Below are 122,144 nucleotides of genomic sequence, written 5' to 3' on the forward strand. Positions count from 1 at the left end.
TACCGTCGGTATGTCACGGGGTCGACCATGGTAGGTACACAGTGGTCCCATGGCATATACACAAACCCGTCTTTTGTTTGTTTGTTACCGCGTGTATTTTGAATGTTTCTCTCTTTTATCAAATGCCAAAGTGAAATATAGCATGGTCAGTAATACTTCGAAGCAAATTCCACGAGACGTCCATGATTTGAGTTCCGACTCGGCTCAAGATATTACATGCCGATACCAGTGTTCAAATGTTTTAACCCGGCCAAATCCTAAAGATCAGCGAACACAAAGTGTCGCAGTCAAATTAGAAACATATACCCCCTTCCCCCCCCCCCCCATTAACCAAAATAAGGCAGCAACAAAATTATATTGGGTTTGGCAAGTTTTAAAAACATGCACTGTTTATAAAATTCGATGATAGTCAACAAACGTTTTGCGGACTATCCATGTCCATACAAATAGCCAATCTGAAGTGAAGGAATTTTACTTGCATACACACACACACACACACACACACACACACACACACACACACACACACACACACACACACTCAACTCTGAGTCTGGGTTTGCATCACCGAGAGACATATGTAAGTCGAATAGCGTCTGACCGGTCCACACAAATCAAATTGACACGTTAACGTTGCGTGTACGAAGGCTGGCCGTAGGGTGAACGTTCACAAAACTCGTATCCCGTCGACTTCCACAGACTGCCACGATATCACCCATCACTGAGTGACCAAAACGCGTGGTCAAGCCCCTAATGTACCTTGAATACTGTAAGAGTGGCCATTAGATAAGCGATCAAATCATTGACTGCTCGTAAATAGCAACATCCTGACGTTTCATGCAATAAAATCATCTGAATATTATCAGGGTTTGCGATAAAATTAACAAACCGTTACGGGATGATTATTTCCTGTAAGATTACGATGTATCGTATAAAGCACGTCAATGTTGTAATAACTGTCAAATAAAAACACCCAAATTGCCCAAGCAAATTATCGATGCCTTGACATGAAAAGGGGGTGAGATTGGCCAACAGTAATGAAAAAGTAGTAATTTGTTGCTTTCAGTCCCATTGTCTGGAGTTTATAATATGTTGTATTCGAATATTTGTTCACTCCGTAGAATCTAACTATCGAAAAATTCTACTCGAGCGATATGATAATCTAACTGTATCGTATAGCTATGTTGGAATCTTGATAACCCATAGTCTTTCAGATAGCTTTTTCTTTGATATTAGTTTTCAGCATGGATTTACAGAGTTGAAAATTACTTAGCTTTGCCACTCGAACCAAGTTTTTATCTTTTCTTTTTACCAATTAATTCTGAATTTCTATGTGTACAGCATGGCAACGAACTGTCTGTAGGAACTGAACTGTATGGCTAGGCAATCTTGTCAATGGCTATAGCGGCATTGGTTTGGTATTAAAACTTAAAATCCCGGTCAAATGAATTCGACGTAAACTTTATACAGTTTTAATTCTGTCTTTGTATTGCTATCATTATGGTCGACACCTAACCAATGTGAAAAATCACACCGATTTTTGAAGTATTTGTGTGTACATAGGTTAATTTCGGCAATTTTTCACCCGTCTGTCAATCAATTTTAAGTGTCTATTTATAGAGCGGGGCCATGGTAACATGCATGAGTAGCCCGATTCCAGCTGCAGTGTTCTCAAGGCTAGGGAGATATCTTCTTTCCGTTTGATGTCAGCTCTGAAAAAATAAGACACAAATTATGGCATAATATATTACAATAGGAAGTCATTTTTTTCCTGCTGTATGTAAAGTGTTATCTCAATATTTTGAATTATAGCCTTGGGGTTTTTTCTTTCAGTTTTTGTTATTCGCCGATTGAAATCTTATCAACATATAACAAGCTGAGTCTTGTTCAATGTAATCTGCAATGAATAACGTATGTCTTTTGGGATAATTATTTTTCTCAAAAAGCGTGTTTGTTTGTGAAAAGTTACGACTTCGTTTGGCCTCGACGACAAATCAAGTCTGAAGTTTGAACCTCACTTTTGAGTATCTACCGTGGTGGTTTGACTAATCGTCCCAAAATCCCAACAGTTTCATTTCAGGTGACAAAAAATGACTTGTAAAATTTTCATTGGCCTTGAAAATTAAGAGTTTTGAGCTCAAGTGACAAAAACAATGTCTAAAACAGAGGAGTAATCTAATTTTTTTGTAATCGTATAAGATACTATATCACTATACGTATTGGGTACTGCTAATCTATGTGGATAACACCGCCCCTAGAGTAATGTCATAGGTACACAATATCACACCCGGTACTTCTAACTAAATCGTAACTTCTATCCCCATGACAACTCTGTCAAATCAATATTGTATGGTTTCATATTATATTACAGAATGTCCCGATGTAATATTTCGATAAATCAAATTTTCAAAACAATATTAAATTTAAAAAAAGGTAAAACCTAGAAATTGGACAACGAACGACGACTTTGCAAATATCATACCATTTATTCTACGTTTTGTATTCTTACTTTGGTAGTTCTAGTCCAGCGATGAAAAGTCCTCTACGCCATCTATAAAAAAAGACAGATCTACATAAAAAAATGAAAAAGATACATCATGTGCTATGCGATTTTCGATGATCGGTAGCCCTAAAGCGTTTTTAATTTCCAATAAATATCTTTTCTGTTGTAGTTATTGATAAGGTAGGTGACATTCTGACCTTTCGCGTACAGTTTATTCTAAATATAATTCACCGTGTGACCCGGTAAAGTGACCTTACCCAGTGGACGACTGTAAAACGTGTTTTGACTTGGACAGTTCTCAAGTACCGTGATAGGTGGTGTCAGTGGCTATTCTCGCCTTGTTTCGTACTCTGGACCCCATATATCTACTGAAAAGATACCTAACGTCTGTTTCCATCTAATCTTGCAATCTGACTTGGTCAACTAGACTTCTATTACATCTTATGAAAAGTTGTTAAAATTCCTCTACGACGTGGAGCTAAAAACTCGCAGGTACATTGTGTAAAGTTCGTAGTGATCTAGTCAGTATAGAAAGTGGCGAGATAGAGTGAATAAAATTATAGCATTCTCAATCAATGTATTATCGTTTTCTATCCAATGAGCGTGATGTGTTCATTTTTTTCTGATGGAAATTATGATCACACATTTTGAGACAGGCACATGACAACAACTTTAAATACTTTCTCTTAGTTTAGGTTTATCATAATGTCCCATTGAAGTAGGTATTCCTAAATAAACGTATTGATTACAACAAAATTTATCTTGGATTTAAGTCCAAATGTCCGATGAAAAATGTCGCTCCGTTTTCGCAAACAAATTAAATTCAGCATTCGCTAAGGTATAAACTCCAAGTAGTTATACCTAGTATACCTGATCCCCTAAAACTTTTGCGAGATGTTTCGTATCATTGCGAAATTTTCATCATATATTGTATTTAATCCAATTAAGTCCATGTCACCAGAAAAAGAATAGTTCACTACCATCACTTTACAATTTTATGTCTCGGTGGTTACTAGCAAAGACACGGAAACTCGACCAAATGTGTCAACAATAAATAAAGAATTTAAAGTATTTAATTGTAACAAGTCAGTCAGAATGGTTTCAATCAAATCAATAAAACCTAAACTCAAACCTACACACGGACAGGATGTAATCTATATTGCTGGTTAGTTTCGTTTCTCTGTTTTCAGTTTGTTTTCTGCAAGTATTTCATGAAAAAAATCTAAATTCGCTAGAATAGAGTTAAATGGAAGAACATGTAAATTTATTGGCCATTACAATTAATGAAATTACAGTAAGTGTAATTGACTTAGACCTAATAAAAATGTGGTTCCAGTTACCCGACCCCCGCCTAGTTTTTCACTGCTGACTCTAAACTTTTTTTTACATGTTCGACAAAAAATAATAAAATCGCAAGCACTTATGAAGTCTCGCCAGAAATAGTGGATGCGGAAATTGACATCAACTTTAAAAAGACAGTATGAAACTGTTCTTCCAATCTGTAATGGCTGTACATCTGATAGGAAGAAACCAATAATACAGAGACCATATGGAAAACAACGGAAAACATAACTACCTGAACTAGACGCTCACACATGAAAAAAATAATAAAATAAAATAAAAAATCTACCGATCCTTCCTATTCTAAAATTTAGCGTAATCGGAAACCCACACATTTTTATCAGACTTTACACTATATTTGACACTAAACATATCCCTTTATTCTTCCTCTATAACCGATTTCCCATTTGAAGTATTTGAACGGAATGTAGTATACTGAGATGAACGATTTATAACAATGAAATGATATGTTTATAGCCGTGCCCCTAATTTAAGTGGCGATGTAATGTCATAAAAATGTACAACATTGATCGCCTGTTCTGCAGATCATTGTGTCGTAAACGTATCACCGATTCCCTGTTGAAGTAGTCTAGTTCCTATACAGTATCGTTACCATTTACACCTCCACTCACAGTCTAGTTCCTATACAGTATCGTTACCATTTACACCTCCACTCACAGTCTAGTTCCTGTACCGTCACCATTTACACCTCCACTCACAGTCTAGTTCCTATACAGTATCGTTACCATTTACACCTCCACTCATATAGTCTAGTTCCTATACAGTATCGTTACCATTTACACCTTCACTCACAGTCTAGTACATAATAAGTGTTGTTGATTTTCACTACAAGACGAACATCTTAGAATTTTCTTGGAGATAAGAGAAAACAAGGAAATGTGTACAATGCTTTGTTGTGGCGACAAGGGATGCGTTTGTCTCGAGAGTTTATTACTCCAACAATGCGAACTTTGAAAAAAATTGATATTGTGTTATAGTTGTATCTAATGTGATATCTTTATGAAGGTACTTCAAAGTTAGATTGTTATTTCATGATAAAGTTGATAAAACAGTTGATCTGTTCTTAGTGCGTTATGGTTATTACTAATATCGGCATAGAGGAAGAGAAGGGGAGAGACAGTGACAGACGGAGAACGGGGAGAAAGTGACAGACGGAGAAGGGGTTCTTAGTGTTGGGTGATAGGGAATGAGGGGATTACGTATTGTTGGGTGATAGGAAAAGGGTGGTCTTGTTGCTGGGCGATAGAGAAAGAAGCGGTCTTAGTATTGGGGGAATATGGAGCGAGGGGACCTTAGTATTGGGGAATGGAAAGAGGGGTCTTAGTATTGGGGAATGGAAAGAGGGATCTTAGTGTTGGGGATATGGAAAGAGGGGTTTCAATGTTGGGGATAGGGAAAGAGGGGATCTCACTGTTCTTTGATATGGAAAGAGGGGTTAGGGAAATATAGGGTCTTTACATAGTGTTGTGAATAGGGAGAGAGGGGTGAGATAGAGATTTCTATGTTATATCAATGTAAACGATGAATCTATTACATTTATTGAATTAACTGTGAAGCTGAACTTCATATCACTCTTTGATATGTAACTGTGTTATGTGAGAATACCAGTAAATCAACTTTAAACTTTGTAAAATATGTTATTGGTTTTATTTCACATTAATGGTTGTCATTCGGTGCCATAACTAGGCTAGGGGTACGATTTTAACTCAATGATTTCAAAACACTACACACTACATTGTAATAATACAGTATTATCGTGGAACAAAGTGATTCACTGGACGATCATTACACCAGGTAACATCATACTCTACGACGACACGATTGCATCATAATTGACAACACAGCAATACTCAGTGGAAGTAGTGAATTTTGAAACGGTGATTATTCTGGCAGTGTTGCGCGCCCTCTACCAGTTCAGGGGGAGAAACGCTTCCCCGTTGTACAAATGGTTGGTGTGAATGTGTCCCCTCTTTTAACCCCTTTCGAAAATGCAAATTGTTCTCGTCAATCACCTTTGCTCAATCCTCGTTATAATGATTTCTAAGTATGTGCGAGGTTATCATGTACATCTTTTGCAAGAATGCGTTTAGTTCCAGTGATGAAACGTGTCTGAAGAAACCGTGTTGTCAGCGAAATCTTAAACTCCCGGTGATGAAATCCGAAATGTAGTCATGAGACCTGTGTCTAATTTGATGTCATACTTCCATGACAACGGTCATCCGTAATGAACAAAATATTTCCGGTTAAAAGGAAATCTAGAATTTATGGTTTTATTAGTAATTGTTAAGATGTTTATTGTTTTATTATTTCATATCATACATTTTACTTGTAAAATGTACGTTACCGCACATAATATATCACTATAGATTCAAACTGGGTGGAGAGGTTACTAATGTCAAGAGAAATTCAATATAGACGAAGAAAATATGAAGACAGTATGAAATATAAAAAAAAATATTATAAAATAGACGAAAAAGAGACGAAGGCAGTACAAAGATAGATGAAAAGGTGATAAAGGCAGTACAAAATAGACATCTGAAATAGGCTGTCAGTTAATGTTGTCATGTATCAAATGTATCGATTGTATTTCTTTCTTTGGTTAGCGATGACGAACTCACGTATACACACCGTCTTTGAGAGCTTCATGCCTTCAAACAAGACGTACAACTTACAACGACCTTGACTTAAAGGTGTCCGTGACATGACAAGTGTCTGGATTCTCACAACAGTACAACATCGGTGAACGGTCAAAGAAAAGTCCGACATGTCGCGGACAGCCGCAGCGTCCCATCCCGACCTTGCTAACACAACATCGTATTGACACAGTACATGTAGCGGGGGAAAGAACATTATTTTTGCTATTTGAAAAGTAACCGATACTTGATAAATGTTTTTATGTAAATATACAATATCAAATTAATCATATTTTAGTAAATTGTGACTGGATTTGATGACAAGGCCAGAACTAAGCTGCGTACTTCGCCCTACGTACAACAAGGTCGACAACGTAAACTCTTGTCTTTGAGAAGACACATATATCACCATGTCACAGTGCAAAGGAAATAAAAAGAACTCATAACCTTTATCACAAAAAGTGGTTTCCAAAGTTTATATTTTCAAGAAACTTGTGGTTGGTTGGATATCAACTAAGCCTATATTACACAAACCACACGAAGTGACTAATGTTAAACGTCGCTCTGTGTTTTTATCATTATTAATCCGTAAAATCTAACTTTTTTTACTGCAAGTACTTATACATCCCGAGTAAGGCACCTCCTTACAATTGATTTAAATGTTTACTTAGGTATATGACAAAATATTTCTATTTATCAAAAACCACGCGTCTTAACGTGATAGAGTCTACACTCCGACAAACCGCAATGGCTGCGAACGTGACTCGGGAAGGTTTTGGACAACAAAGAAATATATTGGTTCAATTTACGATTCGTTTTCGATGTTACAGACAACTAAAGAAATGATAGAAGTTTGACGAGAGTTAAGTTTTAAAAAAAAAAGTTGGGTTTATACGGGATTCGTACCATTCCTGGACCCTGTTGGCAGGTCTGCTGCTTGGTGAAACCGTAGTCAGGGTATAGAACAGATATACTTGCAGGTCACTTTCACTACTTTCTACAGTGCGCCCTCTCTGGTATATATGGTAAACTAATTTTATTGAACTTATGGGTATGATAACTAAGACAGGAAGTAGATTCTTAGATTTATGACGTCCTGTTTTTTTAATCACAAGGATTATTTCCGTAGAAATATAAAGTTGCCTTGTCAACACTTGACATGTGGTATTGATCTATTGTGTTATTCGAGTGTTTATGTATGTATGTTAGTATGTATGTACATATCCTTTGCTAATGAATATTCATAAGTTACGAAATTTTAAGGGTGTTAAAAAGTGACTTGGGATTTTTGCCCCTTTCATACATGAAAGTTAATATTTTCTGACCTGTACATGGTGTAGTCACAGTGATGCGAGTTGTAATGAAACCATTGAAATATCAATCTTGACTGTTTACGGGGCAATGCGTTGCAGATAAATGGAGAGAAAATACACTGTGTTGAGACAAATGGAGAGAAAATATACAGCGTGTTGAAAAGTGAACCAATGTGTATGTTACAGATCCAGATACAGTACATTATCGCTAGAGCACATATTTTTGCTGAAGTGACGAAATATGCGGGTACGTTCTAGACGGTGCCATAAAGAGGCATGTGTTTTACGACGTTGCTAGTTTCAAAGTCTTTCAGCTTGTTTCACATACGTATTCTTTGTATCTTTTTATACTTGTGTCTTTCTTATTTTGCAGGGTGTGAATACCATATACTGACGTGACCACATATACTATACGCACAAGAACTGTCATATATGGCAGTTAATATATATATTATAAGCACTAACCTACACCTTACACACACGCAGAGTCTCATCCATCTACTGTGTAATCGTCCAGTGGCAATGACTTGCGCCATCTACTGGTCTGGAATTGTCACCTGACGTTTTCAGAGGCTGTGAACTTAATACTTGACACACCGGTCATAGGGATTATTCTCTTGGAAACTTACTTCACAACACATAGTACTATCCTTTTATTCTAATTGACAATATATGAAACTCGAATCGGTTCAAAATTTCAGTGACATGTTTTGACTTCTTGATCTCTTGACTGTATGGTTTATTTCCTTACGTCATCAAAACCACCACAATAGAACTTTTAGCAATATTTGGGTGCACGTGCATCTTCGATTTCGCAAAACAAACAGGCTTTCGTTTTCTAACCATAACTTTTACATACGTATTTTCGAATTCACAGCTGCTGCAGCTAACACCAAATTAAATCTCATGAGCGGTCGTTTACCGTGTACATTTTCTCGCGGCTTTGCCGCAAATTGTTATATTTGTGTATGTGTATGCTTTCCTCTGTCTGTCTGTCTGTCTGTCTGTCTGTCTGTCTGTCTGTCTGTCTGTCTGTCTGTCTGTCTGTCTGTCTGTCTGTCTGTCTGTCTGTCTGTCTGTCTGTCTGTCTGTCTGTATCTATCTATCTCTCTTTCTCGCTCGCTCTCTCTCTTGCTCTCTCTCTCAAAAAAAAAGAAAAATAGGGGGGCGGGAACAGTCGTTTACCTTGTACTTTGCAAAATTGTTCACTTCATTTACCTACCATACATTTAATTCAATTATGAGGCAGTGAATAGCCAAGCGAATGTGTGTGTCTGCCAAAATATCTCTGTATAAGTTAAAGTATAGGTAGTGTAGTCATATCATGCAGTTGTACAACGTATTGAGAGTATATCAAAATTGGGGTACAATTTTCAAGTACATTGTACTCTAAACTTTCGATAATGTACATGGATTGAAATTTTATGCCCAAAAAGTGCTTACCGTGGGAAGGGACACACCCTTCCCACTAGCTATCATGGGGATGCTGTTTCTGCCCAGAATCAAGATTAGCCAATTATTTCCAAGTACAGGTTACAGCCAAATGTGAGACCTTTTTCGCAAAGCTCACATTCATCTATTTGTAAAGAAATCTCTCCGCATGTTATGTATGGACGATAAAGTTGATTTCCACTGTCAGTTTAATGTAATGTACAATACTTTACATCTCTGTAATTGGGCGCGGGGGGGGGGGGGTGTTGGGGGTTACTGTATAATTACACATTAAAATATGTGCGGGGGGGGGGGCTTGCGAATTTTTTAAAACTAAAATAATTTCTCCCTACCCCTGTCGTAAATTCTGATCCCAGCCTAAGTAAGGATGGTGGGTTCGAATGTGTTTCATGGTTGGTTGGTTGGTTGGTTGGTTGGTCGGTTGTGTGTGTGTGTGGGGGGGGGGGGGGGGGCGGTTGCTTGAGAAGTTTTTGTGAAATTCAAAAACAAACACCTTTTAATAGTATTCCTGACATAATATTCAAACTTTACTCAATCCAGAACAGTTGTATAAAATGTCAAATAAGTGAGAATTTTAGTATGATCTTATATGCATGCTACATTACTGTACGATAGTGTCGCCTTTTATAAATTATTTTCTCTTGTCACATAACCTTGTTTAATTTCTGAAAAACTAAAACAGCGCTTTTAATGACATAATGATTGGGACGTTTCAAGTCAAGAATATTTTTAATGAATGAACAAATATCAGCTAGGATAACAAAGAGAGGGATTTTATGACAATAAAACTGGTCTCTATGCTCCTAATACTGTGATTTTTTTTACTTCAACAGTATGGGTGACGTTCTGAAGTTAATTACAAAAGCGGTACATTTTTGATTAAAAATTAACTGGTGGCACTGCCTTTGCAAAGCTGCTTTATCGACTTTGTGACAAATATATCAAAGAGTCACTTGCGTATAGGCTAACACTCATTCAACCGAAAACCACCTGACCCTACCTTTTTGAAGTGGTATTAAATTTAAAAGCGTGTTTACGTAGACAGTCTAAAATTGTTTGTCAGAGCCAATACGTTATAATAATTTTAAAATGATAGTTTATTCAACACACAGAACTCTGCTTCAAAGACAGTGGAAGTTATTTTCTTGTAGGAATTGATCTTTTACATAAAAGCCCACCCTTATTTTTTTGTCGATCATATTTTGCGCCCTCTCGTGGTTCACTTTGGAAATGGTTTGTAACATATTCGTTTGAAAGTTTTAAAAAGTACATTCTTAGCCGGACAATGAGCTCAAATACGGAAATGTCTCATATTTGTGCTTGTGCTTGTGTAACAAAGAATGCGAAACATACGCTTTGCCTGTTAAAACAGATATTTAATCACTGGAGTAATTCAACAAACACTTAACCGGAAGTTGTAGGTGAGAGAGTTCATATGTGCACAGGTCAACGAGGTCCGAGATATTTTTGCAGCCTTGGAGACAATAACGTTTGCATATTTATAGATGATGTGTGTTGATGATGTGGAGTAATTACAAATGAAACCATGGTGGCTGATAATTACTTTTGTCGCGTTGTACATCGCGACAAATTTTACAAACAAGGTAAATGATCGGTGTACATGTTTATCATATATAGACTCTAGTAAATTATGAATGCTTGAGAAAATGCTCGCAACGTGAACGTTAATAATAGCAATGGTATGTTACAATGTTTCAAAAATAGTCTCCGCGTCGTAGACTGGTCTAGTAATAAACACTTTACATCACTGCATATATTGTAAAAATATCGAGTTATAGCAACAGCTGGAAAAAATGGAAACCGACAGATAGAATGAGATCGGTATTTTACTGCGATGCATGTACTAGAAATTTGAAAACAACATTCATTCATTGCATTGCTGATGGGCGATGTAACATTTAATTATCTAGTATTTCGACTACCCAGTTATAGTGTTCTATATAGCAGACTTGTCCTCACAATGTCACACATTCATGGTTTGCTGGAATTTCTGAACAAATATCTCAGCGGATGTAGTGAAATTTAGTCGACTCAGACTTTACATGTGTATTGGTATCAAGCTAGGGAGTAAACGTATGTGTTTGTATGGATTGGACTGATTTGCCGAACTGAGTCAGCATGGATGTTTTGACTCATATTTTGAGCATAACAGAACCAGTGATTTCGACTTGGGTTGTCATTTAAATAGAACAACCAGGCTATAGAATCCATATATTCTGTTCAAAGACAATAAGTTGGTTTGTGTATGGTACTCTTGTCTGATATTCCTTTTCTGTATTGTGTACTTTCCAATCCTGTGTGTTCTTTATTCTAATGATTTATTATCATTTTGTTCCGTTTGAAACAATGTATGTGAAAGTTCTACTTCACTGCATATATGTACCTAGATCATGATGGCTAATGGTATTCGGCGAAACGAAACGAAATGAAATCATGATGTATATTTTCAGCAATTCTCGGTACCTGCGATAGATTTCTACCACCTAGGTTTGTCAGAAAAATGATGATAATTTCATTTTTTGTCAGCACTAAAACTTCTGCTCCATATGCTACAGATGTATTACTATAGGGTACCCGTGGGAATAAGTCAACCTTGTTGTTCTATTTTGACCCTCTAGCATGAGGTAAAATGCTAAGTGCATGCACTGAGAATTCATTGTCGTCAATAACAATGTATAAAAAGAATCAGTCATTGTGAATGAGTATAGATATCTTTGGATGGATGACTCACAATAGAAAAGGAGTTCGGAAAACAGCAGTAATAGAAATGACAATACAAGCAAGTAGTAGATTACACTGGGAACTCTGTTCTTTATATGCACACGCACTCCAACTTGTAACTGAAACTTAAATCACACAAGAATGCACGTGCGTTCCAACTTGTAACTGAAACTTACATCACACAAGAAATTTTGATTTGATCGTCTGCCTTATCGTCGGGCTGCGTGCTGATTGGTTGATTATGTATGACGTATGACTATATAATGAGTTCATCAGAAAGGGCAACAATATTAACAACAACAACGTATAACACAAAATATGAATCAATAAATGTAATTCACGACAATCTTACACAGAAACCATTTTATGATCACACACTTTCCAACATATTTTGACACAACTTTTTTACCACTTTGAATATTCTAGTATGTACTCTCCGTCCTCAAGTTCACTTATCCAACCATATTCCAAGGATGGCAGACACTGGTTGGATTCTTAATGCTAACAGTGTTTGGAAGATGGCAATATGTAGATACAGGTAGTATTCCTAGGTAAGTGGTAGTATGTAGATACAGGTAGTATTCCTAGGTAAGTGACAGTATGTAGATACAGGTAGTATTCCTAGGTAAGTGACAGTATGTAGATACAGGTAGTATTCCTAGGTAAGTGACAGTATGTAGATACAGGTAGTATTCCTAGGTAAGTGGTAGTATGTAGATACAGGTAGTATTCCTAGGTAAGTGGTAGTATGTAGATACAGGTAGTATTCCTAGGTAAGTGGTAGTATGTAGATACAGGTAGTATTCCTAGGTAAGTGACAGTATGTAGATACAGGTAGTATTCCTAGGTAAGTGGTAGTATGTAGATACAGGTAGTATTCCTAGGTAAGTGACAGTATGTAGATACAGGTAGTATTCCTAGGTAAGTGGTTGTATGTAGATACAGGTAGTATTCCTAGGTAAGTGGTAGTATGTAGATACAGGTAGTATTCCAAGGTAAGTGGTAGTATGTAGATACAGGTAGTATTCCAAGGTAAGTGGTAGTATGTAGATACAGGTAGTATTCCTAGGTAAGTGACAGTATCTAGATACAGGTAGTATTCCTAGGTAAGTGACAGTATCTAGATACAGGTAGTATTCCTAGGTAAGTGACAGTATGTAGATACAGGTAGTATTCCAAGGTAAGTGGTAGTATGTAGATACAGGTAGTATTCATAGGTAAGTGGTAGTATGTAGATACAGGTAGTATTCATAGGTAAGTGGTAGTATGTAGATACAGGTAGTATTCATAGGTAAGTGGTAATATGTAGATACAGGTAGTATTCATAGGTAAGTGGTAGTATGTAGATACAGGTAGTATTCATAGGTAAGTGGTAGTATGTAGATACAGGTAGTATTCATAGGTAAGTGGTAGTATGTAGATACAGGTAGTATTCCTAGGTAAGTGGTAGTATGTAGATACAGGTAGTATTCCAAGGTAAGTGGTAGTATGTAGATACAGGTAGTATTCATAGGTAAGTGACAGTATCTAGATACAGGTAGTATTCCTAGGTAAGTGGTAGTATGTAGATACAGGTAGTATTCCAAGGTAAGTGGTAGTATGTAGATACAGGTAGTATTCATAGGTAAGTGGTAGTATGTAGATACAGGTAGTATTCATAGGTAAGTGACAGTATCTAGATACAGGTAGTATTCATAGGTAAGTGGTAGTATGTAGATACAGGTAGTATTCATAGGTAAGTGGTAGTATCTAGATACAGGTAGTATTCATAGGTAAGTGGTAGTATGTAGATACAGGTAGTATTCATAGGTAAGTGGTAATATGTAGATACAGGTAGTATTCATAGGTAAGTGGTAGTATGTAGATACAGGTAGTATTCCTAGGTAAGTGGTAGTATGTAGATACAGGTAGTATTCCTAGGTAAGTGGTAGTATGTAGATACAGGTAGTATTCCAAGGTAAGTGACAGTATGTAGATACAGGTAGTATTCATAGGTAAGTGGTAATATGTAGATACAGGTAGTATTCATAGGTAAGTGACAGTATCTAGATACAGGTAGTATTCCTAGGTAAGTGGTAGTATGTAGATACAGGTAGTATTCCAAGGTAAGTGGTAGTATGTAGATACAGGTAGTATTCCTAGGTAAGTGGTAGTATGTAGATACAGGTAGTATTCCAAGGTAAGTGGTACTATGTAGATACAGGTAGTATTCCAAGGTAAGTGGTAGTATGTAGATACAGGTAGTATTCCAAGGTAAGTGGTAGTATGTAGATACAGGTAGTATTCCTAGGTAAGTGGTAGTACGTAGATACAGGTAGTATTCCTAGGTAAGTGGTAGTATGTAGATACAGGTAGTATTCCAAGGTAAGTGGTAGTATGTAGATACAGGTGGTATTCCAAGGTAAGGGGTAGTATGTAGATACAGGTAGTATTCATAGGTAAGTGGTAATATGTAGATACAGGTAGTATTCATAGGTAAGGGGTAGTATGTAGATACAGGTAGTATTCCTAGGTAAGTGGTAGTATGTAGATACAGGTAGTATTCATAGGTAAGTGACAGTATGTAGATACAGGTAGTATTCATAGGTAAGTGGTAGTATGTAGATACAGGTAGTATTCCTAGGTAAGTGGTACTATGTAGATACAGGTAGTATTCCAAGGTAAGTGACAGTATGTAGATACAGGTAGTATTCCTAGGTAAGTGGTAGTATGTAGATACAGGTAGTATTCCTAGGTAAGTGACAGTATGTAGATACAGGTAGTATTCCTAGGTAAGTGGTAGTATGTAGATACAGGTAGTATTCCAAGGTAAGTGGTAGTATGTAGATACAGGTAGTATTCCAAGGTAAGTGGTAGTATGTAGATACAGGTAGTATTCCTAGGTAAGTGGTAGTATGTAGATACAGGTAGTATTCCTAGGTAAGTGACAGTATGTAGATACAGGTAGTATTCCAAGGTAAGTGGTAGTATGTAGATACAGGTAGTATTCCTAGGTAAGTGACAGTATGTAGATACAGGTAGTATTCCTAGGTAAGTGGTAGTATGTAGATACAGGTAGTATTCCTAGGTAAGTGACAGTATGTAGATACAGGTAGTATTCCAAGGTAAGTGACAGTATGTAGATACAGGTAGTATTCCTAGGTAAGTGACAGTATGTAGATACAGGTAGTATTCCTAGGTAAGTGGTAGTATGTAGATACAGGTAGTATTCCTAGGTAAGTGGTAGTACATGTATGTAGATACAGGTAGTATTCCAAGGTAAGTGGTAGTATGTAGATACAGGTAGTATTCCTAGGTAAGTGGTAATATGTAGATACAGGTAGTATTCCTAGGTAAGTGACAGTATCTAGATACAGGTAGTATTCCAAGGTAAGTGGTAGTATGTAGATACAGGTAGTATTCCTAGGTAAGTGGTAATATGTAGATACAGGTAGTATTCCAAGGTAAGTGGTAGTATGTAGATACAGGTAGTATTCCTAGGTAAGTGGTAATATGTAGATACAGGTAGTATTCCTAGGTAAGTGGTAGTATGTAGATACAGGTAGTATTCCTAGGTAAGTGGTAGTATGTAGATACAGGTAGTATTCCTAGGTAAGTGGTAGTATGTAGATACAGGTAGTATTCCAAGGTAAGTGACAGTATGTAGATACAGGTAGTATTCCTAGGTAAGTGGTAGTATGTAGATACAGGTAGTATTCCAAGGTAAGTGGTAGTATGTAGATACAGGTAGTATTCCAAGGTAAGTGGTAGTATGTAGATACAGGTAGTATTCCTAGGTAAGTGGTAGTATGTAGATACAGGTAGTATTCCAAGGTAAGTGGTAGTATGTAGATACAGGTAGTATTCCTAGGTAAGTGGTAGTATGTAGATACAGGTAGTATTCCTAGGTAAGTGGTAGTATGTAGATACAGGTAGTATTCCTAGGTAAGTGGTAGTATGTAGATACAGGTAGTATTCCAAGGTAAGTGGTAGTATGTAGATACAGGTAGTATTCCTAGGTAAGTGGTAATATGTAGATACAGGTAGTATTCCTAGGTAAGTGGTAGTATGTAGATACAGGTAGTATTCCTAGGTAAGTGGTAGTATCTAGATACAGGTAGTATTCCTAGGTAAGTGACAGTATGTAGATACAGGTAGTATTCCTAGGTAAGTGGTAGTATCTAGATACAGGTAGTATTCCTAGGTAAGTGACAGTATGTAGATACAGGTAGTATTCCTAGGTAAGTGGTAGTATGTAGATACAGGTAGTATTCCAAGGTAAGTGGTAGTATGTAGATACAGGTAGTATTCCTAGGTAAGTGACAGTATGTAGATACAGGTAGTATTCATAGGTAAGGGGTAGTATGTAGATACAGGTAGTATTCCTAGGTAAGTGGTAGTATGTAGATACAGGTAGTATTCCAAGGTAAGTGGTAGTATGTAGATACAGGTAGTATTCATAGGTAAGTGGTAATATGTAGATACAGGTAGTATTCCTAGGTAAGTGGTAGTATGTAGATACAGGTAGTATTCCTAGGTAAGTGGTAGTATGTAGATACAGGTAGTATTCATAGGTAAGTGGTAGTATGTAGATACAGGTAGTATTCCTAGGTAAGTGGTAGTATGTAGATACAGGTAGTATTCATAGGTAAGTGGTAGTATGTAGATACAGGTAGTATTCCAAGGTAAGTGGTAGTATGTAGATACAGGTAGTATTCCTAGGTAAGTGGTAGTATGTAGATACAGGTAGTATTCATAGGTAAGTGGTAGTATGTAGATACAGGTAGTATTCCAAGGTAAGTGGTAGTATGTAGATACAGGTAGTATTCCTAGGTAAGTGGTAGTATGTAGATACAGGTAGTATTCCTAGGTAAGTGGTAGTATGTAGATACAGGTAGTATTCCTAGGTAAGTGGTAGTATGTAGATACAGGTAGTATTCCTAGGTAAGTGGTAGTGTTATCTTCCACTTTATATCCTTGGGACAAGCAATGTTTACACTATCTTGATTACAGTGTGGTTACTCGTAGTATATCCACATAACCAAAGCACTGCTACCACTATTTCAATCTATCCCATCAAACAACAGTTCTAGTTTGTGTCTAACTTAGATAGTTGATAGTTTGCTTTCCTGAATAATAGCAGAAATGAGGAAAATTATATTTACATGAACATTTTGTTGCATTTTAAAAGTTTTTTTGAAGATTACTTTGTGTAACTGCCAAAACATTTACCTGATAAATTTATTTCTAACAATTTTGAAGGAATGTAATTTTTTTTAACGTAACAGCTCATTTATGTTTTTTACCATTTTTTGTATGTTTCTCAGATCAAGTATCAAAGGCTGGTTACCTGCTGGTATCATGTATGCTGCTGTAATATATGCAGGTTCCAAGGCCCTTAGCAAATTAGTAAGTATATATATATATGTATATGCTACTTTTATGTATGCAGGTTCCAAGGCCATAAGCAAATTAGTAAGTACAATACACTATAGAATAGAATAGAATAGAATAGAATAGAATAGAATAGAAAAGAAAAGAATCTTTATTGCATCCATCAAGAAAACTACATTTCTTCATTGGATTTTCTGTATTAAGCATTTGGTGTTAAAACAAACTAGTAAATATATTAACTACACTAATAATAGTTAACAAAAAAACCAACAAAATAAGGTTTATACGAAAATGTCAACTTTTGGTTAGATAACTGTCGTGTATAAATTGTTTTTAACTCTGTAATAATGTCTTTCCTTTTGATGAGCGCTGAATTTATGAAAGTTGTGTATTATATGAGATTAACCTATACAATATATTTTATATTTTGCTATTTTTAGTACACGATCTGTATCATAATAAAACACACAGAAGTTTTCTATCTCTCATAAAACTTGAGAGACATATCATAGTGTTGATTTAGTTTTTTGTTTGACGTTATAAAAAATTTGCAAATTTATGAAATGTAGGTTTATATTTTTCTGATTTTTTTGATGCTTTCCTTTCTTTGTGATAAAGAGTAAAAGGAAAGCTGACAACTTATTTCATTCAGATTAACACTGTATTTCAAAATATTGATAAATTATACATATTTTGTGAAAAAAAAGAGAGAAAAAAAACTGAAAATGGGAATAAGATGAAATTGATAGAGTAATATAAACTCGTTGAATTCTCAAACTCTCAACCCTTCTATAATAAGATTTAATCTAATACCATCAGTATGTATAGTTAATCAGATTATGTTTGCATGTAAAAGACAGCTGTTGCAGTGTTCAGATTCAGCTAGTTTTTTTAACGGTTGTATCGGTAATTTCATTGATGTTGTATCTTCATATATTCATCACTTAGATATATATACTATGTGATGTAAATTAGACCAGTTATTGATCATAATTTATGTTAATTATTTTTTGTCAATTATCATGTCTTTAGTTCTTAAAGTGGTCATATGGATGAGGATTGGGTATTTATTTTGGATTTTTGATTTATAAAACAATTTGATCATGGCATCCTACTTGAAAAATCAGTGTGAAACAACATTGTCCAAGTGTGTGTTTGTCACTTTATGCATTGCAAAAGCATAAAAAGTGTGTAAAATGTTTGTTATTGTATGTACAATAACAAACATTTTACACATTTTTTATACTTTTGCAACTACAAACAAGGACTGGGCATATGTTGTGTCATATTGATTTTTCAAATATAAATCCAATATCCAAAATAAATACCCAATCTTCATCCATATGGTCACTTTAAACCTACACTAGCTGTAACTGGGGTAATATTTTTTATCAGATAATCAACGATATGCAATATGAATTGTCACAGTATCAATAATTAGACTTTGTACATATCAATTAGTGATCTATTTTATGTACTAGTACTAGTAGTATGGTTATATGTTGATATCAGATTGTAATGGGTGGATGGGGTGGGGGTGGGGGCTGATTTTTGGGTCTCTATCCAAAATTTGAAAAATCAATTTGATGGACGTATTTCACCATACTATGTGTACAGCTAGCATCACCTGCAATTAAAACAGATTTGTGTAGGCTACACAAATCTGTTCAATTGCAGGTGATTCAATACTGTTCAGGGTATACGGTATTATGATTAAGTTACCGTATCTAACAGAACAGTTTCAAAATATGTTCCAGTTGCTGTTTTTAAGACTGTGTTACTGGAATTTTGGTTTGAGAATTGATGTAATTAATAGATAAATTATAAATTGATCAATGGAGAATAGATCAATGGGCAATAAATGAAAAATAGATAAATAGAAAATATTGATAGCTTTCATTAATACTTGGACAGCAGCACAAAATTTATCTCTTCACATAATAACCTCTGTTAATAGACCCTCCACAACACTGATGAAGGATCTGTGCTCTGTTTTACTATTCTACCATTTATATTGGGTAGGTGACTGGGTTATGACAGTGTATAGTGTATAGTGTATAGTGTTTCAATACTCATCATGATGCCAGATCAAGTATAGCATTGTGTACAGTTTGTAGCTACAGAATAATTTGTTTGCCAATAAACAAATGCATATTCTTTATTTATTTTTTTTTATCTTTTCAGTCGATTCCAGTGTTTGTGATATTTCAAAACATGATACATATAACAGTGGCTGTATTGGAATGGGGTTACCTTGGTAAAATACCAACCTTTGATATTCAAATTAGGTAAGGTCACAATTAGATTTATTTTAAAACAGTGTGAAGGCTCCATTAAGTTGGTAAACTATAGTAAGTAGTTAGTGTAACACGAACTATTTACAGAGCAAATGGGCTTTCAGCCATGGAATATGACATTGTTACACACACTCAGATAGTCTTGGTTACCCAGACTCCCACTGCTAGGGGCTCTACTGCAAGACCACCCAGATGAGACTCTGGGGAAACATAATCCATTGTTGGTTGCATTGGAAGTCATTCAATACATTTCTTCTAAGTAAAGAAGAATGTACTTACAAGGCCCGGCCTTCATAGTAAAGATGCTTGAGAAATGGAAAACTGTCGTGAAGGAACTTGAATTGTTCAGCATGCAATGTTAGAGGTGATGTATTCACCAGAACAGGGAAAGTAATGGCAAGTTTGAGTGTTTTGACTCATATTTCAAACACAGTAGAACCGGCGTAGACAGGCGTTGTTGTGATACAGACACGCATTGTTGTGATGTAGAATGACCAGAGTATATATTCCATATTTTTTGTTGAACCTGGCTCATGCACGGTATAAATTGTGTTGTACAATTTATTATGCAACGATAATGTGAAGGAGAAATGCAACATTGATAGGAAAACTAACAATAACATAATGACCAAACACTCAATTATATACCCAAAATTTGTTTTTCAGGTTAAAAGTATATAATATTTTAAAATGTTTCATTTCTTTGTTTTAGCTATCTGTGGATGCTAGTGTCAGCATTACTTGTTTGGCAGAATGATCCTCAGGTAAGTTGTCATCTTATTGGTTGCATGTTTTGTATTTGCCATGTCTGTATTTGAAATGAAGTTGGCGTTTGGATTTTAAGAAAAGGTCAAAAGTTTGACCCCCATCTAGAATGTTATGTGATGTTTCCCCAGCTACAGAAAACAATAGGTCATTGTGAGTGTTTAGTTGGGATGTGTTGTAAATACATGATGTATGAATTGGTATCATGTTCATCTACATAATTGAGATGAGGATGTTATCACTGATTAGAATGACAAGAAGTGATGTCATCACTGATTAGAATCACAAGAAGTGATGTTATCACTGATTGGAATCACATGAAGTGATGTCATCACTGATTAGAATCACATGAAGTGATGTCAGCACTGATTAGAATTACAAGAAGTGATGGCATCACTGATTAGAATCACAAGAAGTGATGTCATCACTGATTGGAATCACATGAAGTGATGTCATCACTGATTAGAATCACATGAAGTGATTTCATCTTTTTTAGTCTTTTGTGAAGGTTATCTCATTCTGTATTAAATCAGCATGAAGGCTTGCATTTTATATTAGGTATGCCTAACATGAGATAATTTATGCAGAGCCAATGAGATTGAAGCAATCCAGAGAGATGGTTTCTATTCAGTGTTTGTTCACATAATGACAAAATAGATTAAAATAACATCAATAACTGTACTTTATAGTTACTAATTTCCTGTCTGTATTTCAAATATTATAGTTTTAGTTCAACACAGCTTTGATTCATCGTTTATGTAATCAAATAAAACTAAATTTTATTTGATAAGATACAGGAAATTACAAAATATGGTCACTGTATTTCATTTCTGAGAAACTTGTCTTTTAAGCTTGAATACTAAGACTTGGTGTGCATGGGGTGAATAATATAGTGGATATGTATGAGGTATTGCTTGTCATTTGATGGTGTATACATGTATATATTCCATGGGTGTTGAATTTGTGTCATTGGATGTTTCTATTTGCTTCATGCCAACTAAATTTAGACGGGCTTGTTGGTATAAGTGATGGTAGTACTTTGAAAGGCTAATGTAGAGGTGAATAATGTAATATTTCATAATTCTGTTTTCTGGATTAATTCAATTTAATGTACATTGTCATGCAATCATTGTTATAGCCATAAAAACTTTGAAGTATTATGTATATGAAAAATTGTAAATTACCTAAATTTGAATGAGCTGGGGGTGGAGGGGGGGTCTGTGTTGTTTGGTATGGTCAAACTCAATAACACCCTTATTTTGTACAGCCAGTATGCCCTCTAATGATAGCCAAATTTTGTTGTTGTGAGTCAAAATGATAAAAACTGGCATTTCTTGTGAGTCACCATACATAGTACAAGATAGGGGAACACCAAATTTTGGTTTGTCACTAGAAATTGTGTGTGTCAGTGGCATGTTAAATTAGCTTAGAGGGCACACAGGTACAGACCTAGATAATTTGATCAAACCTCATCAACACAGTGTGGGTTCAAAGCCAGACTAATGTGGTAATTGGTAATGTACTACAGGCTGCTCGGCCATTAGACTGTAAGATATGTCCTGTCACTCTGCCCTGACTGGCCTGCTGTGTGAAAGGGGTTGACCGATATGTGAGGGCACGCTATCACAGTGTACCTTACTAGCTACTTAGCCATCAACATCTAATGTATTTTGTCCATTGTATTGCTGTTATAATAGTTGTATCATCTTTTGAGTCCTATGTAGTTATTCTATTATTTTACAGTGTAACTTATGGCTATAACAGTGTACTTAGGATTTGGACTGTAGAATGGCTGTCATGTTGGTCCAGAAATATTTAATATATTTATTAGGGTATGTTGCAAAAATGATAATTTTCAAGGAACACCATAACTTTGTGATTGCTTACTAGTAATCAAGCTTTGTACTCTATGATAATAGTGTCCTGTGATAATTTAGGAAGGCTGTGTTACGTTCAAAATAGCTTTGATGTGGTGGTACTGAGGTGTAAGGGTAGAAGGGGTCAATCTAATTTTGTTTCAATCAGTTTGATCTTCTCATGAATATGTTAATGAGCATACAATGTATCCATTCTTGTACTCCTAGGGCTGTTATGCTGGTGAGCTATATACAGCTCTGTTCTTTTCTGTCAATATTTAAAGGATTTGATTTGTTTCATTTATTTCATGTTGTAAAAGGAAGTAAAAGATGTAAGGTTTTATTGAGTAAGTGTTAAAGATATTGGTAGGTTTTCATTTGTACATACTGGTCAACACAGTGCACTTGTGATGTTGTTGTATAGTGACACTTTCGCACAAACAGAGAATAGAACACACAATATATTATCTAAACCATAAATAAACAAGATTACCAAACATCAGCAACACTTACTGTTAATTTTTGTAAAATCATAATTTAACTGCAGAATAATCCAATGATATGTGTATGTATGTATGTATGTATGTATGTATGTATGTATGTGTGTGTGGGGGTGGGGGCTGGGGTGGGTGTGTATGTGTATGTGTAGGTGTATGTGTATGTGTAGGTGTGTGTGTGTAGGTGTATGTAGGTGTATGTATGTATGTGTGTCTGTGTGCATGTATGTATGTGTGTGTGTGTGTATGTATGTATGGGTGTGTGTCTCTATGTGTATGTATGTGTATGTGTATATGTATATGTATGTATGTGCATCCCTTACATAATTCTTTCACTAAGCTCCCATCTGGTCGCCGTTACAGAATGCCTCTTGCAAGGAAAAACCTTTTTAAAAAATCGTTCATTCCAACAGCTGTGTCTATTTTAAACTCACTGTAAAGTCATTTTAAACTCACTGTATGTATATGTATATGTATATGTATATGTATATATTGTACTTGTGTAAATAGTTTGTAAATTGTGTTTTGAGCCGAAAGACAAATTTCCGCATTCATATACGGATAATAAAGTTATTGAATTGAATTGAATTGAATGTGTGTGGGTGTGTGTGTGTGTGCATGTGTGTCTGTGTATATGTGTCTGTATATATGTGTGTGTGTGTGTGTGTGTGTGTGTGTGTGTGTGTGTGTGTGTGTGTGTGTGTGTGTGTGTGTGTGTGTGTGTACACATTGATAAACTTCATGTCCACTATGTGATCAAATTTACCTGTATAATGTTCTGATATTTCCCCCTGCACATAATAACATTTTGATAACCAAGACCACTTTATGCATAAGATAAATATTTTTGAAGGATTAAAAAGATCCTTTTCATGAATTGAGATTATATATAGATGTCATTAAATTGGTTGTCATCATCATTGTCTCTATATCATGGTTCTTGTTATTTTGTTGTTGTTTATTTATAATCGTGATATTTTTTTTGTACAGTTTGATGAAGGTGGATACATTTGGATGTGTATTCATATATTCTCTTCTGCACTTTACAATGTATACACATCTCACATCAGTAACAACATCAAACTAAGGTATGTTAGATTCTAGCCTGAATGATCTAGTCATTGTTCCTAATTATGGGATATACTCAACAAGTAGGGTAGCAAGTGGTTACATAAGTGGACCAACGACTGGACCTTACAGACTAGTTGATGTTTACTTGTCCATCAACCTGATTGAAATCCGATGTAGTGTACATGTCACGTTTTCTTTTGGGCTGTTACATTTACTGTCGTTTGGTTCTTTTGTGAATGCTCATTACATACATCTGGTACACTACCATAGGTTTTCCCCTGAACCCAAACTCGTACTTACGAGTAGCGAATCAAAAAGAAAGAAAGAAAGAAAGAATGACCAAACAATAAAGATAACATCATTGTCTTTGCTCTGTGATCGTGCTCTTTTCAAGTACCGTACCCATATGTTTCGGCATATTACGCATTTTCATTGGTTGAGTGAATTCACTCAGTGCTCTTGTTTGGCTCGGAAAAACCAGTCCTATGGTATTTTGTCAGATGTATGTAAACGACAGTAAACGTAACAGCCAGATTGCTCTTCTCTCAAATAAATTGTAAAAACTTGCATTTTTAATCCAAAGTACTTCCTAGATGTAGGTTTTTGGGAATTGTGAGAGATAAACAATGATCTATTTTGAAATAAATGATGCTTAATAAATAATGATGATAACTATCTAAAGTTATGTATTTTCAGAAAAAATAATTATGAAAATTTTATTTGTCATGTTGTTTGCCTTTTGTCACACTGACCCAAAATGGGTTTGTTGTTTGGGGTGAAAACATGATTTTTCATTATATCTGTTCAATATTCTATGAAACTTTGAAAGAATATAACTTGACAACAAAGTGCAGGGTTGTAATGTTTTTAGTTGTTTTAGATCTGTAGATTTCAAACATAAAATATTACAAAATTCTATGTTCTTATCATCTCATGTTCCTTTGCAATGTGAAAGTGAAACTGAAAGTGAGGTACTATAAATCTAAAATCTATAAATCCAAGTTATCCTATGTAAATCAGTTCATATGTGTTCAGTTTGTTATGTAAGCTGATTCTGATGATGGTCTGAACACAGTGACAAGTATATTCAAATTAGTTAGAAACCTATAGAAATGAGCTTTGTTGAGATTATATAGTATTAGGACTCACTCTCTCTTTAAATTAAGAAAAAATTTGGTTTGTAAAGACAGTGATAAAGTATATTCAGATTAGATAGAGATTGGCAGAAATGGGCTTTGTTGAGACTATCTAGTCAAAGGGGGGGGGGGGAGGTTTGACTCGGTCACATATTTTATTCACCACACTGCCATCTAGTGGTGAACACTGAACAGTAATCATCGTCAGTTTGTCCTGAGGAAGGCAACAGTCACATTACCAAAACGTAGACATGAACAAAAGTAACTTGGTTGTGTAGCATAGAACATTACTATATTATTGAAGTTCCAACCTTATAAACCTGTTTACTGATATCTAGTCTTCTCTTTTAAAATAAAATGTGATTAAAACTGTTTTTTTTCCTTTGTTATCAGTGAAGTGAGTAAGTTATACTGCAATTACCTGTTTGCATTGTTGATACTAGTACCACTTATGGTTGTGTTAGGTAAGTAATATTTTAGTTATAGTCACTTTTGTACTTATGTTTTACCAATCTTTTGTACCTTTGGTGAATTTAATCATTTTTGTATTATTTATTGTATTTTAATGTGTTGAGTCTTTGTTTTGTGTTATGTTCTGAGTTTGGTTGTTTTCATATTTATGACAAGCATGAAATTACCCTAAAAGGGACAAAATAAAGTATTATTTCACCTCACCTAACCTCACCTCACCTCACCTCGCCTCAGGCCAGCCCACCTCACTCACCTCACCTCACCTCACCTCACCTACCTCAGCCCAGCCCACCTCACCTCACCTCACCTCACCTCACCTCACCTCACCTCAGGCCAGCCTAGCCCAGCCCACCTCACCTCACCTCACCTCACCCCACCTCACCTCAGGCCAGGCCAGGCCACCTCACCTCATCTCTCACCCCACCTCACCTTAGGCCAACCCAGCCCAGCCCAGCCCAGTCCACCTCACCTCATCCCACCCCACCCCACGTCACCTCAGCCCAGCCAAGCTCAGCCCAGCCCACCTCACCACATCTCAACTCACCTCACTTCAGCATATCCCACCCCACCCCACTCCACCTCACCTCAGCCCAGCCAAGCTCAGCCCAGCCCACCTCACCTCATCTCAACTCACCCCACTCCATCCCACCCCAGCATTGGTGATGTAAACGTACATTCATGATGTCACAACACATTTTCATGATGTAGGCACACATATTGATGATTTAGGCATACATTTTGAAGATGTTGGCACACATTTTCATGATGTAGGCACACACATTGATGATATAGATACACATATTTATGATGTATGCATACATTCATGATGTCACAGCACATAATGATGATGTAGGCACACATTATGATGATGTAGTTGAAACATAACTAACAATGTCGTATTTTCACTCAACAATGTATTCAGAGTATTTTACAGTTGTAGTTGTATTTTATTGTACACTTACAGGTGATGCATTCTATGCCAGGAGTTTTCCATTCTGGTTTTACTACAGATTTCATGTAGTTGTATTTTATTGTACACTTACAGGTGATGCATTCTATGCCAGGAGTTTTCCATTCTGGTTTTACTACAGATTTCATGTAGTTGTGTTTTATTGTACACTTACAGGTGATGCATTCTATACCAGGAGTTTTCCATTCTGGTTTTACTACAGATTTCATCTAGTTGTATTTTATTGTACACTTACAGGTGATGCATTCTATGCCAGGAGTTTTCCATTCTGGTTTTACTACAGATTTCATGTAGTTGTATTTTATTGTACACTTACAGGTGATGCATTCTATGCCAGGAGTTTTCCATTCTGGTTTTACTACAGATTTCATGTAGGGTGTCTTTTTAGGTAAGTTGATAACCCTAACAAGTTTTGTAGAGCAATTCAAACATTCCAAGCTGTGTCAAAATGATCAGTAATTGCATTGATGCAAGAGCCCCTCCTCCTTCACTATACCTTACATGGACGGCATCAATAACCAGGAGATTTAATTAGTAAAACCAACAGATAAATTGCTCCCCAAACAGAGATTTCATCTGATAATTTAACAAGACACTTCTTTGTTTTGAAACTTATGTTGCCACTAAATCGCATTGATGCAACAGCGCCCTCACTAAGCTTTACATTGTCATTGACATGTTTACTGCTGCCTTGTACTACATTTGGGGTATACAGGTTTTACTGTATTATAGTGTGCCCTCAAATGATAGGTAAATTGTGTTGTTGTGAGTCAAAATGCTAAAAGCTGGCATTTCTTGTGAGTCACCTCATAGTAAGAGATATGGGAAAACCAAATTTTGGTGCGTCACTCGAAATTGTGTCAGTGGTGCGTCAAATTGGCTTAGATGGCACACTGCTTGTAAGTCGCCACATAGTAAGAGATAGGGAACACCAAATTTTGGAGTGTCACTAGAAATTGTGTGTGTCAGTGGTACATCAAATTGGCTTAGAGGGCACACTGGTCACCACATAGTAAGAGACAGGGGAACAGCAAATTTTGGTGCGTCACTAGAAATTGTGTGTCAGTGTCACGTCAAATTGGATTACAGCATACACTGACTATGTAATTATTTGGTGTTATTATGATTAAAGTCCATCTTTCATTTTATCTTTCAGCGGTGTTTTTGGCACCTTTCTTAGCCTATCAACTCTTAAACTGACTGATAAACTATCATCTAATGCGTTTGGATGGATGTTTTTAGCTGCAAGAATACTTTTGACTTTCTCATCGGTGTTTTTCTTTGAGTTTTACTTTTCAACAAGTTTCCTTATATGGTAAGTAATCATTTTGCTTTTCTAAAAGTTGCTGTATATGGCAAGTAATAGTTTTACTTTTCTACAAATTTCCTTATATGGTAAGGAATGATTTTGTCTTTCTACAAATTTCCTTATATGGTAAGGAATCATTTTGTCTTTCTACAAATTTCCTTATATGGTAAGGAATCATTTTGCTCTTCTACAAATTTCCTTATATGGTAAGGACCCATTTTGTGTTTTTTCAAGTTTCCTTATATGGCAAGTAATCACTTTCCTAATATGGTAAGTAAATTTTTTAAAGAAACAGAATATTAAGGCTGTCACCTACTAACAAATCTTACGTACTCTTCCTATTTGACCGACCAACAAACAACTCACGAGGGTTGGTGGTATTTAAAATTCAGACAATATATTATAACACACTTTCAAGTGATTCCTCAGCATGTAGTAAAAATAGTACAACTTCAGATTGGGAAATTATCTGCCTGCCACGTGTTGGCTTGTTGAAGGGTTCTGTTATTACTGCATATATCTATCTGAAACTACAGCAAATTTCATAGAAACATATCTGTAATCATGTGTTCTTGGACCATTTGTAGTCTCAATTGTGTACAGTCATGTGATACTATTTTAAATATTTCACTGCAGTCCAAATACCACTAGTGTGTGTACGCATCGATGCAAATAATTACTGATACACATTATAACGATATCTGTATCTGTTTTGTATTCACAGTGTAATGTCAGGTATTTTCAGTGATGTGTCCTATGTATACACAAGAATTATAGTACATGATGACAAAGCAACAACATGGACTCCAGTGCCAGTGGAAACAGAACATGTCTAACCAACTAGAAGATCTTGACTTTATCATGTAATCATTTACAACATGGATTCTAGTAGAAACAGAATATGTCCAACAATGCAATTTGAACATATCTTCATGTAATATACTTTTACTTGTCACTGCCCAGCATTCTATAAATATTCAAGACCCTCTCATTTCATCAAACTACACATATTCTGTATGTTGGTTTAACACACAACACACAAAATTTCAAGTGCTACTGTTTGTCAAACTGGATTTCATCAACATGTATGTAGACAGGATTCATTGGATTTTAATCACAAATCTCATTTTCATATTGGCAGAAATTGTTACTTTGATCTCAAATCACAAATACTAATTTCATATACTGCCTGAATATCTATTTTATATATGATAACTCTGTACTTGTGATGTTTGATTTTATCAAACTGTCGAATTTTGTTGATCTGTTGGACATGTGAAAGTATGTATTTGATCACTTCTACCAATTTCATGTGGGTGGAATTTTGTGAGGTATGGATTTTATCAAATATGAATTTTAAATTGGCTGAATGTGGGGGAAGTTTTTAATTTATCACAAATAATTTTATGTTGACTCAGTTTGGGAGAAGTATGGATTTTATTGTAATTATTGTGAGTTGAGATACAGACAAACATAGTCATAGAGATAGAGACAGACAGACAGACAGACAGACACAGGCAATCACACAGACAGGCAGATACACATATAGACAGACAGACAGACAGACAGACAGACAGACACAGGCAAGCACACACACAGGCAGATACACATATAGACAGACAGACAGGCAAGCACACAGACAGGCAGATATACATATAGACAGAGACAGACACAGGCAAGCACAAACACAGACAAGCACAAAGACAGGCAAGCACACAGACAGGCAGATACACATAGATAGACTACATAAACAGGTAGGCAACGACACAGATTGACAGGTAAACAGACACAGACAGGCAGATACACAGAGATAAACATAATCATAAACAAGCAGACAAAGACAGGTAGGCAGGCAGATACACATAGATAGACATAAACATCAATGGGCAGACAAAGACAGACACAGACAGCGAGACAGACAGACAGACAGACAGACAGACTCTTTGAATGAGGAAATACCAATACAATGTACCTCAATACAGGGTCAGCATTTTGCGGTCCTTTTCATTAATATAAGTATAACCGTTAAAAGTATCATTGAAATTTGAATTGAAAAAAACCCCAACTCTTTACATATTTGTAGATCTTTATAAGTACCAATGTATTTACATGGATTTTGAAATGTCCATGCTTTAGAAATAGATTATACAAGAATGTCCATAACTGTGCATGTGATGTGTTTTTATACAGTTTTATTTTTTTAGGAATTATGCATGTATAAGTATTGCACCTTTCCATGTGACCATGGTATATGTATGTCACATGTTCTTGATTATGAACTGAACATAGAAAGTAATGATTGTTGTAAGAATAATAATGAAATGAACTTCTGTGATGTCATTCTGATAACTGTAACAATATAGCTATTAACTTTATGTCGTATTTTCTTCATTTCAGTTGACAGACATTGCCAAACTATTTGTTTGCTTGTCTTACAGCTTAGAGGGCATTATCAAATTTGATGATACCATAGCCGATAGAATCCCTTTATTGTCAATGATTATACGATATGTTACTAGTCTGATGAATAAGTTTTAAGAATATTAGACTTTTGTCATATGAATGATATAAAGTTGAGTGGTACAACACAAAGTACATTTAGTAAGGATTATGTGCAATTAGACTGTCGACAGTCGTTCATGCCTTTTTGCTACTTTTCATCTAAAACAAATTCGTCGCCTCGCTCTGTAGCACTGAATACTACCGCGTACTGATATGAACTGTGCCTTCGGTACTCACTGTTCCTATCAGTTTGTATCAGTATGCGTTAGTATTCAGTGCTACGGAGAGAGGCGACAACTTTGTTTTAGATGAAGCGTAGCAAAAATAGGCACAAACGACTTTCGACAGTCTAATATGCTATAAATGATTCGTCAATAGTCTTTGACTGCTGACCTCCCAACTTTGACCTATGACCTTCCAACACAAAGAACAGTTAGTAAGAAGTTCCAATACAATTAAAGAAATCAAGCTATGGGAAAACTAAGATAGACCCAAACTAAAACTCTCAATGTTGCATGTGGTAGTTTAGACAAGTAGGTGATAGCAGTGCCTTGGTTATGTGGATATAATCACCTGGTAATCAAGATAGTGTAAACACTGAATGAGATTAAACGTGTGGCTGCCTGAGGAAACTTACTATGAGAACAGGCAACAAATTGTGAGTATATTTACATCAACATTTATTCAATAGCTTATATCAAAATGTTGCCACAATAGTAGTAGTTTGTGTCTACCTCAGTTTGCCGATAGCTTGATTTCCATAGTAGTAGTTTGTGTCTACCTCAGTTTGCTTATAGCTTGATTTCCATAGTAAATATACTCACAATTTCCATAGTAGTAGTTTGTGTCTATCTTAAGTTTGCTTATAGCTTGATTTCCATAGTAGTAGTTTGTGTCTACCTCAGTTTGCCGATAGCTTGATTTCCATAGTAGTAGTTTGTGTCTACCTCAGTTTGCCGATAGCTTGATTTCCATAGTAGTCTTTTGGAATTGACCTTTAAAAGTTCTTGTTCCTGTAGTCCCAAACAGTAATTTGAATACCATTTTTTAAAAATGAAAATACAATCTTGAGTATACTGTTTCTTTGTCTGTGATATCATCTAAATTTGTTACAAAATCATTACACCATTTCAATTAAATTCAGTACTTTCCTGATGCTGCCATCAATCAAGACATCGTTTGGGAAAATTAAGCATTGAATGACAGGGGGGTTGTGTCCTATAGCATGGTATGATCCATGTGGTAATACCAGGGGGTGTAACAACTCAAAAATTTTGTTGGTCATCAGCATGTGACTTCCTAGCATCTTGGGATATATCCAAGTATTTTCTGTAACTTTTATTAGCTCCGCTGTCAGCGAAAGCTGAAAGCGTAGCTTTAGGTATAGGTGGGTATTGAGGTATAGAGAGTAGAGTGAATCATAGGTGTCCGTCAAACTTTTATATTTTTACTATCTACTCCATAAGTGACAGTCGGAATTCTTCGATATTTGGTGTGCATGTTCCCTGGGGGGAGGCTATTCAGATTTGTTCATGCCAAGTTGATCTGTGCCATTTTCAATTTTTTATGATTTTTTTTCATAAAATGTCATTTTCATCAACTCCTTGAAAACCTCTTATTAGATTGCTTTGATATCTGGCGTGTTGATGCGCAGGGGGTAGCTTACTCAGATTTGTTAATTTCAAGTCAGCACATCCTCATTTTTATTTTTTATGATTTTTTTTTTGTAATTTGAAAAAAAAATGAATATGTTAATGAGCATAATGACCGACGCCATATTGGAAATCAGTCGACGAGACTTTAAGTAAACTGCCACTTTTCAAAAGACACTATTGACGTCAAACAAGCAATGTAATATGTGCTATAGTCATAATTCTACGCATTGGGCGCCCAAATGACAAGCGTTTGTTCGAAACAGGGTTGTAAACTTCAAATCCAATTCTGCACCCTTCTACATTATCAGCCAATCCGCAACATCCTCATTTGCATACTCTATCCTGATTCGACCAGAAGCTGAAGGTGACCTCATTCGACCGAGCGATTTTCCACAGCAAGTATCTTGAGTATCAACACAGGACGTTCTTAGTACTCACTAAAATCACACTTCAGACCCACTATAAAAGTGTGATGTTTTCAGATAACATGTAACTTGTGGTTAATTCTATATTGTCGTGCAATTTGGAATGACAGTGAACCAGAATTCAGACAACTTGCGTAAGGAAGGGCATGCCAGGCATGCGGTTGAAGTTTAAATATGGCCGACAGTTCACATGTAAAGTTAAACGACATGAACGTGTCTTGCCTTTCCAAAATGCAAATATTTGGCAAGTAAAAATAATTAAAATAATTACAACTTTAATTTGGCTTCAGACTTTGCATTATGTTTTGCGTATCTTTCCCCATTTTACATGTAAATCCGAAAAGGTTCTCTCTCATCATGTCATCAGTGTCAGTGATCATACCGCGCGGGGTAGTCCTCGGGTGCACGAGTCTGTATTACTGACTTGACTCTAAACACCGGAGGGGGAGGGACAATTGTCAGAATCGAGTCCCGAATTCCTCCGTATGCAAGCAGGACTACGTGCGGGGCTGCTTTGAGTACGAGCGAAGTGAGGCATGTTGAGGTATTTTGTTGAGAATTATAAATATTGCGAAATGTCAAGTACAAGGTTTAAATACAATGGAATGATGAAAAAAAATGGCAGAGTCTGCTGACAGGCGCCGGTCACAAAAAACACTGTGAATTAAAATCAGACGATGTACATGTATGTATTAATCGCCGACAATCCACCCGTATGCACGAGGGACTAACCCGGAAGCAAGTCGTTGTCAGCCATACGTTACAGTGGTAACATCGTCCGAGAAATCGCTGCGTTCAGAGTGTCACTGTCATTATTCACAGAATTGTTGTTTTCGAGTGAAAACCCGTCTTGAATTGTATAACTCTAACAAATGAAGACATGTCAAGTTATATTTTGAAAGTTGTATCGCTAGTTTGAGACGATTTTCTCACGTACTATAGTACTATCGAGGCTTACTTGGAAGTAGTAGGACCTTCCAGTTCATCGGGAAGTTTAGCCAGTCCGATAATTCTTTCTGGTTTAGTTTACAACACTTTTGATCACGCAGATTTTGTTGTTGTGATGAAAAGAAATTAAAAAAAGATCATTTCAACCATTTCGTTGTGTTTTCTTTGTGAAAGGTAACCGAACATGAACGAGTGTTACCACTGTAACGTATGGCTGAGAATGACTCTCTTCCGGGTACTTGAGATTGTCGCCGTACGGAAACTAAGATGGCGATTAATACATTTCTTCCCTATATATATCTACCACAACTAGAACAAGTTGAATGTTGTTGACTTTGTAAATTTGTTAGAAAATTGAAATTCAAATTGCCTCAAAATTATTTTAGATCCCTAGTTTATTTCATTCTTCATTAAAATCTTCCAGGGTTACAGCTGTAAGACACTGGAATTACTTATAGCCAACCTCAAAATCCTCTTTTTTTCTTTTTCTTGTGTGCATTTCCCAGTCATTTTTTTCTGAGATTTTGTGCAATTTTTCATAACAGTAGATTTTTGTTATAAAATGGTGACTATGGTATAAAAGTACAATACATTACCAACTTCTGTGTAAAATGTGTTTTATAGTGAGACATCATATGAAACCACTAACCACTTTATTGCATCGCTAAAACAAAACTGCATAGTGACTCGAAGAGCTGAAGACCTGAACCACTTCTACATGTCACCAAAATAAAAAATTAAATTAAAAAAAAAAACAGCGGAGCTATTCTGACCGATAGGTCGCTTGTTGTTGTTGTGATGATGATTATGTAATATTGCTGTTTGTGAAGAGAAGTTTAATGAATTTAGAGTTATGATAATTGGATTAAAAAGAAGAAAACACTAAAAGATTTATTACTTGAGTCAATTTATGTGTTTGTGACTTCAGTGTCAGTGCATCACAATAAATCTATATTAGAAGAACAATGTATACATATTCGTGACTATTTATCTGAAGGTATTGCATTATTATAATGTTCATCCAATACATATACATGCCTGCAACCTCCTATGGGCAACACTGGACCACAATCTGATTAAAATCCGATATAGATGTCGGCTAATCGTTCATTGCTATTTTACCTTCGTTATTTTGCCTGAATTGACCTTCTTGGTACATGTTTACATTTTTAGCCTGATCGCCTCCTCTAATGATTGCATTGTGATATCATATGAAACTTGAAGCTTGCATGTATAAGATTTTGGCCAATTACCCGTGCTAAAACAATTTATGCATATGATAACTCATTACACTGTTACTTGTAAAACGCTATAAAAACTATACGCATACTGCAAACAGCCGTATTTGTTGATCACGTCTCGTCACAGTTATCTAGCTGGGGGAGGGGCCAGGGGGCATTTTGAAAAAAACGAATCACTAGTGTATTTTCTTCTGAAATATCTTCATTTCGGATCGAATTTTGCAAGAAAAAATAGCGTCTTTGTGAGCATACTAGTACATGTATGTACGGTAATCCACGACAATTTATCTATCACGATGAATCATTATCGATCTGTTGACCTCGACCTCGGGCAACCAACGTAGATAAATTACATCCGGGTACGTCCTTACATAGTTTAGCGGTACAAATTTGAATGTGAAAAGCCCTTTCCCCGGCTTGACCGGACAGTGTTGTTGATTGTGTTAATGTTTAGTGTTAGTGTCACACCAGTAAACCTCGTGTATCCATCGTATTTAGGGGCGTAGTCAACATTTCATCGTGTTTGTTGTCGACCAAGTCCATCACTTACTACGAGTAGCATAGATCCCAGCAAGTCACTTTCGATTATCGCTAGTAGTATAGTATCGGCCAGAGGTTGGCATCCAGTTTAGTGTAAACCACGTTACAATCGAAACCTCGACAGCCTACCCGCATCACCGTTTATCACCATGACTCGCGAACTCCCAGAGTTCTCAATCGCCGATTATGTTGTGTGCTTGGTAATGTTGGCAATTTCCATGTGCATTGGAGTTTACCATGCATGTACCGGGGGAAAGCAGAAAACCACGGGCGAATTCCTGATGGCCGATCGTAATATGAGCCCGTGGCCAGTAGCAATGTCATTGGTAGCTAGTTTCATGTCGGCGATAACGGTGCTTGGAACTCCGGCTGAACATTACTTAAACGGGACGATGTTCTGTTACTATGGTATTGCGTACATGTTCACGATGATTTTTACAGCGGAACTATTTATGCCAGCTTACTATAGTTTGAAAATCACAAGCGCATACGAGGTAAGGAGAGCACATGTCATTGGTACCGGTTTATGATACACAGCGTTAGATTGATATACAAGTTACAAGTTACAACTGCCACAAAAACACCTGTGCGTTTGCTTGAATGAAGTTAGTTCTGAAATACGCTCTCCGATGTTTGCGATACGTACGTTAACCACTCCACTGCGTTCCCCCATCTAAAAACCCCAAGATTGTACATCGATTTTGTGCGCATAGTTTTTCGATATAAAAATCACCCATACCCATGTAAAGGTGGAAAAAAAAATTGAGTTTCCGATATTCGATAACATGGCCTCAGAAAATAGGGTAGGTAGGTAGGTACACAGGTACTCGAATCAATCTGTATGATTAAAAAAAAAAAATTTACCATACATATTTTTAAAAAAAAATCATACAGACTGGTTCGAGTACCTGTGGGTAGGTAGGTAGGTCAGGATTATATTTTATTTTATTTTATCTTTTTAAATTTTTATTTTTGAAAAAATATTGCTTTGAACCAAAAAAAAAAATTGTTCAGATCCTTTCTGTGATAGTAATGAAATCTGTACAGGCATCACTGATGGCATAAAAAACTTTAAATCACTATTATAATTCAACCTACATCTTGTCTATTGTCATTTCTTGTCTAACATTCGCTTGCCAAGAAACGGACGTTATGAGGACAGCTAAGGCTTGAGGAAATGTTGGACAGGAATTGACAATAGACAAGTCAAGTAGGTGGAACATAGTGATTTTAAAGTTTAGTTTTGTATTTTTATAGTCATTTATAGCAAGGGTATGGGTGGTATTTATAACAAAAAATCTGAATGCAGAAAATTGATGTGCAATCTCGGAGTTTTAGATATGTAACTTACTAAGAAAGTGGAGTGGTTGACATGTTGGAATGAGAGCTAAGAAAAGCTGTCGCACAATAACAAAATTAGGTAAAAATAACATTAATACAGCTGATACAAAAACAACAGGAGGTGCCTCTGATGTACTAGTATGTTCATGGTTTTATCAGTTTGTTTGTATTTGTGGAATTTAATTAATGTAACACTTATAATTAGGATCATCCTAAGCATATAGTACTCTATCCCATAGTATCAGTATTCCCTTAATCTAACACTTTTACTATAGGATCATCCTAAGCATGTAGTACTCTATCACATAGTGTCGTCAGGGGTGAACAAATCATTTTGTGAACTGGTGGTCCCCGGACCAGTGCCTTAAAAAATCCAGTTGTCCTGCTGAAAGTGGTCTCAGGTCCCGCTAATGTGAAACATTAAATCTTACCTATGAATCTGTATATTCAGACAACTTTTTAACATAGTTATTAACAGTAAGGTACTGGTCGGGCGGACCAGACAAGGTAAAATTTGTGTGGTCTGCTCAAAAAAATTGCTAGTCCCGGACCCAGGACCAGTGGATTTGTTCACCCCTGGTCGTTGATAAATTATATCATAATAATAGCAAGTGGTGGTTAAGTGTACTCCAGTAAGTACAATACTGTGAGTACCATAATAGTATGCAGCATAAACTATGCCTAAGTGTAAACTCAGTTCGTGTCCCTTTAAAGTATGGGTATGGACACAATGTGACTGAATAAATGGCTAAAGTGATTGTCAGGATATCCTGTTTGCAGATGAGTAGGTCAGGATTATATTGTGACATAATGTCCCTTCCTTCTCTGTCCTATGAACAGCAAGACATGAAACCATTGGGCAATGTCAGAATGAAGTCCCGACTTGTCCTGTCTGCAAGCATGACTAGTACTACTCAAGACTCTGAACAATTTGGCCTCTTGTATTACGTCTGTAATGCCTTATAGCCTATTAAAATCTTGGATGATGGATGTATTTACAAAATCTGATCAATTGCATTATCTTGTGGATGTAAAGATCCATGATAAAATTGCATTATCTTGTGGATGTAAAGATCCATGATAAAATCTATCACCTCCACTAATGTAGTTATTATTGTAGTGCTAGTTTTTGGAAAGTCCTTGTAAATTGATACGTGAATGTTTGAAAATACATTAAATTTTATGATCCAGTCGGCATCAGTTTGTATCCCTGTATAGAAGGCCCTTGGAGTAAAGTATAATTACTCCAAGGTAAGCCCATAGGGCTTTGTAAGTTGATTCCTTAGGTCACCTGCAGTGTATATATTTACCTCAGTCTGTATTTACCTGCAAGCGCTGATTTAGTTACAAAAGTCAGAATGGAGTCCTATGTACACTACATACATGATCAGACTCGTCTCTCTTATACCTAAATATCACTGGACATATCAAAGTTTGTGAACATCAAATGAAAGGAAATGCGAATGCCCATTTCTCAATACTTTGTGGACACAGCCTTTACAGGATCACTGACCCTGGTGACATACATAAGGAATCTCACCTGAAAAAACTCACTACCCTTGAATAATTCGATTGAAATATGACAATGGAGAGAACTGAAGAGTGAAACAGATTTGAATAGACATTGTTAAAACTCTAAACAACACCAAAAACAACTAACACGTTTTACAGTGCTAACTTTAATTGTAAGTGTGGGAAAGTCACAAACAAGTTGTGTTGTATGGGAATAACACATGTATGGTGTACAAATCTGAATGTCCTTGGAAAGTTTACATTCTGTTTGTCCCTCTTTTATATGTAGGCTCTGACTGTGACCTCATACAGGTCAGAGTTTCAGGCAGCTAGCCTCTTAGTCTTACAGGTCAGAGATTCAGGTATAGGTTAAGTTCCCTGGCCATCCCACTCTACCCCACCCTCAGGGTATTCATACAAGTGTATCCTGTATATTGACATACGTTATTTGTGCCTCGTCATACAAGCATTGCTACCTGAAGTTTAGATGAGTCACTTTTACATTGTGATTGATATCCACTAACTAATTGAGAACTCCATTTAGAGATAATAGACTTTGATATATAACAAAGTATGTGTTTTCTTTAATGATTGTGTGTATGTATGTATGTATGTATGTATGTATGTATGTATGTATGTATGTATGTATGTATGTATGTATGTATGTATGTATGTATGTATGTATGTATTCGTATGTATGTATGTATGTATGTATGTATGTATGTATGTATGTATGTGTACAAGTGTGTACATGTATGTATGTATGTATGTATGTATGTATGTATGTATGTATGTATGTATGTATGTACATGTATGTATGTATGTATGTATGTATGTATGTATGTGTGTGTGTGTGTATGTATGTATGTATGTATGTATGTATGTATGTATGTATGTATGTATGTATGTGTGTGTGTGTGTGTGTGTGTATGTATGTATCTATTCAAGGTTAAGTCAGGTCAGTATTCTTAGTAATTTGATTTGATGATAGTGTCCCGTTTTGTGTCAGTATGTGCCAACAGTATAAACCTTTGATTAGAATTTTTAAAAGTCTAGGTGCTGCCACCATAAGTAGAAACATTTGTACCTGGGAACTTGACATGTGTAGCTAGTGTCTGCTTTTGCAGCACAACAAATTTTATTTTTAGCTCTTACCTGGAAGCAAAGGTTTTTTTTGTCTTGAGTTGGTCAGCAAATTTTTCCCTTCTTTTTTTTCCAGAAATGCTCCAACCCCCCCCTCCCGAAATCAAATGATAGAGGTTTTTAAAAAGTCCTCCAGTTGCACCCTTAACGTCTTTTTCCCATGACCTTATCAACACCAGTAACCATATATTCTAGTTTTAGCTATGCATAACCTAATCTCAGAGTATTTCTTTCAAGGTAAGTCACAGTGACTGGATAACACCACAAAGGATCTATTATGTTGGCTCTCTTATGTTAAGGTTGATAGATGTCAATTGTTCTCATAACTTTTTTGTTGTTGAGTGTATTTATTTCTTTTTCACTGGCGTGGGCATATGATTTATTGTTTAAGAAGAATACTGTACAAACATTTATTTGTGGTGTCTAGGTCGCTAGTTTAAATGTGACAAAGTTGTGCATCAAGGATGTCTGCCAGGAGGGCTATTGTCCCCCTATTTGACTATGTATTTGTGTCGCTGCTTGGGGTTTTGTTTAATCGCCCTTGCCTCTAAAATTGAGTATGTCTTTTTTTCAGGGTGAAGAGTCTAACATTGGGCCCACTCTTCATTATTTTTGATTTTGCGTAGTCTAAAATGTGATCTATTGTCCTTTACCAAATCATAACTTTGTTATTAATTGCCCCATAATATTGCCTTCTTTGGGAAAAAGTACAAGAGTGGAAACTTCAATTTGCGATCCACCATTTCCTTAACTTGATATGGAACTAATATAAATGTATTTTGATCTTATAAAAACCTGTAATATGGTCTAAAATGGGGTATTGGTTTAAGTCATAAAATGGGTTCTGGGGTCTAAAATGGGGTATTGGTTTAAGTCATAAAATGGGGTCTGGGGTTGGCAGTTTTGGGTACACACCTCTACCTTAGTTGGCCACTGGTATTGCCCCCCCCCCCCCCCCCCCCCCTCTCACTGAATGTGTCATCATTGTGTAGGACCTTAGTTTACACTGCATGGCTCTCAGGGATGATCTAGTAGCCGGAGACAAGCAAAGAGAATACAGTGTTCAATGTGATGTATTTATCTAATTATGCTGTGAGTAAACTAACTTGTGTAATGATACCAGCATATGTAGTGAAAATTAAAACAAGTGAGTAGCCAGGAAGTCTCAAACATATGTCCGGCCTTTTCCTGTCAACGCCTTCTCACAATATTTATCCTATAAAATGTCATTTTTTTCCTTGGAATATTTCTAAAGGGGTGCCTAAGGCCCTATGTTGAATGAATTGATAGTAGGCCTATTACAAAATACAAATGCATGTCAAATTTATCACCATGTTTTGTTCCGCGCCATATGTCCCCGACAACGCATGTTTTTTTGAAAAGAGTGAATTTATCAACACTTGTTTCCAATGTTTGATTTTACAGGCCTGTGTTGTGTTAATATAATTGAAACATGGTCTATGCTAATATTTATGTCTATGAATATAGATTTATTTCTATGTATATATTTGTCAAACTATAATCATGATAGCAAACATAGTGTGTTTCTGAAGTTTAACATTGTACCTCCAAGTGTATGTAGCATTGGCCCATTGATGATGTCTAATTGATTAAATAAGTTGTACGACAATTTGCAAGTCTTTGAAGTGGCACAAGCTGAGTTTATAAGCTTTTTATTTAAATGAAAATACTTAAAACCTCAGGTAAGTTATTCTCTGAGTGTAATATACATCTACTATCGATGTATACCTCCTTTGAAAGTTTGATATTTACAATATCCTCTTCTGGTCATATCAGAATAGTTGATTGGATAGTATAGATTTCCTATTGTGTATATATATAATAAATTATATCAACGGATAGTGTATGAGTTGTAACTTATACCCAGTTGGAGATGAGTCAATTGCAAGTGATGGTTAAGTATACTTTGAACAGTATAAAGTAGAATACTATGGAGTGACTTTTATATAACTAGCATAAAGTACGCCCTGAAACGTATAAACACAGCTTGTGCCCCTCTAAATACCTGTATGGAGTTAATCAATACAAAGTTTTTTAACTTCTTTTTTAATGCCGATTTTTTGTTTATTTCTCACCTTTTATTTTGGGTAGTCTGATGGATTAAAAGTTGAGCCAGAAAGTGATTTGTATTGTACTGACTGGTTGCTGTCTCAGTTTTCAGATAAAAGCTATTTATGCTAATACAACACATTGTCTACTATATCAAAGGAATTGTGTGTTTGTGCAGAGACCCTACACGAAATCGTGTAGACTCTATGGTTTGTGCAACTTATGACAGAGTGCGTATTCACTTTCTAGGGAAACGTGTGACAAAATCATAAAAAAAACATTGTCATAGAAATGATTTTAAAATAACTCAGTGATACCAGTATTATACTTGTCACAGCTAAAAGGATCATACAGTTAAAATTTACTTCTTAAAGTCAATTGCCCCGCCCGTTTTCCAGAAGTACCCTGTGACCTCATTAACCATCTACCACCACACATTCTCCATGTTTAAATTTGTGCAACCCCACAAAACCGTAAAGGGAACACTGCAGACTAACCCAGTTTTCAAACATTTATTCATTGATTAGTCTAAAACCATCCACAGTGATGGGTAGACATTATTTTGATATATATCTGCTGTTATATTGGCAAGTGAACAAACATTCAAAAAATGAATTCATATATCTTTAGTAACCAAGACCATACCATAGCAACAAGAAAATTACCATGTCTATTGCAAGAGAACAAACATTTAAAAGATGAAAAGAAACATGCCTAGCAACCAAGACCATGCAAATAGCAACAGGACAATGACCATGTCTATGTCAAATATAACAGCACTGATTGATAGGCAAGTGAACAAATATTACAAATTTTGACACAGGTATGCCTTAGCAACATGTATCACAGCCATAGCAACATCAAAATCACTTGCAACCATATTAATGATGGGTATTCAAGTGATTGAACTTTCAAATTATAAATGCCTGCACTAATACGTATAGTTACAAAGACCATGCCCATAGCAAGACTCAAATAATGGTTATCTAATGCATTATTTTTCAAGTAGAAAAACAAATTAAAGTTGTTTTTTACATCTCATACTACTACTTTAAGAATGGTCTGGCACCAGACTGGCGGCCTATATACTTTGTACAAATTGCATAGACCGATATGATTCAATACACATACATTCTTCAGAGACAAAACTGGGTTGATTTATTGTGTATATCCACAGTTACTGGCCTTGTTCCATTTCGCAGTTAGTGAACTCATGTTGACTATTACTAAAGGTAGTCACAGACCATGAATTGTCAATGATGTGCATAGTGTAATCTGAGCTTTAGTTGAAAAACAAAATACACTGTGAAACTATAAAGACTGACTTTCAAATAACATGTAAATGGAGCTATAACATAATACCTTACTAGCTTTATAAAACAGGTCAGATTTTGATCTTTGTATTCCCAGGGTGTGTACCTGTTCATATGGCACAGACAATTGCAAACTAAGATATCTTAGACTAGAGTATAATACTAATACTGTAATAGGTAAATTATCCTTACTATGTATGATGTTGTGCTTAATCTTCATGCACAGCTACCCAAATCATTAGGGATGATCGCACAATGTCACACAAGCTCAACAAACCCCTCCCCTTCCCCCTCCCCCTAAATGAACGTTCTCAAGTGTGACATCAAACGTTTGTGTATGTAAATTATAGCAGTCTCACCACTATGATCATGCAATGTTACAGTAAAATATGATTGTAAACACATTAAATACTACCAGTAACCCAACACCATATTTCACATTAGAAATAAATTTTTATCAACTTATCAACATCTCAGTAGTAAACACAAAAGCTGTTATCATTGAAGGTGTGAACGTATCCAGAATTTGATTACAATGTGAAAATGACATTCAGCAATCGTACTGATACCAGACCCCCTTCCCCCCTAAACGAACTAAATTCAGACTAATTAAGATGCTATAAACATTAATCCTGTAGTCTTTCTTTTCATTTCTCACTATTTCTATTGTTTAAAATGATAAATAGTTTCTTTTTTTTTCTTACAGTATCTGGAAATTCGGTTTAAGAGTAAACTTGTCAGAATTCTTGGATGTTTAACTTTTTTGGTTCAGATGGTAAGTGTTTTACAACTTACAGCTGATTTTACAGCTGAAATGCGTACATACATGTTATCACAGAAAGGTGGTCTCAGGTGTTAGTACTAATCACTAGTACAAAATAACAATGTATCGACTTTATGGTGTTTTCAAATAATGCACTATCAGGAACACAAGAAACTCTAATTCTTATAGTGTGGAAATACAGCAAAAATCTTATGCTTAAAATTTGTAATGATAAAAAATACATAGCTATATCCACTTGAAACAAAAAAACCACAACATTTACGACAGTATATTACAACATTCCCTGGTAGTGTTCATGATAAATACTATTTTATATAATAATATTTGTAATAATTGTCTAGATAATTTCCATGGTACACATACAGTAGTCATACTCATAGACTGGGTTCTTATAGTTAATTAGTGTAATGTTACAGTAAGGTATCATTGTTTTTTTACAGATCATTTATATGGGTATTGCTGTATATGCACCGTCTTTGGCATTAAATGCTGGTAAGTATTATTGAATGCTGGTAAGTACTATTAAATGTTGGTAAGTACTATTAAACACTGGTAAGTACTATTAGATGCTGATAAGTACTATTAAATGCTGGTAGATAATAAGATGTTATTCCCCAATATATTTCTTCATTCAGCTAAGGAAAATACAAGTGACCTATGGGACTTTGTCACTATGAGTTGCTAGACAAGCAGTGACAACTCTTAGGTCATGAGTATTTTCCAGCTGAACGAAGAAAAATATTGGAGAGTAACATAATTATACCAGCGGCAGTAATATCAAAGAGAAATCGAGAGAAAGTAATGGCAATTTCGAATGCGTTGTAGAATAGGATTGATGTATAATATACAATCTAAACATCAGCATGTGGGCAATGCAGTATTGAATATTTTTGTACGAATATATTTGTTAATAACATTTTGGTGTTTTTATTGACAGTGACTAAAGTTAGTTTATGGGGTTCTATTCTGGTCTGTGGACTTGTCTGTACATTCTATACAACGATTGTAAGTCAGTGTTTATTTTATTTCATGCATAAGGCCTGTTTTTTTTTTTTTTTTTGTGTGTGTGTGTGTGTGGGTGTGTGTGTGTGTGTGTGTGTGTATGTATGTATGTATGTGTGTGTATGTATGTATCATATGTATGTATGTATGTATGTATGTGTGTGTGTGTGTATGTACATGTATGTGTGTATGTATGTATATATATATGTATGTATGTATGTATGTATGTATGTATGTATGTATGTGTGTATGTATGTGTGTATGTATGTATGTATGTATGTATGTATGTATGTATGTATGTATTACGTACGTATGTATGTATGTATGTATGTATGTATGTATGTATGTATGTATGTATGTATGTATGTATGTATGTATCTCAACATGATCACAGTCTCACTGATGTTGATATATACAAATGTAATTTAATAGCATTTGCAAGATAGACCAAATCTCCTATATCCTGCTAGATGTTGACATGGAATTGAAATACTAACACAGCATATTTTTTTTCTAGGGAGGTATGAAAGCTGTTTTGTGGGCAGACACATTTCAGCTTTTGGTGATGATTTCAGGATTCTTGGCAGTCATCATCCAGGCATCTATTGAAGTTGGTGGATGGGGTAAAGTGATGGAAATATGTAAAGAAGGAGGGCGAATTGAATTTGACAAGTTAGTAATTATTTGTAAAGTAAATGATTTTCTTCTTACATTAGATTAATTGATTGCTTGTTGATTAGCTACACCCTATCAAAGCAGAAGATCACTGATGTTTCTCTGAAATTGCAAGTAATAATAGGTGAAGTAAAATCATAAAAATCACCCTATAAAACCTGTAGTTTGAGAATGTCTCTATTTTCTGTGGCATTCCCTTTTATATATATCTTAGATATGGGAATGTGATGTCACTCCTTAGTTTAGAAAACACTGGTGTACTACACAGGCTATGTTATAGATAAAAGATACCCGCCTCATAAAATAGACTAGAAAAGATTAAATTAGAAGATATAGACTGTGTTCTTTCAAAAGAGAATTAGGTGTCACTTTAATCTTTTGATAGCTTTGATCCCGATCCCCGAGTACGACACAGTGTCTGGAGTGTTGCCGTTGGTGGTATTTTTACCTGGATGGCCATATATTCTGTCAACCAATCTCAAGTTCAACGTTATCTTACCTGCAGGACTTTCAAAGATGCCAAAATGTGAGTTAAGATTGAACTGTTTTTAGTTAGAATACACTGTTATACCGGCCTGTGAGTTAGAATACATACACTGTGTTTTGTATGTATACCTGTGAGTCAGAATACATTTGCCGTAATGGCCATATTCAAACCTAAAATGTTATTACGAAGTACTGCAGTGACATTCAAACTCACTTTTCCATTGTGTTAACATCATATAGCTCGATCACCCTCCAAATTAGTTCTAATCAGGTGGGGATGCTTAGAATCAGCGTTATCTCACAACAGTGGGAAAATTTGAAACCCAATAAAAATTTGTGCCATTTTTTCTGGCTGTATACATTACTTAATGGCCACTAGCAAAAGGCCAGCCATTTTAGGGAAATGGCAAGAGTAAAAATCCCTACATGACTTAATTCTAGGCTATGTTTATTGGTGAGTATTAGTCATTCATTTTTATAAATTAGACTAAGACTCGAAGCCCCCTTAGCGATGTAGTTTTTAGTGATAAAACTTTAAAACAGTCATGTAAAGTATTATTACTGGTCCAGTTTCTGTTATTTCAATATGTTATCATGTTTGTTTATAGATAGCTATTCATCATATGTGTATTCTAATCCCTCAGGGATTTGTGTGTTCATTATTTTAACACAAATTGTTCATATTTACTACTGGTACATTGTTATAAAAAAATTCCATATGTGTTTATAACAACAGTATTTATTAGCTGTAAGGGATGGTGTTAGGCAGCAATTCCACACATGTCACTATGAAAGCATCCATTTGAAACCAAATAGAGAACTTCACCTTGAGTGTATGTGTTTTGAGCAATTTCTCTCCATGAGTGAATTTGCCTCTTTATTAGTCAGCACACTTAGGTATATTTGTGTATGTATGTGTGTGTGTGTGTGTGTGTGTGTGTGTGTGTGTGTGTGTGTGTGTGTGTGTGTGTGTGTGTGTGTGTGTGTGTGTGTGTTTGTGTGTGTGTGTGTATGTGTGTGTGTGTATGTGTGTGTGTGTGTACATGTGTCTCTCTCTGAATGTATGTGCATGTGTGCATGCGTGAGTGAGTGAGTGAGTGAGTGAGTGAGTGAATGAGTGAAAAAGTGATAAGTGAGAGTGTTTCTGTTAATGCAAGGGAATGAGCATTCTAATTCATGTATTTTATATTGACAGTTATTGGGTGTTCAAGGGAATGAGCATTCTAATTCATGTATTTTGTATTAGTTATTGGGTATGCAAGGGAATGAGCATTCTAATTCATGTATTTTATATTGGTAGTTATTGGGTGTTCAAGGGAATGAGCATTTGAATTCATGTATTTTATATCAATTATATTGGGTATGCAAGGGAATGAGCATTCTATTGGGTATTCAAGGGAATGAGCATTCTAATTCATGTATTTTATATTGACAGTTATTGGGTATTCAGCGGAAAAAGCATTTTAATTCATGCGTTTTTCACCTCGATTTAAAACATGTAATATAAAGAAAATTATGATACATAGAGTATTACTTTTAAATATGGTTGGTATAGAATGTATGGTTTTATAACTAATATTCCTCACTGTATTATCTGTTTATAGTTCCATTTACCTGAACATACCAGGACTATGGTTAATTCTTGCTCTGGCTGCATGCTGTGGTCTTGCTATGTATGCATACTATGTAAACTGTGACCCTTTCACAGCAGGATATGTAACAGCTTCTGACCAGGTATAGTGTATATCTATGTACATTTAGATGTTATTCCCCAATATTTGTCTTCGTTCAGCCAAGGAAAATATTAGTGACCTAAGGGGCCTTTGTCACTCCTCGTCACTCGTAGTGACACACTTAGGTCATGAGTATTTTTCCAGTTGAATGAAGAAAAATATTGGGGATTAACATAAGTATACCAGCGCCAGTAATATCAAAGAAAATGTGGGGAAAGTAATGGCAGTTTTGAATAATTTGACTCATATTTCAAATACAGCAGAACCAGTGATGTAGATATTTTAATTTGATGAAAATATAATCTATATTTAAAACACATTTATAGCTGTATTGATATTGCTCTTTCTTTTCAAAACATGGAATATGACCATAACACACTAGAAATACAGAATCAGACATGATTGCACGTGTTCTCCAAATACTGACCTACCTGTCACTGGGTTTTTATTGTCACGCCACATATACATATGCAAATTAACTTTCATATACAAATTAAAGCCCCTTCCATGTAAAAAAAGAAAACATCTCAAGGCAGTGTACAACCCAATCCTAAAACGTACCTTAAAAAAACTACAGTTAAAATCACTAAAATCAGAACCCAAAACCGTGAGGGAAAAAAATGAACCAATTAATAGCTATGCGCACAAGTTTTTTTTTTCCAAAGTATTATATTGGCATTATATATAAATGAAATGTAAATGTTTACTTTTCATTGTATAAAGGAATATCTGCATAAAATTGTAATGTGATATCTTTTTTCAGTTAATGCCATTCTTTGTGATGGATATACTTGGTTTCCTACCTGGTTTACCTGGTCTCTTTGTCTCTTGTATGTTCAGTGCAGCTCTGAGGTAAGGCTTGAATAGTAACAAATGAAATATTTTATTTGCATGTATTTTGCTGAAAATATTACTTTTCTGAAGAATACAATTGGATAGAACCTTTCATTGACATTGGTTTTGCTAAAATTAAAATAAAATCTACTGGGTTCCTGGGTCATTTTACTAGGGTTCCATACCAGTGCTTTTAAGTAAAAACTCAGGTTCCTCAGTCATTTTACTGGCATTCCAAACAAAAATGTGGGATATTTTAGGAGAAAATATTCCAGTTGCACCCCTTTTTGTTACCAGGGCTCCTTATTACCTATTAAAGTTAGCAAAAAAAAATACTGACTTTACAAATGGTGACCTGGTAGGACAGAAGTTGCAATGTGAATGCTTTCATCCTATGCACTAATACAAAGGTTATAATGGAGTGTATGCTCCCTAGAAGTATAAAGTACTGTTGTGCCATTACAGGTCTGTGCTAGGGGTCATAATAAGAGATTTTAAGTGTTGTTGCAGATCTTACGAGATATGCAAATATGCTTAGCAACAACGGTTGTCAAACAAGTGATCGTGGTCAAGCTTTCACCATGGCCATGTGCAATGATGTTGAGAACAATAGTGTTGCTAAGCATTTTCAAACTTTCAGCTTGACCCCCTCAAGTGGTTGCTATGGATGCAATGGCTCGCGCGGTCTCTCATGAGATCTGCCGCGAGATGAAAAACAGCTTATTATAAAACAATTTGAACACAGAGTGGGAAATCACTATGTAAAAAGTAACATTATTATTTTTATAATTATATTGTTGAGAGTCAGATGAAAGCTGAGACTCTCGTAATGTTTTATTTGACGTCTGTGATTTTCATTTTCTCTATTTCTATGTTTCCAGCACAATATCATCTGGTTTGAACTCACTGGCAGCAGTAACAGGTGAAGATATCATCAAACAAATATGGCCAAATATGTCAGAAACCAAGTATACATGGATTACCAAAGGTTTAGGTACTGTCATTACAGGAATTTCTTGATGTAGTCTTTAGTGTCTTGAGCTCCTTGAGGAATCTTGTCACATTCCTTCATATATTCCTGTCAGGAATTCAAGGATAATTTTCCACAGAAATCAAAGAAGGGGAAATGGAGTCTTTGTGATTTAAATATATTGACATGACAATCTTCGTCGTCCTTTATCGTCTTCACTCGTCTTTACCTGGCGTAACTCGTCCTACCGGTAACGCATAATTATGATGCACTTGATATATCTGCCTTCCCTAAGTTAATTGCAAGGACTACCTCTGAATGCCCGAGTTTATCCCAGGGTCTTGCATTAGTATATATGGGTTGTCGATGGTCGAGTGGTTAGCTCTTACGTTACCTCTGCCAGGTGTCAGCTTGGTTTGATTAAATTTACCACCCTGTAAGTAAGAAGAGTGTCGTTCAGTTTGACTCTACCGAACAACGCAGTTTTTCCCAGGTACTCCGGTTTCCTCCTGCATTAACACTGAACTTTCCTCCTGTTATTGGGCAATGCCTGTTGGATGGTTAATAAATAAAAAAAATATATATTATCAGTTGAGTTGAAGGAGAACTCTGGATTTAAGAACCTGATGTGGATTAGGCCTAAAAAGAATAATTGTTTGCTTCCGGTTAAGCAACCCCACCTAATTTTCACTGCCGACCCTAAACTTTTTTTTTATGTATTCAAGAAAAAAATAATAAAATTACAAAAATTGTGAAGTCTCACGAGAATAGTGGATGCGGAAACTGACATTGACTTTATGAAGACAATATAAAACTGTTTTTCCATTCTGTAATTGTACATCTGATAGGAAGAAATAAATAACACAGAAACCATTTGGAAAACAACGGAAAACCTGAAGTAGACACCCACATGAAAAGAAATAAAATAAAATGAAAAATCTACCTACTTGACCTATTCTAAAATTGAGCATAATCTGAACCACATAATATTTTTTATTAGGCCTTCGGAGATTTATACTACTTGTACTTACATGTACAATGTCTAATCATTGGTGTAATTATAATATAATAAATATATTTTGGGGTTATCTGATTGAAAAAATGATACCCCATTTACAGCGAGCACAGCTTTAAAAGACACTTTCTAATTTATTTCCATAAAATATGAATACATAGTTAAGGACTGGGAACATGTACGGTAATAAAGTCAATTTGTTTTCTTCACAGCATTGTCCTACGGTTTACTTAGTCTTGTAATGGCATACGTTGCATCAAATATGGGATCTGTTCTACAGGTTAGTAACAAAGAAAATCAAACATTATTTGTAAAAATTCACCTTCATTTTCTGATAATTGCATGCATTATGCAAATAAAAACATTGTTACAAAATGTACAAAATGGAGATAGCTGATTTCATTCACAAGAACTACAGTAGTGTTTGTTTTCTTGATGCTTGCACTGGCGTACATATATATCTTGAATGTGATATCACTCTGTGGGTAGAGAATTGTATTTACTGGACATGATCAAGTTTAGTTATTAGGATGGTTCTACTTATTTTGGTTTCTGATATAAACGACCCTATGATAATAATTCCTTGCATTTGACCAAAATTTGTATTTAAACATCGCTCACTATGGCCAAATTAGAAAGAAAACAACTTTGTTTTCTTCACAGCATTGTCCTAAGGTTTGTTAATACGCATATGATACATGTGTAGGCAAAAATTATAGTTTATCTCTGATATTTGGAAGCTGTAGTAACTCAAATATTTCATAATTTCTTTCTGACTTGATTTCTCATTTCGTAAGTCATCCAGACTGTTGACAGTATGATTTTGAATTGAAAGTATCACCAACATGTATGCATACACTTGGTATTTGTCACCTTTTCTTTACCTTTAACCAACAAAGCAACTCATCGTACGATGAAAAACATAAAAATAAAAGGATCCACCTGCAATATTACTTTTTTCAAATCAGATTTAGTGCATTTTATACTTCATGTATTTTGTTCAATTTTCTTGTAACTTTTAATGACTTTAATTATGATCATGCTTGGATGTCTGTTAACAGTATTAGATTAACATAGCTGATTGTTTTCTTTGTTCCCAGGCCGCTTTGAGTATTTTCAGTATGCTAGGTGGTCCATTACTGGGATTGTTTTGCTTAGGACTCTTCTTTCCGTGGGCCAATTACATTGTAAGTAGATTCATTGATTATTCATACAGACTTACTGAAAAAAGTTTGTCGCTGTTAATTGTTGAAAGCATGTAAAAAGAAGTGTTTTGTTCCAAACTCAGAGCGTAACTAATATATGTACATGTAGTATTATTTGGCTAAATCACTCCTTCTTCAGCAGTTATTGTATATAGTTGTTTCCAAGGGAACGCTACGTATACAACTTCCGATCTCTCTTCCAATCTTATGTTTAGTGTTCGAGTGATGAGAGTCATTTTCAAAAGCAGTATACATGAAGATCACAGCAATTACATTTAAGACCAAAATGTTCATTAGCTTGGATAGATCAAGTTACTGACACAGATTATAACACACAAACAGTTCAAAGCAGCTGTGTTTCCATTGTTGATAAATCCCCACATGATTCACCAAGAAAGATCAGAAATGCTTTCAACATCAGATGCTACAATTCCAAGACCAATAGAGATCGATGGGCATCAAACTACCTAACATCTACACTAGGTGATTATACTGCCACCTAGTGGTCAGCTGTAACTATGGAATTTTTCATTCTTATGAGGATCTCGACCAAAACAGATCGAAAGCTCAATGCTAACAACTTTGAACTATTTGTATGTTATAACCATTGTAAATCTATTTTGTTTATGATAAAAAAACCTTTGTATTTGATATTTTTAATTTTGTAAATTCAACAATTTGATGATAGGGTGGCTGTGTAGGTTTGATAGTTGGTTTGATGACATCCATGTGGATTGGATTTGGTGCATTTATCTACCCACCAGCAAGGACAAAGTTATCCCTGTCAACAGAGGATTGTATTATCACAACTATCAATGAGAGTGATTGGACTACTAAGTATATTGATCAAACATGGCAGACAACTACTGAAAGTATGGCAGCTCTACCTCAAGATTCATAGTAAGTTGTTGGATTGATTGATTGATTGATTGATTGATCATTTGTTGGTTGGTTGAGCAAGTGAGTTAATGAGTGAGTGAGTGAGTGAGTGAGTGAGTGAGTGGGGTTGGGTGGGTGCGTGGGTAGGTGGGTGGGTAAGTGACTGAGTGAGTGAATGAGTAATTGTCAGATTGGGTGAGTGTGAGAATGTGTCCTTTGTATGTTTGTTTGTGTGTGTGTGTGTGTGTGTGTGTGTGTGAATGTGTGCTATGTATGTTTGTGTGTGTGAGAGAATGTGTGCTTTGTATGTTTGTGTGTGTGTGAGAATGTGTGCTTTGTATGTTTGTGTGTGTGTGAGAATGTGTGCTTTGTGTGCTTTGTGTGTGTGTGTGTGAATGCATGCTTTGTGTGCGTGTATGTGTGAATGTGGGCTTTGCGTATGTGTGTGTGTGTGTGTGTGAATGCGTGCTTTGTGTGTGTGTGCTTTGTGTGTGTGTGTGAATGCGTGCTTTGTGTGTGTGTTTTGTGTGTTTGTGTGTGTGTGTGAGAATGTGCTTTGTGTGTGTGTGTGAGTGCATGCTTTGTGTGTGTGTGCTTTGTGTGTGTGTGAGAATGCATGCTTTGTGTGTGTGTGTGTGAGAATGTGTGCTTTGTGTGTGTGTGTGTGAGAATGTGTGTGTGTGTGTGTGTGTGTGTGTGTGTGTGTGAATGCGTGCTTTGTGTGTGTGTGAATGCATGCTTTGTGTGTATGTGTATGTGTGTGAGTGTGTGTGTCGGTTTAAGTAAGTAAGTGAGTGAGTGACTAGTTGATTGATTGATTGATTAATTAATTGCTGTGTCATATTCTACTAATGATGAATACTACTTAATTTACAAGGCATGATAATATCTCTATATTTAGTGACAATTATTTTTGTTGTTTTATCAGCCCTTCAATATCAGTGCTCTACTCCATTTCATATATCTACTTTGGACCAGTAGCATGGTGTGTGGTGATCATTGTTGGTCTTATCACAAGTTTTATCACAGGTAAGTTAAAGTTATAAAAATATTGAAGTTGATAAGTTTTATCAAATATGAAAGATGATAAGTCTCATCAAAGGTAAGTCAAGCAGATTTAAGCTTTTCTTTGTTTCTTGTAGGTCATCAAAAACCAGAAGAATTGGATCCAAGGGTAATAACTCCTCTTGCTGATAAATGCTGCTGTTTCCTACCCAAGAAGTGGATCCAGAAATTGTACTGTGGAGTTAGGCATCATGAAATCATCAAAGAGGTATACACTATCAATATTGTAACTCTAACAAAGTTAGGCAACCTTAACTAGTGGAGTTAGGCATCACTATTGTAACTCTAACAAAATTAGGCAACCTTAACTAGTGGAGTTAGGCGTCACTATTGTAACTCTAACAAAGTTAGGCAACCTTAACTAGTGGAGTTAGGCACCACAAAGTCAAAGACCTACTTTCCACTTTTTGTAGTCACAATATAAAATGAGGGATGCTGAAAACCATGATAATAGGGGTGTTAAACTAACATATATATTTTGCATTGTCAACTCAAAACAAGACAGAGATGTTGTGATCGAGTCTTGAATGCCATGAATAATAAGTTTTAAAAGGTTCTGGCAAATACTTACTACATGCAGACAGGGACAGACTAGCTATGTTTGATAGGGATCTGGATTTGAAACTCTGGCCTGTAATGTAGGAAACTTTAATTTATGCATTTCTTTGATGTTTCAGGAAGAAACAAGTACTGAGGATGTCACTATAAAAATGATTGATGGTGTAGCAATGAAAGACCAGGCTTCTAATACAGAGGATGAACTCCCAGAGAAGAGTTCAGTGTACATTGACAGTGGAATGTAACAAAACTAGTAATTAGACAAACATAGAGATAGCCTACCTGTAGAGTTGAGGGACTAACACTAATACACTATTCCACTATCCTAACTGTAGTCTACCTGTAGACTTGAAGGACTAACACTACTACAATATTCCACTATCCTAACTGTAGCCGACCTGTAGACTTGAAGGACTATCGCTACTACACTATTTCAGCTATCCTAACTGTAGCCTACCTGTAGACTTGAAGGACTATCACTACTACACTATTCCAGCTCTCCTAACTATAGTCTACCTGTAGACTTGAAGGACTATCACTACTACACTATTCCACTATCCTAACTATAGTCTACCTGTAGACTTGAAGGACTATCACAACTACACTATTTCAGCTATCCTAACTATAGCCTACCTGTAGACTTGAAGGACTATCACTACTACACTATTCCACTATCCTAACTATAGTCTACCAGTAGACTTGAACGACTATCACTACTACACTATTCTGCTATCCTAACTGTAGTCTACCTGTAGACTTGAAGGACTATCACTACTACACTATTCTGCTATCCTAACTGTAGTCTACCTGTAGACTTGAAGGACTATCACTACTACACTATTCTGCTATCCTAACTGTAGCCTACCTGTAGTCTTGAAGGACTATCACTACTACACTATTCTGCTATCCTAACTGTAGTCTACCTGTAGACGTGAACGAATATCGCTAGTACACTATTCAGCTATCGCAACTGATTTTTTTTATTTTCGTAATCGTAGAGATGACAGTGTTATTGCAAACCAGTTACAACAAATCTATGTATCCTTTACTATGGAAACACACAAATTTCTGTTCCCATGGTAATTTTTTAATTTGAATGTAATAGTTAATTAACTGTTATTAAGCAAACTTGTTGTAAACACAGATCTCAGTTACATTTTGTACTGAAACACAAAATAGTTTATGTTAACACTACTTTTACCTACGCAAATTTTGTTTACTCACTTTGTTTACAAATCACTTCCTTTACATATAATAACAATCATTTTACACATTATTTTAGTTTCTTTTTGCAATTTATAAATTACAATGTTAGACTTTGCGTTGTTTTCAATTATTTTCTCGAGTAGAAAAACATACTAAACTTCAGTGTTTTATTTATTAGAAATACAAATTCAGTACTCATTTCTCTTCCAACTGGGGCCAATTCCAATTCAGTTTTGGGAGAGAGAAAAAAATTGCTGCAGAAAAGTTGGTCCTAGACAAACAAATGATAGTTTGCAATTATTGTAACTCCACTGACAAGATAACAATAATAGTAGAACCTAATCCTAGGCTTGTAAAGAGATCATTATTTTCAGTCGAATTTACTATGTGTTTTTTTCTTCAACAAAATAAAATTCTAGGAAAATTACTTTTTTCCTATAGTGTATACCTATCTAAACCAGAGTATTTTTCTATAACATTATCAATGTCTAGTATTTCTCATGGAATAAGTTATAAATGGTAACTTTAAGTGTATTAAAAGGGAACACCACTCCAGGAAATGAAGTCATTTTCATAAGCTATGGTTTCTGGAGAGTCATATCATGATTTTACATCACCTACAATTACTTGTGATTTCAGAGAAACATCAAGCTGATCTTGTGCCTTTATAAGGTATCTTTGCTATGGGCTATTGCATGATGGGAGTCAGCAGAAATAATATATTCATGGTGAAACAATGAATATTCATGACTCCTGAGTGCTTACTCCCATCAGTGTAAAACATCACTGAGGAAATTACTCTTCAGAACGCATAGTTTTAAAAATGCCTATATTTCCTGAAGTGGTGTTCCCCTTTAAACTTTTCTTAACATTTTCGTTGATGTTGTACCATGTACAGGTTTATTGAGCATAGTTTGACATCATATCTTATACTAAATTTTGATCCATAAATGTATGTTAACTCACTTTCTTACTCTCATTAACATTATGTTTTAGAGGTATGTGCTGTGTTTTTCTGTGAAATACAGTTGTAATACTATGAGTGAACTGTATAGGTACCCAAGAAATTAATACATCATGACAAAAGTCATTATATAAGTGTTAAATTGGGTAAAACACATGTCGTCAATGACACGTCAATAAATACACATATCATTTTGTACAAAGCTTAAATCATTTTGAAAATTATTACCAAAGCTCAAAGCATATCACTTTAAAAATTCTTTGAAAATTTGTAACTTGGTATTGTTCTTTAAAATTATGTCAATAAAAACAAATAACACTACAAATTATTTAGTGGATGGAGCAGTATTATTTGCATTTATTTATGAATTTTCAGCCTTTGTCAGTTTGGGACACTGCAACCCTTACCATCTTGGTTAAGGAATACATTCCTACTTCATTCACTCACTGTAACCCTTGTCAGCTTCAAGTTAAGTAATGGTCAATAAACTAAAGGAGGGCTATAGTGCAGATATTGCACCAACCGAGTGCATAGCACAGAGGAACACGAGATTGGTGCAATATCTGCATTATAGCCTGGTTTGAGTTCATTAAGCAGCAAGCAGCTTAAACTACATTTACACCAATCAAATGTTTAAAAACTTTTTATTAGAGCAGGCCCAATAGAATAAACCCCATGAATAAATCTAAATGATAACATACATACATACATACATACATACATACATACCCTACATACATACATACACACATGCATACATCCATGCATACATCCATGCATGCATGCATGCATACATACACATGCATGCATACATAGATACATACATACATACATACATACATGCATGCATACACACACGCACACACACACACAACAACCCCAGAGTAGAGTAGTTATAAATCCATTTCATTTGTTTACTTTCCCTCTTCATAGCAAGTTCAAATCATCAATGCTTGGTTGTATTTGTGTATTGCTACTTTTAGTTGTTCGTTCATTCATTCACACAACCTGTTATAAATAACTGTTGTACATCAAATCACACAAACTGCTAATAATACTTGGAATACACAGAAGTCATGGTATAATACACGATTTTTATTCAAAAATTTGTATTTCTTGAACAGTGACAATTCAATTTTCTCTACAACTGTTTTCAATCTTTCATTTGAGAAATAAGACAGGATTCTAGAGGAACTCTTTGTTCCAATGGTAAAGTTATCACCATGAGAAACGATGTCAACAAATACATATATCACTTCTCTTTTTTTCTAAAACTGCTGAAAACCGTACCTCAAAGAAAAACTACATTAAAATTTCTCCAAATGGATCAGAAATGGGTATTGATTTTGGCATTTTCATTAATGTAACAATGTTTTGAAAAACAACATGAAACAACCCAGCTCAAGTCTGTGTGTAACTCAATAACTGCAAAAAAATACTTAAAATGTGTAAAAATGTTTACTTTACAAACATGCAGTGTCTTATTAACTACTTACTTGTAACAGCAGTTATCAAACCCATCATACATGGTGGACATTTTAGTATATGGAGACAGATGCAGGTATGGACTAGATTTGACAGACTAAGTGATTACTTTTTCAGGAGAAAAATTAGCGAAGTTGTTTTTTTAATTCAAAATTCATCTCTCATCCATCCGGCCACTATGAAGAATACTATACATTGTAACACATTTCCAATGTTACAAAAAGTTCAAGAATACATTCTTCAAGTCAAATATTTTCAATTCTGAGTTGATATTCAGAGAACATTTCTAAAGGGATACAAGTCTTGTATATTCAAACAGAATTATTTCATATAGATATCGTTTGAAAACTTTGCATTTTATAACTCTGACTAAAGGGATACAAGTCTTGTATATTTGAACAGAATTGTTCTGCCTTTTTTTTAATCTGACTATCTGACAGCTGTCTTGTAGGAATGAATCATCTGATAATGTTATAAGATAGCATAGATAGTCCAAGTAAACAAATACCACTAACTACCAACCTATTAATATGTAAAGACAGTTTATCTGGTTGGACTTTTACATCATCGTAAACTCCAGGCCTCTTTACGGCACCCGTCCAAAACATACCCACCAAGACGTACTTATTTCGTTGCTTACGCAGAAATGTATGCTTACATGTTTTGTACTCATTTATGGCAGATATATAGGGTTGTCGGTGGCCAAGTAGTTAAACCACTTGCCTCTTACCACTGCGGTCGGGGTTCGAACCCCATTCAGGGTTCGATTAAATTTACCACGCTGTAAGTAAGAAGAGTGTCGTTCAGTTTGACTCTACCGAACAACGCAGGTTTTCCCCGGTTTCCTCCTGCATTAACACTGAACCCATGAGGGATGGCCCTCACTGGACTTCTTGGGAGACAAGTGTTTACATGCTTAAACTATCCAGTATAAATAAAGATTATTATTATATACTAGAATAGCTGAAATAACTGACTTAGTACATTAGTAAAGTCAACGTGATTCTATATGTAGTAAGACATAAAAATATACTATATCCAATTTGAAAGCAAAATGCATTGCACACAGGCATTTGTTTCCTGAGTTATGTCTCAGAATATTTCTATCAGATTACAATATAATGTCGATAATATCGTTAATATTGACGTATTTAGCCAACTATATATGAAAGGGGTAAAAATACACTTGTTTCTGTGATCGCGCAGGTTCACTCAATGCGAAAGAAGACTTCTTTCGCATTGAGTGAACCTGCGCGATCACAGAAGCAAGTGTAATTTTACCCCTTTCATATATAGTTGGCTAAATACGTCAATATTAACGATATTATCGACATTTCGTCGTAATCTGATAGAAATATTCTGAGACATAACTCGGGAAACAAATGCCTGTGGCATTGCAGTGTCCATCCAGTACATTGAGTAGTAACAGCTTAAACCATCCTTTGTTTTTTTTATAAAGGAAAGCAATCAGAAATGAAATATTGATAGATGGCTACGTAACATATAATTAGTAGCAATATTTTATAAATATGGCTACGTAACATATAATTAGTAGCAATATTTTATACATATGGCTACGTAACATATAATTAGTAGCAATATTTTATACATATGGCTACGTAACATATAATTAGTAGCAATATTTTATAAATATGGCTACGTAACATATAATTAGTAGCAATATTTTATACATATGGCTACGTAACATATAATTAGTAGCAATATTTTATAAATATACATATTATAGTGTAAATTTACTACAAGACATTAGAATGTCAATAGTGCCATAGAACATGTTATGAAAGGATGACAATTTCCTTTATACCTAGAAATGATTGTTTTCTACGGTTATAGTTGCTGTACTCACTTCCAGGGATTGATTACATGTACAACAACAATGTTGGTGAGCAGTGTGCCCTCTAAGCTAATTTAACATGTCACTGATGCACACAATTTCTAGTGACAAACCAAAATTTGGTGTTCCCCTATCTTGTACTATGTATGGTGACTCACAAGAAATGTCAGTTTTTATCATTTTGACTCACAACAAAATTTGGCTATCATTTGAGGGCACACTGTTGGTGAGTTCACCCAGTGTTGCAGCCAGCCTTTCGAAAAAGTGGGACATAGTGTCCCGAGACTTATTTTTCTGGGTCATCATAAATTTTTTGGGGACATTATACAAAAAAACGCCAATGGAGTTGTAGCACAACTGCACAGTTTTTAAAAATATTTACCCACATGCTGATCCATGCTAGATATTTGCTGAATGATTATGCAATTGCCTATCCAACCTTGTTGTTATCTATGCCATACAAAGTATTCACTATCATTTGGCTATTGCTATAGGTGTGGTCATGTCGCTAAACATATTTGCATACAATTTTAGTGTGGGTCATCTATGACCCATCACTTCCAAAATTGTGGGTCAGGTCAAAAAAATGTGTGTCAAATGACCCAAAAACCCCCTCTGGCTGCAACACTTCACCTAGGATGTGTCTCAAGACATACAAGTCAAACTTCATCTGTTACACTATTCAAATAAACTCAGAATCTCTCGGATATCTTTAGTATAATGACACTAAAGTAAAAAAAATTGTGTATCCGATAACATGGCTTCAGAAAATAAGGTAGGTAGGTCGGGATTCTATTTCATTTTATATTTTTAATCTTTATCTTTTTTATTTTTGAAAAACGTTGCTTCCACCCAAAAACAAATGAAATGTCAGTCAGAATACCCCTTCTGTGATAGTTTGATGAAATATGTACAGATATCGCTGAGGAAAGAAAGCAGACGTGCATGAAGGTCAAGAAGACAAAGAGTTTGTTATGTTTTTGTTGTAAATGTTTAAAATTTGTTTTGGGTCAGCAGCATAAACTCGGGTTGGTCAGGTTATTGGAAACACACAATTTTTTTATTTTGTCTAAGACATCTGACTAGGTGACCTCTAAATGGACTAACCTGACAGTAGATTGTTGCAATAGATGGAAAGTTGTAACCACAATTATTGCAGTTGATACATGGTCACTTAAAATGGCCATATGGATGAGAATTTGGTATTTATTTTGGATTTTCATTTGATAAAACAGCTTCACTACGTATTTCTACTTGAAAAAATAATGTGAAATAACATATACCAAGTCTATGTTCATAACTCAATAAACGGCAAAACATTAAACAATGTGTAAAATATTTGTTATTGTACGTACAATAACAACACTTTTTACACCTTTTGCATCTTTTTGCAATGTATTGAGTTATGAACATGGACTTGGTATATGTTATTTCATATTATATTTTCATGTAGAAAAACATGGTGAAGCTGTTTTATCAAATAGAAATCCAAAATAAATACCAAATTCTCATCCATATGGCCACTTTAATAACAGGTTTCAAAAAGGTAGCTTTATTTCAAGTCCAGTATCAATTTCTATTCTGTCGTGGTTCAGATTTAATCCAGTTAGTTTTGATTATTTATATACATCTACAAGAAACATTTCTACCAGAAACTGGACACACCTATCTTACAGTCTTTTCACCAATGTAATGTAAATAGTTACTTTTTTATTTTTGTGTGTAAAAGTTTTGGATAGAAACGTACATTTATGAAATGATAAAACTAGATATAATAATTCTTTATTTGGGGTTTTCTGTATGTATGACAAATTTGAATTTTTATTTTGTAAACATGTTTATTGTTGTGAATAAGTAAGTAAATGGATTTTCACAATTGAGTATTTTGCAACATAATTTTAAAATAAAATATATACAACAGATATATAGGAAACCAGTAACTACCGTTGCTATCCATATTGTATATTTGATATAGAAATGATGTATGGTTTGAATCTCAACTAACAGTCCATTTTAAACTGATCGGAGAATCGAGGGATACTTTGGTCATTCTAGGTCACCATTGGTACAAACCACAAGCCCATGTCTTTGGGTGTTGTGTACGTGAAGCCCTAGTAATAGTACAGGCTAGGCTAAATCACTACAATACTTTATCTCAGTGCGAAGTAAAGCCAGCACACTATTACATATCGAAAGATAGCTTAGACAAGACAAAATGTATCACTGTATACGTGTGTTTACTATCAATGTCTGTAAGTTTGTTTTTTTCTGATGGAGAGCCACTACAAAAATCATTGTAGGAGATGTAAACTACAACATGCTATTGAACTGAATGTCTAAACCTACCATCTTTCAGTAGTTGGAACAAATACGAGTGACACATTTATGATAAAGTTTTGTTTTACACAGGTCTTGATCTTGGGTAGCTAACTACATTTCTAATTTGCATAGGTCCAGGTGCTACTGTCGGCATCTGCGGACGCACCACAATCTGTGTCGGTACATTTTGTGTTACAGTCTGTGTCACTATCCCTCCCTGGGGTCTTAGCACAGGGTATGTTCCTTGTTGTATGATAGGTCTTTGCTGTACAATAGTAGTTGGAGCACGGGTAAGGGTGTTCATTGGTGCTAAGACAGGGCCATAACTCTGTACGGTTGGAGCAACTTGAGTCTGTACAACAACTTGAGGTGGTGTCGTTGGTGTTGAACGGGCAACAGGTTGTCTTACATACTGTACTTGTACGGGTTGATTTACAACAACTGATTTAGAACCGTTAGGTTTTCTTCCTTCAGTAGGTGCCTGTTGTATACTGACAGCTGTACGTACCTGTAGTGATGATGGAAAGTAAAGTTAGATATAATATCCTAATTCATTTTTCAAAGATTTCCATACATTTGAGGTTGCTACTTATTGTCTAAAGTCAAATATCAAAAGAGAAAAGAAAAAGCTATCAAAAGAGAAAAGAAAAAGCTAGCAAAAGAAAAAGGCATAATCGAAAAAAATGATAAATATTATCAACTCTGGTATAGAAGTAGTCTAGCTGCTACCTACGGCTTCAACTCTCAAGATCTCTCTTCCCCCAGTCTAGCTTTAAATGAGAACTTTTATACCAAAATTTTGTTGAAAATGAGTAAACCCAAAACTGTTAGAATGATGTAAACAATGTATAAGTAGTGTCCTGATCTGACAAATATACCATATTTGGACATGATGTAACTGTCCCCGATAAACACTAACTTATCATTAGTTAGAATACTGTGATTGATTAACAAAGACACTATGTTTATGACAGTGGGTGAATTTGTTTGAATTTGAAATTTCATCTCAGGACATCATTTAGCTAGACATGAGCAGAGACTGGAAGCCATGGATAGCCCTCTAGACTTGCAGAGAAGAAACCTGCTACAAAATAATGTACAGCATCAGAGAAAAGTTCACAATAATAGGACTCTATTGTTGGACATTGTTTGGTCAAGGTTTCAGGGGATGTGAACAAATGTTAACTTTCCCATGATGCATCATCCCCATTGTAAAATACATTTTTTCTGTTGGACAGTTTTTACAGATCTATTTCAGAGAGGTTGCATTTTGCAAGGTCGGTCAGTAAATTTTTTTTGTGGCTTCCTATGCATAACTATTGCAGTGAATATGAAATCAGCTTCACTTTTGTTCTCCTTAAATATGCACAAATAAAGTATTCAAGACAACATCAGGGTGACACTATATCATACTTTTAACAACATTACAGATACAAACATACATGCACACTCACAGTATACTGTGTCACACACACACACACAAATCTTTATATAAATTCCAATAGAAATGTGTATTCAGCCCACCTGGTTAGCAATATTGCCACCTTCTCTATGGTCTGTGGATTCTGATGGTACAGATGGTGCTGATGTAGAGCTTTGTGCACAGGAATTCATATGTTCAGGCCAATGGGACTGCTGGCATGGATAATCACAATAACTTGTGTTCCAGCAACAGAAAAATATTGCCTCTTTACCACAGTTAGCGCACTAGAAGAAATAAGTACAAAAACAAAAGTTTTAGTCAATTATATGTTGAGGGCGCTGTGATAGTTTGCTCACTGACAGCAAAGAGTTAAAAGGCACAGACGCTGTACATTATTGTGCTCTAAAAGGTACGTAAATAAACAAAAGCATCAGTGATTCATGTGTTGAGGGCGTTGTACCACAGTTTGTATACTCTGAAAGTACAGCATAGAATACACTTTTCTTTCATGAATTTGTCTTAGTACATGTGACTTGTAACTATAATAAATAGCCATTTAAAATGCTATGGACAATTGAGGGCTGCTTGAAGGCTGACAGTTCAACAATACATAACATTTGGTAAATATTACACAACACTTCAGGACTTCAACTATATTATAGTATACATGTAACTCTGCAACAGCACACTTGGTAAATATTACATCATACTGCAGCTAGGATTTTAACTCACCCATTGTTTTTTCTTTGTTTCGTTTATAGCTGCCTGTTTCTCTACAGTAAACTCTTTCTTGACATCAGCTATGGAATTGAGTTTCTCTTTCTGTAAACTTTGGCGAATTTCTGCCACTGTCAATTCTGAAATACAAATACACAATATTACAACAAATTAGTGCAACAATCAAAAATATAAAACTTTTTATGACTACTGTACACTTAGATATTTTCACTACTACAAAGTTTTGCGATTTTAGTCTTCAGCAAGTTCTCAAAGACAAATTTTTTACTAATGACCAGACTGGTACATTGTGTTCACGTGCAAGAAGGCATTTTAGTCACTACTTATTTTTACTAATGACCAGACTGATACATTGTGTTCACGTGCAAGAAGGCATTTTAGTCAGTATTTATTTTTGCATTTTTGTTTTCCAGTGAAATTAGCAAAAATAAGTCTTTAGCAAAAATTTCCAGGTTTAGAGTGTATGGGTTAAAGTGAGATGGTTTGCAATGTGTAAGTATCTTTCATCATTTTTGTTTCCAAATGATAGGTTACTTATATTTTACTTTTCTCTTTCACTTATTTAATGACTAGTAATCACTAGCAAAACTCCCATCGTATGAACTGCTGTGATACTGTATGAATAAAAATGACATCATTTTATTCTAATATATTAGACTACAGTATCACAGCAGTTCATACGACAGGAGTTTTGCCACTGGCTGCTGGTTAGTGCTATAAAATGAAATCAGTCCTTAAACAAGAGTTTCATTTCAATTCAGGGTAATGGCATTGATGTTATCTTATCAGAAGAAATCAAATGAGGAGAGTCCCTCATAGGTTTAGTGTTAGTGCAAGAGGAAACCGGAGTTGCCAAAGGGAAAACCTGTGTTGTTTGGTAGTTGAACTGAAAGACACTCTTTCTTTCTTACTACACCATGGCAAATGTAATCAAACCCACCCAGATGAGGGATGAAATCTATCAATTCTATATGTGCTCTGTGTGAATATTGCAGTACTGTCTGTGAAGATTTCCTACCTGCATTGTGTCATAGCTATTAATTCTACGTACTGTGTGAATATTGCAGTTACTGTACTGTATGTGAAGAATACCTACCTGCATTGTGTCATAGCTATTAATTCTACATACTGTGTGTGAATATTACAGTACTGTATGTGAAGATTTCCATACCTGCATTGTGTCATAGCTATTAATTCTACATACTCTGTGTGAATATTGCAGTACTGTCTGTGAAGATTTCCTACCTGCATTGTGTCTTAGCTATTAATTCTACGTACTGTGTGTGAATATTGCAGTACTGTCTGTGAAGATTTCCTACCTGCATTGTGTCTTAGCTATTAATTCTACATACTGTGTGTGAATATTGCAGTACTGTATGTGAAGATTTCCTACCTGCATTGTGTCTTAGCTATTAATTCTACATACTGTGTGTGAATATTACAGTACTGTATGTGAAGATTTCCTACCTGCATTGTGTCATAGCTATTAATTCTACATACTGTGTGAATATTGCAGTACTGTATGTGAAGATTTCCTACCTGCATTGTGTCATAGCTATTAATTCTACATACTGTGTGAATATTACAGTACTGTATGTGAAGATTTCCTACCTGCATTGTGTCATAGCTATTAATTCTACATACTGTGTGTGAATATTACAGTACTATATGTGAAGATTTCCTACCTGCATTGTGTCATAGCTATTAATTCTACATACTCTGTGTGAATATTACAGTACTGTATGTGAAGATTTCCTACCTGCATTGTGTCATAGCTATTAATTCTACGTACTGTGTGTGAATATTACAGTACTATCTGTGAAGATTTCCTACCTGCATTGTGTCATAGCTATTAATTCTACGTACTGTGTGTGAATATTACAGTACTGTATGTGAAGATTTCCTACCTGCATTGTGTCATAGCTATTAATTCTACATACTGTGTGTGAATATTGCAGTACTGTATGTGAAGATTTCCTACCTGCATTGTGTCATAGCTATTAATTCTACGTACTGTGTGTGAATATTACAGTACTATCTGTGAAGATTTCCTACCTGCATTGTGTCATAGCTATTAATTCTACGTACTGTGTGAATATTACAGTACTGTATGTGAAGATTTCCTACCTGCATTGTGTCATAGCTATTAATTCTACATACTGTGTGTGAATATTGCAGTACTGTATGTGAAGATTTCCTACCTGCATTGTGTCATAGCTATTAATTCTACGTACTGTGTGTGAATATTGCAGTACTGTATGTGAAGATTTCCTACCTGCATTGTGTCATAGCTATTAATTCTACGTAGTGTGTGAATATTACAGTACTGTATGTGAAGATTTCCTACCTGCATTGTGTCATAGCTATTAATTCTACATACTGTGTGTGAATATTGCAGTACTGTATGTGAAGATTTCCTACCTGCATTGTGTCATAGCTATTAATTCTACGTACTGTGTGTGAATATTGCAGTACTGTATGTGAAGATTTCCTACCTGCATTGTCATAGCTATTAATTCTACGTACTGTGTGTGAATATTGCAGTACTGTACGTGAAGATTTCCTACCTGCATTGTGTCATAGCTATTAATTCTACGTACTGTGTGTGAATATTACAGTACTGTATGTGAAGATTTCCTACCTGCATTGTCATAGCTATTAATTCTACGTACTGTGTGTGAATATTGCAGTACTGTACGTGAAGATTTCCTACCTGCATTGTGTCATAGCTATTAATTCTACGTACTGTGTGTGAATATTGCAGTACTGTATGTGAAGATTTCCTACCTGCATTGTGTCATAGCTATTAATTCTACATACTGTGTGTGAATATTGCAGTACTGTATGTGAAGATTTCCTACCTGCATTGTGTCATAGCTATTAATTCTACATACTGTGTGTGAATATTGCAGTACTGTATGTGAAGATTTCCTACCTGCATTGTGTCATAGCTATTAATTCTACATACTGTGTGTGAATATTGCAGTACTGTATGTGAAGATTTCCTACCTGCATTGTGTCATAGCTATTAATTCTACATACTGTGTGAATATTACAGTACTGTATGTGAAGATTTCCTACCTGCATTGTCAAAGCTATTAATTCTACATACTGTGTGTGAATATTGCAGTACTGTATGTGAAGATTTCCTACCTGCATTGTGTCATAGCTATTAATTCTACGTACTCTGTGTGAATATTACAGTACTGTATGTGAAGATTTCCTACCTGCATTGTGTCTAAGTTCTGCTAATTCTTGTTGATGTTTCCACTGCATAACTTCCAAGTCAACTTTTAACTTTTTGATTGTTGATGATGTTAATTCTTCTGATGTTGATGAGTTGACTTTGTTTACATTGTGAGACAACTCCTGATAAAACTCTTGAAGTGATGTATCAACATACTGCATAATCTGTTACAAATTAAATCATAATGATTATTCTAAATTAGTTTTGGCTCAGAAAATGGCAACATGGCATTACTACTTATTTCAGGATTCCTACACTTAAAGTCAAATAAAATTCCAGGAGTTTTTCATCAGTTTTCCAGGAGTATCCAGATCAATTTTGGTCATTTTCCAGGAAAGTTGACCAATGAAATATATTTTATTTGTCTGCTTTTTAATACATATTTCTAATTGACACTTGACTACAGTAATATTGATCCGAACATTCAGTTGGTCAATTTTCCAGGAGTCGACTACATTTTTCCATGAGTTTCCAGCAATTCCAGGACTTTCCATGAATTTCCCGGACTGTAAGGTACGCCATGATGAGGCACCCTCACACATCAGTCAAAACCTTCAGAGCAGGCCAGTGGAACAACACGATGTATCTTACAGTCTACGAATTTCCAGGAACATATAAACCCTGTCACTTATGTCATTACAGGGTGCATTTCTATTTGGCAGCTTTTAAAACATCAAAAATTTGGAAACTGACATCATTGTTATCATTTTGTTTTGTATATTAATCTTGTGCAGGTATATTACATTATTCTCCAATATTGTTCTTAATTCTGCTAGAAAATAGTGCTATACAATTATTACCCCTGGCAAGGAGCTATAACAATACAGCAGCCTTTTATACTTCAACTCTCTCGAGGGCATTCCATCCATTGCAGCCACTGTAAGCATATAGGATTAAAGCATTCACATTGCAATTTCTATCCTACAAGTTTCCAAATTAACCGGTTCATAGAGCCCCATCCAGGCTGTACCCATCATTGCTTTATGAGATATAAACCCATAGGTACATGTAACCAGTATATAAACAGTGGTGTATAGACATGCATATATACATTACACATACAAAGTACACACATAACAACACATCTTACTACTCACCTTATTTGAATATTTCTTGAAATCCACCGATAGTTTTTCAGTGTCAGTTACTTGTGCATTACTCACACTAGATGTACCCCCTCTATGGGTTGTACTTGTAGAAGTCAGTCCAGTAAGTGAAGTTATACCTACACCAGTGACATCCATGTTTGCAGCTGGTGCTGTCACAGATACAGCAGCTCTTTGTGCAGCTTTCTCAGCTAACCTGGCAGAGAATTTGACAGGTTGTAATGGAGGTGATACCGAAGATTTCTGAGTGTCAATACTTGTAGTTGAACTATTAATCTTTTCAGTGGTCTGTACACTGTCATTTGTTACGGGTCCCTTCCTCTGTATATTTTCATTTTTTTTCTGTTCTATAATTTCTGGTGAAGCAATCCCATTTTTCTGTACTGCTTCTTGGGTTCTACTGTCTACTTTTGGACTTTTTCTAGGTGTTCTTACGACTGTTGGTTTCTCCTTACTATTCCCGTCAACATCAATTTCAACAATATCTGGTGACTGATTGCTGTCAGTTTTTGTGTTAGTTGGAGAAACTTTCACATCATCCCTTGGCAAGATTTTGGGTGAAACTACAGGTGATGTATTCTCAGGTTTAGAATCATCAACTTTCAAATCTGGTTTTTCTTCACTTGGAACGTCTGTAATTTTGTCTGTTTCTTTGTTCTCTGCATCACAAATGTCATCATTTTTTGGTTCATCAATGTCCATCGTTGTATTCTCCTCACAAGGTCTATCAGTCATAGTATTATCTTCCTGACTATTGCAAGATTCAGCTTCTTCCTCCATCGCTTCATCTTCTGTCTCCTTCTGTTCCCTTCCCTCATTTTCATCAGCGCTCTCATCATCATCATCATCATCATCATCATCATCATCGTCATCATCATCACTGACATTGCTAAGCAACGCACCATCTGATTCTGACTCAGCATCCTTCTCTTGCTCCATCTCTTCTAAGACATCCGTTTCTGTGATGCCAAGAGAAGCTTTACAGGATTCAATAGTCTTATTTAAATGCATTTTAAACTTATCAGTTGATGGGGTTGATCTGTTTGATGGTGGTGTGACCGGGTTTGTATGCTCAGGAGAAAGCTGTAACGTTGCTTCCTCTAAATTTGACAAGCTTGGCAGTTTTGTTGGTAAAATTGATGGCATATCACTGTCTGTTTCCTTACCACCTTCTTGTTTGTCTGGTGTGTTAGGAGACTCCTGTACAGTTTTTACATTGCCTTTATCAGATACCTTAAGCACATCTTCTTGCTCCATATTAGGCTTGCTTTCTGAAACATTTTGATTTTCCTTTTCTTCAGCAGACATTCTGGTAGTCAACTTGCTTGCAATGTCAGTTTGATTACTTTTGGCAGTGTCAGTCAATGTCCTTGTGTTTGGGGACCCCTCTGTGGAAGGTGTCACAGTGTCTAATGCATCATTACTGATTTCAAATACTCCCATAGGTACTGGCTTTTCAGACTCTGGGCTAGAATGGCTCTGCTTGGCCAACACTGGCTTTGCTGCAGAATCTGATACAGCTGACTTGACCACCACCCCACCACCTATTTTTAACTTTAGCAATCCAGTTTTCAAGTTCTTTGGTTTCTCAGTAAGTGGATCAGAGGGTTGATTTTCTTCCTCGTCAACAATTTTCATTGCTTCAAAAATGTTTCTAGATTTATTTGAACAATGTTTCATTGTCTTATCAGTCTCTGCATCTTCTCCGGTACCGTCTTTCAGAGAAGCGTCGATATAATCTTGATCAACACCTTCAAGTGTTAACTTACCAGATGACTTCTTTATCTTAATTTTAATCTTAGCAACTTTCCTAGTGTTATCCGGGTCAGTGGAATCTTTCACACCATTTAGAAGTTTTCCTGACTGTTGTGAACTGAATTTCAAATGATTATGATTGTAAGTATTTGTTGGATCATAAGGTGTCCGGTAAGATGCATACTCCCATCTTCCATGTCGTCTTCGTATATTTTCTATATGTAGTTCCATTTCTTGCATAGCATTTTCAAAGGCTCCCTTCCTCTTCTTGATAGGAAACGGAATCTCTTCTGACATCATGTAACAACTAGATGAAGCCACCCATGCTCTGAAAAACAATAACAATATAAGTTGTCATAGTAACAACTAGATGAAGCCACCCATGCACTGAAAAACAATAACAATATAAGTTGTCATAGTAACAACTAGATGAAGCCACCCATGTACTGAAAAACAATAACAATATAAGTTGTCATAGTAACAACTAGATGAAGCCACCCATGCACTGAAAAACAATAACAATATAAGTTGTCATAGTAACAACTAGATGAAGCCACCCATGCACTGAAAAACAATAACAATATAAGTTGTCATAGTAACAACTAGATGAAGCCACCCATGCACTGAAAAACAATAACAAGATAAGTTGTCATAGTAACAACTAGATGAAGCCACCCATGCACTGAAAAACAATAACAAGATAACTTGTCATTGGTGACATCTTTGTTATTTCACTCTTTATATCAGTCTCTTGGATAAGAACTTATACCAGTTTCAGGGGGGGGGGGGGGGGTGAGGCTCCAACCTGCAACCTGCAGATTCCAAGCCAGCCACTCTAAACCATTCAACCATGTCACTCCAAATTACATGCTATGATGTCAACAACTTTTACACAAGAGAACACAAATGAAAACTAAGTCTTCTAGGTTCAAAGACATACCCAAAGCTAATATGCTGTTAATATGGGTCTAAAATATGGTTCTACAATTCACTGGCAAATTTATAACATCATACATAACAATGTCTACTCATAACAAAGTGAGATTAGTTGATCAGTATAAATTATGGGAGAAAAAGGACAATAACTATTTTATTAAGAACACTTCACAGTAACAACCCCTTTTTATATCTCTGTATAAGTTTGATTTTAACTTGACTTATTTTGGCACAGTTAAAGTAAAATATGAAGATTTTTATAGGATCCCATACCTGTCATGCTGACCAAAAAATCTGACATCTACTTGACCATCAACTTGTCTCAAAGCCTGCAAAATATCAAAACATAAAATGGAATAAAGATGTGTAATTTCACAGGGTATTATAGAAATAAGTGAGTTGAGTTACCTGGGGGGGGGGGGGGGGGGGGGGGGGGGGGGGGGGTTGGGGGGGGGGTTAGTAATGTAAAGATATGGAAACATAAGAGTGCTTAGATATAATTTCCCATATTTGTTGTGTGTACGTGTGTGTGTGTGTGTGTGTGTGTGTGTGTGTGTGTGTGTGTATCTGTGGGAGAGAGGATGTGTGTGTGTGTGTGGGAGAGAGGATGTTTGTGTGTATCTGTCTGAGAGAGGATGTTTATGTGTGTGTACGTATGTATGTGTGTGTGTTTGTGTGTATCTGTGGGAGAGAGGATGTGTGTGTGTGGGAGAGAGGATGTTTGTGTGTATCTGTGTGAGAGAGGATGTTTGTGTGTGTGTATGTGTGTGTGTGTGTGTGTGTGTGTGTGTGTGTGTGTGTGTGTGTGTGTGTGTGTGTGTGTGTGTGTGTGTGTGTGTGTGTGTGTGTGTGTGTGTGTGTGTGTGTTTATTTAAAATATGGAATCAAAGTTGACATCTTACCTTGGCTGGCCAGAATGGGAAACCTTTTAACTTTGCCCAGACTAGTTTGTGAGGTTCACGCTGAAATTAAAAGGTACATTATAAATGATCATTAAATATATACTTTAAAAATTGCACGTACTAACAATAAGTTACAAGCCGGAGTATGATGACAGCATGGTGTGGTTTCACAGCAAACATATACTGTTAATTTCGTACTGCCTTAACATTCAATTTCTTTAAAACATTCACTGCTTGAAATTGTAAACAAGGTTCAAAGAAATAGTTATCTGTTTTCATACAGGATGACAAATAACTAGACATACTCACACAAGGTTCACAGAAATAGTTATCTTTTTTTCATACAGGATGACAAATAACTAGATATACTCACACAAGGTTCACAGAAATAGTTATCTGTTTTCATACAGGATGACAAATAACTAGACATACTCACACAAGGTTCACAGAAATAGTTATCTGTTTTCATACAGGATGACAAATAACTAGACATACTCACACAAGGTTCACAGAAATAGTTATCTGTTTTCATACAGGATGACAAATAACTAGACATACTCACACAAGGTTCACAGAAATAGTTATCTGTTTTCATACAGGATGACAAATAACTAGACATACTCACACAAGGTTCACAGAAATAGTTATCTTTTTTCATACAGGATGACAAATAACTAGATATACTCACACAAGGTTCACAGAAATAGTTATCTTTTTTCATACATGATGACAAATAACAGTCTGGGCATATCTCGATTTCACTCATCTGAAAAACAAGACATGTGTCAGTATGAAAGGAATTGATTTAAATGGTAAAAATATTACAGTCTCATTGTAGGTATTTATGCTTTCAGATTGGGAGGTTGTTCTCTTCTCATACGAAGTCAGATTTCTATTCTATCCTTCTAGCATAATTTATGCAAATAAAGCATGTCAGCGGTGACATCATCTCTACTACCGGTAGTAGAATGTTATCTTACCTCATGCTCACATATCTTCACTACCATACGTGCACTAGTTGTCAATTTGTGATTGGCTGTTGAAAACAATCACATGATCTGGTTAATTAATCACATGATCTGATTATACAATCACATGATCTGGTTAAACAGTAACAAATGAGCTTAAATAATCACATGATGAGATAAACTCAATGATTCGGTAAAATAAATGAATGATAATGTCAAGCAATCACCTGAGATTAAACAATCACCTGATCAGAATAAGCAACCACATGATGAGATTAAAAATTCACATGATCAGAATACTAGTAAGCAATCACATGATCAGAGTAAGCAATCACATGATCAGCGTAAGCAATCACATGATCAGGTGAAACATCAAATTCAGAATGATCATCTTAAGTTAACAGTTATAACACAATCAACTTTCAGATCAACCAATATTTTCAACAACAACTTTTCTGTGGTGATATTTTTTTTCATTACTATCCATACCATTCTTTTGACAGTATCATACTTTATTCATCATAAAATCCAATTTGTACACGTACAACCAATTGAACATATTAAGTGATGATAAAAAAAACTATGAAAACTTACATCCATTATATAAGACACAATTATGTAATAACCATTTGGTATCAGCTAGAAATGCCTCAGTAGAACCATACATCTTTTTTGTAATATTCTGAAATATAAGGAAACGACGTAAACATAAACTGACGTCTATTTTTTGTAAATATTCTGAAATGTAAGAAAACGATGTAAACATAAACTGACATCTCTTTTTTGTAAATATTCTGAAATATAAGAAAACCATGTACACATAAGGTGTGGTCTATGTGTACACCTGTATCTCACAGACTGTAATATTTGTACAAAGTGTGCAAGTAGAGCCTAAATGAAAGCGGCATTATCCATTTCACTATGAGAACAATCCTATGACAGTAGCAAAACAGTAGGTTTTGATATTTACATATAAGGTATATATATCTATCTATCTTATGAAATGTTCAATCAAATGATAGTATCATACTATGAATTTATTTAGTTTTACAGATAACATAAAAAATTTGTGATTCCTAACATTCTAACTGTACTAATTATAGATAAAATAGACCTCTAATTAACATGTACAATGTATGATTATTGGTTTTTCACAATTGTCATTGAATACATTGCTGGTTGACTGATTGCAATATTTTATTGTTACTACTAAGTGCAGGCTTAAGCGTTAACATAAATTAACTGTTTTTTATTTTTCAGAATAATTTAACTCCATTATCATTTCATGGTGTTTTGGGGAACAAACATTTAAAATCTAAAATTGTACAGTGCTTTACCTTTTCCAGAGTACTCAAATCCATGGGATAAAACACATACTCTTCATAGCTTGGATGGAGGTCAAGTTGAACTGGCTTCTGAAATGGTTCTGACTGTGAAGCAAACACCAAACCATTAATATTCTTGACAATTTGCAAAACATGCAATTTACGTTTCTCGGAAATCTTAAAAGTTGATTTAGGAAAGGTAGTATGCACTCTGTTTATGTTATACTTGAAATGCAGCTCACAGTTGCTAAAACATGTAATTGCACTCAGAACAAAGAAAAAAGTGGCCATATGATGGGATGGTTCATTATGACAAGTTGAAATTGTAACATTTGGCATAAACACATAATGTACATAATATCAATTTCACATCACATTATTGGAGATTTCTGATAAGGTATCCTTTGATAGAAAACATGTTCACACATTTCTTTCTATTTTTATGCCCTTTATTCTCATAACTTGAATTTTATACCCTGGGTGTGTAAAAGCAAACATCAATTTATTGGCAGAGAAAATGACTTTCACTCTACACATGCATTACTATTGTGCATGCAAGAATAAGTCAACCTTCTCGTTCTGTTTTGACACTCCTGCATGAAGTAAAAATAAATACAGGTACTAACAATTGCATGCAATAGGTCAAGAGCCTGGCGACCTTTAACCCTGATGGTGACCTATAACCCTGATGATCTTTTCTTAACATGAACCCAGCCAACTAATAAGAACCAATGTATTTACTCACCCCACTGTGTTTCATTCTTTGTAATGCATACATAAGTAATCTACATAACTGGTCTGATGTCAGCATTGACATTGCTTCTGACTGGGTATCCACACACTCAGCTTCTGTGATTTTCTATTAAAAATAATATTATAAATTAGTTCTTTCTGTGTGTGTGTGTGTGTGTGTGTGTGTGTGTGTGTGTGTGCATGTGTGCGTGTGTGCATGCGTTCGTGTGCGTGCGTGCGTGCATGCGTTCGTGTGTGTGCGTGCGTGCGTGCATGCGTTCGTGTGTGTGCGTGTGTGTGTGTTTGTTTGGTTTGAAATGTGATGGACAAATTCTGGAAAAACTCTGGAGCCGACTATTGTGTTGATTAAGTGTTGATTAATTGTTTCTGCTGCAGGTTCATTTGCTTTGACTATAGTGTATCTATACATATAATGTATTGTGTCTACATATAATGTATTATGTCTATATACATATAATGTATTATGTCTATATACATATAATGTATTATGTCTATATACATATAATGTATTATGTCTATATATAATGTATTATGTCTATATACATATAATGTATTATGTCTATATACATATAATGTATTATGTCTACATATAATGTATTATGTCTATATACATATAATGTATTATGTCTATATACATATAATGTATTATGTCTATATACATATAATGTATTATGTCTATATACATATAATGTATTATGTCTATATACACAGTCAAACAAATCACCACAATTAAAATGGTGAAAAATTTACCTCACATTCAGGACAAAACCAATCCCCTTCCGGTTCTTCATCTAACTTAGCACATCTGACATGGTAAACTCTAGGACATACCTCACAACAAATCACAGAACCTTCTCTGTGACAGATCCAACAATAGAAATCATTGCGAGAATCCTGTAACACATAAAGTACACAACATCATGATGGAGAACACACTCCTCCGCCATCTGATAACATTGACTGTAATGTGGCATGCTTAAGTTTAAAACAACATCTTGTACTTAAGGTTCAAACACTTAATTAAAGTCTAATAAAATTCCAGGATTTCCAGAAGTTTGTTGTCAATTTTCCAGGCATATTCACACATGATAATTTTTTTCAGGAGTGTTGACCAGCAAAATACATTTTTTGATTTGTCAACACATCTGCTTTTTAATACATATTTCTTATCCATCTAATTGATACTTTATGACGGTAACGTTGATAGATTTTCCAGAAGTTTCCAGGAGTTGATTGCATTTTTCCAAGACTTTCCAGTGTTCTTTGAAATTCCATGAGTTTCCAGGAGTATATATATGAACCCTGTGTACTATATACTGACAACTAACAGGTTGTATTCCTCAGCAGTGTTTTATTTAAGGGCGGTAAGTAGGTAAAATCTACTGGGGTTCCCACATCATTTTACCAGGGTTCCCCACCTAAACTATGATACATTGCATGAGAAGCACTACCAGTTTTACCTCTTTCCCCCTTTCTGTTACCGGGGTTCCCAAACCTTAGCAAAAACACTGCTCAGTCATATTTCTACCATACCTACCATTTCTCGTATTGCTTTAGGTATTGGATTTTTCCTTTTTTTCAGACTAGGAGGTGTGCCGTCTTTCTCCTCTTTACTACTAGAACTAGGAGTTGGACTTGAAAGTTTTCTTTTAGCAGCTGTTTTGTTTGCATCATCTGAAACACCAAATGGCATATATAGTAATGAAATTTCTATTCACAGAGTAATCCTGCACCTATACTGGGCAAGGAACCACCTTCTGTTAAGTAGACTATTCCAAATCATGCACCTCTACTGGGCAAGGAACCACCTTCTGTTTAGTAGACTATTCCAAATCATGCACTTCTTCTGGGCAAGGAACCCCCTTCTGTTTAGTAGACTATTCCAAATCATGCACCTCTACTGGGCAAGGAACCACCTTCTGTTTAGTAGACTATTCCAAATCATGCACCTCTACTGGGAAAGGAACCCCCTTCTGTTTAGTAGACTATGCCTTGTACCTTTGACTGAGTAATGAACCACCCTTCTGTTTAGTAGACTATTCCAAAGATTAGCAATAACAATTTCACATCAAGTGAGTTTATCTAAATAGAATTAAAATGTAATACATTTCAAAGTATCAGAGTATATATACTCAATTTAATTAGCTTACAAAATATGTTTACTTACTAAACGGTATATAAACATAGGCTAAATGGTTTTGATATCTAGCAATCTTCAATCTTGGGTAATGGAAATTACAAATTGAAGGAGGCAACTGGTTAAAGGCCCATGATTCAATCCCAGGTTCTTCTAGTAGTGATATCTTATCGTGTCAACAAATTAATGATAGTTTTATTTTAACATTTATTGCTATCCAACTTACAGACTTGTACTTGAATTCTATATAGATGCAATATATTATTATTAAATAAAAAATAAACTGGATAGATCTTTAAGTATATGTCTCCCAAAAAGTCTAGTGAGGACCATCCCTCATGGGATCAGTGTTAATGCAGGAGGAAACGGGAGTACCCGGGGAAAACCTGTGTTGTTTGGTAGAGTCAAACTGAACAACACTCTTCTTACTTACAGTTTGGTAAATTTAATCAAACCCTGAATGGTAAGAGGCAAGTGGTTTAACCACTCAGCCACTGACAACCCATATTGCTCCCCCCACCCCAAGAATGTATCACCATTGTGTAGGACCTTGTCCTTTTCAGTTTACACTGCATGACTCTCACTCTCAGGGACAATCTAGTACCAGGGGTCAAGCAATGGAGTCACAAGGATTAATACATGGGATCATTCTTTTGTTCAGGACCAATTTTTTCTATATCTCTGCCAAACTACTCTTTTTTACACCTAAGTCATACAGCCTTATCTCTCAAGACCATTTTCACAAGAATAGCTTCAGGACGCTATCATTACATCTTCTGGTTTCCATGATGGTAACAGTCATCCTGTTTTGCCCAACTCATATTTCTTTTGTGTGCACAAACAAATACCTCCCAGTGGAGAGAGGATTAATCTTTGTAGACTTCTGAATGTTCACAAGACACAGTGCCCACTAATAAATACAATGACATGTAATTCAAATACCTCCCAGTAGAAAGAAGATTAATCTTTGTAGACTAGTGAATGTTCACAATACACAGTGCCTACTAATAAAATGACATGTAATTCAAACATATTCCAATTAAGTTTTAACATCTAGTCCTTTGACATATAGAAACTGGCAAAATTAAAATGGTATCTGATAACAACTTTGAATATCCAGTGTTTCTGTTAGGAACGGAGAGTCACGACACCCCCCCCCCCCCCACACCTATAAAACTCATCTCATTTCTTAACTGTATTTCCTCCATCAATAATTTGATTCCTTTACCTCACTTTGTAAAATTTGTTTTCAATTAAAGCTTCTCTACACAAATTGTTAGTTTGTACATCAACTACCATACATATACACGGTACAAAGAAAGTGATAGATGAGAGACAACAACCCAAGGTGTATGTTACCTTTATGTCTGCTTGCATAGAGTGCTGCCTCCATCTTCTCAAATGTCATGACAGGCTCCTTTTTAATTCTGAAATACACAAACATTTAATATAACTATCAGACGTGTTAGGGGTTGGCCGATGGTTGAGGGCGCCCCCGTCACGGTGTACCTTACAGACTATATCAATGACTGCTAAAAAAATCTCTCCCCCTTGTCAGTGATGTATGTCACTGTACACTTGACATCCTGGTAATCTAATACTGTGAAACTATAATAAAATTCACAAAGAACACTGACTTGTCAGGGAAGACAAACATCCATCTAAATTACATATTTCAGATCTATAGGGTAAGAAACCACCTTCAATTGAGTGGAATGTTCCATATCTAGCACCTCTACTGGTCAAGGAACCATCTTCCGTTTAGTGGACTGTTCCTTATCTTACACAACAGAGTGGGCAAGGAACCACATTCTATTTAGTGGACTATTCCATATTTAGTACCTCTATACTGGGTAATTAAGGAACTCACTTCTGTTCCTTATCTTGCACTAGTGACTGTGCAAAGTCACCACCTTTTGTGTAGTGGACTATCCCAAGTCCTGCACCCCTACTGACCAAGGACCCACCTTCTTCTTAGTGGACTATTCCACATCTAGCATATATGGGGTATTCCGTTCCATTTAGACTATTCCTTGCACCACTGACTGGACAAGGAACCACCCTCTATCTAGTAGATGATTCCTTGCACCTCTGACAGCACAAGGAACCACCCTCTATTTAGTAGACTGTTCCTTATCCTTATGCTGAATGGGTTAAGACCCACCTTCTATTTAGTGAACTATTCCTTGCACCTCTGACTGCACAAGGAACCAACTTCTATTTAGTGGACTATTCCTTGTACCTCTTACTGGACAAGGAACCACCTTCTATTTAGTGGACTATTCCTTGCACCTCTGACTGGACAAGGAACCACCTTCTATTTAGTGGACTATTCCTTGTACCCCAGACTGGACAAGGAACCACCTTCTATTTAGTGGACTATTCCGTGCACCTCTGACTGCACAAGGAACCACTTTCTATTTAGTGGACTATTCCTTGCACCTCTGACTGCACAAGGAACCACCTTCTATTTAGTGGACTATTCCTTGCACCTCTGACTGCACAAGGAACCACCTTCTATTTAGTGGACTATTCCTTGCACCTCTGACTGGACAAGGAACCACCTTCTATTTAGTGGACTATTCCTTGCACCTCTGACTGCACAAGGAACCACCTCCTATTCAGTGGACTCTTCCTTGCACCTCTGACTGCACAAGGAACCACATTCTATTTAGTGGACTATTCCTTGCACTTCTGACTGGACAAGGAACCACCTTCTATGTAGTGAACCATTCCTTGTATCTCAGACTGGACAAGAAACCACCTTCTATTTAGTGGACTATTCCTTGCACCTCTGACTAGACAAGGAACCACCTTCTATTCAGTGGACTATTCCTTATCTAGCCCCTCTACCTGGACATGTAACCACCTTCTACTTAGTGGACTATTCCACATCTGAAACATTTCAATATATTATTTTACAAAACTTTATATTTTTACAAAAACAAAGTGATGTACACATGTCCCATATAATATGTCACCTTTGTGCCAGGTTTTATTGAAATCAGATTTTGCATGTCAGATATTGCATGAAGCATTAAAAATGCAAGGATGGACAGACAGGCAAACAGAAAGACAGGCTGAGCCAGGCAGATGAAGCACTCTATCAAAGCATCTGGTGCAATCAGAGTCATTGTACCATTATTTAAAACACAACTTCAAGCTATGGTAGGGACAATTTGATATTATTGCACTACATTAATTAAGTACACTATCATTCACTACAGTACTAATCAACCTGTAGAACCTATAATCATAGGTTCCCTGACAAGATACATGTATTATCATGAAACCAAATTTTATGGAAACCTGATGTGTCACTTGGGTTCTAAAACCCAATGCAAAAACAATGACACCCCCTGTGATTAATAGAATCCACATCACCAATGGGCTGAGATGGAATATCTCACACGAGTTGGGGAAATTTTGTCTCACATCATAGGCTCGTGTGAGACAAAAAATCCCCAAGTGTGTCCATTGGTGTATGGGATTCTTTTTTCATGTCCCTTTTTTTCTGGTAGAAAAACAAGATAAAACTGGATTAATACTGATTGAAATAACAACACCAAGGACGTCTTTACTTTGTGTGTATATTTTGTGTAACTCCGCAAAAACATAGTTCCTTTAATTTACATTCATAACAACTAATTCCAGACACCGTAATTGAGATCAACACTGTCTTTACTTTCAAAGACTTACATTGTGTACTAAACAGCTATGATGACTTGTAGTTGTTGGCATTTCTCCAGTTGCACTAGTCATTGGTACGGGTGGCTTAATCATTACAAAGTCTGTTGCGAGCTGGATTGACAATCGAGTTAGTTTTTTACTTGAAGCATTGCCTCTAAGGGTGAACAATCGATAAGTTCCGAGGGGTTTAAATTCTCTGATCACAACAAAAACATAAGAATCCTACCCAAATGTGTCGCCAATATTCATCATCAATGGCGTTGGCATATCCACATAAATGTCAACATTTAGTCTGTTCACTTTGTTATCGTCTGCTGGAGTGTAGTTCTGGTTCTACATAACACATTATTCTATTCGTCAATCAATACCTACGCCTGCTGCCGACGGAACGTAATAAACCAATCAGTAATAGGTTTATAAAACAAAATCTAACTCGCGCATTGATACAGCGTGTGAGATCGATTTGATCTCACATTGACTGTCCCAAGTCTTAGCTTGCAGGGATGTGAGAATTCAATATCTTATGATACAAATTCGTAGAGTGACAGAGCATCTGTTTACACTAGCACTATTGATAGTTGCAATAACTATTTAGGCATTATGTAAGACAAAACATATTATTAATTCCTTTTATGTGAAATACATTGGAATTTAGAAAGTGTCCATTGCGCACTTTTGCAGTCGAGTAGTTCGATTTCAAATAAAGCCACAACGTAATCCATCTATCCACAGTCAATATTGTCTTACATCGGAGATGTAAAAAGATGTAGGTAAAAGAGTCCTCTAAGATGTAAAGTTTGCATAATGTTTTGAGCAATACCCAAGTCTTTATCAAAAACAGAGGTTAAGATCTAAGACAGCTTAAGAGCTAATCTATACTAACATTTCTAGAAATGTATATTTTCATGTCAAAAATCCTATAAATCCATTAAATCTGAGACTGAAGTAAAAGTCGTACTTTTAGCCACATGTTTGAAGAGAATAATGGGGAAGGTGACCTTATATGTACGTATGTGAGGGTGACAAGAGTTGATGTGACTTCAATAAAATATGATCTCAATGTCAGCTATACCGTTGCATAGCAACATTAATTTATAGATAGCAGTTAGGAAATGTAATTTCACACACACACTACTTCCTTAAAATATTGACACATGTAGACGAGAATGATATGTAGAAGGAACAGAACCCTTACACATCACATGTCATGTCTACTGCATATGACCTACCCTAATGAGTATAAATTACTAAATAGAATTCCTTCTCTATATACATTGCCAATGTGTCTGGTGTATGATGGGGAAGTCATATTTGTAGAAAGCAGATATAAATTGCCCTGTGTATGAATGCTATGATGGGGTAGTTGTGTATATTAGAAAGAAGAATTCACATATTAAAATTAAAATTGCAATGTGTATGATGGGGCAGTCATGTTTGTAGAATATAAATTGTCCTGTGTATGACAGGGCAGTTATATGTTTGTAGAAATCAAAATTCATACAAGTTAAAGATAAATTGCCCTGTGTATGATGTGGCAGTTGTGTACGTTAAATATAAAATGCCCTGTGTATGATGTGACAGTTGTGTTTGTAGAAATCAAAATTCATACAAGTTAAATATAAATTGCCCTGTGTATGATGGGGGCATGTCATGTTTATAGAAAGCCTGAGTGTACACTAAATCTACATCTCACTTTAAAATCTTACTATGGTAGGTGTCTACAATATATCCAGAAGATCTTGTAGTACCGGTATAAACATGAACAAACTGGTTAATATATATTAGTCAGTTTAACATATAATTTCTCAAGTACATAATGTGCTACCATAATAAATATCTGCACATTTTACTTTGGTAAATTTCTCAACACATGTAGCATGTTAATCTTGAAATGTAACAATATTTGTGAACTCAATTATCAAGGTTTAGTACAGAGTTAGTACTTTGAGACACGGCTTGGGTGTACCAAAAATAGACAAAATGAAGTATGGGTAATTCTGGAAAATACAAAATGTGTATTTTTATGCACAACAAATGGCAATTCGACTGTTACATATTTTATATAACACTCTCGTATTTACAATCTGTAGTTGACATGGCGATTAAAAGATCTGCACAGTCTATTAAAATGGATCCTCAATACAGTTTTCAAAATGGAGGTCGGACATGGAGGTTGTCTGAAAAAAGCTAAGGATGCCATGCATGTAGAGAGACAGAAGAATGGTGGGTGGGGCAACATGACCTGCCAATCAAATGTACATACAGCATGCTGATTGGCTAGCATGGACATTGTTTGTTGCAGCTAGTACACCGGTATTATACAGAGGACAGCATGACTACAGTGTTACTAGAAGTAAATTCAAACTCTGCTGGATTATCTTGGGGAACTAAATTCAATTGAGTTTAGAGATACAAACAATGAAGAATTAGAAAGTTGGAAACTGTTAAAATTTAATTCTTTATATGACTGCATTATTTCAGCCAAGCTGTGAAAGGGTTTTTTAACTAGTATTATGTCATAAATATATGTTTACAAATGTAAAACTACACCAATATACATGTGGTAGTGAATATGTGTGTGTGTTGTCTGAAATGGCACTGTCTGCACTACATTTTTGATAGCTCCAATTGGATCTACAACACTTGTCTGTCAGTGTATGTCTGTCACTATTTGTCTGTTTGTCAATGTGTGTCTGTCATCTACTTACTATATACAAGTAAGTTGTCTCTTTTTGTGTGTCAGTCTGTTTGCCTGCCAGCATATGCCTGTCACCCATGTCACTTGCATCCACACCTTTTTTCTATGCCATCCTAGGCTCAGGATCATACTACGAGCTTTTTAACTGCAACAGCTTTAAAAGCACACACACACACACACACACACACACACACACACACACACACACACACACACACTTGCACGCATGCACACACACACACACACACACACACACACAGTTTCAGAAAATCATGTTTGATATATTTACAATGAAAAGTGCACACAGTATGGTCATATAATTTATAAAACATGTTTCTCGTCCATTTCTTCAGAATCACAGGATGGTGTATATTTCTTAGTTTGATGACATGCAAGGGACCAGAGTTTGAAAACTAAGTGCACATATCATATGATTATGGATATCACATAGCAATGGGGAGTCCAAAACTCTACGGGATGTTAGAATTACTATTTCTAAGAAAAGGTAATTTTATGTGTGGTGTTCATTTCAAATTGACAGTCAGTAAACTGTACCATCAGTTTAGGTCTGATTGTTACCCAGTCCTTTATTTGCTATCATCACTCAAACTGTAACCATCATGATTACATGGCAGTAACTATAGCAACAGATGTGGTAAACATGAACTAGGGTTAAGTTTGTCAATATACAATCCTCCATTTGTGTACAACATAAAATGGGATAACTAAACACTTTCTTTTTGAATGCTCTGGAATTGTTCAGTATTATTCACAAAAACATTACTTTGAATACCACAAATAGAATAATTTTTCCATTAGTTCTTTTTTCAACAATATTATTTAAGAAATTTTTATAGGCTATTTAAAAATTTTATTTATAGGTGAGAAAAACCGTTGTCTGACAAAACTACAGAAAAAGTTGGCCTAGAATAAAAGAAATAATTCTGTATAATCCTCATGACTCCACTGATAAGATAACATGAAATGCGAGAACCTGGGATTGAAACCCTGGTCTTTTAAAGTATGATTTAAAATTATGAACCTGGAAAGAGGCTAAATTTTCCAAAATACTGAATTGCCACACTGTGTGAACTTTAACAGTTATCATGTGTTGTTACCCCTAAGGAAGACAAACTGTACTGTTAGTATCTATAATGTATTTCAAAGTGGGTCCTCAAAAGAGACACTGAACTGTTATTACAATAATATAGACCATTTCAGTGCAGGTGGGTGTATGTTTGGATACCCAGACATCCACAGTAAATGTTATAAATTCATATCTTTGCCACATTTTGTCCTGGTATTAACACACAACTATGATATTACTGATAGGTTAGTCCCATGCATGTAAAATACTGTTTGTGACAAGTATGTCATTAATTCTCTGTAATTCCACATACAATGCATGCCTATAGACTATTTGCATGTGAATATAATGACCTCTGTGCCTCTGCAGCACCATTTCAACACACCCTATCTGATTATCATTTAAAGCACTGAGTGTCAAAAAACACTTATTTTTCTCTCCCCAGTCGAATTATATATGTCAGTGTGGAAGAACTGAAATAAAAAATTTACCTGAATTTCAAAGAAGTTCTTTTCCTCATGTTGAATGTTTTCTTTCAAGTTGTTCTGAACAACATGGTGGACTTGAGATACATTTTGTACACATGGATCTCAGTGGGCGGAGCCTAAACAAGGCCATTTGCCAGTCAAAGTGAATATCTGTTTCCTGATTGGCTATTACTGACCAGGCCATGATAACCTTACCTTATAAGGGCAACAGTGTCCATCGGCACTGTCTCTAGTCTTTTAGGCTAAATGATCAAGTCTGCTTATTAATAGACCTTTCTGCAACAAATGTGACAATATTTTGTAAACTAAATGAACTAGCGTCTTAAATTTCAAACATTATGAGAAACAAGATGATTAACCTTAAAGTCTGCATGAATTAAATCCCGCAGAGACTAATATAAATGGGTCTTTTTCATTATAACTACAGATCATATAAATGTAATACCAAAAATAATAGCGATTTTCAGCAACATTTAAATTGAACTTCTGAATCAGTATGTCAGCTCCCAATACTACTACCTATACTATCCTATAAGCTGAACTTTTGTAAATTTCCACAAAATATGAAACAAACATGATTGTGTTACAGTGCTGATAATGACAACTCCTAAAGGTCAATGAACATTTCAACATACAGATGATGTTATCAAAATTGTGGCGTATACATATACATAATACAGCTGAATATTATGGACTTTCTTCAACATTTTCATTTCTTGTATTCTATATTTTGCATTATTTTGTTCCATGTTTTATCTGTACATGTGTAGACATTGGAACAATTATTGTAATGTATGTATTTGGTTCTTTTAGGGCCAAGTTTGCTCAACGTTCATTCCCTGCATATTTATTCTTTTGATCTTCAAATCAAGCACCCACTGGAAGAATAATTTGGTACTGCTCAGTATAGAGATACTATACAGTAGAATATGTTATACTACACCAGCTCGAGAGATCTGGCAGGTTAGGGTGATTGTCATGCACAAGCAGCCATTTTGAATTTGAGAGTTGTAGTCGAAATTGGATAAGTAAGAAACTCTACCAAGTTTTCTGATCATTTCAGTATGAGTTCAAATGTTTTGGTACTACTAAGGAAATTTTGTTCATGTTTTATCAGATTTCACCCCTCCTTATTACTGGAGGTTTACTTTAAATGGTTTTATCAACAATTTTCAAAGTACAAGAAACATGATGCAAGTCTATTGAACTGTGCCTCTTAAATCATCCCCTAGTTTCACTTCCTGGAGGATTCAACGCCATATTGACATGACATTATTAAAATGTGAAGCTACAGTTTGGCTCCTTGCAAATGAAAGTTTCTGATACTAAGATAGTGATAGATTGATGTGATGGCATGAAGCAGTAAAGTTCATACATCCCAAAGTCAAAATATTTGTATTTGAACAAATTCAGTTGATCTATAGCATCCTTCCTAAATCATTTTCTAACCTCAACTTCTATGCTTGGTGGTCACATTTAACCAACTCAAACATTTCAGCTGAAATTTTGTATTTCTTTCCACATGGTCTATGAACTGCAAAGTTTGGCAGTTTAGCTATGGTGCTAGTACATGAAGTGTTTGTGCTCTGGACTACTGCTAAATTCAAGCCCTGAATTCAGCAAATTAATGATATTGTCAATTGAATCGTTCTTCATATCTAGACAGATATGTCAAAATACAGCACCGAGGAGAGTAAAGTCTAACTCTGCCTGCATCTCATGGACTTTGACAAATTTCCATACAAAAGCATACTTGTGCTACTGTAGTTTATTCATTGTTGTCATATATGCCTTGAATCCCTGAATTATCATGTACAGACCATTTCATTTCTTACATGTACATAGTTGAATATATAAGCCTAGACACAGGGGTACAAAAAAGACATTTCTTCCTTGGAAGTCTTGACAACATGTCTTAACTAACATAGTACATATGTATATATATCATGATATCATTCTTGCACACCTGAGAGCTGTTATTCTTCCGCAACACTGTCAAATAACCTATTGACGGCACATTTTGGATGGTGTTGTAAAAGATGCTGTGGTTAATGACGATGCATAATATGAATTCGGTGCAACATAGATAATATCTTATTTCCTTTAAATACAATGACCAAAGCTTTTACATCTATACTAATTGAGTCCATAGCTACACTACTACGTCCTGTAATTTCACAAGATTTAATATTCAAGAAACATATACCATAGTCCATAGACAATGATTTTCTATGGGAATCATGTGGATTCTCCACATATCTTGTTCCAATTTTTCAGATACAATAATTTTACATTTCTGAACAAAGTAGATTATACCATGCACTGGCCACATTCAACAAAAAATATGGAATATATACTCTGGTCATTCTATGACACGACAATGCTTATTTATGTCACGACAACGTGTGTCTACATCACTGGTTCTGCTGCTGTGTTTGAAATATGAGCCAAAATGTTCAAAATTACCATTACTTTCCCCAATTTTTAAAAATATTACTGGCAATGGTACAAGTATATTATTCCCAATATTTTTCTTCATTCAGCTGGAAAATACGAGTGATCTGAGGGTTGTCCTCTTGTCTAGCAACTCATAGTGACAAGGGTTCCTTAGGTCACTTGTATTTTCCTTGGCTGAACAAAGGAAAACATTGGGGAATAACATCTTTTATCATATAGGAAGTACTGTACATATATGTACGTCTCGATATGAATTCAGTGCAATATAGTTTCAGTGTTTTCATTCTATCTATAAATTTGATGATGGAAGCTTATTTGTACTAAATGAGTTCATACATTAGTGACATTGGCACAACTAATTGACAAGATTTTATGAGTGCGTTACATGGATTCTTCACATGTATTTTTTATATAGATATTTTAAATTTACATGTAGTTCATATACAATTTACTTGGCATGACATTATCTACATTAAGGTATTGGACTGATAATTCAAACTGGACACATCCAAACTATTGGACATTTAGTTTTAACCTCATAATTTGATCTTCACCCTATGACCCAGATTGACCTTTCACAGGATTTCAGCTTTGTGACCATAAACATGGTATCTCATGGTGTATATAAGGATATACAGGAATCTGTATTCCTGGGAGGTCTGTGCTCCATGTTGAGATGAAAACCATGAACATCCCGTGTATGATTTTGTACAATTATAGCCAAGAACTGTGGATAAATTTTAAATAAATGTGCAATTTTGTTTCATTTCAAGCTTTTAATGTTCAAATTTCTGTCTGTTCATGTATACACTGGACTTGTATTTTTATGTGTTCAATACTAGAAAAGTCTTTACGTGTGTCCCCTACAGGTCTACTAGGTATATTTTATTGTAGTTAAATATGCCATAGCAATATAATAGCACTATTGAATACCATGGTTTACCAACACAGATGAATTTCCATTTGAAGATAATAGCTCTACCGGTATGTTGTACTTCACAGATGCCAATAGGCTATCCACTACATGTATTATTATTGGAATGAGTGTTATACAAGAAATAAGTGCATATATTAATGTCAAAAATAAAACAGTTTTTAGCAAGATCAGATGAATAACATAACAGTTCCAGTTTCAACAGCGACATATTTAAACATGCACAGCAACTCTGAATCCAAGATGGCGGAATGTCACACAGACCTTGATCAGTCTCACTGTGGTGAAAAACCTACATATTTATTTTTTGTGTCTGTAGAAAGAGCAACACCTGAATCTTCTTTTGCAGTGTAAAGTTTCTGACAGAACATCATACTTGGGGGGAAAGTTTTACCAAAAACTGGTACAGTTGATTTATATATTGTAAATTGACATATTTTTTAAAGTATGGCCAACTTGTCTGTCAGTGTTTGTATGGAGTGCACCAAGAAACATATTCTATGTATTTTAAACAGTCAACAGAGTCTGAAAACTGACGACAAAGTGTAGATTTTAGTAAAACACTTGTACATGTACTTCCTCAAAATACCATAAAGATTCTGAGCTAATGCACAAAATGATCAACAACTCAATACTTTACTGGAGAGGAAACTACCACAGGTCAAAGGTCAAGGACTGTGTAGTTTGACAAAGTGCACATGGAGGTCTGCTATATAAAGACAGTAAAAAGGATGGAGGAACTAAAACACACATATCCCATAATTTCATTATTCTCCATACTTATCATTCAACTACAGCTCTTTGTTCCAACAAATCATACGCAAGATATGTGCTCACATTACACAAAGCTAGGTCTTTTTAAAAGAAACCATTTTGGATATAAATCAATGTAATATATGCAGGACTTTTGGAAAGGCAAATTATTTGCCAGTGAATGATAAACTTATAGAATCTAAGTACCATTTGAAGGTTGATAAGAATAGAAATATATAAAACAGTTTATTGTGGCTGTAAACCAATACAACTGCATTTTTCCTAAAGACGCAATAAAACATACATCTGTACAAGTATTCTTCTGGTCCTCCTTCTGCTTGATACTGTGCAAAACACCTTGTGGTTATCACGCACAGGTCAGTGTGGAACCGACGTCCTGTTGAGTGTGTACAGTTTGTGGTGTATTACTAATACTTAATAATTTCATATGAAAATAAATGTCTTTATCATCGCTTTTATCTTTTGTTTGTTATGTCTGTTATTATGAACCATGTGTAGTGTACCAAACCTTGACAAAGTACCACTCCATTTTCCAGAATTGACTTAAAATTTAATACTAATATTATGAACCATGTGTAGTGTACCACTACCAACCTTGACAAAGTACCACTCCATTTTCCAGAATTGACTTAAAATTTAATACTGATATTATGAACCATGTGTAGTGTACCAAACCTTGACAAAGTACCACTCCATTTTCCAGAACTGACTTAAAATTTAATACTGATATTATGAACAATGTGTAGTGTACCAAACCTTGACAAAGTACCACTCCATTTTCCAGAATCGACTTCAAACCTACTGAATTACTAAATGAGCCATATCATACATAATCTTGTCTATGAATATTCACCAATCACTTTTACACAATCTGAATATAAGGATAAAGTTTTGAACGCTCATCTTGTAGAACTCCATGGTTTCTATATTTCTAAAATATAACAACATAAATTAAAATTATTGCATGTGTGTTCAAAACCTAGTGTAAAAGTATAGAATGTTGCAATAAGCTATAGTGTCCTAAGTGGACTTATCAAATTATACAGTACTTAAATAAAATTTACAAAAACAGCCAAATCCAGCCCTCTGGCTTAAAAGACACAAAGGACATCAAATTAAATACATTTATAAATAAATCTCACATACATCTTAGGCCTAATGAAAAAAATTGTGTGATTCTGATTACGCTCAATTTTAGAATAGGTGGGGTAGGTAGATTTTTTAAAAATATTATTTTTATATATTTTTTTCATATGTGAGTGTCTAGTTCAGGTAGTTATGTTTTCCTTTGTTTTCCATATGGTCTCTGTGTTATTGGTTTCTTCCCATCAGATGTACAGCCATTACAGATTGGAAGAACAGTTTTATATTGTCTTTTTAAGTTGATGTCAGTTTCTGCATCCACTTTTTCTTGCAAGACTTCAGAATTTTTGTGATTTTATAATTTTTTTCTCAAATTCGTAAAAAAAAGTTTAGGGTCGGCAGTGAAAAACGAGGTGGGGGTCGGGTAACCAGAACCAAAAATTTTTTTTAGGACTTAGTTGTAAATAAAGTTTTTCCTACAGTTAAAGGTTTCATGAAAGAAGTCTGCAGTATCAATGGGAAATGTTATCATTAAATGTTGTAGTTTTATCATATATGTGCATATGACTGAAGTTTGGCGTTAAAGTTATTACTTAACAATAATAACCATGGAACCTGTCACTGCCTGTATCCTGAACAATGATTGATTACTTAACATTTCAAAACAGTGTCAACAACCACATGGCACTGACTTAGAAAACAGCCATTACTTTCTAGGAATTGAGGTTCTACTGAAAATGTGTTTACAACTTGAATGTTTAAACCACACTGCAGTTCTGCACTGCATGCTGACAACACTGTGAATGAAAATCATTTCAGCAAAATTCAGTATCGTTTTATCGTCATTTATTTGAAACATATTATTTATTGTCCATCCAACTTGCAGTTTATTTCTATGTTTTACACAGATAAAGAATAGAATGAGACATGTTGATAAAAACCTGCATCCTGTATGTCAGAGATCAAATAACATGATACTTTCAGTAATAAAATAGTAACCTTTCAACCTATTCTCACAGTTGCTTTTATCTCAGTTCCTGTGTTAAACCAAATCACAACACTCCCTCTATTTCTATAAGCAGATAGAGAGACTGTGACCACGTGACATCTCAGTTCCTGTATAGACCAGATCACACACTCCCTCTATCGCAGTAACCAGAGAGAGACTGAGTGTGACCACATGTGACATCTCAGTTCCTGTATAGACCAGATCACACACTCCCTCTATCCCAGTAACTAGATAGAGACTGAGTGTGACCACATGTGACATCTCAGGGTTCCTGTATAGACCAGATCACACACTCCCTCCATCGCAGTCACGGTACCCGGTAACCAGATACAGAGACTGTGACCACATCTGACACCTCAGTTCCTGTACAGACCAGATCACACACTCCCTCTATCCCAGTAACCAGATACAGAGACTGTGACCACATGTGACACCTCAGTTCCTGTATAGACCAGATCACAACCTCCCTCTATCCCAGTTACCAGATACAGAGACTGTGACCACATGTGACACCTCAGTTCCTGTAGTCCAGATCACACACTCCCCCTCTATCACAGTAACCAGATAGATAGACTGTAACTACATATGTGATGTCCAAAATAAATCAATGGGACATCAGTAATATCCTTGCTATACTTGACATATGTGTATTAAAAAATTTCAGGAATGAATGAGATATCATCAGCGCTTTTCAATGACATTGAGCATACAACACTCACCAGACAGCTTGCCAGCTCTCCACAGAGTGTGTGTGTCAATGTGTATAGAAAGACAAAATAAAGTACATGCAATTTACAAGTCACTTGGCATTTAACTAATTCAAATGATGGATTTCCTGGAAAATATGTTTGAAATTTTGACCTTACCCAGCTGTTGCTCTTGGACTTTTCCTGAGAGCCAATGGAATATCCATATCAGATGGCGTGACACTTGAACTTTGACCTTCTGAGGTCATGGCTAATTTCACAACAGTCACATGCACACACTGTCAAAAAATACAAAAAACAAAACAAAAAATAAATACTAATAAATTATAAAAAAAGTTACATATTTACATACTGATCAAGGACTCAAGGAGTTACAGTTTTGTATTTGTAGTTTTTTTTTTTAACAATGTAATGAAGGTTTCTAACATGCAAAAATTATAACTAATTATCATATTGGTGACAATTACCTGGTATGAATGAAAGGAATTTCATTCCATATTATGTTAGGCCATATGACATTTTGAGACAAAAGTACACAGTGGTTTGCCATTATTCTTAATTAATTTATACTCAATGAACCCCTTCATTAGCATATTGGTTACATTACCTGATATGGGATTATGCTAATCACTACCACTGCAACTAAGGTGGTTGGCAATGGGATGGCTAATGACGGGATGGTTGGGGTGGTATTACTTGTGGAGAGTGGAGTGGTTGGCAATGGGATGGCTAATGACGGGATGGTTGGGGTGGTATTACTTGTGGAGAGTGGAGTGGTTGGCAATGGAATGGCTAATGACGGGATGGTTGGGGTGGTATTACTTGTGGAGAGTGGAGTGGTTGGCAATGGGATGGCTAATGACAGGATGGTTGGGGTGGTATTACTTGTGGAGAGTGGAGTGGTTGGCAATGGGATGGCTAATGACGGGATGGTTGGGGTAGTATTATTTGTGGAGAGTGGAGTGGATGGCAATGAGATGGCTAATGCAATTTTTACCCCATTCCTTCATTCTGTTACTGGGGTTCCCCGAACTTTGCAAAATAGCTGAATTAAAACATACAGCTGGAAGAATGATTATAAGATTACCATTCTATCAAAAAGTAGACAGCAAAGTAGCAGGAAATGTGCAAGGCCAACTGACTGAAGGCAAAAACAACTTCATGACAATTAACCTTTACAATGTATAGTTAATCAATGAGAATGCATTGATAGCGATGAATTCCACTAATATCTATGACTTCAAAACTTTAACTACAATTGAATTGTGGGCTCCATCATTTTTAAGACAAAAAATACATTACATTATGAACATGAATATGTGTTTTATTGTAATATATGTGTCCAGGCTTGAAATTAACAGTAGTCCCATGCCCACTGACTACCAATTCTGGTCATGGGGGTACCATAGTTTGCAGCTTGTAGCCCACTCAGGCTACCACTGATTATGTGATGAGGATGGAAGATTTATGGACATGAAAGTATTTTAATAATACACATATTTCCAATAGAGGAAATCTGTTTTCAGTTCAGGAATATCGGACTATACCGGGGTAGGTCACAATCCTTGGGCTACCAATTTCTGAAACTGGTAGCCCACTAGGACTACCAAAGAAAAAAGGTAATTTCGAGCCCTGCATGTATATGTATGTGTGTGTGTGTGTGTGTGTGTGTGTGTGTGTGTGTGTGTGTGTGTGTGTGTGTGTGTGTGTGTGTGTGTGTGTGTGTGTGTGTATGTGTATACAATGAAATGTGTATTAAATTTGCAAGCTCTGACTAGTTTACAAAAGCAATAATAATAATAATAGCAGTAATAATGTAGAGTGTAGAAGACTCCTAAGGTGAGATTGGTCAGCTATCAGAGAACTTATTTTAGTTCATGGGCGCAGACTGCAGTTGGGTAAATGCCTTGCCTTGCCTTGCCTTGCCTTTTCAGTTACTTCATATAATCTGCCTTAGTTAGATCTCTTCAATTTGGGTAAATTAGATATCTTAAGATTTAAACCCAATATCCCAATATGGATGGCATCTCACAGACATACAGATACAGATACAGATACAGATACAGATACAGATACAGATACAGATACAGATACAGATACAGATACAGATACAGATACAGATACAGAAATTTAATTAATATCTGTACCTTGGTATTGTGGAGATTATAGTCATCATGGTAATATTATCTAATATATTAACTTGCTCAGTTGCTGCTTCAGAACACTTGCCATTCTTAATTGCACTCAAAACCAGATGTTATAATGTGTATCCAAAGCCATTATAATCTTTATAATCAGTATTAAATTGTTTATCAACATTTAACATAATTAGGGTCTATTCAAGTTGCAGTTTTAAAAGTGACACTTATGTTGTGAGTAGGGATGGGAGCTACTTGATGTATGTTGTAGACTGTTCCAGTGCAGCATTATCATTTTCATAGCTTGAAGGAGTTGAATCAACTCATCAAACTGTTAGCCTTGAGAATTATACTGCTTCAGTAAATTTACAATGACTGGTCTTCCTGATAAAAATGTTTGAAACAAAAAGTGCAGTTATAATAACAAATTCTGGATAAATTGTGATCTATCTTAGTTGTCATTTGTTTTGCTGTAAAACACATACCACTGTATAAACTTAAAGGTTATATGGCCAATACACATGGATGTACAATAATTCTGTATGCTTGTACAAGGACATTTTAGTTACAATATATGATACAGATTGCTTCACAGATTTTATTTACACATGGGTCATGTTTTGTAACTCCTTCATATAGCCCCCTCCTGGTGATGTGCTGTAAAAGATATCTGAGTTAAGGTCAAAGGGACATGAGAGCATGCTAATTTGAAATCTTGTATGTTACTGGTTCCCATCTATGGATTCCATCAATTTCTTACAAGTAAGAAATAAGTGTTATTCTCATAGTACATGTATACATTCAATTGATGCATTCCTAAATCATAACTTCTTTCAAAATGTCAGTTATGTCGTATTTTGAGATTAGCATGAATAACACATCAACACATTGTGATTTCTATGGCATGGACAAACTGATGTATCCATCCCGGTTACTTTCAGGGCTTAAAAATTAACTTTTTTCTTTGGTAGTCCTACTGGGCTACCAGTTTCTGAAATTGGTAGCCCAAGGATTGTGACCTGTAGTCTGATGTTCCTGAACTGAAAACAGATTTCCTCTATTTGAAATATGTGTATTATTAAAATACTTTCATGTCCATAAATCTTCCATCCTCATCACATAATCAGTGGTAGCCTGAGTGAGCGACAAGCTGCAAACTATGGTAGCCCATGACCAGAATTGGTAGTCTGTGGGCATGGGACTACTGTTAATTTCGAGCCCTGACTTTACATCAAATTTGTTACAAGAAAAGCCTTGTCATTGGCTTAGACAAACTACTGGTGTATAACTAGTAGATACTTTTAAAGCAGTTCTGTTGTATTTTGAAATAAATAATCATCACGATAAATTCAATCGTGTAGACAAACTGATATATCCATTCTGGTAGCTTTGACATCAACTTTGCTACATTTTTCAGATTAAAACATAAATAAGCCTGGGTTCTATAGCATGGACAAACTTGTTAACAATGTCTTGTTAGTTAACATGGAGTTTCTATAGGTTTATGTTAATCCTGTACTAGCTGTACTTGGAGTTTTCATTTTTCTATTCAACAATTAATCAATAATATAATATATCAATGAAAATTGTTTAAATATCAATACTTAGTGAACAGAGGTTGATATGGTTCAAAAGTAGTAAAAGTAACATGTTGAAAGTATGATTGTGGTGGGGGTGCTGATTTTAATTTTTCTAATTGACAACCAATAATGTATCAATTAAAATTGTTTACTTACCAATAATTAGAGAGTGACTGTCGATTTTTATCAAAAGTAGTGAAGTAACAGGTTGAAAGTATGATTGTGGTGGGGGTGCTGATTTCAGTGTATGGACCCAGAAATCAATGTCGTTGGATTTATTATACCATGTTATTTGTACAGCTACACAAATATCTTTACCCACAGGTGATTCACTACTATTCAGGGTGTATGATGTTATGAACTGTTACTGTCAACAACAGTGTTGCAGCCAGCCTTTGGAAAGAGTGGGACATAGTGTCCCGAGACTTTCATTTTTCTGGGTCATCATAAATTTTTTGGGGGACATTTGTATTTTAAAAAAGCGCCAATGGCATAGTAGCACAACTGTACAGTTTTTAAAAATATTTACCCACGTGCTGATCCATGCTAGATATTTGCTGAATGATTATGCAGTTGCCTATCCAACCCTGTTGTTATCGATGCAATATACGCGATCATTTGGCTGTTGCTATAGGCGTGGTCATGTTGCGCACTATTGCTAAACATATTTGCATAAAATGTTAGTGTAGGTCATCTATGACCCATCACTTCCAAAATTACCCATCACTTCCAAAATTGTGGGTCAAAAAAATGTGTGTCAAATGACCCCCCCCCCCCCCCCCCCTCTGGCTGCAACACTGAACAAGTCATTATATCTAACTAAACAGGTCAGGATTGACTGGTTGGGGCCAACACATCACATTAACACTACTGTCTTCAGTGATTGGTTTAGACCATACCAAGTATACCGGACTAGAGACCCATATAGTGAACTAAATTTGCATATTAACAGGCACTATTCGCCTGCTATTTTTCCTAGGGCAATATTTGCATAGCATGGAAGTCTTATTGGGGATTTGCTTTGACTATAGAAAGAATATGTGCCTTTATGTTTTTTAAAAAGCTACCTTTCACTACATGAAAGGGTGGCATTTCCGGTTCCATATACATGACGGTCACACAACAGAATTGCCAAAAATGATGCATTTCCGTTGTGTGACTTTCATGTATACGAAAACGTTAATGCCACTTTTCAAGCAGTGCATTATGGTCTTTTATTCCAAAAGGTTAGCTGGGCATGTACCCTTCTGACATTTTGGCATGCTTGATAATTTCAGGAATGATATGACGTAAGTTGACATCACGTCTCATCGTTTTATTATCGCTTGGTGGGTTTTTATTTGTACAGCACCTTTAAACATTACTCTGCACTTGATTCAGGTGTTTCATAAATGCTTTGATTGATTGATTGATCAATTGATTGACTGATTGATGACTGGTTGATACAAGAACTAGAATGAGCAAGCCTTGGTTTGATGACAACATTTACATCTCTTTGATAGTCATGAAATGGTTTGAAATGTAGAGTGGGTGGTTTATAGTGAGATGGAGTTCAGAAGTTGTAAAAGTACTAGCAGCACCATTACAGAATAACATTATATCATTACTCAACTGTAATTTGATTTTTGAATGGCATAATTATCACTGTAGTATATTTGTGAATGTCATGATCGCAGTCACTGTGTTATGGTGAATGGCATAATCACTAGTATAATTGTGAATGTCATGATCACATTCACTGTGTTATGGTGAATGGCATAGTCACTGTATGTTATGATGAATGGCATAATTTTTATCTTCAATGCATTACATGTCAAAGTATGTTCCAGAGTTAAAGACATGCATATATTATATGCTGATCTCTATGCCAACCAACATGCAAATTAACATGTTATTTAGATGTAAATCAATATGCAAATTAACTGCCATCCTTGCAAAATCTATCCTCGGGAGAACATTGTAACGTAAAGGTGTGTATGTTTTACTTGCTGTCTGTTTTATAATTAATATCTTTCTTCTTTTTAAAATTCATTTAGTGTGTCAAATTTTTAGTGCAATCCTACGGGTAGAAATGATGCACTGTAATGTGACAAGAGGTGTTTATTTCAAAAATTAACAAAAAGTTGCTTTAAACATATGCAAATGCTCCAGAAGAATCTCATAGTGGTCTGAGTTAAGAATTAAGTGCAGCATATAATTTATTGTGTCAATTATTGTGAAAATTAAAATTGTAATAAAGTCAGAAACTGTATGGTGAAGTTGTATTTTAATGTCATCATTTGATGATCACCAAACTCTGTTGATAACTCATTTTGTGCATCTGTAAAAACATCAAGGTTGCCTGAAATAAATTAGTTTATTTATTTTGATGCTAAGGACATGGCCCAGTCTCACTTAGGAATCAGGATAGAAGCCATTGTGACCCCACACAACCATGAACTTATTTGGTTATGGGGTCCCAAAAGTGTTTTTGAACTATGCATGTGTGTTGTACATCAGCTACCTTTAGTCATGAAAACAAATTATACCATACTTACCGAAAACAATGTTAAATTTGGTCCAAAATCTGCTTTCTGGAGGTAATTCAAGCAGAAGCAGGTTTATATGTGTGCACACCACTCTGTCTGTTCTCCAGAATGAGTACGATATGTTAATTATTTTGAAAGGTACCCCATGATTGGAGATCCTATTTTCTCATTTCGTAAGTGACAATTGCATCAAAATGACGAATAAACATCTAAAGTGAAAGAAGCATATAGGAAAATACTGCCTTGCAAAGGTAAAATTTGAATTTTCTAAAACAAAGCGATGATATTTCCACCGGACACGAACGTGTCAAAAAGATAGCAAACTGACTGTAGCCAATCAAAATACGTGTTATAAAAATGTTTTCGACTGAACTTGAGACGACTAAAAAGTCGGTAAAAATAGTCGTGTTAGTTATATGGATCGATCGCACGTCACTAAGTCATCAAAATGAAGTCTATATTTGAAGCACGGTTAAAATTTCACTGAAATAGCTGTTGAATTTCCAAACATGCCCGGTTAAATGGCCTGCGTTTAGCGCATGCGTAGTTAACAGCGTCAGTTCTCTTCCGGTTTCCAGTCTCTACGTGTTGCAGCTGTTTGTGTGCACTCCGGCCAAACCAACAAGAAAACATGGGAATCCGTCGAAAAATTGGCAGCAGTAAAAATCCACCGATATTCAGTCATGAATTCATTATACAGAACCATGCAGACATCGTGTCGTGCGTTGCAATGGTGTTTGTGTTGGGCTTGATGTTTCAGGTAGGAACCGGCATTTCTGTCAACGTGTACACTTTATATCACGTTTGTAGTTGCCATATGGTAAAAGGAATAGCCCATTCAAATAGCAGTCAACGTTCTCTTTATAGATGCATTCTAACGTAGTGATTTTTTTTTTCAAATCAATGAATAGCTGTAAAGAGAAATGATGCCCAAATTTGTATGTTATATTTTTGATCATTCCTTAGAATTTAATGCGAATTTATGCCAAAAAACACCCACTTTCTTATGAACATTGATTCAATCATGCCAAGAGTTTTGCATCACCCCCTTATCCATCATGTTACATGTTGATTTTGATTTTGAGGGTTGTTGTTATTGTTATTATTATTGTTGTTGTTGTTTTTGTTGTTGTTGTTGTTGTTTAAACATCTGCGTTCAGTCCAAATCCACCCTAAACTGGGAATAGTAATTAGTGTATTGTACATTTTTATGTAAATAACTTTGAAGCAAAATTTAGTGATTTACAAAATAATCTCTGTGTAATAAATCCCAAATTACTATAATAAACAAATGCTGATAATTTTCAATAGTAAGTTAATTTATGATAATTTGCTTTAAATAATTAAAAATATCTGTCCAGAAGAAGTGGAATAACTTTCAGAAATCAGAGTCATGGAAAAATGTATATATGCATAGTAGTAGAAGAAACTCATTCTCATAAACCAGAGTTATTATTTCTACCACTACATTTCAAAATAAAAGTAGGGACCAACTCGTGAAGAACGTTACCGTAAAACAGGCCGTGGTTTGCAACGATGAAGAAAATCCATGATTCGACCTTTGAATTAGGTTTCATAATGGTTTTGAAAGAAAAAAATTTGAGTACATGTTTATGGAAAAAATATTTAAGATCTGTTTCATTTAAACAGGATACTGATTAAATAGTATTGAATTTATGTAAGTACTAAAATATGTCTAGTGAATATTGTATATGTATATTATGTAATTATTGATCAAGTTTGTCGTCTTTCATAGAAATCCTCATAATTAATTAATTTGACTTTTAAAATGTCATTTCAAATCATCTTTTCTCTTTTTCCTGTTTTTTTTTTCAGTGGTCTGCTGCTTATGCATCTATGTTTGTTGCTATGCAACACAATATCACCCACACCTACAATGGTAAGTAGTTCGTGTGTTATGTATTATTAGTATATAGGATGTCTCAGCTGTACTGGCACTGTGAAGTTAATTGAATTTGAACATCGTTGCCATAGATATGAGTATGATAATCTGCAGTGATTTGGATTTCCTGCCAATATATTTAGGATAGAGAATAGTGATAGCTTTGTTGTCTGAAGTGTATATACAGGCAAAATCACTTTAGTCATTCATGTCAAAATTAATAGATATAAACAATAATCAAAACAACATTACAAGAATAAAAAGGAAATAAAAAATAAGGCAACAGACAGGATAAAAAGTATGGACAAAATGATAAAATATCTGCTCTATTATGACATGAATGTTAGTGCAAAACAATAAACAAACTTTGTATTGAGTTACAAACACTGACTTGGTCTATGTTGATTTACATTGGTTTTTCCAGTAGGAAGCCATGATAAAATTGTTTTACAAACTAAAAATCCAAACTAAATCCAAACAGGGTATTTGCATGAGTGCTGGCAGTGCTCTCTGCACCTGCAGCAGAAAACACTGCAAGCATGAGTGCCAATACCCCTGAGTACCCACACTAGAATTCACATGGTATGGGGTTCTGTTATGTGTTTTTCTGTCATTGCAAAGTTCCATAAAAATCATAAAAATCATACACCTTGATTATTTAATTTTGTATGTAGTGATGATTGTGTCCTCATTTGCATAAAATTTGCATACATGCATGGAATATTGTTTTCAGTATTGCACTGCAGTGAAAATGCCACTAGTATATGCACTAGTGCAAGCAATCTCTGGTACTTAGTAATAATTATTTTTACCATATTGATGTAATTGTTGTTGAAATCTATTGTTGTCTTCAGATACAGATGTTCCTGATGTGACTAACTATACAAGTGGTAAATTAGATGTGTTTACAGTGTTTTTCTATTTATTGGTTTGTATCATCATCCATGCCGTGGTACAAGAATACATTTTAGATGTAAGTATTATTATGTATAGGTAATTTATGTTGGAGTGATTTATTTGAATTGTGGATGGCTGGGGGAGAGCTGTATTTACATGTATATTTATATATGAGCATGCCATGAATGTGTATATTTTGTACATGTGTGTATTAATCTGCATAGACGAAGACAGACAGACAGACAGACAGACAGACAGACAGACAGACACATAGATACAGTTAGATCAATAGGCAGATAGATAGACATACATACATACATACATACATACATACATACATACATACATACATACATACATACATACATACATACATACATACATACATACATACATACATACATACAAGCGAACAGGTAGATAGAGTTACAGAAACACATAAGGAACGAGTGAAACAGTCCTGATCAATAAATGCAATCTGACATTTTGAATCAATATTCTTTATCATAGGATATCAAGGCAACATATATAGTAGGTCATCACCTGACTGTATATCTAAATGTTAGGGAGTAGAACAACATACTGTGAGTTAGACAGAGATACATGTAGCTAGAGAAGCAGGTAGACAGACAGACACATAGATAGATAGATAGACAGACAGACAGACAGACAGATGTGATGGTAAGATTGACAGATAGATAGATAGATAATTCCCATTTCCCATTTCAAATATAACCTCAATTATTCAAACAGAAAGAAAAAAGTCTGTAGCCAGGTGACTTTTTCATTGATCATTCAATCTGTAAAAAATTAATTCCCATTTCAAAACCTTATTTCATTATTCAGCAGGAAATATGGATAAGTAACACATTGAATTCATCAATACATGATACCCCTTTAGTATGTAATCCATCAATACAGATACCCCTTTAGTATGTAATCCATCAATACATGATACCCTCTAGTATGTAATCCATCAATACATGATACCCTCAGGGCCTATAGCATATATTGATGTGAATGTAATAAGCATTTCCTGTTGACGCCAACTGTTGGTGAGACATATTCATGATCAGTCATCGCACCTGTAGGGTATATGTCATCAACATTGTAGTCTTAATTATAATACATTCTTGTACTATGACCAAGGGTTCTTGTTACTTACGAGTAAAGTTTAACCTGTTCAGGTCAACAGGCCCTGTGAAACTGTCCATTTGCTGGCTTTTACCACTAGGCACGATGTTATTTACTTTTAATGTTTTTTAAATTACTTTGACCCTAAGATAAGATACTCTTCAGAGTTTGATGACGTGTAAAAGAAGTAAATGAAGAAGACACTGTTATACAGTAGTTTAGTAGACGGCCACGTAATGCAGACTGTACTGTTATAGTTTAGTAGATGAACACGTTATGTACACTGCACTGTTATAGTTTAGTAGACGAACACGTTATGTACACTGCACTGTTATAGTTTAGTAGACGAACACGTTATGTACACTGCACTGTTATAGTTTAGTAGACAAACACGTTATGTACACTACACTGTTATAGTTTAGTAGACGAACACGTTATGTACACTGCACTGTTATAGTTTAGTAGACGAACACGTTATGTACATTACACTGTTATAGTTTAGTAGACGAACACGTTATGTACACTGCACTGTTATAGTTTAGTAGACAAACACGTTATGTACACTACACTGTTATAGTTTAGTAGACGAACACGTTATGTACACTGCACTGTTATAGTTTAGTAGTCGAACACGTTGTGTACACTACACTGTTATAGTTTAGTAGACGAACACGTTATGTACACTGCACTGTTATAGTTTAGTAGACGAACATGTTATGTACACTGCACTGTTATAGTTTAGTAGACGAACACGTTATGTACACTGCACTGTTATAGTTTCGTAGTTGAACACGTTATGTACACTGCACTGTTATAGTTTAGTAGACGAACACGTTATGTACACTGCACTGTTATAGTCTAAAAAGACCTGTATGTATCTTACTAAAGTGAAACCTTCTAACTTTATTTTTGTTTTGATTTGTTTTTACAGAAGCTGAACCGACGTATGCATCTTTCTAAAGTGAAACATTCTAAATTTAATGAATCAGGACAACTCTTATTTTTCTACTTAGTGTGTCTTGGATGGGGAGCTGACATTGCCTTCAGAGTATGTATTAATTAATGTTTGATCATATGACAGATCCCCATGACATGTTAGTGCAAGTGCAACATTCAATCAATCAATCAAACAATTTATATAGCGCCTGAATCCATTACTCAGAATGTTCAAAGGCACTTTACAGGACACTAAAAAGAGTTCTTATCAAAATGCTTTCATGATGAGTCTTTCATTACATTTGATTGATCAAGTATATGCCTGCTGTCCCCTGTGGTGCAACTTTACATACCCAGGGTATTTGCATGAATGCTTACAGTGTCCCCTGTGGCCATACTTTCATAAACATAGTGCATGAAAGTGCAGCAGAACAGACTTCAAGCGTGAGTGTAGATACCCCTAAGTACCCACACTGGCACTCTTATAGCTAGGGGTTCTGTTATTATTACATATGTTTATCAGAAACAGCAAATTTACGTAAAATCATGCTGTTTGATCACATGATCAATATATTTTAATTTTTCACTAACTAAGATGGACGGGTTGCAGATAAAGACTGATAGCCAGCAAAAAACAGCTGACTTACTCCTCAATTTCTTGCTAGCTACTTTTTCAGGACTTTGCATTTTAACTCCTTTTTTATTTTAACTAATGTATATTTCATTTCATTTTTTTCATTTCATATTTCTTTCACCAGGAAATAAAAAAAAACATACATAACAAATAAATTAACAAAATATATAAATTGAATCAAAGAATGTTCAATCAAATACATCAGTAGTAATTCCATGGACCTGATGTGGGTCTTGGAAATAATTCTCCAGAACTAGTCTAGCCCACAATATCTGTTGTTGGACAGATTTATATGGATTTCCCACCTACAAATGTTGATATTACCCCCTATTTTTACAGTTGAACCCGCTACTTTTCAAATTAGCTACGTCTCTGTATTATGAAATCTTTGACACATATTCCACACAAAGTGTGTTTTCTGCCTCAAGCTTACTAGATAATGTATTAAATAGCCAAACTTGACAAATGGTCCATCAAGTAGATATATATTTGAATGATGTAAGACTATAAAGGTGCATCAAGTAGATATATCATGTACTTGTATCAAGTTTTAATGAAATATGTTTTTTGTATCTTAACAGGAAGGATATTTATTAAACCCCTCATCCCTATGGGATGGTTACCCACATACAGAATTAACATTCAGTCTCAAATTTTATTTTATAATACAGGTAAGTCAATTATAAATAGAATTCAATCTATAATAGAACACAATCTACAGAGTATAGAAATAGAATAAAGATTGCAATCTTTGACAATACATGAAATATTGAGAGAATTCCCATATCAACACTAGATGGTTTATTTTCATTTGGCCTCATCAATAAATGATATATGTTGCCTCTGAGGGAATCAAGTAAACCTATGGTAATGTTTTATGACAAGATATATCAAGATTCAAAGTAACAATGATAATTATGACATACTTCAGTACATGTGTAATGTTGCTATTGGTTCAGGACATCATAAACTGTAAACCAAAATTCTGCAATTTTACAGTCTTCAACTACTTCCCAAAGACTAATTTTACTAACTGTATTCATAAACAAGAATGCATTTTAGTCACTACTTATTTTTCCGTTTTTGTTTTCCAGCGAAATAAGCAAAAAATAAGTTTTCAGCAAATATTTCCAGGTTTACAGTCTATAATTACAGTGTTATATCATTTTACTAAGTGAACAGAATACTTTCATCTTTATTTCAATTATATACAACAAATCAGAATTTCACAAATAATTTCAATTTACTGTTAATTTTTTGTCACACAGATAGCGTACTGGATTCATATCTTTCCAGAATTATATTTCCAGAAAATTAAAAAGGTAAGAGTAAAAAAAGTTATTATTGTCGTTTACTCGATACTCAGCATACAGGGAACATATTTGAACTTGAGAACTTAAAGGGCTAATTGTCAATCCCGGGTCATTGTCTTGACACTTTCTACGCATATATCACACCAACATTTTCATAAATACAGTCCCCAAAATGCAACTGTTTTCAAAAAATACAGTGACAAGTTTCTTTCCTGTATATTCATAATACTGTAGTCCAACATTAGGAGATAAAAATCTGTTAAACTAGCACTCTCTATACTGGCAGTTTCATTGGCACTCTATGAGCTCTGTGAGTGTGTTATACAGTCAAAGTCTTCTAGCATAATGAGCATTGCCAAACCCTACTTATATACAGATTAGGGTTTTAACATTAATTTCCAAACAATTACATGTTTAACATTTGCTGAGTGCAAAACATTGAAAAGACGGATTCTTCAAGATATTTGATTTTTGATATGACATTTTTAAATTTAATATGAGAACAAGAACATATGTATAGGACAGGAGTGGATATATATATTTATTCTAACCTGTCATTGAATATGAGCAGAACGCTTTCATGAATACTGCAAGAAATAATTGTATTTACACTATCGCCATTGGATATTCAGTCCATAATAATACATGTACCTGTTATTGTTAACTTTATAACTTTCATAATACATGTGTCTGTTAACAGCAGATTACATGTTTGTTTATTTATTTATGAAATTAACATAATCATAATTTTTATATTTTATGTTGTCAGGAGGAGATGATGCCAAGGATAAGATATGCCATATTATACTTTGTATTTATTACAGGAGCATTTGCAATGAGGTGAGTCTCTTGATTCTCAAATGTTAAAACCAGACCATAAACTCAATAACCATGTTCCAGAACTTATAAATCACAGGTACCTAACAAGAAATCATAATGTTAGGAACTTTAAAGCAAGAAGTTAGCGGAAAGAACTCAGTCCAGTTGTTACCTGTGTCAATTTGTTGAAAAATAGTCATTGTCTCTAGCGTGTCTCGTCATTGTAATTTGTTTTAACTGAAATGTTACTTCACTTTTTAATTGTCAGCAGTGTCTCTGTCCTTTATGTGTTTTAAAAAGTAATGTAACCATCATAATTTGACCATTAGGTCACAACATTTGGAAATAAACCGTTATTATATTATAATTGTCTTTTATTTACCAGTACAGATTATTGTATTCTAGCCCATAGACACTAGTTTTACCACAATGTTACACCATACAAAGATCCTAAACTGAAACACACAAATTAATCCTCCTTCTACCAGGGATAATGATTGTACACGATAAACTAAAGTTGGGAAAAGACAGGATAAATAAAAGCTATTTAGAAAGTCCATGCATCCTTCTAAGGAGAGCTGCGATATACTCCCATTTTATAACATCAGTAAATAATAGGTGTAAAATGAGAGACTGTGATAAGTATCCACACTGTGTATATGTTTTATATTCTGAGAGTTTGTTTGCAAATCTTGGACACTAGATATACAATGTAGTTATTGGTAACACTGATAAATTATCCACACTGTCTACAACATGTTTTACATTCTGAGAGTTTGTTTGCAAATCTAGATCAAACCCAACACTCTTTGAAATATTTTCACCATTATACGATATTTGTATCAGTTAAGCTCATAACTCTTTAGAAGTAATATTTCTTTAATTGTGTTAATGAAATTTCCATTATTATTTAATTTCAGTTTGACTCGTCTAGCATTATTCTGTTTGATTATACACTACTTAGTAGAAGCATTGTTTCACTTTGCTCGTTTGATGTACTTCAGTGATAAAAATGACATAGCCAAACCAGGGTGAGTATCATCAACTTCTCTTATATTTTATCACTGCAATTCAAATATATTTGCCCTTTCCAGATAGGTCAATATCAAATATATACCTTGCCCATCCCAGATTGGTCAATATCAAATATATTGCCCATCCCAGATATGTCAGTATAAAATACATTACCCATCTAGATAGGTTAAAATAAAGTATATTTCCTCTCCCAGATAGGTCAATATCAAATATATTGCCCATCCTAGACTTTTTAATCTAAAATATATTGCCTGTCCTAGACAGGTTAATATCAGGTACATCACACTCTCCAAAAGATTGGTATTGAATACTTGTGGACAAGCACAATTTGGTGAAAAAAGGCACAGGTCAATATAAGTATGATACTGCATTAGTTCTCTGCAAGTATTTATTTACAATGTAGATAGAAAAGTGATGTCATGAGTTGAACTATGTCATTTTAACATTTACCTACCATTTTGAATAATAGGTTTGTTACCTTGGCAACTATTTTTGTTACAGCTTGGTTTACTACTCAGTACTGTTAAGCACCTGTTTTTATGTTCTTTAATTGATAGGTTTGTTGCCTGGGCAACCGCATTTGTTATAGCACGGTTTACTACTGTTACTGCAGCTGTTTTAATGTTCTGGTTTTGTCTTGGCAAAGCTGAAAACCAAGGTGTTGATGTATCTACAGGAAACTTCAATACCCCACTTATACGGTAAGTCCAGATATTTTCATAATTTTGACCTTAGTTTCAGCTACATTTTACCCCCCCCCCCCCCCCCCCTTCCAATCACATTAAGTCACAGCAGGAATCAACAATACCTTTATACATTCATCTGATGTTTTCACTCAACAGATTCAATGCTTTAGCTGCAGTGTGTTTTGTTCAAGCCTGGATGATGTGGAATTTCATCACTTTCCAATTGAAACGTCGTCGCGAATTCCTTGCTACCGTGGTTACCAAAAAGAAGGCACCAGCCAAACAGAAAGAAAAGAAGACTAAGAAGGAAGACAGTGAGTCATTCATTAATATCTTTTTGTCACAGCTTGAACTAGACATTATGTAATGTATAGGAATACTATCCCAATATCTTCCTGGTTCCTACAACATAGCGTGAACTAGGCATGAATTAGTACAGCACTGAAATGTCTTCCTGTTTCCTACAGTCAGCATAGCTTGAACTAGACATGATTTAGTACAGCTCTGAAATATCTTCCTGGTTCCTACAGTCAGCATAGCTTGAACTAGGCATGAATTAGTGCAGCACTGAAATATCTTCCTGGTTCCTACAGTCAGCATAGCTTGAACTAGGCATGAATTAGTGCAGCACTGAAATCTTTGGTATTGGTTATTGAATGTTTCCAGGATTACAAAGCTAAATATCAAACTCAAAATCCAGGATCGCTAAGTATGATAAATATTACAGTATAACTCAATGGGTAAAGGTATATTTACTTTGCAATATGTGTAAAAACTGTATATTTCATTGTCTATTAATATCCCTTACCTTCAGATTTTCTGTGTTATCGTCCTATGCCCGATCTTTCTTGCTCGCCAACATTGAGCTCTTTTGATCGTTGTGTTCTCACACCGTTTTCCATTGAATATTCACTGACTATTTCTACTCTGCACCTAAAGTATAGATATCTACTTAACCACTACAAGTTGTATTCTTAGTGTACTACCAGCATCATAATGTCTTATTTTTGTCCAGGTAGAAAGAAACGGGAAGAAAGAGAACTAGACTCTGAAGATGAAAGTTACCTTCCTGAAGCTGATCAGAAAATCCGAAGTGAGCAGAGGGGAATGAAAACTCGATCTCGATCTAAGAAGAATTAGAATTGCAAATTTGTAAATTAAGATTTGATGATTTCATGGCTTGATTTGATAATGCACTGGGCGTTGTATGAAGTTGGTGAGTGTTCATATTTTCAACTCTTGGTGGCGCTGTGTACTATCGATTGATCTGGCCATGGTGCATTTAACATTTCGAAAAGGGGGATTTTCTGTAGCAAGGTATCATTTTCAGATACAGCAAGTCTTCCTTCATAGTGGATAAAAAACTAAATTTTGGGCCAACTTTACTGCAACATCTTTCCTAAAGATACTTCATATATGTAGGTATAGACCTCTAATGAGATATAGGAGTGTATTTCGCTTGGTGAAAAACTATCATTGATGACCTTTGAACCGGGATCTTCTCATCATCATTGGTGACCTTAACCACTCAAATAAAAAAAGAAAATGGAGATAAAAAAAATAACCACAGAAAGGTGTCCTCTAACGGACTCTTCCCAAGAAAGTTGCATTTCTATTAAAAGTAATGGAGTAAATTCTGTGTCAAAATGGCAACTTTTGACAACATTTTGTTGTAAAGATGATACACGTGTTGGTTAAATTGATTTCTCTTTCAAAACATGATGTATTTAGTTCTTTTTCCAGTTTTGCTTGTTCTCTTTAATGACAATTTAAGTTATAGAATTGTAGAAGTCAGTAAAGAGACTAGGAGAACTTGGTTCTTGTTTACAATAGTGAACTAAGCATGGAATTCATGTTTGTCTTGTTGTAAACTATAAATGAATTCTATGTAGCCACCTTACTTTGATCAAAGGCTAAAATAAACTTGTATGTAGTCTGTAAGGTATGCTGTGACAGTGCGCCCTCACACATCAGTCAACCTCCTTTCATAGAATAGACTAGTGAGGGCAGAGTGACATAACAAATCTTAATGTCTAAGCTGTATGTAGCCTGGAATCCATGTTGTCCTGTCAGAAATGAAATTCCCTGTAGCTCCCTTGCTAGGTTTCCAGGCTATAGTAAAACAATCATTTAAATTATCCTGACAGTAAATTTTTCTGTAGCCCCGGAATCCATGTTGTCCTGTCATACTGTATGGATGTTGAGGTAATGTCAATCCTTGTGGATAGCTTGCTTTGATTCCAGGCTACAGTTGGGATCATTTACTCGGGAATTGAATTTTTCCATAATCTGAAATCTATATTGTCCTATCATACAGTATTTTTTAAAAGAAATGTCATTCCTGTAGATTCCTTGCTAGGATTCCAGTATACAAGGATCATTTAGCCTCAAATACTGTTTTCCATAGCCTGGAATCCATGCTGTTCAGTTCTGCATTGAAAGAAATTTGAATACATGTACAGTAATGATCACTAATAAAGTATTAGAATGAATGTAGATAGATATAATCAGTTATGGACAACTGAAGTTATAGTATTAGTATATTATAAAATAAATTATCAATACTCAGTTTATTATGGTAATTTATTATAGTGTATATTTCAATAGTAGTAGTCAATAGGGAACTTGTAATCCAGACTGAGCATGCTCAGACGCAAAGGACTATGGGATTTTCTGTGGTTATCGTAATACCTAGGTGTAGTATACCAGGGGTGTAGTACACTGTATACCAGGGGTGTAGTATACCCAGGGGTGTAGTATACCAGGGGTGTAGTACACTGTATACCAGGGGTGTAGTATACCCAGGGGTGTAGTATACCAGGGGTGTAGTACACTGTATACCAGGGGTGTAGTTTACCCAGGGGTGTAGTATACCAGGGGTGTAGTACACTGTATACCAGGGGTGTAGTATACCCACGGGTGTAGTATACCAGGGGTGTAGTACTCTGGTGCTACCAATAAGATAAACCTCCCACAATGCTCAGGGTGACTATGAATTGATCATTTGTGGTTAGAAACAATGTAACATTATTGTTTATAATACTAATTGATTAGTATTTATTATCACATTTCCCATGATGCAACATTCAACATGACGGGTTTGCAAGTTCCCTATTAATAGCCGGATAGTATATTGGAGTGTTGATTGAATGACAGTACAAGTATTGGTAAACCCCCATTACAGGGTACGGTCTTGGCAACCTTCATTCATTTAATACCATCATATAAATTATCAGATATTCTAACTGTTTGAATACAGAAATTTACAAACTCTGCAAATCTGATAAATTAAATTGATAATTTAGTGGACTTGTCTTGCATGTGAATGCATGCCATTTCTATTGGAGTGCAAAATTCCACTTTTGTATGATATCATTGTACGATCACTGTGTATGGAACAAACATCTTGTTTTTAGGGTTGTTTCGTCATCCTTTTTATAAAACGATGGATGTACAAAACTGTACCCTTGAAACACTGAACCCTGTAAGATAGACTGTAGAATAGTTTCTACACTACTAAGTCACAGAATTCAGGGTTGTCATGCTTCAAAGTACACCACTTTATAAATTTCAAAAAGTAAGAACTTGCAGAAGAGCTCTATTTGTCTTACAAATTAAAAGTAGATATTTTGTTATGGCAATCATGTAAAACTATCGTCAAAATATTTGATATAGTCAAATCATGTATTCAGAACTATATGATTGTTAACTGTGTAGTTGGTAAAGTAAACTTGACATGTTCTGATATCTCTCCTTAATGTGTATTCAAGACTTTTTGAAATAATTCTGTCTACTCTAAATGTTAGCTTTATACTACTTATCATAATAGTGAGTATTATCTGCACTTTGTACACTGTAGGGTTTGTTAACCTGTTTCTAATTTTCTGTACGTCTTCTAAACAATTACTTCATCCTAAAGGGTCAAGATAGAATAAGACGTTGACTTATTCTCGACCAAACTACAGCAACACATCTATAGTATAAATATATGTGGAGTGAAAGACATGGTGTCAATCAAGAAACCTATGTGATAACATTCTGTTCCAGGTATGAAGAATTAGTAGCCATCTTGTATTTTACCCATAATCCCTAGCAATGTCAAAGGTTGATCACTGAGTCAGTTTGTTAAAAGAAAAAGACTTAAATTTTGGAAGGAAAAATGAAAATTTTTCTATACATGATTCAGTATATATGCTTTCTTTTGATAGTTGTATAGAGTTGATCTTTAATTGCTCCTCAACTTTGACATTTGACATACAAAGGGATTGTGGGAAATATCCAAGATGGCTGACATGATGTTTTCATACATATGTTCTACCATGTGTATATCTTAGTTTGACCACTGTAGTAAAGAAAACCAATGATTTCACATATGTCTGTTCATCACTTTAGCAAGGAGACATTATTTGTACTACTTGAACACTTCCGTAAATTAAGAGAATGAATAGGCACCCATTTTTTTCTTGTAAAGGCTTAAATTTTATCTTTTGTTGGGATATATATGTTTTGATAGAAAGGGACGGTAAAAAAAATAAAAAACAACAAATATATTTGACTTCTTTTTATCATATTGTATTTTTCTTGTTGATAGTTGTTGTCTAGTGATTTTTAGTCATTTTTTTAGAATTAGTTCCTCTCTTGCTTGTTCACGGTGACTAATGTAGATAATTAGTTCACCATGTCCAAGAATGCTTATATATTGTGTTGTTTGGGTAGATTATTCCATTATGGAATAGGGAAGGTAGCATGCAATAGATAGACTCTTCCATTTGAAGATAGGTGATGTAGCTAAAGAGTTGGAAATAAAGTTTGTAAACCAGTACGCCTCTGAAATGACTGAATGATGATCTTTCAAAAATTAATTGTATTATTATGTGGATGAGTCATAGATATATTTATGATTTCAAAGTAGGAAATCTCAAAAAAAAAATCTAACTCGTTCTGTTTTCAATAATGTTATTTCTCTTTTAGCAATTAGTACTTTATGATAATTATTTTTGTTTTGAAAAATGTATGAAGTATCAATAAAATGTAGTTGTTATCACAGACTCCTTTTGTTTATATATTTATTTATTTATTTATTCATTCAACTACTTGTTACCACAGGCTTTTGCCTATACCGGGGGTATATTCATTGGTGTAGGTGTAATGGAGGAAGAATTTTCTATATTCTCAAAATCTTCGATGTGTAGAATCTGATGTGATGTGATGTGATGTGATGTGATGTGAAGTGGTGAATATTGCTTGATTTCTTAATTTACCCTTGTTTCATTTGTTTATTGTCATTTGCTTTCGATTTTGATGTTCTGAGAATATCGCATCTGACCCTGCATAATGGAAAGTCTCGTGGGAAGGCAGCGATCACTCCCAGAACAATAAAATCTGAAACAAAATGACAATAAATGAAGGAAATAGAAATAAAGAAGTCAAGCAGTATTCACTACATGTAAATGTCAGAGGCAGCCATGTTGACCAAAATAGGTGACATGGATAGTATAAAAAACAGTATGATTGGATATTTGTTACTTGATAATGGCAACTTGCAATATTTGGGAGCATGATGACCCTTCTGTCAAATCAGCCCTGCTGCAGTCTTGTTCATTCTACCAAGATTAGCCTCGATCCCTCCCTCCCCTCCCTCTTCCCTCTCTTACATTCCCCCTCACTCTTCTCTCTCTTGCCCCCCTCTCCATGCTAAAGAAACCTGACCACATAATGCTTCCAAAAAATCAAACTAAATTTTATTGCACTATTGTAAATTCACACAAACATTGCACATAAAAACATCTACAATTAATTGTTTTGCAAACACTACAGGATTTTTGAGTCTTGTATGTTGTAAATAGCTTGATCGCTTTGCTTTGCTGCAAACTTGGCACTGTTTTAAACCCTTTCAAAATATTGGATTCTCGTGGAAAAGTTGGAAAAACTTGTCTGGGCATAAATTATTGTCATAAACTTTTGTCTTTTATTGTTAAACCTGAAGTACAGATTACTTGCATTACAAGAACAAACTGCAGACACTACATTGGTAAGTTAGCATATCATATCACTCTAAGAGCGATACCCTTTTACAGGGAAAGTATCAGTATAAAAAAGTCCAAAAACAAGAAATTCACTGTACTACTACTAGTACACAAACCAACACGTTTCAAAAAAAAAAAGAAAACTGTGAAATGGTCGCAAGCGGGCGCTGTTGTATAACGGCCCATAACGCTGTGTTTTTAATATTTACAGATCTTTACACTACGGTTGAAGTTAGTTCCCGTGTCTTTTTTTTCATTAGACTCAGCCCCCACCCTGGACTCAGCACTAAAATGTAGCGAACAGAATTTACATAAATTGTACATTTCGATTCCATATTTGTTTTCAAACTTCTACATCATCATCATCTACCAAATGTTTGTGAAACTTACAAAACTAGACACTTGAAACTTTCACTTTGGGTGGAAACGTTGGAGTAGAAGAATCCTCTCTCCACCACCTTTGTTTCGGTGATTCGGGAATGCAGTGATTTACTTCAGCTTCAGTTTTAATCTCATTTGGCCCTTTGTCGTGTTTCTTTCCATCTTTGTCTTCGCCAAGCATAACAACTTCGAATCGAGTATTTCTGTATTTTGTCTGGTTATCCATGAACGGTATATCATCGTTCGTGTCACTGGCAACTCGACCTCCACTATCGGGGCCGTCAAGAACTACTTCTTTACGTTCATCTCGAGGCTTATATGAGTGTGGTTCAAGTTCTTTAATAGTATACACATGGTAGTTTTTATCCTCCGTGTCCAGGTCATGTTCATGACTTTCCGCCAATCTTTCATCCTCAAACACCTCGTCTCTCTCATCTTTCCAATCAGATGGGGCATCTGTTACATCTCTTTCAGGTTTTACATCTGGTGTGTAATTCTCGTTCAACTTTGCTGCTGTCGCAGCTGCACTGGCCGCAACAGCACGACGTCTCTTCAATTTGTATTCTGCTTGGATAAAGGACGCTGTAGCCATGAAACAACAGAATGCAAGGAACTTTAAGGCAGCTGCCATTGTTAGGAAAGCATACCTGTACGATAAGATATCGTACGCCATACAGACATCACCTTCACCACATACCATATGACGTAAGAAACAGGTGGACTCAACCACTGACATCAATAATAGGGGTGCAAGGATGAAACCTACAGGAAAGAAAAAAAAATATTGATATGACTCTAGATTGGCCGAATGTTGTCACTGATAAATATTATTTAGAACAGTATAAGTGGCCATTATCATTATTTATATGCATTTGATGTTATCGGATCTTGAACTCAAAATACATAAACAGAAGAGAAATTATATCATTCATAAGCGAATTAACGTTTATTAAGCATTGAAAACCTTCCTATTGTTCAAAGTATGGTAAGAAGTAGTCTTACTGCTCACTGTCAAGACGATCGAAGGTCGCTAGCGTGGGCGACAGCCCGAACGGGTCTAGCAAAAGTTGAAAAATTCCTTTGAGCTAATTTACATCTTGTGGGCTGGGCAATGTATGCATACATGGTAATCTATTCAATAACGCATGACCTCTCGATTGTGTGCCACTTTCAGAAACAGAGTGTTGAGAAGAAAGCCTGAGGTCTAGCAGCTAGATTAGGTAAGGAGGTGACTAACACTCTTTTCACTCTCTTGTATTACAGTGTAATATGGCCAATCACCATGATAAACAATGCCATGTGGTTTTCGTAGAGATTTGGAAGTCTTTCTTGTAATTTAAGTTGCTGTCTTCTGAGAAAGAGACTTAAACCAAATGACAAGTTTATTACATTTCTCAACTTGAAATAAAAAGTTCTCTTGGCGTGCGCCTTGGACGGTGCCGTAAAAGAGGCCGTGGTTTACGACGATGACTACCCTATCCCGGTATCCTATCAGCAGATGGATCTCCTCAGATGTAGTCTGTAAGGAACGCCGCGACAGGGTGCCCTCACACATAGGTCATAGAACAGGCCGTTGATGGCGTAGCGACACAACGTATCTTGCAGTGTGCCTCAGATGTAAACGCCTATGATATATATGATTTTTAATTATTTTACAGCAGTAACTTACCGAATATGTGCATAAACATGTATTCAACAGCCACGCTGATTGATCTATCTTTTTGCGGCATCGTTCTGAAATATGGTGAGGAAAGGGAATGGAATCACAGTCACTTATGAGCTAATATTCTATTCCAGGATGACAATATACAATTCTAGGATGATCATAATACAAAATAATGAAGTTATTACGTATTTACGAATATTCAAAAAGTTACTGTCACCGGTGATTGCACCGGAAAGTGTACATGTAGTATTTTCCGATGCAATCACCGTCACATTTTCCAATGCAATCACCAGTGACGGTACTTTTTTGAATATTCGTGGTCATTATTTTGCATTATGATTATCCCAGAATAGTAAATTATCATCCTGGATTAGAATATTAGCTCACAAGTGACTGTGGGTAGAAGAAAGTATTTTTACGTTAGTTTACTTTATGTTACCACGACTTTGGACAGACTACAGACTGTGACTATGACGTAACTAGTAACGTTTAGATTCGATTTGTTAGGTAACTCCAGGACTATGTCCGAATGTCGCATAATTCCAGAAATAGTATATGTAGTCACAGTCTTGTCGTGTCTTGTCTTGAAATGTATCATGTTATGTTGTGTTGTGTTGTGCTGTGTTGTGTTGTGTTGTGTTGTGTTGTGTTACGTTGTGTGTTATAATACATTTGCTCTTCACCCTTCATTATTGGGTTTTTCGGATTTTTTTTTCAAAACACAAAACTCACAGTCACCAATATGCATAGTCTTCTTTTATATTGATATCATAACCTAGGTAAACATGCATCATATAATACAATAATTAAAACAGATATATACAAGCTTAAGAGCAATGATGTAATTTAATACCTTAGCACCAACATAATTGCTGGAATCCATGGTATATTACTGGCAAAACAGGCAATGCCGAAAAACGTCACCGTGAAAGGTAATATACTAGCACAATGATTGTCACATACACCTCCATGGACGTAAAAATTATCAACGTCGCTTTCATCGGGTAAAGTTTCACCAACGCATGTACAGTTGGAGTATTTCTGGAAGAAGATAGAATAGTAACTTTTACTTTTTAGTTTTTTGTCTTACATCGATAACATATTTTAATGATTGAGAACCGGAGAACGTTTGAAAATCTAATTATCATAATTGTCCAATCGTAATGAATGTACATATAAATCTGCCATGTCTGTCTGTCTGTCTGTCTGTCTGTCTGTCTGTCTGTCTGTCTGTCTGTCTGTCTGTCTGTCTGTCTGTCTGTCTGTCTGTCTGTCTGTCTGTCTGTCTGTCTCTCTCTCTCTCTCTCTCTCTCTCTCTCTCTCTCTCTCTCTCTCTCTCTCTCTCTCTCTCTCTCTCTCTCTCTCTCTCTCTCTCTCTCTCTCTCTCTCTCTCTCTCTCTCTCTCTCTCTCTCTCTCTCTCACCTTAACAGGCTGACCATTGGCCCCATCAACAAACCCTACATCTTTAATAGAACAGCCAGCATAGCACGGTGAGTAATACGTCACACCATTGGATCCACAGACAGGATGGAACTCTTGAGTATCGCAGTCACATTGATAATTACATCCCATGGTTAGATTCACAGCTAGGAGATTCGTCTTGTTGTCGATGATTTGAATATTTCTGTTTGTACTGAAATTTAACAACAGTTTAACATTAACTAAAATTGGGTGAATGATTTGTAATCATTTGTGTTACGTTGAATACGATTCACAGTCTGTCTAGATCGCGGTGTGTGATTTTGATTCGCTGTCTCACTAACACAGAAGTCTAAAGAGTAAAATAGCGTACGTGTCATAAGCAAGCGATAAATATATGAACACGGCAAATCCATTTCTCACCTGTTATTGCTAGAAGGGAAGAAGATGTCTGGTAAAAATTGTGTATTACAACCGAACAAAAACAAGAAAAAATACACCAAAATCGTTGTTAGATCTGCATACATGATGACACGTGCACATTTCTTTGTTGAAAGTTTCATTTTCTTGATCAAAAATCCACCAAAGAAAATACCTAGACATGCCATTGGTACCATAACAGCAGCTGAAACAAACAGACTCATTAGTTACTGCATTTTACGAACTTTCTGTTGTCGCTTTTTTCGCATTGATTCATGATAACCTTTGACAAAAGAGGCTGAGTCTCACAGTTTCCTTGGTAATATATCAAATGAAACTTTGTTCTATTTCATGTACATGTATTGTTAGTGATTAGAATGAAAACGTGAGGACTAATTATTGTGCAATATATAGTATTGCGATACACATTTGTATTAAAACTGGAATTTAAGCCGATGACAGGTTACAGACTTTGCCAGACAAGACTTTCGATATACTACGGACAAACTAAAGTTGTAATGAACGATGTTGTTACAAGTAATACTATATATATACTGGTAAATATTTTTTTTAATATCCTATGTTCCCATTTTAATCGTTACATTTTCGAACTTTTTTTTTTTTTTTTAAATTCAAAATACAAAAGTAACGGAAAAAACATACAAACAAATAGTTTTATATCAGGTGGGAGGGGGTACTAGAACCAATATAACAGGAACCCCATCAACTTTAGTTAAAGCTAGTCTTAATGGAAACTAAATGACAAGAACCCTATCGAATTAAGGAAGTGTATCAACCAATAAACAACCTACCCGTTAATACAGAAGCAAATAACTCCGATGCTTGCATTTGGGTTTCTAAGTAGTGAGGTAGGTGCATCATAATCCCTGTGTTTACAGCCAGCTCTGCACCAGCACCGATACATATCGCCATCAACATACGATTACAAAACAAAGACTTCAACGTGCCTGGAAATTCTTCGATAAAACAGTAAAAGAGAAATGTTGAATGTGGCTACGTGAATGGATACTCTTGGAGTGGGTCTATATGTTTATGTGTTTGTGTAGGGTTATACACAGACACTCACACACACATACATACGCACACACATACACATACACATACACATACACATACACATACACATACACATACACATACACACACATACACATACACATACACATACAGATACACATACACATACACATACACATACACATAAACATACACATACATACACACATACACATACACATACACATACACATACACATACACATACACACATATACACTCACATATCATACCATGGGCAATTTCACAGATTGGTGTAACATATATATACACACACACACACATATATATATATATATATATATATATATATATATATATATATATATATATATATATATATATATATATATATATATATATATATATAGTTTTCTATTACGCTCTGCCACTGCGGTATAGAGCACTGTCTTATAGCAGATTGATACTCACCGAGTTATATATATATATATATATATATATATATATATATATATATATATATATATATATATATATATATATATATATACACATGCATATATAATATATACACAGTTATATATACACATACACACATACATGTATTCTGTATATAAACAAAAACAAAAGTATAATTGGATATGTCGAAAGCAGAAGAGCATCGTCATCGAAAGGACTGTCTGTAATAAGTGTGTGCAAAAATGAAACAATATAAATCGCCAATACACCGGCGTTATAAATCACGTGGATTGACAAAGATGTCAAAACAATTCCTGAATTAAAATATATATAATTACCTTTTAGAATTCCTGTGCTATCCTCAACGTGAGTGAAAGTAAACCTGAGTCGTCCTTTCTTTCCCGAGGGTTTGGCGAAATTCTTCGGAAATAAGAAAAACGGAAAAGACAGAATGACAAGAATTGCTGAAAATATTATAAAACCGAGCCACCAAGCACCGATCCAGTAAGGATGATTCGGCGTTACTGTTTGATCTTGTGTTGTCATGGTATTAAACTCAACATGATGAGTCGTTACTATGGCAGCCCCGACTACAAATCCAATACAAGGTCCCAAGGCTAGGGAAGCAGCCACCACACCTGTGGAAAAAAATGAAGAATAAAAATAAAAGGGCTTACAAAGGGGTATGACTATAGTGACTATTTCACATATCGGAAAAACATATTGTAATTCTTGTTCCATAGAAACACTATTTATATTTGTACCTGCCCCATTGTTCATGTTTGTCAGGGTTTATATGTTGTTTGTTTGTTTGTTTGTTTGTTTGTTTGTTTGTTTTTTCTTTCCTAAACATAATTAATTAAAGGCCTGAGCCCCTGCCATTTGTACGTACACGCATGGTTTCAGAGGTACTAGGTACAGGTTGCCTTTGGCGGGTAGCTGTGTGAAGGGGAGTCACCGCGGGTTGTCTTTGGTGGGTAGATGTGTGGAGGGGAGTCACTGCGGGTTGTCTTTGGAGGATATGTGTTTCAAAGTGAGTCACTGCGGGTTGTCTTTGGAGGGTAGGTGTGTGGAAGGGAGTCACTATGGGTTGACTTTGGAGGGTAAGTGTGTGGAGGGGAGTCACTGTGGGTTGTCTTTGGCGGGTAGGTGTGTGGAGGGAGTCACTATGGGTTGTCTTTGGTGGGTAGGTGTGTGGAGGGGAGTCACTACGGGTTGTCTTTGGAGAGTAGGGGTGTGGAGGGGAGTCACTATGGGTTGACTTTGGTGGGTAGGTGTGTGGAGGGGAGTCACTATGGGTTGACTTTGGAGGGTAGGTGTGTGGAGGGGAGTCACTACGGGTTGTCTTTGGAGGGTAGGTGTGTGGAGGGGAGTCACTACTATTCGACTCTTCTATTTCGATGAATGTTGCTTTTGAACTGGCCGACGCTGAGAAAAAAAATCATTTTGAGTAAACTTATAAAATTTAATTTATCCGTATAGTATATGTATTCTGTTATGTTTGTTTGTTTGTCTATACATTTGTTTGGTTAATTATTGGAAATGCTTTGAGTCCGCTTACCTAGATAGAGGGCAGTATTGTGTCTGCCAATCGCATCATCAATATACGTAGTACCAAGAGTTAACAACGGTGACATCCCTGCCCCACAAATTAATAATCCAATAGATACCAAAGCCGTCGTTACAGACTGCGCATGTCCATTATCTTGTATCTGATCACCTGCACAGTAATTATCCTTGCTGATGTCATTAGTCACGTGGCAAAATTCAGTCTGGATGCTTCTATTTATATGAGCTAGCCAGGTCGGGTCATCGTGTAACGATGGCAACACAAAGTGTGGCAAAGATGCTAAAAATCCACCTGTAGCACATAGTAGCAACCCAACACCAATGATAACAGGTCGGTGTCCGTAATGTCCAAAATATCCTACGAAAATAATAGGCAGAAGGGTTCCAACTCCGTAGCTTGCAGCAATCCAGTCTGTCTGAGGTGACGTCAGGTGGTAGCGTTTTTGTATGGTTGATAAAACCCCAGTCATGTAGCCCATGGCAAGACATGCAACGATACACATTGACACGGATAATAAAACCATAAAGATACCAGGACTAGCACACTTTTGAAGAAGCGAGGGTTGACACGTTTTGATTCCACATCCTGTGTTACTCTTTTCATCGTTTCTAGATTTCACTTTATATTTCCCACTTTTCTGCTTCCTTATCCGTACACCCATTGTATCAGATTTTATTTGATTTTAATTGATATTGATTGTTTTTTTGTCTTTAAGCCAGTATGCACCTGTTGTGAATACTCCACCTGTTGGGAAAATCAAGAAATTGAGGAAAGTTCAATTGATATGTGATAATACCTGTCAGTTTGATTACAGGTAGTTATCAAACATCGTCACCACCACCACCACCACCACCACCACCACCACCACCACCACCACCACCACTAACGTGGTCAAAAACTACAAAAATCAACAACAAAAATCAACACCGATACCATTTCAATCATATACCCACTCATACAAAATTATAATAAAAGTAGTCACAATTAATGTAATGGGGCAAGGTACGTGGTACTCGTCCTGTGTATTAGGGTTAATTCAAGTATTTTCAACAAATTGATGACACCTCCCTATAGTTAAACATTATGAATTCATCGCCAATACATCACGGTTACATGTATGTATTTGTTATTGAAGTGTTTATATACAATGGCAACTAATGGACAATCCAAAGACAATACGATCTGATCGTTGCCAGGCGTGAGTGAGCATTCGTTATTCATTGACCAATAGCAAAGGAACGAAACTTAGTGTCCGTACCAGCATTTATAAACAACCCTATCTAATACAAAGTTGTAAGTTGGTATTGCTGGTATTTTTAGATCAAATTTGAGGAAGTTAAATGAAAGGAAGTTAAAAGCAAGTTGAGGAAGTTAAATGCAATATGTTTGATTATCATCACCTATCCAAGAACGAGATTTTAAATTGAGAACAACGCCACAAAATACAGATAACTCATATTGTGGACACGATAAGGCAAAGGTCTAAACAAAAGAAATGTACAGAAGTGTTATGACAAAAAAAAAACTCGAAGTAAAGACATGAATTTTAACCAGTTCACATCTGACATGTACAGGTATATAAAGCACTCCATTTTAAAAGGCCGTGTACTGACAGTATTAGTTTCAATGGAAAATATTTGCTAATGTGGCGTTAATGTTTTCTACCGAGTAAGCAAATTGAGGGACACGATTATTTTTTATCTCTGAAGCCGAGTAACTGCCTCTGGCAACCTGTCAGAGTGTCATCCTGACGTCACAAGTGATGACCTTAGCTGAGAGTGACCACAAATCAACACTTTAAATCGATCGTGACCCATGTTACAACAATACTACCTTTAACTCTAGACTTAGTCCAGAACTTTAGACTGA

At 35.4% G+C, this 122,144-nt stretch overlaps 6 protein-coding genes across 7 annotated transcripts; 3 read left to right on the forward strand and 3 right to left on the reverse strand.

Moving 5' to 3' along the window:
• The first annotated feature begins 10,745 nt into the window (after positions 1-10,745).
• LOC144445094 (UDP-N-acetylglucosamine transporter TMEM241-like) lies at positions 10,746-28,731 on the forward strand. Its single transcript, XM_078134645.1, has 10 exons — positions 10,746-10,867; positions 12,432-12,556; positions 17,312-17,393; positions 19,563-19,666; positions 20,388-20,439; positions 23,784-23,881; positions 25,394-25,464; positions 26,760-26,829; positions 27,598-27,756; positions 28,475-28,731. The coding sequence occupies exons 1-10, from the start codon at positions 10,802-10,804 to the stop codon at positions 28,584-28,586; spliced, it is 939 nt and encodes a 312-aa protein (XP_077990771.1). The 5' UTR covers positions 10,746-10,801; the 3' UTR covers positions 28,587-28,731.
• Positions 28,732-34,997: 6,266 nt separating this feature from the next.
• Positions 34,998-54,660, forward strand: LOC144444687 (sodium-coupled monocarboxylate transporter 1-like). The gene is made up of 15 exons (XM_078134200.1): positions 34,998-35,555; positions 43,147-43,215; positions 43,665-43,716; positions 44,162-44,229; positions 44,744-44,898; positions 45,287-45,427; positions 46,992-47,121; positions 47,884-47,972; positions 48,836-48,948; positions 50,152-50,219; positions 51,040-51,126; positions 51,833-52,044; positions 52,952-53,052; positions 53,166-53,296; positions 53,766-54,660. The coding sequence occupies exons 1-15, from the start codon at positions 35,211-35,213 to the stop codon at positions 53,889-53,891; spliced, it is 1,887 nt and encodes a 628-aa protein (XP_077990326.1). The 5' UTR covers positions 34,998-35,210; the 3' UTR covers positions 53,892-54,660.
• A 6,897-nt stretch (positions 54,661-61,557) lies between these two features.
• LOC144444923 (MYND-type zinc finger-containing chromatin reader ZMYND8-like) lies at positions 61,558-74,692 on the reverse strand. The gene is made up of 13 exons (XM_078134473.1): positions 74,621-74,692; positions 73,888-73,980; positions 73,145-73,232; positions 72,563-72,618; positions 72,271-72,348; positions 71,583-71,642; positions 70,954-71,009; positions 68,875-70,072; positions 67,981-68,820; positions 66,864-67,047; positions 63,631-63,755; positions 63,000-63,182; positions 61,558-61,983 (listed from the first exon to the last, which is right to left on the reverse strand). Exons 1-13 carry the CDS (start codon positions 74,690-74,692, stop codon positions 61,558-61,560), a joined length of 3,459 nt encoding a protein of 1,152 aa, XP_077990599.1.
• Positions 74,693-75,357: 665 nt separating this feature from the next.
• LOC144444926 (MYND-type zinc finger-containing chromatin reader ZMYND8-like) lies at positions 75,358-98,044 on the reverse strand. Its single transcript, XM_078134477.1, has 5 exons — positions 97,948-98,044; positions 91,852-91,970; positions 78,125-78,192; positions 76,166-76,302; positions 75,358-75,522 (listed from the first exon to the last, which is right to left on the reverse strand). Exons 2-5 carry the CDS (start codon positions 91,938-91,940, stop codon positions 75,358-75,360), a joined length of 459 nt encoding a protein of 152 aa, XP_077990603.1. The 5' UTR covers positions 91,941-91,970; positions 97,948-98,044.
• Positions 98,045-98,521: 477 nt separating this feature from the next.
• LOC144444478 (translocating chain-associated membrane protein 1-like 1) lies at positions 98,522-112,323 on the forward strand. 2 transcript variants are annotated; one of them, XM_078133906.1, is made up of 11 exons: positions 98,522-98,698; positions 99,775-99,838; positions 100,696-100,814; positions 102,804-102,920; positions 104,024-104,113; positions 104,711-104,764; positions 105,525-105,595; positions 106,495-106,605; positions 107,167-107,310; positions 107,452-107,609; positions 108,311-112,323. In XM_078133906.1, exons 1-11 carry the CDS (start codon positions 98,570-98,572, stop codon positions 108,433-108,435), a joined length of 1,182 nt encoding a protein of 393 aa, XP_077990032.1. In that variant the 5' UTR covers positions 98,522-98,569; the 3' UTR covers positions 108,436-112,323. The 2 variants fall into 2 exon arrangements, with proteins under 2 accessions (XP_077990032.1, XP_077990033.1); XM_078133907.1 differs by having other exon boundaries at positions 108,315-112,323.
• A 1,134-nt stretch (positions 112,324-113,457) lies between these two features.
• Positions 113,458-120,936, reverse strand: LOC144444927 (solute carrier organic anion transporter family member 1A4-like). The gene is made up of 8 exons (XM_078134478.1): positions 120,267-120,936; positions 119,044-119,343; positions 118,021-118,185; positions 117,212-117,413; positions 116,792-117,002; positions 116,222-116,409; positions 115,372-115,436; positions 113,458-114,464 (listed from the first exon to the last, which is right to left on the reverse strand). Exons 1-8 carry the CDS (start codon positions 120,934-120,936, stop codon positions 113,716-113,718), a joined length of 2,550 nt encoding a protein of 849 aa, XP_077990604.1. The 3' UTR covers positions 113,458-113,715.
• Positions 120,937-122,144: the final 1,208 nt, after the last annotated feature.

The sequence above is a fragment of the Glandiceps talaboti genome, chromosome 13 (assembly GCF_964340395.1).
Source record: "Glandiceps talaboti chromosome 13, keGlaTala1.1, whole genome shotgun sequence".
Taxonomy (NCBI): domain Eukaryota; kingdom Metazoa; phylum Hemichordata; class Enteropneusta; family Spengelidae; genus Glandiceps; species Glandiceps talaboti.

What these genes read in the sequence shown, in the direction of transcription:
- LOC144445094 (XM_078134645.1), top strand. Translation starts at nt 10,802, where the DNA reads ATGAAACCATGGTGGCTGATAATTACTTTTGTCGCGTTGTACATCGCG. An exon ending in AGTAACAACATCAAACTAAG is followed by an intron (nt 23,882 to 25,393) that starts GTATGTTAGATT and finishes CTTTGTTATCAG; the next exon opens with TGAAGTGAGTAAGTTATACT. An exon ending in ACCACTTATGGTTGTGTTAG is followed by an intron (nt 25,465 to 26,759) that starts GTAAGTAATATT and finishes GTACACTTACAG; the next exon opens with GTGATGCATTCTATGCCAGG.
- LOC144444687 (XM_078134200.1), top strand. Translation starts at nt 35,211, where the DNA reads ATGACTCGCGAACTCCCAGAGTTCTCAATCGCCGATTATGTTGTGTGC. An exon ending in GGGCGAATTGAATTTGACAA is followed by an intron (nt 44,899 to 45,286) that starts GTTAGTAATTAT and finishes ATCTTTTGATAG; the next exon opens with CTTTGATCCCGATCCCCGAG. An exon ending in ATGGATTACCAAAGGTTTAG is followed by an intron (nt 48,949 to 50,151) that starts GTACTGTCATTA and finishes TTTTCTTCACAG; the next exon opens with CATTGTCCTACGGTTTACTT.
- LOC144444923 (XM_078134473.1), bottom strand. Translation starts at nt 74,692, where the DNA reads ATGTCAATGCTGACATCAGACCAGTTATGTAGATTACTTATGTATGCA. An exon ending in ACTATTTCTGTGAACCTTGT is followed by an intron (nt 71,643 to 72,270) that starts GTGAGTATATCT and finishes TTTTAATTTCAG; the next exon opens with CGTGAACCTCACAAACTAGT. An exon ending in ATGGTGCGTTGCTTAGCAAT is followed by an intron (nt 68,821 to 68,874) that starts GTCAGTGATGAT and finishes GATGATGATGAG; the next exon opens with AGCGCTGATGAAAATGAGGG.
- LOC144444926 (XM_078134477.1), bottom strand. Translation starts at nt 91,940, where the DNA reads ATGACCTCAGAAGGTCAAAGTTCAAGTGTCACGCCATCTGATATGGAT. An exon ending in AGTCCAAGAGCAACAGCTGG is followed by an intron (nt 78,193 to 91,851) that starts GTAAGGTCAAAA and finishes TGTGTATTTCAG; the next exon opens with AATTAAAAAGGAGCCTGTCA. An exon ending in CTATGCAAGCAGACATAAAG is followed by an intron (nt 76,303 to 78,124) that starts GTAACATACACC and finishes TTGGTGTTTCAG; the next exon opens with ATGATGCAAACAAAACAGCT.
- LOC144444478 (XM_078133906.1), top strand. Translation starts at nt 98,570, where the DNA reads ATGGGAATCCGTCGAAAAATTGGCAGCAGTAAAAATCCACCGATATTC. An exon ending in TATCACCCACACCTACAATG is followed by an intron (nt 99,839 to 100,695) that starts GTAAGTAGTTCG and finishes TGTTGTCTTCAG; the next exon opens with ATACAGATGTTCCTGATGTG. An exon ending in ATTTCCAGAAAATTAAAAAG is followed by an intron (nt 104,765 to 105,524) that starts GTAAGAGTAAAA and finishes TTATGTTGTCAG; the next exon opens with GAGGAGATGATGCCAAGGAT.
- LOC144444927 (XM_078134478.1), bottom strand. Translation starts at nt 120,936, where the DNA reads ATGGGTGTACGGATAAGGAAGCAGAAAAGTGGGAAATATAAAGTGAAA. An exon ending in TAGCACAGGAATTCTAAAAG is followed by an intron (nt 118,186 to 119,043) that starts GTAATTATATAT and finishes GTTTTATCGAAG; the next exon opens with AATTTCCAGGCACGTTGAAG. An exon ending in GCAATTATGTTGGTGCTAAG is followed by an intron (nt 115,437 to 116,221) that starts GTATTAAATTAC and finishes ACCATATTTCAG; the next exon opens with AACGATGCCGCAAAAAGATA.